The sequence below is a fragment of the Lolium rigidum genome, chromosome 4, assembly GCF_022539505.1.
Source record: "Lolium rigidum isolate FL_2022 chromosome 4, APGP_CSIRO_Lrig_0.1, whole genome shotgun sequence".
Taxonomy (NCBI): Eukaryota; Viridiplantae; Streptophyta; class Magnoliopsida; order Poales; family Poaceae; genus Lolium; species Lolium rigidum.
This window is the reverse complement of record NC_061511.1, coordinates 16,795,488-16,929,386: the sequence shown is the minus strand read 5'-3', so window position 1 is coordinate 16,929,386 and position 133,899 is coordinate 16,795,488. Positions and strand designations below refer to the sequence as shown.

Here is a 133,899-nt window from a genome sequence, read left to right as displayed (position 1 = left end):
GGTAGACCATGGTGATTAGTTTTTTTTTAACCAAAACAAAACATTTAGTTGATTAGCACAGTCCTCTGCTAAAACATGAGAGAGGTCTGAAAAACTTCGACCGTCCATCTAACGATACGGTGCTGAATTGCATCCGTTGGATCGGTCTTCTAGAAGGAATCCGCGGGCTATCCGCGAAAGCGACGATTTGGCGACGTGATTGGCTGGCGTTTGTTTTTCCTTTCAGCGTCTCGCGGTTTGACAGGAGACGGTGAAATACCCGATGGGCTGGCTCGCGCGTGTAGGCCTGTCTAGCCATCGTCGAACGAGCCCGTCTAGGCCTGCCATGCATGCGCTGCTCCAGAAACGCTGAAACGCTGAAACGAGGCGTGCAGATGTGTCGCATGGCAGTGGTAACAGCTCCACGCGGGCGTGTCGGTTGGTCCGATTTTTCCGTCACGCTGAAAAAGGTTTGGGTTCACACGCGCAGTTCTATATCCACGCGCCGAATTAATTGACACACTTAAAACCGTGCGCCGCTTCGGATGTCGTCCTGCGTTTCGATGTGCGGTTAGTGGTTAACACGAAAGCAGCTCACAAGCCCCCGCACCTCACCCATCCACGCCTATTTAACGCCACCATTGTGCTCACTCGTCTCACACTCATCCAAGCCAGCTCCCTTCCCATCTCACCGTCTCCAAATCCAAGACACGCCACATCTCAAGGGGATCGCCACAATGCGGTTCAACGGCCCTACGTTCCGCCGCCCGCAACCATGCCGGAGAGACAGTACCCTGCCGGAGTCGTCTGCGAGAACCAGCTGCGCGTGTGGGCCATATCGAGGTGGAGGGGCCCAACGGAGCTAGCTTCATGCTTCCTCTCTTCCGGCTACCGCCACCTCCCTCCGGACTCGCCAAGCATGTTCGAGCTTGAGAAGTACTACGACGGCAACTCCGGCAACGTCATCGGCCTCTTCGTAACTTTCACCAACAGGTTCGACGCTCACCATCTGCTCGGGCAGGTGTTTTGGTGCGGGTGCGAGTTCATCGCATTCACCAACTACAACATCTTCACCAACTTCTACGCCATCTTCCCCACAGCGGGCAACATGCACTGCCTCCCCTACATCATGCCGGAGGACGACGAGTGAGCCTTCCAAGGAGGAGGCAAGGAGGATGATATGACGGCGTTGTCACTCGGGTTTATCTAGTTTTTATGTGTGTTTTATTATCTAAGTCTTGTAAGGCAGCTATCGTGTCCCTGTCGTGGTTGTGGATGTGTTTTTTTAAACATGCATGGTCCTGTTAAGTAATGATGAAGTGTGTTGGCCAGTTAATCGCAGAAAACATGCATGGTTAATCATGTGATCCACAAACTAAGTAAAAAAACAAACAACATAGTAGAAAATTTGTAGCAATATATCTTGCTAAGAGTACACAACTTCTAAAGCCTTTATTAGTTCTTAAAACCCAAGAGTACAATTACAATACCCAAAAGTATCGCTATAATCTGAAGCATTGACACAATTTCGTTCAGCTTTATTACTATTGTTTTCTTCAGGTGCTTCATGTCCTTGTTTAGTGCTACTTGCTTCTGTAGTTCTCCATCTCCTCCGTTTTCTTCAACCACTTCTCCTTCTAGGGGAATCAGCATAGGTGAGTTTGCTGGAACAATACCCTTCTTCACGAGTAGATCTGCGTACTTTTCAATCCAATACCAGAAGTTGCATCCTCCTCTAACCGGCTAGAAATAACGAACATTAAAGATACGTATAATTTTGGCATAAATCCTGTTGACAATAGACGGGTATTGAACAACATTAAAAACATCTTACATTGTGATTATTGCACTTGACGAAATCGCCGGCGTTGGACGTTGTGGAGGCTGTTTTCCTCTCCACGACGCGCCACCGGCAGCTCGTGCACTTGATCATTGGGAGGGGACCATAACTTGGGTGGCGGATTATAGTGGCCGAGCTCGAGGAAGACATGACTTTGCCGGCGGCACGACGTTCTAAGATGGAGGAAGTCGTAGATGGAGGCGTTGAAGGGGAACTGTAGGGTTTCTACTTTGTTCGTTCCTAATAAAGCGTCTTGATCTTGTGGGCTTGGGCCGCACATAATTAGTTCAGAAAAGGCTAAGCAATCCAACCTAATGGCCCATCCGTTAATGGTCAACGCACCGAGCGCGCAATTACCCCACGTCCTTCGTGCGATGAAGGAAACTACCATAACTTACGCACGATAATCACGAAGATTGGCAGGGTAAGCTCATATTCCACATTTTTTAGGCGCGAGCACTCTCGCCCAACGCCGCCGCCAGCCGTGAGATCTGACTACCGCCGCCTCCCTCCCCATCCCTTATCGGCGAGGAAGCCTCCTCTAGCTGCTCAGAAGACATGCACACATCGAGGTATTGCCTTATTGCTTGTATGCAGTACGTGTTCTTTGTTTGGGATGTTTCTTACGTATGATGCCCTCATAGCTTTTGTGGTTATGATGAGATCATAGGCAGTAATCCATGTCAATTGTTCTTTGAATTTTAGATCTTAACACTTGTTAGTGCAAATTTTTTGTTGAACGCAAATCATCTAAGAAAAGATCCCTTTCATATGTAACATACATATGACTTTAAAAATTATGTTGCATGGCATTATGCTTGCACACAAATTTTGACATTTATCTACTCGTTTTTATGAACGATACGTTGAACATTGGTGTGTGCGATGTGGGTCGTTGGGTGGGGTTTGTCACAAGAATGACCCCAGCTCAGCTATGTAAACTCGCCGAGGCAGATTTAGAAAGCTTGATTCACATGAAGACTATAAGTCCACGATCGTCTATACTTAGGCTCATGTTTAAGGCATTTGACCCAGAGTCAGAGAAGTTCAACTTGCAATTAGATCAACCCTCGATTAGTATAAAAGGAGTCGATGTGGAGGAGATTTTTGGATTAAAGGACAAATCTGCAGATGGGCTTGATATTGACACCATCCTTTTTGAGGATGGGAGATTTGCAGAAAATCAGATTCCACCTCGTTTTCGAACAAGTTAACCGGCGAGTCTCAGCATTGATGGATTGATCTCGGACGCCATCAAGAGCGGATTAGCCGACGATGACTTCCTTCGCAGAGCTGCTCTTGTGGCCCTTGGTACAGTTCTTGCACCAACGTCCACGGAAACAGTTCCGTTGGAGTATTGGGCAATCGTTAAGTACGTGTCGCGGTTGAAAAAATTAAACTTCAATCGTTTCACACGTGATTTTTTGATTACCAATATAAAGAAACCGGGAGGTGAATATGAGAAGGTGCGATGGCCATGCGGCAACCTAGCCCTGCTTGCGGGTATATTTCTCCTCACCACGTCCATTGTCTTAAAAAATCCAAGCAATTTATAAAGGTGTATAACTCGTTGTGCCAACATTTGCGATATATTTACTATGAAAAAGTGCGCCCAATTGGTTCACCATTAACGTCATCAAGGCCGTTGATGAGGAACTGGACAGAAGAAGAAGCGAAAAAGAGAGACAACGTGGATTACAATGATGGACGAGGAGTAGGCTTGGTAAGTTTTCTTTTACTCATGTACTATTATGTTCATCATTTCATGTGGACTTACATCATCATTTCATGTGCATGCCTTCTAGATTGACGACGACATATACTGCTAAGCACGAAGGGAGGTGATCCACACACTCGACGTTGTTCCAAAATCAAAGAGGAAGCAAAGTAAAAGAGCTAAAGCTGCAGCTTCTAGCATGAAGACGGCAGAGTCCAGTGGATGATTCAATAATGGAGGTCATGTTTGAGCAGGTTCGACTAAACCGACCAAACACATAGACACAACAATAGAAAAAAATATGGAGAAATGTGCAGACGCATCTGCTCAGGTGACATGGACTATTTTTTGTATGCTTCTATCTGCTGAAATGCATGTCTACACAACGTGTCATTAATTACCTTCTGAATTTTGTTTTGCAGAAACTCCTAAAAATGCTTAACTCGAAGGGAGTTGCATACGGAAAGCGAGCAAGGCTGACATGTCCGATGACGAAGATCGGGAGGAGGAAGCCAAAAGGAAGGAGTGGCCTCCACACCTAGCCATGGCGGCCTTCCGCCTAAAGATTTCATGGACATGGACGTTACCAAGTCGGACGGCGAGTGCATCATGGTTGAATTCCGTTAAGGATCAACATGACGATGAATTGGAAGATGCAAGTAAGAAGAGTGAGCCGGTGGAGGATTCGAACTTCGTGACACCCACCGACAAGAAGAAGACTGCTAGTGCTGGGTACACGACCCCGGCGCCTAAGCACGGAGATACTCTCGAAGTGCCCATAATCATCGACGACAAGGCTACTCCTGAATCATCCTGCTCGGGACCTATTGATTTAACTCTTCCAGATGCTTCAGAAGAATTTGAAAGCTTGAACACGATCTGCCGCAAAGCGATACAAAGTGGGAAGAAGGAGGAGAGAAAGGATGATGTATGTGCGAAAAAAGAGGAGAGAAAGGATGATGTATATGGGAAAAAAGAGGAGAAAAAGGATGATGTCTGTGGGAAGCGCGGACGCAAACCTCCTCGCAAATTAAGTTCCCCAAGCATTGTGATGACCTCCAAATGTCCTAAACGGATTCGACGTACGATCGAAAAGGTATATTTTGTGAAATATTTTGCACTATATCAAGTATTCATGTTCACATAATTAACTATGCTTGTCTATAGGTCCTGAAGCTTTGTTCGACAACGAATATGCCACGGATGGATCAAATCAGCTGACACCGGAGATAATTGACGCAGCTGTCGAGTATATTCGGATAACAATGAGAAGTACAAAAAAGGGCCGATCTGGTAAGACTGTGTACGAGAATGCAGACGGGGCTAGGGCGAGTGCTGAATTTCTTAAACCTATCCTTGACGAAGTGGATGGCTGTGCGGTGTCTGTAAGTCCAACAACCGATGTCATTCTTTTATTTCTCCTACGCTTGAATACATATGTGCTCCAGAGTGATCAACTGTTTGAATTATATGCAGGTCATTGAGTGTTACTTGGGTGATCTTAGATTAAAATTGAAGGATAGAATAATTTGCCCTGCATGGAGGGCAAATTCTATGGTCGAACGTAAACCTAATAGGAAGCACTGGAAAAAAAGTAAGAAACTTGACACGAAGGATATTACAGAGATGTCAGGTTGCTACGCAAAATGCGAGCTGGAATATTTTGCCACAAACAAGGTAATGATGTCTTGTACATTATTAACTGAGAGGTTTCAAAATTAACTATTAATGCATTAATTACTAACTCTGTATTTTTGGTAGGCTTATTTCTCGGTTAACATCTCCGGTTGCCACTGGGTCACCGTCGTCATGCATAGTGACAAGGAGGAATTTCAGGTGCTAGACTCGTTATGGAGCCTTGATCAGAGCAAGCGATTTGTGGAAATTCTGGTATGACTTTTGATCACGGAATGTAAGACCACCTTGGTACTCAGTGCACTGTACTTAAATTTTATGCTTCACAGAGAGAAGAAATCTATAAGGACATCGAGTTTGCGAACAATGAGTTTATGAGCAAGAAGTATCCAGACGTTTCGAAATGGGAAATTAAAAGCTATCCAATACCAAAGCAAAGAGATACGTGAGTACACCGTTAATCTTATGCCATTACTATTGATGCCTATTGCCGATAGTTTTCCTCCGATCTATATGCAGGAACTCATGTGGACTCTTCCCGTTAGCATGTATGGAGCACTCGGGATGGAGATGAACCGACGGCCGAATTTTCGCAGGTTACCTCTGATCTGTAGTATATTTGTTACAAACATGTTTATCTCCCGCAATTCTAAACTACATAATAATTGTTGCAGGAAACGATAAACAAGAACAGGAATAGGACTGCTGCCGAAATTATAATGGCACAATCAAACCTGCTCGAGAACACGAAGAAGGCTGTCCTAGATATCGCGGCGAAAGCTCGTGCGTGAAAACATTTAGTATCAAATATTATTTCCACTATTTGTAATGCAAGGGTGGATTTGTGTCCGGAAGAAGGTCTCATAGACCTGTAGAACTTTTTTACTTTGGGGGGTAAACTTATTTGGGGTTGTGGTTATTTGTGGCACAGTGAGATAAGTACTTTGTTTATTCATGTACTTTCAACCTTTCGCACATTCAAACGAGTAGCACACGACATGACATAGAAAAGTAATTCAACCTTTCGCACATTCAAACGAGTAGCACACGACATGACATAGGAAATAGTGGGAAACATAACAAACACATGTTAAAACTAATGGAAACTAAAACATGACCATCCTCAACAACTAGCCCCGGCAGCTTCACCCCCATCGTCAACTTCACTCCTCCTCCTCCTCGTCGTCGTCGAAGTTGTAGGGAAGGGTGTGCATCATGTTGTGTGTGGGGAAGTGGCACTCAAAGTTTGTGTAGACGTTGAACGTAGTGAATGCTATGAACTCGCAGCCGCACCAAAACACTTTGCCGAGGAGCTCGTACGCGTCGTAGCGGTTGGTGAAGGTGACTGTGAGGATCAAGAGAAAGGCGCGCGTGTGGTCACGGGCCTCGTCGAGGCGAAACATCACCGGCGCGTCCGAAGGGAGGTGGGCAAAGCCGGCGGTGAGGAACGCGCGGGCGAGCTCGACCGGTCCCCTCCACCTCGGAGATGGCCCACACGCGGAGTGTGTTCTCCACGACGACGCCCGCCGGGTAGCGCCGCTCGGGCACGGTAGGAGGCCGACGGAAGACCGGTGCGTTGAACTGCATCTTACCGGTGCGTTGCAAGGTGTTGGGTGGGGATTTGCTTCAAGTGGAGAATACTATATGGACTGTGTGTCGCGGCGAGTGGAGAGGAAGAGACGGGGGTATAAATAGGCCAGATCGATCAACGACGCGCTGTTTCCCTGTCCGCGTAATGGGTTGCGCTTGTGTATCCGTGTCAATGCGGTGCGTCTGAATCAGTCTTCCTTTATTGCTCTGAATCGGCGACCGTAAATAGCTTGGCTGCGTCGTCTGCCTCGCTGAGCGCTCGCATATGCATGCACATCTGACGTGGTGCGGCGCATGCATGGAAAAGTCTGCGACGGGAGCTAGCCTGCATGGTGCGGCGCATGCATGGCGAAGTTTGCGACGGACAAAACCGTGCACCGACGCAACCCAACGGTCCAAACCACGTCTCCTCCCTATAGATGGCGTCCATCCAACGGGGTAGAGCTAGGTATTGTAGGGCCCGCCTGTAGTCGCTTCGACCGCCACGTTAATGGCGATTCCTCGGCTCTCGAGCGCGGCCGCCGCCCACCTCTGCCAATGAAGTTATTGGGGACGCCACGCGTGCCCAGCGTCCGCCGCCCACCTCTGCCAATGAAGTTATTGGGGACGCCACGCGTGCCAAGCGGCCGCCGCCCACCACACGGTTGCTCGCGGCTTTATATAGGGCGCTCGCTCGGCTACATCATCTCCTCGCGCGCACAAACCCTAGCCGCCGCACAACATGCACCGTAGCGCAGCATAGCTACCCACAAGCCCGCGAGGGAATCCATGGCTGGTTCTGGTGGCCGGCGAGGCGGGCGAGGCCATCGAGGCCGCGGGCGCGGTCGCGGTCGCCGTGGCCGTGGACGGCAAGCTGGAGCAGCATCACCCAGCCGCTCGCCGTCGTCGTCTTCGGAGGAGGCGACGTCCTTCGAATTCATCCTACGCATCGACGATGACCCTCTCGGCATCAAGCGGCTTCCGGACAAGTTCGCCGATTTCGTCGATGGCGTCGAGCCGGCCGAGTTGCACCTACGGGAGGCCTGCCGCAACTTTTGTCGATGGCGTGTCGAGGTATTGTTCGACGGGCAGGGCAAGATGTACCCGCACACCGGCTGGGACAAGTTCGCCCGCTACCTCGATCTCGAACCAGGCTGCCTCGCTCACCTTCTTGTACGAGGGGAATGGCGACATGGTCGTCAAGGTGTTCGACGGCACATCCTGCCGCAGACACTACCACATCAGTGAGTCAAGCTCGAGCGCCGACAGTTAGAGACTTTCGAGTGTTCTTTCTTTGCAGCGAAAATGGGCACGAGCCAATAAAACCACTAGTGTACGTTTCCAGCCTGGGTGCCTGGGAGTGTTCTTTCTTGGCAGCGAACACAGGCAACACCCGAGGACAACACTAGTTAGGTTTTCTCATTTTGCAATGTTCTAATCTTGTTTTAAACTATGTAATCGTTTGTGTAATGTTCACATCTGTGTTTAAATGAAAAAGAGAAAAAAAAATAGGTAAAAGTTATTCGTTTGCGAATTTTTTTATTTATTTGAATTTTTGTAATAATAAACTTTTAAATTTCTGTTAAATTCAGTCGAAAAAAGTTGACAGATAAAGCCATGGCCCATGAGTTCCCTCCCGCGACCAATATCCACAACGTCGCACGTTATTGGGCCTAGTACAAATCGGCCTATTACCAGCCCGAAGTGTTCCCCGCGTGCATTGGCCCTGTCTGACGGCCTAACTGAAAGTTTTTTAATTTTTTTTAAGTCTGCAGCACATTATCTGGTTAAATTCAAAAAATTTAAAAAAAGTTTTAACCAACGGATTATGTTCACAAAAACGTGTGAGATATTGGGTAAAAAAACTGGATTTTATTTCGTAGGTCGAAAAATTGACTAGCTTAGAAAAAGTGGTTTGATGTAACCCAAACGGTTCCATTTCTAAGAATGTGGATTTTTCGACCTTCGAGAAACGCTCCAGCAATTTTTGCACACACTCTCGTATCCATTGTAAGACGAAGTGTGAAGGTTTTTTCAATTTTTGAATTTCCGTGAAAATAAACTATTAAATTTCAGTTAAATTCGAGTTCAAAAGAAAACAGAAGAAAACTAGAGAACCCTGATGGATGGGCCATGAGTGTTCCTTACCCGCGTCCATGCTCCACGTTAATGGGCTTAGTACAAACCGCGTTACATGTCTTTCGGCCTAACTGATAAGTTTTTTAGTTTTGATTTCAATAAATCTGCAAGCAAACCTGGTTAAATTCAAAAAATTCAAAAAAAGTTTTAACCAACGGATTATGTTCACAAAAACGTGTGACATATTGGGTAAAAAAACTGGACTTTTTTTCGAAGGTCGAAAAATCGACTAGCTTAGAAAAAGTGGTTTGATGTAACCCAAACGATTCCGTTTGTAAGAATGTGGATTTTTCGACCTTCGAGAAACGCTCCAGAAATTTTTGCACACACTCTCGTATCCATTCTAAGACGAAGTGTGAAGGTTTTTTCAATTTTTGAATTTCTGTGAAAATAAGCAATTAAATTTCAGTTAAATTCGAGTTGAAAAAGAAAACAAAAGAAAACTAGAGAACCCTGCTGGATGGGCCATGAGTGTTCCTTCCCGCGTCCGTGCTCTACGTTAATGGGCTTAGTACAAACAGGCTTATTAAATGTTCGGAATATTGTCCAACTATCGCGCCTAGCACTGCGTGCCGGCGTTAATGAGCGCCACCGCTCCCGCGGCTCACTCTGGCCTATAAAAAGGGCCGCCTGTCATCGTCCCTCTCACACACAAACCCTAGCCCAACCCTAGCCGCCACCATCTCAACAAGAGTCGACGCCATGGGTGGGAGAGGCGGAGGCCGAGCTCGCGGTCGTGGTCGTGGCCGCGGCAGAGCTGCACGCTCGCCGTCGCCTGCCACACCGTCGGCTTCATCGCCGGAGATGGACGTTGAGGGGCCCGTGCTGTTCGAGTTCCTCCTCGTCCTCAAGGGCGACCCACGCGGCATCCAGAGGCTGCCTGACTCCTTCGCCGTCTACGTCGCCGGCGACGACCGCCCGGGCACGATGCATCTGCGGGAGGCTTCGTCCGGCTTCTACCGGTGGATCGTCGATGTGATCTACGACGCGCGCGGCAAGATGTACCTCCACATCGGCTGGGAGAAGTTCGCGCGCCGCCACAGCCTCGAAGCCGGCTTCATCCTCCTCGTTCTCCTATTTTGGCGACAGGACATGAGCGTCAAGGTCTTCGACGAGACGCGCTGCCGCCGGGACAAGCACGACAACCACGGCGACAACACCGACGAGGAGGAAGACTGATGAAGAGTGTTGTTTCTTCGCAGCGAATACGTGCATCGAGGTTTTTGTCTGTTCTTCCTCGCAAAGAACCAACAGGGGCACCGTCACCAGCTGGATTTTCCAGTTTCGGTGACTAGGTGTGCCCTCGAGTGTTCTTTCTTGGCAGCGAACACATGAAACCTTCGATGCACGGCCTAGTTAGGTTTAGTTTTTTTGCAATATTTTTTGTTTGTGTCAACCATGGTTCAAACTATGTATTAGTTTGGGGAAAACCATGTTCCTAATTATGTCTTCGTGTAAACCACGTTCCCAATTATGTATTACTTTGTGGAAATTGGAATAAGAATGCCAAAACAATGTTGAAATCTACATGAATAATCTGGGGTATAGACCATGGTGAGTTACACCCAAACACCCCAAGTATAGGGTTTTAGGCCAAAACATGCATTTTTGGGGCAAATCAAGTGGCTGGGGATGGCAGGGTGAGGCCACATTTGGCACATGGATGCACCATTGCATGCCCCACACTCCTACCCTTTGCATCTACATGAATAATATGGGGTAGACCATGGTGAGTTGCACCCAGACACCCCAAATATAGGGTTTTAGGCCAAAACCATGCACTTTTGGGGCAAATCAAGTGGATGGGGATGCCAAATCAAGTGGATGGATGTGGATGAGGATGGGGTTGCCAGGGTGAGTCCAACTGAGTGCATGGTTATTTCATGTGAGAACCCTAGGAGACTTAACACGTAATGGGATATGGTCTATTTAGTCAACGTCGAAATAATCACAAGTACACAAATACTCCCTCCGTCCTGAAATAGTCTACATTCTAGCTCTAAAATTTGTTCTGAAATACTCTACATTCTAGCTTTTAGTCAACAACAACGGTGGAAACGAGATGGTTTTACTCTCTTTATTGGATGTTGTTATTTTCAATGTAGTTTGGATTGGTTGTTCAAATATCTAAGTAGTACTAATAAATGCACTACTAATTTGTTTTATTTTTTCTAGAATGTAAACTAAATCAGAACGGAGGGAGTATGTGACTATTTTTTACCTCAAGCTTATATGTGACTATTTGTTAAGGGTTCACAATTCTACCAATATGTGACTATTTTTTACTGCTTTCTTACCCGTAGCTTCTATGTTAATAAAACTTGTTGATTTTAGCTAACATCTCTACGTGGCAATGACTTTGTTATCGAGGGATTGAACAAGATTGGCTACGGGGACTGAGCTGTCTATGTGAAAAACAATCTATGCATGAGAATACCAAACAAGGCATTCATGCATAACAGTTATAACTAGCATTTATCTAGATAAAAGAATAACAAACAAGGCATTCATGCATAACAGTTATAACTAGCATTTATCTAAACAAGGCATTAATGCATAACACTGGGAGATATAATAAGTTCTTACTACTAAGACATTCCATAAGTAGAACTTAAGGTTCTACATACACACATTAAACCTAAAAGTTCTTAGTTATCCATTACAACCGAGACGTGACATAAGCTCAAAGGGACATAACATATATACGGCGGCGAGGCATCGGGCTGAGGCATGCATGGTAGGTTCACATGTTGCGACGCCTCTTGAGGATCCTGCCGGAACGGGGAAGGCGCGGACCCAGCGAGAAACCTTGCAAGTGCCTCGTGGTCCGCCTTGCCCTCGCCACTCGGGGCGCGCGTGGCGAGTGTCCATAGCATGCATCTCAAGGGAATTTAGCAAGTCGTCCTTCACCTTGCAGGGACAGAAGGGGCAAGCATGCCTTCCCCTACGCACTGTCTTCGGAATCCGAGTCTCGAAACCCTTGACCTGCCTCTGCACGTAGGACTCAAAGTTGTCCTCGTCGACGTCATCATCTGTGTTGTACTGCAAATAAAATTAGTTAGTCATGTGCTTCATATATACATGGAAGGACAGTAAACCAATACAAGGACAGTATTCATTTTATTGAACAAAACAGACAACACATGAGGAATAATCGTACAAGAAAATTAGAACCGATGAGACATTGGATATGCCTCACCTGGAACATACTTCATGTGGAACATAGAACTATTACAATTGGTCGCCAATGATGAGAGGTAGCTAACAATAATATGAGAGGTATAGGTAAAAATTCCCATCATAGTACTACAGACAAATGTGTGTTCCTTATTAGCTTTGCAGGATCAGGGTCACAGCACCGAATTGGCACTGCCCATAGATTCCAATTTTTCCCCATGATTCGTTGTTTGTAAATTTTGTTTTCCCAAAGTTCATTTATACATACATTTCATGCCGTGACAATTTCTACAAAACATTGTTCGAAAAAGAAACCTTTCACTTTTGAACCGCTCTAACCAATCAGCAGCTTGTTTGTTATGTGATTATAGGACGTGATTAATTAGCAAATTGAATGAAAGCATGCCTTATTTGTTATGTGTTTTGGAACAAATAGTTCTTCACTGAAGCCCAGAATAAGTAGCCTTATTTGTTATGTGGTTTCTTAATGTTGTTTATTGGTTACTAGCATGCACAACATTTATAAGCACCTAAATTAAAGCATCTTCTTGATTAATGAGAAAATTATTTGACAGAATACGGCACTTTATTGATTAATAACTCATATCAATAGAAAGGGTCTTCCGGATGCAAGTCGGAGCATATAATTGGAAATAAAACCTAAAGACGCTAGATTACAGGATCTAGCTAAAATCTGTGCCGATTAATTCATAATTGGAGCGTTTAACATGCTAAAAGATGCAACAGAATAGTCTGCAGCATTAGGTTGATGCCCATTACCAACATTCCCACCTGAGACCGATCATGCACAGTGGAGTTTAGTCGCTGGATCAAGGACAAGCAATCAGTGACGAACACGCATTTGAAAAACCCCTATGTCTAGTTATCAGCAGAGATTGTCGAACAGCCAAAGCTTCTGCAATCTCCGGAGAGGTAAATGATTGAACGAATGAGGGTTTTTTTTTTACAGAAAGATCAAGGTCTCTTCAAAACCACGCGCATCCGCTTATTTGTGGACGGAGGGAGTAGATCTACCTCGCAGGGCTCGACGAACTCGCGGACACAGCAGCGGTTACCAGATCGACATAGCATCCACTCGCATCTAATACATCGACATAGCAGCGGTTACCAGATCTGAGAGGGGAGACAGAGCTTTACCTCGCAGGGCTGGACGTACTGGCAGGCTTCGTACAAGGCGTCGATTTCCTTGTACGCCGCCTCCCTCTCCGCAGCAGCCACCGCAGCAGCCACCGCATCAGCGCCGCCGCCCAGATCAGCACCAGCCGGTCCCGCTCCGCCATCCACCACCGCACCAGCAGGCGCAGCCGCTCCCGCTCCCGCAACCGCTCCCGCAGCCGCTCCCGCATCCGCTCCCGCTGCCGCTCCCGCTGCCGCTCCGGCTCCCGCTCCGGCAGCCGCCCCCGCAGCCGCAACCGCTCCCTCTCCGCCGTCCAAACCAGCATCAGCCGCGGCCAAGTTCATGTCCATGTCCGGATCTGTGCTTGGACTAAGAAATGGGAGTGGAAAGAGAGGCTTTGGTCGAACTAGGGTTAGGGTTTGCTCTCCTCTGCTTTTTGCCAGAAATGGCGATGGTGGGGAGGGGATGAGGCCTAGTGGGGTTAAAATAGGCGACTCTTTTGGACTGTGCGCGTGGGCGTGGACCCTTGTGTGGACCCGTGTGTACGCGGAAGAGAAACGGACGGTAGTGTACGCGGAAGAGGTACGGGCGTACGTGTACGCGGAAGAAGTACGGGCGTACGTGTACGCGGAAGAGGTACGGGCGCGTACGTATTCTCGCGGTGATACGCGTACCCCCTCGGCTAACGGGTCCTGCGGGTTTTGGAGCGGGCATTTCTATACCCGAATCGAATTTGAAAAGACGATCCTGCCCCTCGCCGCGGAGTAATCTGGGTCGTCCTTGTGTTCTGCTCGAGATAACCGTTCGCGTTGGGGGTCTATGGAAGCACTCGCCGTAGTCAAGCACCACCTGCACCTCGAACAAAGTCGTCGTCGATCGAGCGATCTCCCAGAGAAGCAAGCAAGCCTAGGAGAAACGAGAGAATGGCGCAGACGGCGGTGAAGGTGTACGGGTGGGCGGTGTCACCGTTCGTGGCGCGTGCGCTGCTGTGCCTCGAGGAGGCCGGCGTCGATTACGAGCTCGTCCCGATGAGCCGCGAGGCCGGCGATCACCTCCGCCCGGACTTCTTGGCCCGTAACCCCTTCGCCCAGGTGCCCGTCCTCGAGGACGGCGACCTCACACTGTTCGGTACGTAACCCTCACCCACCAATCTTTCCATTAATCCTTCAAGGAAAGCTCGTACCATCAATCTGGAATATCCTACGCAGAGTCGCGCGCGATCGCGAGGCACGTGCTGCACAAGCACAAGCCGGAGCTGCTAGTCGGGGACGGCTTGCCGGAGGCGGCCGCGATGGTGGACGTGTGGCTGGAGGTGGAGGCAGCACCACCCCCCGACGGGCGCCATCATGGTGCAGTGCATCCTCACCCCGCTGTTTCCCTAAATCTCAACGCTACGAGTGAGCTCAAGATCACAGAGAGAAAGAGAGACACGAGAGGTTTTTTGGTGCTGTGTTCAACATCATCAGCTTTTCTGTTTTCCCATCCTTTTATTCAGCGATTAATGTACGAGGCCGAGCAACGCGCCCCACGACTTGATCGTGCCATCCCACGATCCGAGCGACGCGCTCAGCAAGCTACGACTAAGTCCAGTCAGCGTCTATCACGCAAATATTCCGGATACTAGCTACCAAGACTGACGAAACTGACAGAAGAAGAAACCTAGCTAGTACTGATACAAGGACGACAGGGTTTAAGCTAACACTGATACAAGGACGACAGGGTTTAAGCTAACAATCTCCCCCTCAACCCTGTCGACCAAGCTTGACATCGACGATCCCCACTTTGTCTCGAAGCTCCTGAAAGCGAACTCGACCAAGTGACTTTGTCAAGATGTCAGCTCTCTGATCTTCAGTCCTCATGAACTCAACAGCAACCTCTCCCTTCTCCACTCGATCACGGATAAAGTGATACTTGAGATCGATGTGCTTACTTTGATCATGGAGAACTGGATTCTTGCACAGCGATATGGTGGACTTGTTGTCGATGTAGAGGACGAATGGCGCAGTTCTCTTGTTCAGCAACTCGCCGAGAAGACGGGCCAGCCAAATGCCCTGGCAGGCCGCGGTCGCCGCTGCTATATATTCTGCCTCGCATGAGGACTTGGCGACCACTGACTGTTTCTTCGATTGCCAGCTGATCGGACTCTCTCCAAGGAAGAACAAGATCCCTGACGTGCTCTTCCTTGAGTCCACGTCACCAGCATGGTCAGAATCACTGAATCCAATGAGTGTGGCATTGTCTCCATAGCGATACCTGCACCCAAAGTTCAGTGTACCAGCGATATACCTCAACAATTGCTTTACTACTGCAAAGTGATCGCTCGCCGGTGACTCCATGAATCTGCTCAAGTACCCCACTGCGTATGTGATGTCAGGACGCGTGTGTGTGAGGTAGCGGAGGCTGCCAATTATGCTTCGATAGAATGTTGCATCCACTGGCTTCTCCTTGCTGTCCTTCGACAGTTTGCACCGAGCTTCCATCGGTGCTTGAGTGGAGTTGCACCCCTCCATCCCTGCCTTCTCAAGTAGTTTGGAAGCGTAAGCAGCTTGACAGATGGTCGTGCTCCCCCGTTCCTGCTTCACCTCGAGTCCCAGGTAATAGCGAAGGAGGCCAAGATCACTCATACTGAAGAGCTGCTTCATTTCTTCCTTGAAGTACAGTACCTCCTGCTCAACTGCTCCAGTGATCACGAGGTCATCCACATAGACCCCGACGAGGAGGAGTGTATCTCCAGATCCTCGAGAGTACACGCCATGCTCAGATGCACTGCGGTTGAACCCGAGCGACTCCAAGCTTGCATCCAACTTGGAGTTCCACGCCCTCGGTGCTTGGCGTAGGCCGTACAGCGCTTTGTGAAGCTTGTAGACCTTGTGCTCATGTCCATCTGCAACAAAACCTGGCGGCTGCGAGACATAGACGGTCTCCTCCAGTTCACCGTTCAGGAACGCGGATTTCACATCCATATGGTGCACTCCCCAGCCGCGTTGTGCAGCCAACGCGATGATCAGCCTTACTGACTCCATCCTTGCCACATGTGCGAATACTTCATCGAAATCCACCCCGGCTCGCTGGACGTAGCCCTTGGCAACGAGTCGAGCCTTGTGCTTGACAGTGTGGCCTCGCTCGTCCTTCTTCACCTTGTAGATCCACTTCAATCCAATGGCACGGTGCCCAGCTGGAAGTGAGGTGAGTGTCCAGGTGTCGTTGGCGTCAATGGACTGGAGTTCATCCAGCATCGCACGTCGCCAGCAGTCCTCGCGTTCAGCTTCAGTGAATGAGGTGGGCTCTTCTCCTGCCATCAGGTTCACGGCTTCGTCGTCAGTGTCCTCTTCCAACTGAGGATGCTCCGCCTGCGGTGGCAGCTCGCTCGGCGCGCCAAGCAGGTCGCGCACGTGTCGGTAGCGGTGCGGTACCGAGGGACTGTCATCCGCATCAAGGGCGTCCGATCGTGGTGTCGGTGGCGTCGCGAACTGGACAGGCGCTGGAGAGAGACTCTTGCTACAGGAGCCTCCTCCCCCTCCTATCGGTGATGGTGGCGTCGTCACCGGAGTGGCTGAGGTAGGTGTCGCAGGAGTGCCGGGGCGCGGCGCTGCTTGCCGGGTCGCCACGGCTCGCGTGATGTATGCAGGATACTCCACGGTGAAGGAGCTGCTGGACGGGGCTTCTCCTGGCTTCTCCCAGCTCCACCGCGCATCTTCGTCAAAGACAACGTCTCGCGAGACATGTACGCGCTTTGTGGTGGGATCGTACATCTTGTACGCCTTAGAGCCCTCCGCGTATCCCACGAACACCATCGGGGCATGAAGACCCACAAGTATAGGGGATCGCAACAGTCTTCGAGGGAAGTATTACCCAATTTATTGATTCGACACAAGGGGAGACAAAGAATACTTGTAAGCCTTAACAGCGGAGTTGTCAATTCAGCTGCACCTGGAAACAGACTTGCTCGCAAGAGTTTATCAGTAGCAACAGTTTTATAGCAGTAGGAATAGTGAAATAACAGCAGCGGTGAAATAAAGACAGCAGTAGTGATTATAGTAAACAATAGGATTAAAATACTGTAGGCACAGGGACGGATGAACGGGCGTTGCATGGATGAGAGAATTCATGTAACAATCATGGTAGGGCATTTGCAGGTAATAATAAAGCGGTATCCAAGTACTAATCAATCAATAGGCATGTGTTCCATATATAGTCGTATGTGCTCGCGATGAGAAACTTGCACAACATCTTTTGTCCTACCAGCCGGTGGCAGCCGGGTCTCTAGGGAAACTACTGGAAATTAAGGTACTCCTTTTAATAGAGTACCGGAGCAAAGCATTAACACTCCGTGAACACATGTGATCCTCACATCACTACCATCCCCTCCGGTTGTCCCAATTTCGTCACTTTGGGGCCATTGGTTCCGGACAGCAACGTGTGTATACAACTTGCAGGTAAGATCAATAAACAATGCATATCATGATGAAACAATAACATGTTCAGATCTGAGATCATGGCACTCGGGCCCTAGTGACAAGCATTAAGCATAACAAGTTGCAACAATATCATAAAAGTAACATCTACGGATACTAGGCACCATGCCCTAACAATCTTGTGACTATTACATGATCAATCTCATCCAATCCCTACCATCCCCTTCAGCCTACAGCGGGGGAATTACTCACACATGGATGGGGGAAACATGGCTGGTCGATGGAGAGACGTCGGTGGTGATGGCGGTGAAGATCCCCTCCAATTCCCCATCCCGGCGGAGTGCCAGAACGGAGTTTCGGTCCCGAGGCGGAGTTTCGCGATGGCGGCGGCGTATCGGATGGTCTCCGGAAATATCGACGTACCCCCTGGCGTTTTTAGGTCGAAAGGCGTATATAGTCCGAAGGAGAGCGTCGGGGGGCCGCCGAGGCGCCCACACAACAAGGCGGCGCGCCCCCCCCCTGGGCCGCGCCGGCCTAGTGTGTGGGGGCCTCGGGCCCCCACCTGGCTTGCCCTTCTGGCTCCGTTAGTATTCTGGGAAAATAGGGCCTTTCGCATAAATTCCGAGGATTTTCCTCGAAAGTTGGATTTCTGCACAAAAACGAGACACCAGAGCAATTCCGCTGAAAACAGCGTTAGTCCGTGTTAGTTGCATCCAAAATACACAAATTAGAGGCAAAACAATAGCAAAAGTATTCGGGAAAGTAGATACGTTTTGGACGTATCAACTCCCCCAAGCTTAGCTTATTGCTTGTCCTCAAGCAATTCGGTTAACAACCGAGTGCGATAAAAGAACTTTCACGAACACATTTGCTCATATGATGTAAATATTCTCATGATATGGCAAGTACTTAAGCAATTCATAATAAGGTACATGCAAATAAAGTCATCTAGTAATCGTGTCAATCATAAAAGAGATACCAACAAACTAATAACAAGCATCATGAAACACTTCAATAAGAAGGATTGCAATGTTCATAGAAAGATATGATAAAGTGGTATCTCGCTTGCCTGTATTTGTAGCAAAACATAAATGCCCAGGCACCTCTGAAGTTCATAGAAAGACTAGAAGTAAATTTGTCAAAGATAAAAGCATCAAAGTTATACCACAGCTGATCATATTTTGGGACAAGCATATTATACTAAGAATGACAGTTATGCTCTCAAGAAAGTGCTCAAAGAAAGGATGGTGACTCAACATAAAAGTAAAAGATTGGCCCTTCGCAGAGGGAAGCAGGGATTAACATGTGCTAGAGCTTTTCATTTTTCAAAGACAGAAGTAAAATTATTTTGAGAGGTGTTTGTTGTTGTCAACGAATGATAGTGGGTACTCTAACCACCTCGCCAACCAGACTCTCAAGAGCGGCTCCCATGAAGGACGTTATCTCTACCAGCAAGGTAGATCATCCCTCTTCTTTTTTGTTTACACATGTATTTTAGTTTCATTATGGATGACACTCCCCCCAGCCTTTGCTTACACAAGCCATGGCTAACCGAATCCTCGGGTGCCTTCCAACATTCACATACCATGGGGAAGTGTCTATTTGCAGGTTAAGTTGCTTACTGATGAATCAGAGCAAAACACGTGAAGAGAACTATTAATGAAGGTTGACTAATTGGGGCTGGAAACCCCGTTGCCAGCTCTTTTTGCAAAATTATTGATAAGCGGATGTGCCACTAGTCCATTGATGAAAGTCTGTCCGGAGTAAATGACAAGGTTGAAAGATAAAACACCACATATTTCCTCATGAGCTATAAAACATTAACACAAATTGAGAAGTAGTTTGAAGGTTTAAAGGTAGCACATGAGAATTTACTTGGAATGGTTTGAAATGCCATGCATAGGTATTTATGGTGGACACTTTGGAACAACTTGGTTTTCAGGTGTTTGGAAGCACGAGCAGAGTTCCCGCTCAGTACAAGTGGAGGCTAGCAATAGACTGGGAAGCGACAATCAAGAGAGCAATAACTATCATAATCATGCTTGCGACAAAATAAAATTATCAGGGGCATAAAAGTGATACAAGAACTCTGAAGCAAAGTAGATCAGGGAGGCTTAATTGACTTTTGTTTAGTCATATGCATGCGTGAGCATGTGCCAAGTCGATGCGAGTGAATTATTCAGAGGAGGATACCACAATGTCATACCGATCTATAAATAAAACAATGCAAGCAAATATTCATGACATGCTACTCATTATTAATAGATTGGAACTAATCATGAGAGATCATAAACTACTAGACTTTCATTAAATGACATATACCTCACATGAACCAACTAAGCATGCTCACATGGATGAGTATATGTACAAAAATGAAAACAAATAGAGTTCATACCAGCCTCTCACCACAGTCAAGTTGCCATAGATCGTCATTATTGCCTTTCACTTGTGCAGCTTGAATAATAATATGGAATGAAACCAAGCTCCAACCACCGGAGACCTCTGAACTCCCTAATAAAATTTACAAAACCAAAGAAGAACAACAAATATTTTTGGTGCTTTCGGGTTAGAAACAAGAACAAAAGGAAACAAGAAAACAAAGCAAAATCTTTTTGGGTTTTCTCATAGCAAACCAACGATAGCAAATAAAGTAAAATAAGAGCAAAGAACCAAATAAACAAATGGTGAAGAGAAACAACAGAAATATTTTTGGTCTTTTTGTGTTTTAGGAAAGAAACAAAGCGAAAACAAGAGAATGCAAACTAACAGAAACACAGAAAAGCAGGATGACAGAAATCTGCCAAAACCTGACAGCAGTACAGAAATCGAAATTAACAAAAATCTTCCATTGCTCAGCTCAAAAAGTGTTCAACTAATGAAAGTTAGATAACAACCTGGGGCACATGCTCAAAAATTTGCAACTCAAAATAACGTTCTGGCTGTGCGTACGAATTTTTTTGGTAACAGCCCAGAATCTGTTTTTGGACAGCACTTCCCCAAATATCATCTCCCTCTCATTAGAAAACCACTCTAAGAAACTAAACAAGTATGTACAAGTATCCAGCAACCATAATATGCAAAGAATGAGTGATGCCGGTATACCTCCCCCCAAGCTTAGGCTTTTGGCTTAAGTGGAGTTCATTCCCACGGTCCCCATGAAGTGGTGTCTCCGTAGTATAACGAAGAACGACCCGGTTCTAGGTATGTGCTTGAAGAAGCAACAGGGTATATGACGGTGTAGTCGTAGGAGGGCTCAGCATCCTCGGAGTCATGTTGCTGGTGGAAGCCTTGTATCTTCAGTTGCTCATCCACCTCCTCCTTAGAGCGCGACCATGGTTTCCTGCCAATACTGAACAAATTTGTTTGGGGCAAGAGGACTTCCCTCTCGTCCCCGTCAGCAAATAACATTCTATACACAATATTATCCATACTAGAGTCAACTGTAACAAATTGGTGACTCTTCGTAGCAGCAATATCTAACTTAACAGGTAGTATTTCTACATCAGTGGGGTCAAGAGGGAGATCTAGACGTGCCAAAATACGCGATGCAATTATTCCCCCATAAATAGGCCCCTTGTTAGACAAACGGCGAGCAATAACAGAACCAAGATGATAAGGTGTCTCCCCAGTGAGTGCAGCAATTAAGAAAGCAAGATGATAACTAGAAATATTACTAGTGTTCTCCCTACCAAGAATGCTAGTAGCAAGGTAATAAGCAAAATACTTAATGGAGGGGAGTTGAATGTTTCTTATCTTGCCGCGCTGAATGGTGCGGCAATCATCATTTGTAATTTCTCGATAGAGCTCCAGCAAAACCCGGGGGTTGTCCTCAATCTTCTTCGCTGTACCTGCAGGGGCAATACCCAATGCAACACAAAAATCCTTCAATTTCATAGTGACAGGAGTACCATAGATCTTGAATGCAACCGTCGGGTTGAAGTGCTTGTTGTTGAACTTGAAGCTCTCCACAAAGATTTTAGTGAGCATGTAGTATTGCTTCCTCTCATCCTCCATATAGGTGGTTAAACCCGCCTTTCCGATGAGAGTCAAGAAATCATCCAATAACCCTGCATTGCTCAAAAATTCATAGCATGGAAAAGATGAAGCATTAGGGTCTCCATTGCCCTCATCGAAGCTTGGTGCAATCACGTCCTCATTATAGGATCGTCTAATCCGAGTGGATGCCCTCGAGGGCCTCCCCGTGCTCATCGTCTCTCCTTCGAACACCTCTCCAAAGTTGTAGTTGTTCATTTTCCTTTTCTGAAATTTTTCAACAATCATTATAAAATTTGATTTCAAGGTATATAATTGAGGGGAACTACTATAGGAACTTGCTAGAGTACTAAACATGCATCAAAACTAGTTTGTACCACTTAGAACAAGCATGCAAGCTCAACTAACATGTTACCTACAGCAGCAAAATATTCAAGATATACTCAACCAAACAAAATTCTAATTGGATAATCAAAGGAGTCACATACCGGAGAGCAAATGTGCCAAATTTCGAGCAGTAACTGGGCTGAGCAAAGAGATCGAGAAATCACGAGTTCTTGAGCAGAAACGCGAGTGAGAGAAAGTGAGTACGAGTTTTTTTCGGGAGAGAGAAGAGAATGAGTGAAAGGGATGATGAAGTGGGGCTAGGAGGGGCCCACACACCAGGGTGGCGCGCCCCCCTTGCTGGCCGCGCCGGCCTGTGGGGTGCCACCCTGGGGTGCCCCACCGGTCATCCCTGTGTGCTCCCATGTGCCTCTTCGAAAAATAAGACTACCAGTATAATTTTTGTAAATTTTTGAGAACTTCGAAAAATGCACATTTCTGGGTGTTAATGTAATTATTACTGCGCAGGAAAATGATTTCCAAAATCTTAAACAACTAAAGCATATTGCAAAACAAAAGTTGCTACAGCAAGTAAAACAAGTGGAGGAAGAAAGAAAGAAAGAAATGTTGTTTAGCTCTCTTATGCATTAAAATATACTTGTTAACAAGGTTGATCAAGTCTTGCTACCAAATAAATTTTATATGACATAAGAAGAAATAAACCTCAAATCAATCATGTTACCTTATATTGAATTGATATGGATCCAATCACAAGAGTTTGATATTCCTCTTTAGGCTCATATATAGGACAATCAATGGATCCCACCTTGATAGTTTTCACATTAAAAATTGTATTAACTCCATATACTTTATCAATCCTCTTGGGAAAATAGACGGTATGTTCCTTATCATCAACATTGAAAGTAACCTTGCCTTTATTGCAATCAATAACAGCCCCTGCAGTATTAAGAAAGGGTCTTCCAAGAATAATGGACATATTATCATCTTCAGGCATTTCCAACACAACAAAATCAGTTAATATCAAGCAATGTTGAGTAACTTGAACAGGAACATTTTCACATACACCAACAGCAATAGCAGTAGATTTATCAGCCATTTGCAAAGATATATCAGTTGGTATCAACTTATCTAAATCAAGTCTCTCATAAAGAGAAAAAGGCATCACACTAACTCCTGCTCCCAAATCACATAGAGCAGTTCTAACATAATTATTCTTGATGGAACAAGGAATAGTCGGTATACCTGGGTCTCCCAGCTTCTTTGGAACCATACCATTAAAAGAGTAATTAGCGAGCATAGTGGAAATCTCCTCATTAGGAATTTTCCTTTTGTTAGAGACAATATCTTTCATATACTTTGAATAAGGAGGCAATTTAATAGCATCAGTCAAAGGAATTTGCAAAAATTAAGGTTTCATCCAATCACAAAATTTATTGTAATGTTCCTCCTCCTTTGATTTTAGTTTCTTAGCAGGAAAAGGCATTTGCTTTTGAACCCAAGGTTCTCTTTCATTACCATGTTTCTTTGTCATAAAATCTTCTTTAGTGTACTTTTTGTTTTTATCATGCTTTTCAGGTTCTTTTTCAATTTCTTCTTTATCAGGAGTATCATTCTTATCAGTATCTTCATCATGTTCATTACCACTTTCAGTTTCAGCATCAGAAATAGAAATACTATTAGGATCATTAACAGGTTCAGAGGATTCTACAACAGTTTTATGTTTCTTCTTCTTTTTCTTAGAAGGACTACTAACTTCTTTAGTTCATTGAGAATCTTGTTCAATTCTTTTGGGGTGCCCTTCAGGATATAGAGGATCCTGGGTAGAAACACCGCCTCTAGTTGTTACTTCATAAACTTGTTTCTCTTCATGATTATTTTTTAACAAGTCATTTTGCACTTTAGTAAGTTGATCAATTTGAGTTTGAATCATATTAAAATGTTTAACAAGCATCTTAACATCATTGGAGGTTCTCTCCACAATATCATGCAATTTACCAATAGCTTGAGAATTTTCCATTAGATGATTCTCTACTCTCATATTAAAATTATTTTGCTTAACAATATAATTATCAAATTCATCTAAACATTGATCAGGAGGTTTTGAATACAGAATATCTCCTCTATCAAAGCGTTGAAGAGAATGTACCTCAATTGTGGATGAAGGGGGAATTATCTTACATAGGTCTTCTATTGGAGGTAAATTCTTCACATCTTCAGATTTAATACCCTTCTCCATAAGAGATTTCTTGGCTTCCCTCATATCTTCATCATTTAATTCAATCATACCCCTTTTCTTCAATATAGGTGTCGGGGTTGGTTTAGGTGTAGACCAATCATCATGATTTTTGCTTATCTTAGCCAATAATTCTTCAGCTTCGTCCGGAGTTCTTTTCCTGAAAACACAATCAGCACAACTATCCAGGTATGCCCTAGACTCAATGGTTAGTCCACTATAAAATATATCAAGTAAATCATGCTTTTCCAAATCATGTCCAGAGCCGAGCTCTAATAAGAGAGCAAAATCTTGCCCAAGCTTCAGTGCAATTTCTCTCCATCTTCTTGATCAAAACTATAAATTCTTCCGCAGAGCCATATGTTGAGCACTAGCGGGAAAGTATTTTCGAAAGAAAACATCAAGCAAACAACTTGGACTATTAATAGAATCAGGAGGCAAATTATTATACCAAATCTTAGCATCATCCTTTAATGAGAATGGGAAAATCTTAGCAACAAAATAAGTACGCATCTTAACATCATCGAAAAACAAGCTACTTAAAGTGGAAAGCTCATTCATATGTTCTACAGCACTCTCTTTTTCAGTACCACAAAAAGGTGTTTTCTCCACAATAGATATATGAGATAAATCAAGAGAAAAGTCATAATCTTTATCCTTAATGTTTATAGGAGATGTGGCAAATTTAGGATCAGGAGACAGTTTATATCTAACAGCATGTTGTGCAATAAGCTTTTTAAGGTTACTTGTACTGGTAGTAGCATTGCATTTATCAATAAAATCACCATCAAGTTCCACATAATCTTCATCAAGGTCATCAATCTCAGGTGAATTAACAGGTGTAACAGTATTTTCATTAGGAGTTTCAGTATTTTCAATTTGTCTAGACCTAGCAATTGTAGCATCTAGAAAAGGATCTAATGAACCAGCATTATCAAGCACAGTAGAAGCATCATCAAAATTATCAGAGGAATTTTCAGATTCAGCAGAAATACCAACACGTGAAGTTTGTGGTGGTGAAACAAGTTGACTTATCACGGATGGTGAATCAAGAGCAGCAGAGGTACTCGCAGTCGTACCTTTTCTTGTAGTGGATGGTAATATGGCGACTTTAGTATCGCGAGGTTTACCCATGATGGAGAATTTGCAGCGAACAATATCAATCCAAGTGAACTTGCAAATAAAGCTATGCTCCCGGCAACGGCGCCAGAAAATAGTCTTGATGACCCACAAGTATAGGGGATCGCAACAGTCTTCGAGGGAAGTATTACCCAATTTATTGATTCGACACAAGGGGAGACAAATAATACTTGTAAGCCTTAACAGCGGAGTTGTCAATTCAGCTGCACCTGGAAACAGACTTGCTCGCAAGAGTTTATCAGTAGCAACAGTTTTATAGCAGTAGGAATAGTGAAATAACAGCAGCGGTGAAATAAAGACAGCAGTAGTAATTATAGTAAACAACAGGATTAAAATACTGTAGGCACAGAGACGGATGAACGGGCGTTGCATGGATGAGAGAATTCATGTAACAATCATGGTAGGGCATTTGCAGGTAATAATAAAGCGGTATCCAAGTACTAATCAATCAATAGGCATGTGTTCCATATATAGTCGTACGTGCTCGCAATGAGAAACTTGCACAACATCTTTTGTCCTACCAGCCGGTGGCAGCCGGGCCTCTAGGGAAACTATCGGAAATTAAGGTACTCCTTTTAATAGAGTACCGGAGCAAAGCATTAACACTCCGTGAACACATGTGATCCTCACATCACTACCATCCCCTCCGGTTGTCCCAATTTCTGTCACTTTGGGGCCATTGGTTCCGGACAGCAACGTGTGTATACAACTTGCAGGTAAGATCAATAAACAATGCATATCATGATGAAACAATAACATGTTCAGATCTGAGATCATGGCACTCGGGCCCTAGTGACAAGCATTAAGCATAACAAGTTGCAGCAATATCATAAAAGTAACATCTACGGATACTAGGCACCATGCCCTAACAATCTTGTGACTATTACATGATCAATCTCATCCAATCCCTACCATCCCCTTCAGCCTACAGCGGGGGAATTACTCACACATGGATGGGGGAAACATGGCTGGTCGATGGAGAGACGTCGGTGGTGATGGCGGTGAAGATCCCCTCCAATTCCCCGTCCCGACGGAGTGCCAGAACGGAGTTTCTGGTCCCGAGGCGGAGTTTCGCGATGGCGGCGGCATACTGGATGGTCTTTGGAAATATCGACGTACCCCTTGGCGTTTTTAGGTCGAAAGGAGTATATAGTCCGAAGGAGAGCGTCGGGGGGGCGCCGAGGCGCCCACACTACAAGGCGGCGCGCCCCCCTCCTGGGCCGCGCCGGCCTAGTGTGTGGGGGCCTCGGGCCCCCACCTGGCTTGCCCTTCTGGCTCCGTCAGTATTCTGGGAAAATAGGGCCTTTCGCATAAATTCCGAGGATTTTCCTGAAAGTTGGATTTCTGCACAAAAACGAGACACCAGAGCAATTCTGCTAAAAACAGCGTTAGTCCGCGTTAGTTGCATCCAAAATACACAAATTAGAGGCAAAACAATAGCAAAAGTGTTCGGGAAAGTAGATACGTTTTGGACGTATCAGGGCACTCCTGTTGTCCAGCTTCTGCAGGTGAGGGCGCGTGACCTTGACGTGGCCGACGCATCCGAACATGCGGAGCAACCGCACATAGGGTTTTCGCCCGTGCCATGCCTCAAATGGCGTCATGCCATCGACACTCCTTGTGAAGCTGCAGTTGAGGATGAATGCCGCAGTGAGCACTGCCTCTCCCCAGAACAGGTTCGGAACTTGCTTGGCCTTGAGCATGCTCCTCGCCATCCCCAGCACCGTCTGGTTCCACCTCTCCACGACACCGTTCTGTTGAGGTGTGTAGGGAGCGGTGAGGTGACGTTGCACGCCGGTCTCCGCGCAGTGCTCGTAGAAGGTCGCCGAGGTGAACTCGCCGCCCCGGTCGGTGCGCAGCACGCGGAGCTTGTGCCCGCACTCGTTCTCCGCAGCTGCTTGGATCTTGACGATGGCAGCTGCGGCCTCGTCCTTGGAGCGGAGGAGCTCCACCCACATGTACCGGCTACGGTCGTCGATGAGCAGAAGGACGTACCGCCGCCCTCCCGGAGTCTGCGGTGTGATTGGGCCGCAGAGATCTCCATGGACCAGCTCGAGGGGTTTCGACGCCCGGTACTTTGCCTTCTGTGGAAAGGGCAGTCGCCGCTGCTTCCCGGCGAGGCAGGCGTCGCAGAGCTCCTCGGCGTGCTTGATGTGCGGCAGACCGCGCACCAGCCCACCTCTCGCCATTCTCTGCATGCCATCAAAGTGCAGGTGCCCTAGCCGCGCGTGCCAGCGCCAGGCCTCGGACACAAGCCCCATTGCGAGACAGACAGGGCGAACAGGTGAAAACTGCAGTTTGTACAAATGATTTTGTGACCTCTGTACCTTCATCATCAGTTGGTCGCGGTGATCACGCACGGTGAGTGTCCATTGGCGGATGTGGATGTCGAACCAGCTCTCGTCGAGCTGGCCGAGGCTCACCACGCTGCTCTTGAGGGCAGGTATGTAGAAGACCTCGGTGAAGGCGCGGTGATCACTTCCTTCGACGGAGAAAACGACCGTCCCGCGCCCATGGATGCCCACCACCGAGCCATCCGCGAACCTGACCTTGCCGGTGACAGATCGATCGAGGTCAGCGAAAGCCTCGGAAGATCCTGTCATGTGATTGGTGGCTCCGGTGTCGAGGAACCACGTCTCCGTACCGTGATCGTCGCCGTGGCTAGGGGTGACGATGGCCCGTTCCTCGTTGAGGAAGACCTGCCCGCCGGTGCACGTGGTGATCTCCAGGGGTTTGGCACCTGTGAGCGCCGTGATGGCGCCCTCCTCGGCGTGCTCGAACACCTCCTCAACGATCGCCATCATCATGGCGGGGCCATCTTCCTCTTGCTCAGCTTGGACGAGATTAGCGGACGCCGCCGCCGCCTCGTCGCGTTGCTTCTTGCGGCACTCGCGCGCCCAGTGGCCTTTTTTGCCACAGTAGCGGCAGTGCTCCCTGTCGACGTCCTTGTCGTCCGTGTGCGTGCCCTGGTTGGGTTTAGGAGGCGTAGATCCCTTTCGGGCATCTCCCTTCTTCCCTTGTCCATGGCCACCACCACGTGACTGTCTCTTCTTCGCCTCCCACTGCTCCTTGGTCAGCAGGAGTTGAGCTCCCCCGGCAGCGCTGCTGCCCTGGTCACCATCCAAGCGCTCCTCGATGGCGCGCAGGTGGCCGGTCACCTCCTCGACAGTCATCATTGCAGGGTCGAGGAGGGTCTCCATGGAGAAGGCGATCTGCACAAATTGCCTCGGAACAACGGAGAGAAACTTTCGAACAATTTTCTCCTCACCGACGGTATCTCCCAGTGATCGCACTGCGGCGGCCAGGTTGGAGATGCGGATGGCGAAATCTTGGATCTTCTCGCCGTGCTTGAAGGCCACGGTCTCGAACTCCGTTCGGAGACGACGCACCCGGCCATCGCGCACACGATCAGGGCCTGGTACTGGACGCGGATCGCCTCCCACGCCGCCTTGGCCGATCCCTTGCCAACGAGCATGCAGTGCATGTCCTCCGGCGTCGATCGGAGCAGCGCCGCCAAGGTCTTCATGTCGTCGACGCGCGCGACGTGGTCCTCCTCAATGGCCTCCTAGAGCGATGCGGCCTGGAGATTGACCTCCATGGCCATCGCCCAGGTGGTGTACCCTCCGCGCTGCAGCATCGGGAATTGCAGGTTTGCGCCGGAGCCGCAGCCGGACTCGCGCACTACCTGCTGCACAACCACCTCGCCGCCGCCACGCCGTGCCGTGCTCCTGCCGCGACTGAGCGAGCGCCGTCGCTGCACGGGCGGAGGAGTGCGGGCCTCGTGCGGCGATTTGCTCGACATGATCACAAGATCGTAACCTGGCTCTGATGCCAATTGTTTCCCTAAATCTCAACGCTACGAGTGAGCTCAAGATCACAGAGAGAAAGAGAGACACGAGAGGTTTTTTGGTGCTGTGTTCAACATCATCAGCTTTTCTGTTTTTCCATCCTTTTATTCAGCGATTACTGTACGAGGCCGAGCAACGCGCCCCACGACTTGATTGTGCCATCCCACGATCCGAGCGACGCGCTCAGCAAGCTACGACTAAGTCCAGTCAGCGTCTATCACACAAATATTCCGAATACTAGCTACCAAGACTAAGAGCATCTCCAACAGGCGCGCTATATCGCGGCGCGCTAAAACCAAGAATCCGCGCGCGGTAAACAGATATGGCGCGCGGTGCCGTTTTTTCCTCCGCCGGGCGCGGCAAAATACAGCGCGTGCGCGCGCAGGAAAAATGGTCCTCCGCCGGGCGCGGCAAAATACAGCGCGCGCGGGCGCGGAAAACAGATTTCTAGTCTATTTTGCATTCACATTTCATGAAAAAAATGCCACAATTCATGAAACAAATGACACAAAGTGCAACAACATCACATAGTTCAACAAGGACACACAAAATGACGTAGTTCAACAATGACACACGACATATGGTTCAAATGACAAAGTGAAACAATGCATATCACAAATGCATATCACACTTCCGCATTTTCCCCTCCTCGGCGCGACGGCGGCGGGGCCGACGTGAGGCCGTTTCGTTGACGGCGCCTTCCCCCTCCTCGGCGCGGGCCGCGCGTTGCCGGTGCCCTGCGCGGCCATCTGCGCCGCGGCAGCGCCTGCGTGTAGTGCCCCGCGCGGCGGGACGAACAGCGCCCGCGCAGCAGCCGTTGGGTTCCCGGCGTCGGCGCCGCCGCTAGGGTTTGGCGCTGGCGCGGCGGAAGTGGCGGCGGCGGCGGAGGGTGTGACAGAGTAGGGAGGGGTCGCCGGGTTGCCGGAGGGGTCGTCCATCGTCGGGATCGCCGGCGGCGCGCGGAGACGACGGACTGGGCTCGGGGCAGCGACGCGGAGGAGGAAGTTTCAGCGCGGGGGATTTTTCGCGGTTGGACGAGCGATGCCGCGCGCTGTAGCCGACGCGCCAGATATGCCGCTCCGGATTGTGCAAAACGCCGCGCGCCCTAAAAATTTTACAGCACCGCGCCGTTTACCGCGCCTGCTGGAGCGCCTGATTCTGTCCCGCGCGCGCTATATCGGACGTTTTTATGCCGCGCGGCCTATATAGCGCGCCTGTTGGAGATGCTCTAACAAAACTGACAGAAGAAGAAACCTAGCTAGTATTGATACAAGGGCGACAGGGTTTAAGCTAACACTGATACAAGGACGACATGGTTTAAGCTAACACCCGCTCCTCGGCGGCGTGCGCGACCAGGCCGTCGTTGACGATAACGTCGCCAGGCTGAAGAAGGTTCTGGCGGTGTACGAGGCGCGGCTCTCGGCGTCCAGGTACCTCGCCGGGGAGTCCCTCACACTCGCCGACCTCAGCCATTTCCCCATGACGCGCTACTTCATGGACACGGAGTACGCGGCGCTGGTGGAGGAGCTCCCGCATGTCAAGGCCTGGTGGGATGAGCTCAATGCCAGGCCCGCGGCGAGGAAGGTCACGGAGCACGCCGTCAATGCCGCCAAACTTTGGGCTCAGGGAAAGGCAGAGCAGCAGTGAACTAGTGATGACAACAACACTGGCTGGCCGGGAACGATCACCGATCGAAGAAGTCACGGTCCGTGTGCAGCTTTCCGGATGATGGCGCTACTTCGGCTCGTGTTAGTACTTGTAGTTGTTGATAGCTGTTCCAATGATTTATTTGTAATTTTTGTTACTTTTGAGGTTGTTTGTATTACCACTAATGATCATTAATACATCGGAGGAATTTTCGCAAAATATAGTGGGAGTTTTCGTTAGATAAGAAAACATAATCAAATCTCAATAAATATCTCTAAAAGATTGGTGCAACACAATAGATCGTATATTTTATAATCTTTGTCGAAAAACTATATAGCTTATGTCAGCAAAGGACGGAGTACTAAATTAGAGGCAACTAATACGAAACAGGGGAGTTTCGTATATTTGAGCATGTCCAACAGATAATGAAGATAAAAAATAACTGCAATTATACATCACATTGGTCAAGAATAGAGATCTAACAGATGGGTGGTGGCGGCGATGGGGACTTTGCGCCTTGCGGGCCATATTGGGCCTGACCGGGGCAGTACGGCCCTAGTGTGTCTCTGCTGCCACGTCCGGTCGGCTACCGCGAAGGCGGTCGAGATAGTTCCCTCCCATGCGGTTGAGGTGCTGCTACTCCCGGCCCTAATGTCCCTTTCCATTCCTCTAGGCCTCGCGACGGTGACCATAGCGAGACGGCGAGGATGGATCCAAGACCGTGGCCGCGCGTGCTTGTGGACAACAGGTTGGGTGGGGAGAAATCCTTATTGGCTCGTCCGTCATCAACGCAGTGACGTCTACGGGTGCCATCGTTCCTTCCTGCATGGCGTCGGGTGTACCCCTCCTCACCCTCTTTCGCGTACCGGGAGAACCCTAGGACTATTCTGGGCAGCAGCGTCGTCGCCGCTTTCCTTGTTGAATGTGTTGCTTGGTATGCGGTGATTCGGTGTGCTAGGAGCGTGGTGGAACTTTTCTGGAGGACGCAGCGGTGGCGGGCCATCTTTGTTTTTCGTCGATCTGCCGGTGTCGGTATTTGTGTCTATTATCTTTCTTTGTCTTTTCATTTAGGCTTGGTTGTGTTGTGGCTCTACCGTGCTCGATGTATCGTGTGGTTGCTATATTAATATAGCGTGGCGAAACCTATTTTGAATAGGGTGTAAAATACATCTGCTGGAGCATATTCCGAGAATAGGTCATGTATATTACTTCATCTGAGTTTTGAGAAAATTTCATGTGATATAAAAGCTGAAAAACTGCAAAAATAGGTGATGTATAATTGCTTCATCATCTATTGGAGAAGATCTTAGACGTGTGACTGGTGAGCACACTGGATGACAGAAAGTCTGATTCAAGCCGCATTCACAGTGTGTGAAGGCCTTTGGCTATAACGGGTGTCAAAAGCATGATTCAGATCGCACCTCGATGACTTGCAGAAGAAGAAAATAAATTTTGTCAGCACAACGACGAACTGATCTCGAGACACCTCGTCGGCACATGCTGGCAGAAGAATAACGTTTTTTCGACAGGTTGGTGTAAGCCAGAAGACCAGAACGCAATGCAATGGACGATGGATCGGGACACCGCGCACACCCGACGCAAGCAGTGACGCCGCGCTCACACCCCATACGGCGACAACGCACCACTATTTTTTTTTTTTTTGAAAATGTAATATATATTAAGCTAGCAAGCCGCCTCATTAAAAACCTTCCAGTCCCCTTAGGTACCCTGGTAAGGAAAAGAGTGCGTCTGGAACTTGCTGCTGCAATCATAATTCGGTTACATCATCTATAAGCCTACTCAAGAGAAAACTAGGGGGCTCATCGTCCCAAATACAAGAGATCTTACTATTAAAACACTCTCTAGCTAACTCATGAGCAACTTTGTTTGCCTCCCTCGGACAATGGTTAAATCTGATACCATCTATCATCGTAGCTAAATCCACACAATCCGCATAAATAGCCGCCGATTCGGCCCACCAAGTATCTTGTCCCGTGCAAGCTTGAATAGTTTCTAGAGAATCTGCTTCAGCAATGACTTCCGTGCAACCTTTAGAGGTAGCAAGAGAAAGCCCCTCCTTCATAGCTAGAGCCTCCGCCATCGACGCCGAAGCCACTTGCGGGAGAAATTTGCACGATGCCGCAATAAGCTGCCCCTGGTAGTCACGTAGGACAACACCTACTGCACCCATGCATGTATCAGCAAAAAATGAAGCATCTACATTGACTTTAACCTGACGTGATTGTGGTCTTTCCCATTTGCTGTCCAAGGCTCCTCTTGGTGGACTTGCTGATTTAGCGGCATTAGCCACAATAGCCAAAATTGACATTTTACACTTCCGTATAGGAGGGGTCTCCTCATTATGCGTACGTCTTCTTCGAATCCACCATAGGTACCATGAACATGTAACTATAACCTCCTTCATACCTAGGTTGAAGCCCGGCAGCACAGTATGGTTGCTTTTGAGGATATCTTCAAGGATGGCCGAGCCCTGGTTCGCTCCTAACCTTGTATCAATATAGTTTTGTATACCGAGGGATTCCCATAGCTCCATTGCCGTGGGACATTTAAACAACAAATGAGTAATATATCTTCGGGATCTTCTTGACATATAGGACATTCACTTGTGGTTCCGACGTGTCTACTAGCCAGGCTACCTTTTAGGGGTAAAATGCCATGCAGAGCACGCCACATGAAGATTTTAATCTTACTAGGAAGTTTCAATTGCCACAAACACTTCCACACAGGATTTGTTGCTTCTGATCCAGGGAGAGGTAAATGATCCGCAGGATTACCAAACTGGTGTCTCCATTGCGCATGATAGCCTGATCTGACAGTATATCTCCCATTTTTGGATAGGTTCCAAGCTATAAAATCTTCAAACCCCCGATTATGAAGTGGTATCTGTAAGATCCTACTAACATCCAGAGGGTTAAACAAACTTATCAGAATCTCATTATCCCATTGCTCTGTTACAGGATCAATTAAATCGCTGACTTTCGAGTACAGAATTGTGCCTCTTAGAGTAGTAATCCTCCTATCTGGGCTAGAGGGGATCCACGGATCTTGCCAGATATCTATTCTCTCACCATTACCGACCCTCCACACATATCCTCTCTTAAACGTAGCCAAGCCCGCAATAATGCTTTGCCACGTAAAAGAGGAACCAGCTTTGGGTCCCGCCTTCAGAATATCACCATGAGAATAGTACTTTGCTCTCAGAACTTTTGCACAAAGAGATTCAGGTTCATTGATCATTCTCCAAATTTGTTTTGCCAACATAGCTAAATTGAAGGAATGGAAATCTCGGAAGCCCATACCTCCTTCTCTCTTAGGGTAGCAAAGTTTCCACCAAGCATACCAGTGCATTTTATTACTGTTTTCATCATCGCCCCACCAAAATTTGGAAATAGCGGAGTTGTCAGTAGTAGTCGAAGCCACAAACAAGAACCGCCTCGAACAAACTCACCGATCAATCTCCGGGAAGCAAGCTAGCCGATCGAGAGAATGGCGCCGGCGGCGGTGAAGGTGTACGGGTGGGCGATGTCGCCGTTCGTTGCGCGCGCGCTGCTGTGCCTGGAGGAGGCCGGCGTCGAGTACGAGCTCGTCCCCATGAGCCGCCAGGCCGGCGACCACCTCCAGCCGGACTTCCTCGCCAGGAACCCGTTCGCCCAGGTGCCTGTCCTCGAGGACGGCGATCTCACCCTCTTCGGTTCGTAATCCCTCCCGCCAATCTCTGTTCTTCGTTATCTTACACCAATTCCGAAGGAACACTCGTAGTAATCACAACCTGAATCTCCCCGCACTGCAGAGTCGCGCGCGATCGCGAGGCACGTCCTGCGCAAGCACAAGCCGGAGCTGCTGGTCGGGGACGGCTCGCCGGAGGCGGCGGCGATGGTGGACGTGTGGCTGGAGGTGGAGGCGCAGCAGCACCACGCCCCGACGGCCGCCATCATGGTGCAGTGCATCCTTGCCCCGCTCCTCGGCGGCGCGCGCGACCAGGCCGTCATCGACGAGAACGTCCCCAAGCTGAAGAAGGTGCTGGAGGTGTACGAGGCGCGGCTGTCCAAGACGAAGTACCTCGCCGGGGAATCGGTGAGCCTCGCCGACCTCAGCCACTTCCCGATGCTGCGCTACTTCATGGAGACCGAGTACAAGGCGCTGGTGGAGGAGCTCCCGCACGTGAAGGCGTGGTGGGAGGAGCTCAAGGTCAGGCCGGCGGCGAGGAAGGTTACCGAGTTCATGCCGGTAGACTTTGGTCTGGGAAAGAAGGCAGAGCAGTGATGGCAACAACCAAAACGACGGTCGGCGAGCGAGCAGTAGTCTCCGGTTTGTGCTGTGTAGAACCGGCGCCGGCCTGCACCTGTGTATGGCTCCATGTTTTCCTTTTGATTTGCCATCCAGATCGATTTTCATTGTTGAAAACCAAGACATGAATGTAAAAAAAAAAGAAAAACCACGACACTGTCCGACCCACCTCAACTCTGATCCCCATGAACAAAGAAATGTTATCCATAACTCCACTTCAACGATGATTTCAAAAACTTCTGTAATTATGGATAAAGTCACCGTTCTTTGAGCCGGAAGGAAGCTTGACTGTTGAAACAAGTCATGAACGAAAAGAAAGAGAAGTTCACTAGGTTGACAATAAGCTGTCCAATCTTTCACGAGATCAGAAAAATAGTTGTACCGTCTTCTTTGCAACCGCTGGGAGAATGTTTGTACGCTGCTGCTCTGGTGAATCAAAATTAATTTTTTTTTCTTTTTTTAGCTCTGATCTAGGTTTTTGAAAATTTTATTTATATTATAATTCATTTTCAATAATGGAAACCCATGACATTAGTAAAAAAACATGAAATTGCACGGTCCACCTCAACACAAATTCGCAAGAACAGTCTGTCCATAATTCAACTCTGATGACGTTAAAAAAAATCTGGTTGAAGTCACATTTTCTTGAGCAGCAAGGAAGCTTGACTGATGAAACAAGTAAGAAAAGGTTCACCAAGTTGACAACAATCTCAGAAATCTTCCATCAGATAATAAAAATAGTTATACTATCTTTTTTCAGAACTTTGTGCTAACTTTGTGCACACGTAGCATGTGAAGATGTACATATGAATTTTTTTTGTTTAATCTTTTTAAATATTTTTAAATGTATCAAAGATGTATTTTAAAATAAAGGAAACATATGCACCAAAAAATTGCTCCCAGTTAGTACTCAACTCTCAGGGACAAAGCTTGCTTTAGTGGCACCTACCCACTTTGACCAAACTTTTTGTTGACGGTTGACTAGCATGTGCGTAGTACATAACTGGCACATGTCATGTTGAAGTGTGTACTCAAGCAGTTAACTCTTCTTCTAGTTAGGACACGTTTCAAGGGATGGATGGAATATTATGTTTATCATATGCATAATTTTTCCAAAATCTAACTAAAATAAGAATCACAGAGTTTGCATGGTATAAGTAAGTTTTTGTGCGACAGGCTAGTTAAGATATGTTTTATGGGATGTACGGAGTAGGACACAATGTGTCATGTTTTAGTTAATACTCTCTCCTTTCTATAATTCACGATCTTATGTCTTTGGTCATGCTGAAATTTGCCTCTTTGTTACAAATAGCTCCGGTGGTTAGGTTCCTTATGGTAGAACCAGTCCTCCCAGATTCAAGTCCTAGACTTGGCATGGGTGTTTTCATTTACCTGGATTTATTCTAAGATTTAACCGGTGCTATGATTTTGGTGGCAGGTGACTTAAGTACCCGTCAACACCGAGGCGCTAGTGTGGCGACTTCGTCAACCTCAAGATATACCGGTTCAGTCCCTCGGATGTGCTCATAGGGGTGATTGTACCCGTCAACACCGAGGCGCTAGTGTGTGTGTGCGTTCATAGGGATGATTGTACGTGCGTGTTTGTGAGCATCTGCGTTATACTGTGTCTAAAAAAGAAATTTGCCTCTTTGTCGTCCCGATTTGAAGTGCTGCAGAAATATTTTTCATGAAACTTGTCAGAAATTTTCTTTGTTTGACTGTTAAAAGTGGTCCAGATCCTTCCGTGGAACATGGAGCGCGTGTTACTGTTGCTGACTTGCATTAATTTTCGTTAAGTACATGCACGATTGAGCTTGCACATCATGTAAGTTCATGGTGAAGATTACACATTATGCAATTATACACCAGGGCATTGCACTCAACACACGGTGCTTATTAATACGACCCGATTTATGAGAGAGATTTGTATTTCCTCCATCTAAAAATAGGTGTCATCTAGGTATAGATTTTTTTTTTTCAAAATGGGACCATAGCTCTGGTCTCTGTATCAATTGATGCACGCAGCTATTTATTATCCAATTTCGGTATGCAGAGTACAAAAGTCAACCAGCTGAATAAAATAAAAGTATGGTGATTATACATTTTGAATCGTCCTAGCAAGCCACCAGCCACCTAGGTCGTAGTTCGATACAAGGTAGGACCACTCGTGGATCTAGTGCGTAACCATACGGATAACCCGAGCGTTCGTACTTTTGGTAAAAACAATATCATGACGACAATTCCATATAGCCCACATCAAAGCACTAATCCCTATTCCAATATACTCTTTGGATTTTTTATCAACCCCGTTAAGCCAATTTTCAAACATATTTGTTACGTGGGGGACACTAAAAGTGTCTTGAATAGTTCTCCAAATTAATCTAGTGAAGAGACAATTAAAAAATAGAGAGTTGATTGATTCGCCAGACATCACAGAAAGCACATTTTTTACAACCGTTCCAATTTCTTCTAGAGAGGTTGTCTTTAATAAGAATCACTTTTCTATATAAGAACCACATGAAAATTTTAATCTTTAATGATACTTTTATTTTCCAAACATATTTGCGTAGGAGAACTGTATGCCCGTTCATCATATCCACATACATCGATTTGACAGAAAACGCCCCAGCATTAGTTAGTTTCCACACAAACGCGGTTGATTGTTCAGTCAAGTTAATAAAAAAGAGACGTCTTATAAGATGCAGCCAAGCCTCCCATATATTGTGTGATAACACTCTTCTAAATTTGATATTTAGAGGATTACCAGTTAAAACATCATCCACCAAAATCTTTTTCCGGCGGGCAATGTTATATAGAGAAGGATATGGCTGATCTCCAAATAAAGTTTCTTCCTAGAAATTAGTTTTCTGGCCATCGCCGACCTTAAAAGAACCCCGCGAGAAAAACTCATCTTTAACCTCCGTTAGTCCTTTATAGAAAGGGGAGTTGTTACGAAGATATTTATTATGCAGTATCTTCTGGCATACCCCATCTTCGTTCAGGAGCTTAAACAACCATTTGCTAAGTAAGCATATGTTTTTTTATATCTAACAATTGCTCACCGAGCGCCCCCCTAATCTTTAGGCAAAAAAAATAATATTCATCTTGTTAATCGATATTTACGCTTAACAAATCTTGTCAAAAAATCTTGACCTAAAAAATCTAGCCGTTTCCTTACGTCCTTAGGTATTTCTAGAAAAAATAGCATAAACCTCGGTAAACTGGTAATGATAGAATTTATAAGCACCAGTCTGTCTCCATATGAGAGTAGCTTGTTCTGTCAGCAGCCCAACTTTCGTTGAAAGCGGTTTTCTACCGGATTCCACTCTTTGTTTAAAAGTATTCTGTAATGAATTGGGATACCTAAATATCTAAAGGGAAGAGAGCCAGCCTTGCATCCAAAAAAAATCTTGTACTGTTCCTCCTGCTCCTTAGCCTTTCCAAAATAGAATATTTCGCTTTTGTGAAAGTTGACCTTAAGGCCAAATAATTGTTTGAAGATGCATAGAATTAGTTTCATGTTCACGGCTTTCTGTAAGTCATGCTCCATGAAAAGAATAGTACCATCTGCGTATTGTAGAATGGATACACCCCTCTCAACCAGATGAGGGACGAGACCACCTATCTGACCATCCTTTTTTGCCCTGGCAATTAGGATGCTTAACATATCGGCCACAGTGTTAAAAACGATTGGGGATATAGGATACCCTTTTCTCAGCCCCATCCTTGTTTGGAAGTAATGGCCAATATCGTCATTAACCTTTACAACAACTGACCTGCCTTGAATAAAAATCGTAACTAGCTCACACCATTCTGTTGAAAATCCTTTCGTGCGAATAGTTTGTTGAAGAAAGGTCCATATTACTTTATCATAGGCTTTCTCAAAGTCAATTTTGAAAAGGACACCATTTATTTTCTTCCTATGAAGTTCAAGATTGATTTCATATGCAGGATGACTACCCCTTCAAGTATATGTCATCCTGGCATGAAGGCAGATTGTGTGGGTTTAATAACTTTATGGGCGATCGTAGTTATTCTATTAGTGACTACCTTAGTGAATATCTTAAAACTCACATTGAGTAGGAAAATAGGCCTATAGTGCTAAATTTGAACAACATCCTCCTTTTTAGCAATCAAGGTTATCACCCCAAAGTTCAGCTTAAACAATTGGAGGTCGTGTTGTTGCAATTTCGCAAATAAATTCTTGAGATATTGCTTAATAATCTCCCAAAACTGCTTATAGAACTCAGCTGGAAACCCGTATGGTCCAGGAGCTTTATTAGTTTCATCTGAGAAATAACATCAAATACTTCTTCCTCAGTGAAAGCAGCTGTGAGGATAGTGTTTTTAGACTGGGATATGTGAGGTATATCGGTAACCTTATCCTCTGTCGGTGCCCCAAAAAGTTTCTTATAGTAGTCAGAAATATAAATTTTCAATTGTCCTCACACCTACAATTGTCCCTTCGTCCTGCTTTAACTAGAAGTTTTTCTTTTTCTTATGCTTACCGTTGGCAATTAGGTGGAAATATCTCGTATGATTTCCCCCTTGTTGCACGTGTTTTACTCTAGCTCGCCCAGCCCATTTAGCCTCCTATTCTCGTCTAAGATTAGCTAAACTGTCATTCACGTTTCTCAAGGTGTCTCTCTTGGAAGCTACCAGCGGAGTAGTGTCAGCTTTTATGTCGGGCTCATCAATGAGTGCCATCAATCTTTTATTTTCTTTTTTAGTTAGAGATACATTCGTATCTAGATAAAATTGCGACACCTATTTTTAGATGGAGGGAGTACATGCATGTTTACCGCAGTTCAGCACTTGGGCAGAGTGTGATTCCCAACGACAAAATATGGGAGCAAAGTGCTTCGCTTAAAGTTTCAGGTCAGTTTTTAGCAGGGGATTAGCAACAGAACTTCACTCCAGTTCTAATGGTCTATGTCCGTTAGTAAAAGTAACTCACCACTTAACTTTTTAGCCACGCAAGGTAAAGTGGATTACAACAATAGGCAACTTTGTATAGAAGCCTGACCCTTTCAGGACACTAGTTTAAGTTTAGGAATATACTGGGTAGATATTGCATCACATCCAGGTCACCCTCGCCATGTACATTGCCCATTAGGCAAAACAATCTAACTCGACGAATTTGAAGGTGCACGAGCTGGCGGTATCCCCGTTCGTCGCCACATTGCTATTGTGCCTAGAGGAGGCCACAATAGTCAACTCATTTCATGATTTTTGAGAATGTCATACATGTAAGTGCCTCGTAAGGGTCGAAAGCTCTCTTCCCAGCATCAGGTGCAGGTTCTCCAGCACGGGCGGCACCAGCTTTGGAGGTGCCGGAATCAACAACCTCATCCATCTTCCTCTTGTTCTTCGGAGAAGCAGCTGGGAGAGAGGAGCGTGTCGATGAGGTAGCTTCAGTTTCAATCTCTTTTTCAGAAGAAGCCGCGGATTTTTTGGAACCCGCGACTTCACTATCAGGGCGAGAAGTATCCTGGTTGTCGTCGGTGACAACGGCCCGTTATTCGACTTCCCCACCTTCGGGAAGGGGAGGAAGAGAAGATAGAACAGGATGGTTCTGCGGAAAAATAGAGTGTTGACAAAACGTTATGCAAAAAGGTGCTAGCAAAATAGTAGTCGACAGATACCAAAAATTCGAGAAGACAATATAATAGTCAAGAAAAAAATTACCTCGGGAAGGGGATTGGTGCTACTAAATGGCTTAACTTGGCAAGAAGATGGAATGGTGTCCTTCTTGTTAAGCTTGGAGATTCTTTGAATCAACTTCTCCAAGTCCTTCACAGGAAGATCCTTGGAGAGCCTCTCGACATCTTCATCACCAGCATACATCCAAAGGGGATTTTTGTGAGCTTGCAGAGGCTGCACTCTAATCCTAAGGAAGTAGGTTGTGATTTGGATACCCGATAATTCCTTGCCACGGGTGTTCTGGAGCTCACGGATGCGAGTCATCAGCGCCTCTGTCACCGATTTCTCTTCTTCGGTAGCTTCAGCGTCCCAGGATCGGCGGCGAAGAATTTTGGTTTTTCCATCAAAAGGAGCAATGTTGTACTCTACTGAATCAGAGCTCTCTTCGTGTACATAGAGCCACTTCTTGCGCCACCCTTGGACGGAGTCGGGGAATTTGACGTCGAAGTAGTCGACATCAGAACGAACACAGATAACAACGCCGCTGATGTTATAGGCGACGCCGTGGGAGCCATTACGGCGGAGGCAGAAGATACACTTCCACAAAGCCTAATTAGGTTGGACTCCGAGGAAGCATTCACACAATGTGATAAAAATCGACACGTGCAGGATAGAATTGGGCGTCAGCTGATGAAGCTGAAGCCCGTAGACAAAAAGAAGACCTCGAAGAAACTCATGGATAGGGGGAGAAAGACCGCGGATGAGATGGTCAACGAAACTGACCCGGTACTCCATTGGAGGAGATGGATAGCTCTCCTCGTGGGGGAAGCGCAGCGCGTTCTCCTTCTTGGTGAACCCCATCTTCTTCAGAAGGTTCATATCCTGGCTGGAAATCTTGGATCTCTCCCACTCCAGATCTTCGGCGGCCATCTTGGATTCTGGAGTGCTATGCCTGGTGAGTTTGCGCGGTGGCATCAACAATGGCGTAGGAGCAAAGGGCGAGCGTGGAGGAGCACAAGAACTGCAGGGCGCAGTGGAGGATTTAGCAGAGGAGAGAAGAGCAGCGACGTAAACGAAAGGATGAACGGAGGAAGACGATGACCTTAAGTACATGTGTGGTGAATCGGCGCACCGTTGGATGGAGAATATGTGAGATAGATGAGGTACGCGTGGACAAAAGGGTAAAAGCGCAATTTTACTGAGAAAGGAAGGGACAGGAGCTACAGTGCGTGCGCCAGTAAAAGTGGAGGACGTGTGTCCCCCACTTGCACGAGGTGTCTATTTGATAGGAAATTTGGGCCCATGAGTCAGAGAGAGAGCAGTTCTCGCCTGTTCCCGATACAGTGATCGTGGCTATCGTCAGCAATGGTGTCACTTTCGCAAGAGAAAAACTCGACTATGAGGCTTGATAAGAACGTCGACAGCAGAAGATTATTGATTTTTTCGAGAGCCTTTGATCAAATACAAGTTTTTTCCCAAATGCTCGGGGGCTACTTTAGAAAATGAAGGAAAAATTCAAGTATGACAAAATAGAAATGGCGAGAGCCTATGACCAAATGCAAGCATTTGTTCATAGCCTCGGGGGCTACTCCCATCGGGAGCGCTGGTCGCGCACCCGATAGATGTGAAAAGCTCGAGAAGGAATAACAATATAGCGACAGAAGAGATTAATTTGTTGAGCCTACAACCAAGCACAAGTCCTTGATTGTAGCCTCGGGGGCTACTCCCATCGGGAACGTTGTTCGCGTGCCCGATGAAGTTACACACAAATATAGAGAAAGAAAAAAGAAGTGAGTATATTTCGAGTTATACAAAATAACTCTACATATACTCCCATCGGGAAGGAAAAGTAAGTCATCAAATATGACTCAATAAAATGTGATATTCCAACAGCCGAAAAGCACTCGACAATATATTCTCAGAGCGCTAAAAGTCGCGAATAATCTCTGAATGCCGCAAAACTTTGCGAAGGTAAGACCCCAGATCCGTTCTGAGCGGCGTGGCACCGTCTCTGACGGCGGTTTTCTACTTTTTTCCGTATCAACAAATACGAAGAAAAATCCTAACGGATGCGTTAGGTACCCGATAAAATATGACTGGGACTCGACAGAATGGTAAGACCTTAAGCGGCACCTGTCGAAGTTTACACCGGTATCCCGAGATCATGTCCAGGGACGTGATCTTGAAGTAGGTTTTTGCGGATTGCCACTAGAGCAGTTAACTAGTACCTGATCCGTCAGATGAACTAACCCCAACTACCATGATCCCTGTACAATATAGTATTTGCGTATTCAAAAGATATGCGATAAACTCGACAAGATTATTGAATGATTAAAGTTGGAGATTTTTCTTGATTCTTCGATTCAAGCAAAATCTCGGGGGCTACTGACATAGACATCCCCAATGGGCCTACCGAAGAAGGTACCCAGGGTTTACTGAAGGCCCACAAGTCGAAGAATACAAAGATCGGAAGCCCAATTAGTGTTAAGGAAATATAGAGACTTGTAATTTCACGGGACGGGTTAGAAACCCTCCCGGACTCTGTAACTTGTGTATGACGAATCCCTCGGATCCACCTCCTATATAAGGGGAGTCAAGGGACAAAGAAAGGATCGAATCTATTGTCAACATAACCCTAGTTTTACAATCTGCGAGTACTTTTCGGCTGAAACCTTCGAGATCTACTTGCCCTCTACCTCTAACAAAACCCCAGTCTACAATCTGTAGGCATTGACAAGTTAATCCCTTGTCAGAGAGGGCTCCTCCTCTTTCGTCGGGCGAGCAGATGCGCTCGGGATCCTCGCTTATAGTCGAGGTTGAGAATGGGCTTCGTGCTCCATTCTCGCCGCCATCAGCGATGTCGTACACGGCGGAGGCGACGCGCCCGCACCGCACATGGATGGGGTGGAGAAGAGGGGGCGGGCGCTGCGCCTGACAACAGGTAGGAGGGGTCGGCACCGCAACTAGGCAGGGGTAGAGGAGGTGCTAGGCGGAGCGCCGGCGTGCATCCGTGGAGAGAGAGGAGGAAGAAGGTGGGTGGCTAGTATGACCAACACATTCTACTTTACCAGGATGTTTTTTTCTTTCGAATTTAAGTAGTACCTTTCTGTTGAGGGGAAACTATATTTGAGGTTTCTTTTGCAAAGTGAAACACAGTGGAGACCTGGCATGTGGGATCCACAGCATGCCATGTCAGCAAATACAGTGCTATACCGCTGCCAGTGACCATGGACGGAACCCTCGCGCGTATTGGATGATCGTAAATTGCATATTTCAGAGTACAGTGACTAAAGCGAGTAAGCGATTCAAGTTCAATGACTAACCATGTATTTTACTCTTGTTGATATCTTCAAGCTTATTGATAACTTTGTTTATTTTATTGTTGTTTGGAGTCTTGTTGTTTGCTACCTTCAACTTCGTTCTCGAATTCAACCGACAACAAAGTAGATGGGAGCATAGTCAAATTACTAAAATTGAGTTTACAAATAAGTATAAGTTAGGGTTTACATGATCACTTACTTATTTCACACGGCATATGATCACTTATTTATTTCATAGTGCGTGTTATATAAACACAACTAGTAAAAGAATTCTCCACCGCTGACTATAACGCTGGATGATTTTCAGAGGAAGAAAACAAATTTTGTCAGCTCCATGACGAACTGCCCATGTTAGTAAATAACTAACTGTTCTTTTCGACAGCTTCGTGTAGGCCAAGAAGATCAGAACGCAACGGCATGGATATGGACAGCATCGATCTACAGTCAACCGGATACGCGACGCAAGCAGTGACCCAGCAACCACGCACGGCTATTAATTCTCAAGCGGAGTTTTTTTGAGAATTTCGCTGCATTCATATCACAGAAAGATACAAAGTTGTTGACCCTTACAATCACTGAGAAACAGAAACACAAACACAAAGGACCAAAAACACCTAGAACATCATGAGACAACCATAACCCATGAAGATCTCCGGAGCCTGTGTCATCATCCCATAACCTTGAGAGAAGACCCCTGCAGCAGAAAGAACTGCAACCAAGCGCAGGCAGGTCATCATCTTCGACCATGGTACAAATACCACCACGCTGCTTCCTCCTTCCTTGACACCAGCGCCGAGAAGGCATGGACATCAATCCAACACGCCTGCAGCAGCCGTCGCCAACTTTGGCTTTGAGTACCGCGAAAAGTGTCCCTTCCGGAAGGAAGGAAACTCGAGTCAACCGACCGGTCCAGCACTGCGGCCGGGCCATCCGCCCGGGCAAACCAGGAACTCCCTCCAGCATCAGCGCCGAGGAAGAAGAAGAACAGCAGCAACAAATCATACCGACAAGGAGGAAGAAGGGTCTTTCTCCCGACCATCTGGCCGATTTTGGCGTCGCCACGTCGGACCGCCTCCTCCCCTCGCCACCAAGGCCGGCCGGAAGAAGCTGCAAAACGTGACAGCCGCAAGCCACCAGAAGAACACAAACCCTAACATGGAAGACAGTGGTGCCATCTCCTTCCTCTCCCTCGCCACCACGGCCGGCCGAGGAGAAGGCAACAACACTGGCTGGCCGGGGACGATCACCGATCGAAGAAGTCACGGTCCGTGTGCAGCTTTCCGGATGATGCGCTACTTCGGCTCGTGTTAGTACTTGTAGTTGTTGATAGCTGTTCCAATGATTTATTTGTAACTTTTGTTACTTTTGAGGTTGTTTGTATTACCACTAATGATCATTAATACATCAGAGGAATTTTCGCAAAATATAGTGGGAGTTTTTGTTAGATAAGAAAACATAATCAAATCTCAACAAATATCTCTAAAAGATTGGTGCAACACAATAGATCGTATATTTTATAATCTTTGTCGAAAAACTATATAGCTTATGTCAGCAAAGGACGGAGTACTAAATTAGAGGCAACTAATACGAAACAGGGGAGTTTCGTATATTTGAGCATGTCCAACAGATAACGAAGATAAAAAATAACTGCAATTATACATCACATTGGTCAAGAATAGAGATCTAACAGATGGGTGGTGGCGGCGATGGGGACTTTGCGGCATGGGCGGGCACAAAGCTATTCATGGGTATTCAGCTGAATACCTATTAATTTCGGCTAGATAAAATTGTGTAGTATTCATCCGCCTAATCCAGCAAATCTAGCTACTCTTCTGTCCGAATAGTAGCAGTATTAGCTTCCATAGTCTCCCTGTGAGGCTCCAACAGTCTAGCTTCAGCGACAGAGCAAGGACGAGGCGGCTCTCGATTCAGTTCATGACCGGAAGCAGGCTACACTCAGCCACAAAAGTCAGCCGAGCCAATAAATTTGTTTTAGTTTGAACAATTATCAATCTTTGTGTCATGTACTTTGTTGTTAAACAAAAATTGTGAACCTTCACGTTTTCTCATTGGATTTTTTTGCTGACTTTGAATACCCATTATCAACAACCTGTGCCCGCCCATGTTTGCGGGCCATATTGGGCCTGACCGGGGCAGTACGGCCCTAGTGTGTCTCTGCTGCCACGTCCGGTCGGCTACCGCGAAGGCGGTCGAGATAGTTCCCTCCCATGCGGTTGAGGTGCTGCTACTCCCGGCCCTAATGTCCCTTTTCATTCCTCTAGGCCTCGCGATGGCGACCATAGTGAGACGACGAGGATGGATCCAAGACCGTGGCCGCGCGTGCTTGTGGACAACAGGTTGGGTGGGGAGAAATCCTTATCGGCTCGTCCGTCATCAACGCAGTGACGTCTACGGGTGCCATCGTTCCTTCCTACAGGGCGTCTGGTGTACCCCTCCTCACCCTCTTCCACGTACCGGGAGAACCCTAGGACTAGTCTGGGCAGCAGCGTCGTTGCCGCTTTCCTTGTTGAATGTGTTGCTTGGTATGCGGTGATTCGGTGTGCTAGGAGCGTGGTGAAACTCTTCCGGAGGACGCGGCGGTGGCGGGCCATCTTCGTTTTTCGTTGATCTGCCGGTGTTGGTATTTGTTTCTATTATCTTTCTTTATCTTTTCATTTAGGTTTGGTTGTGTTGTGGCTCTACTGTGCTCGATGTATCGTGCAGTTGCTATATTAATATAGCGTGGCGAAACCTATTTCGAATAGGGTGTAAAATACATCTGCTGGAGCATATTCCGAGAATAGGTGATGTATTTTACTTCATCTGAGTTTTGAGAAAATTTCATGTGATATAAAAGCTGAAAAACTGCAAAAATAGGTGATGTATAATTGCTTCATCATCTATTGGAGAAGATTTTAGACGTGTGACTGGTCAGCACACTGGATGACAGAAAGTCGGATTCAAGCCGCATTCACAGTGTGTGAAGGCCTTTGGCTATAACGAGCATGATTCAGATCGCACCTCGATGACTTGCAGAAGAAGAAAATAAATTTGTCAGCACAACGACGAACTGATCTCGAGACACCTCGCCGGCACATGCTGGCAGAAGAATAACTATTTTTCGACAGGTTGGTGTAAGCCAGAAGACCAGAACGCAATGCAATGGACGATGGATCGGGACACCGCGCACACCCGACGCAAGCAGTGACGCCGCGCTCACAACCAACGCACCACTATTAATTCTGAGCTAGCGGAGTTGTCAGTAGTAGTCGAAGCCACAAACAAGAACCGCCTCGAACAAACTCACCGATCAATCTCCGGGAAGCAAGCTAGCCGATCGAGAGAATGGCGCCGGCGGCCGTGAAGGTGTACGGGTGGGCGATGTCGCCGTTCGTTGCGCGCGCGCTGCTGTGCCTGGAGGAGGCCGGCGTCGAGTACGAGCTCGTCCCCATGAGCCGCCAGGCCGGCGACCACCTTCAGCCGGACTTCCTCGCCAGGAACCCGTTCGCCCAGGTGCCCGTCCTCGAGGACGGCGACCTCACCCTCTTCGGTTCGTATTCGTAATCATTTCCCTCCCGCCAATCTCTGTTCTTCTCTGACACCAATTCCGAAGGAAAACTCGTACTAATCGCGACCTGAATCTCCCCGCACTGCAGAGTCGCGCGCGATCGCGAGGCACGTGCTGCGCAAGCACAAGCCGGAGCTGCTGGTCGGGGACGGCTCGCCGGAGGCGGCGGCGATGGTGGACGTGTGGCTGGAGGTGGAGGCGCAGCAGCACCACGCCCCGACGGGCGCCATCATGGTGCAGTGCATCCTCGCCCCGCTCCTCGGCGGCGCGCGCGACCAGGCCCTCATCGACGAGAACGTCCCCAAGCTGAAGAAGGTGCTGGAGGTGTACGAGGCGCGGCTATCGAAGTCGAGGTACCTCGCCGGGGAATCGGTGAGCCTCGCCGACCTCAGCCACTTCCCGATGCTGCGCTACTTCATGGAGACCGAGTACAAGGCGCTGGTGGAGGAGCTCCCGCACGTGAAGGCGTGGTGGGAGGAGCTCAAGGTCAGGCCGGCGGCGAGGAAGGTTACCGAGTTCATGCCGGTGGACTTTGGTCTGGGAAAGAAGGCAGAGCAGTGATGGCAACAACCAAGACGACGGTCGGCGAGCGAGCAGTAGTCTCCGGTTTGTGCTGTGTAGAACCGGCGCCGGCCTGCACCTGTGTATGGCTCCATGTTTTCCATACAGATCGATTTTCATTATTGAAAACCAAGACATGAATGTAAAAAAAGAAAAACCACGACACTGTCCGACCCACCTCAACTCTGATCCCCATGAATAAAGAAATGTTATCCATAACTCCACTTCAACGATGATTTGAAAAACTTCTGTAATTATGGATAAAGTCACCGTTCTTTGAGCCGGAAGGAAACTTGACTGTTGAAACAAGTCATGAACGAAAAGAAAGAGAAGTTCACTAGGTTGACAATAAGCTGTCCAATCTTTCACGAGATCAGAAAAATAGTTGTACTGTCTTCTTTGCAACCACTGGGGGAATGTTTGTACGCTGCTGCTCTGGTGAATCAAAATTAAAATAATTTTTCTTTTTTTGCTCTGATCTAGGTTTTTGAAAAGTTATTTATATTATAATTGATTTTCAATAATAGAAACCCATAACATCAGTAAAAAAACATGAAATTGCACGGTCCACCTCAACACAAATTCGCAAGAACAGTCTGTCCATAATTCAACTCTGATGACGTTAAAAAAATCTGGTTGAAGTCACATTTCCTTGAGCAGCAAGGAAGCTTGATTGATGAAACAATTAAGAAAAGGTTCACCAAGTTGACAACAATCTCAGAAATCTTCCATCAGATAATAAAAATAGTTATACTATCTTTTTCAGAACTTTGTGCTAACTTTGTGCACACGTAGCATGTGAAGATGTACACATGAATTTTTTGTTTAATCTTTTTAAATATTTCTAAAATGTATCAAAGATGTATTTTAAATTGCTCCCAGTTAGTACTCAACTCTCAGGGACAAAGCTTGCTTTAGTAGCACCTACCCACTTTGACCAAAGTTTTTGTTGACGGTTGACACCTGTCACACGTTGAAGTGTGTACTCAAGCAGTTAACTCTTCTTCTAGTTAAGACATGTTTCAAGGGATGGATGGAATATTATGTTTATCATATGCATAATTTTTTCAAAATCTAACTAAAATAAGAATCACAGAGTTCGCATGGCAAAAAGTAAGTTTTTGTGTGACGGGCTAGTTAAGATATGTTTTATGGGATGGAGGGAGTAGAACACAATGTGCCATGTTTTAGTTAATACTCTCTCATTTTTATAATTTTTGTCGTACGATCTTATGCCTTTGGTCATGCTGAAATTTGCCTCTTTGTTGCAAACAGAGCTTAGCTCTGGTGGTTAGGTTCCTTGTGGCAGAACCAGTCCACCTAGATTCAAGTTCCAGACTTGGCATGGCCGCATGGGTGTTTGCATTTACCTGGATTTATTCCAGGATTTAACCGGCCCTATGATTTGGTGGGAGATGAAGTACCCGTCAACAGCGAGGCGCTAGTGTGGTGACTTCGTCAACCTCAAGATATACCGGCTCAGTCCCTCGGATGTGCTCATAGGGGTAGGGTGTGCGTGCGTTGATAGGAGTGATTGTACGTGCGTGTTTGTGAGCGTCTGCGTTATACTGTGTCAAAAAAAAGGAAATTTGCCTCTTTGTCGTCCTGATTTGAAATGCTGCAGAAATATTTTTCATGAAACTTGTCAGAAATTTTCTTTGTTTGACTGTTAAAAGTGGTCCAGATCCTTCCGTGGAACATGGAGCGCGTGTTACTGTTGCTTACGTGCATTAATTTTCATGCACGATTGAGCTTGCACATCATGTAAGATCATGGTGAAGATTACACATTCTGCAATTATACACCAGGGCATTGCACTCAACACACGGTGCTTATTAATACGATCCAATTTATGAGGGAGATTTGTATTTCCTCCATCTAAAAATAGGTGTCGTCTAGGTATAGATTTTTTTTTTTTAAACGGGAGCATAGCTCTCGTCTCTGCATCAATTGATGCACACAGCTATTTATTGTGCAATTTCGGTATGCAGAGTACAAAAGTCAACCAGCTGAATAAAACAAAAGTATGGTGATTATACATTTTGAATCGTCCTAGCAAGCCACCAGCCACCTAGATCGTACAAGATTTACAACAACTAACCCACCTTGAACAAAACTCGTAACTAGCTCACACCATTCTGGTGAAAATCCTTTCACGCGAATAGTTTGTTGAAGAAAGGTCCATATTACTTTATCATAGGCTTTCTCAAAGTTAATTTTGAAAAAGACACCATCCATTTTCTTTCTATGAAGGTCAAGAATGATTTCATATGCAGGATGACTACCCCTTCAAGTTTATGTCATCCTGGCATGAAGGCAGATTGTGTGGGTTTAATAACTTTATGGGCGATCGTAGTTATTCTATCAGTGCCTACCTTAGTGAATATCTTAAAACTCACATTGAGCAGGAAAATAGACATATATTGCTAAATTTGAACAACATCTTCCTTTTTAGCAATCAAGGTTATCACCCCAAAGTTCAGCTTAAACAATTGGAGGTCGTGTTGTTGCAATTTCGCAAATAAATTCGTGAGATCTTGCTTAATAATCTTCTAAAACTGCTTATAGAACTCAACTGGAAACCGTATGGTCCAGGAGCTTAATTAGTTTCATCTGAGAAATAACATCAAATACTTCTTCCTCGGTGGAAGCAGCTGTGAGGATAGTGTTTTCATAAGGGGATATCTGAGGTATATCGGTAACTATATCCTCTGTTGGTGCCCCAAAAAGTTTCTTATAGTAGTCAGTAATATAAATTTTCAAATGTCCTCGCACCTACGATTGTCCCTTCATCCTGCTCTAACTAGAATTTTTTCTTTTTCTTATGCTTACCGTTGGCAATTAGATGGAAATATCTCGTATTATTTCCCCCTTGTTGCACGTGTTTTACTCTAGCTCGCTCAGCCCATTTAGCCTCCTATTCTCGTCTAAGATTAGCTAAACTGTCATTCACGTTTCTCAAGGTATCTCTCTCGGAAGCTACCAGCGTCAGCTTTTATGTCGGGCTCATCAATGAGTGCGATCAATCTCTTATTTTCTTTTTTAGTTAGAGATACATCCGTATCTAGATAAAGTTGTGACACCTATTTTTAGATGGAGGGAGAACATGTTTACCGCAGTTCAGCACTTGGGCAAAGAGTGATTTCCAACGACAAAATCTGGGAGCAAAGTGCTTCGCTTAAGTTTTAGGTCAGTTTTCCGCAGGGGATTAGCAACAGAACTTCACTCCAGTTCTAATGGCCTATGTCCGTCAGTAAAAGTAACTCACCACTTAACTTTTTAGCCACGCAAGGTAAAGTTGGTTACAACAATAGGCAACTTTTTATAGAAGCCTGACCCTTTCAGGACACTAGTTTAAGTTTAGGAATACAGTCGGTAGATATTGCATCACATCCAGGTCACGCTCGCTATGTACATTGCCCATTAGGCAAAACAAGCTAACTCGATGAATTTAAAGGTGAACGAGCTGGCGGTATCCCCGTTCGTCGCCACATTGCTATTGTGCCTCGAGGAGGCGACAATAGTCAACTCACATTCTCATGATTTTTGAGAATGTCATACATGTAAGTGCCTTTTTCTATTTAGTCAAAAAGACTTGAAGAAATATGTGTGTGTATGTATGTGTGCGTGCTTGCCGATGCACGCATCGTACCTATGCAGATGCCGAGTGTGACTCTAACGAATTATATCAGCTCGATACTAACTTTTTGATTTAAAAATCAGCCTTGACAAGTCAGCATGGAAAAACTAACTTGGAAGGCAAAAAAAATCGATGTAATATATTCAGCTATTATATTGATTTGCACAACATCATTATGGATGAAGTCGTAGTTCCTTGGACAGGAAGGAAACTCGACTTGAGACACAAGTCAAGATAAATAAAATTTTACTTAGATGATCATAAGCACTCCAAGACCTTAGAAAAGTATAGCGGCAGTGACAATACCAAGAAGAATAGAATCGAACTTACACGTAAAGGTAGAACATACCTCCAGTGCTCTAAAAGTTGTCATTTCCAAAATAGGTATATATAAAATTCGAATTCTTCAGTACGAACATTTAAATTTTCTCGTGTTATAAAGAACAATTCATCTTTACGATCATTTAGATTCACCCCTCAGATATACATGTGAATTTATGCTAGTTTTTATGCTAATTACATTTTTATAATGTAAAATTTCCGTTGAATTTTAAAATATATCATAGTAGAATTTGATGGCAAATTTGTCTTTGTAGTAATACGACAACGTGCAAAACAATAGTTTTAGACAACCGGAGCCGGATGCCCGGAACAAATCGGTCAAAGTACGACTAGCAATCACCTTTTTCGAAACTTCTTATAATGATGGACTAACCTATGTAACAGAGCTGCACATAGAGAGAGGAGATAGAAAGCGAGGGAGGCAGGGGAGAGAGAGAGAGAGAGATGGGAGGCGCGGTGAAGGTGTACGGGGTTGTGGCGTCTCCGTTCGTCGCGACGGTGGTGTTGTGCCTGGAGGAGACTGGCGTCGGCTACGAGCTCGTCCCCGTCGACATGGCTGCGCGGGAACAGAAGACCGAGCCTACCTCTGCCGAAACGTAAGCTTCCTATCTTCATCTACGATTCAGATGCGCAATTACTGTTCCCTGCAATCAGACAAGCTCAGCTGTATGCCGGTCTAGGATAAACTTCTCTTCCCGGTGCTAGTCTAGTCCTGAACATTTTGCTCATTCGTTCAGCCTTGTTAGCTCCGATGCAGTCGTACTCTTTATGTTGTCTTGTTGTGATTCTGTCTCTCAAATATATAGAAACAAAATGAATAGTAGTTTCAAATATCTATGATCTTCATTGTTATTTAAGAAAATTTTGCATATGTTAACACTGCAGCCGTTCGGCAAGATCCCTACATTTGAAGACGGGGAAATCACGCTGTTCGGTATGACACCAGTCGACAGTCCAACATCGCCTCGCAAATCATCATCACATATCTTACCTTGTCTTACCAACTAGATACTAATCTGCGCCGACAACATCACAGAATCTCGCGCAATTTCGCGGTACATCCTCCGCAAGTACGGACCTGCCGGCAACCCCAAAGATCTCCTACGAGAATCCAACCTTGAGGAATCAGCCATGGTGGACGCCTGGACGGAGGTGGAGGCGCACCAGTACCACCCGGCCATCTCCAACATAGTCCGGCAGTGCGTCATCATGCCGCTGATCGGGGGCGCCCGCGACCAAGCAGTGGTGGACGAGAACGTTGGGAAGCTGGGGAAGGTCTTGGACGTGTACGAGGCGCGGCTGTCGAGCTCGCCGTACCTCGCGGGAGACTTCTTCAGCCTCGCTGATCTCGCGCACTTTGCCTTCACCTACTGCCTCATCGGCACTGAATACACGCCGCTGCTGGAGAAGCGCGCCAGCGTCGGGGCATGGTGGGGAAGGATCATGGCCAGGCCGGCGGTGAGGAAGGTGGCTGCTCTGATCGACCTCGGGTTGCTGAAGCAGATGTCGTCTTCTTAATGTTTCAACACATTATTCATATCGGGGCCTCACTAGGTTCTACCATATGGCGTTGTTCAGATCCACAGTGTTTGCACACATTGTGTTCTATGAAATAGATGTTTGCCTGAAGTACCATAAAAAATAAAACAAGCATGTGTTGTTTCTAGGAAGTAACTTGTAGTCTGTAGAGACAAACTACAACACGAGAAATCAGCTCACGGGCACAAACTACAACAAGCAAATACCAGATAAAGAAGTGTAGCAAAGCTTGAAAACGTTCATAACTTATTGCTGAACCCATTGAAACTTGTAAGACACTTTTTTTAGCATGAATCGTACGTGCAAACGGTTCAATTTACACTCTAGTAGTTTCGTTAAATATAGCTAACTCGTTGTTTACCAGAAACCTCTATGGAGATATTTGTTAAGCCTATGATCTAGAGATGTTTACCATAATACATATACACTGTATTGTTTATTTATTTATTGAAAATAATTCAAGGATTTTTTTTATTAAAAATATAGTTTACCATTTAGCAGAACAAAATTTTACTAGAAGATAAATTACAATTATATAATAAATATGTAATTTCAATTAAAATTTGTCAACATTTCTATGTGGCTAAATCTATAAATTAAATGATAGAAGATTGAACTTCTTAATATTATAATATGATTCACAAAAAACTGTAACATGGAAAAAAGAACTTTGAAAATTATAAGAGTTTAGTATAAATTGTAACTATTTTAATTTATCTCGGACCATCGCATGTATGGGTTTGAGGACGAGCCCTTCTTGTGTTTCTTTTCCGCCCTTAACTTGTTCGAGAAAACGTCTCCCAAACCCAGGCCAAGAAAAAAGGCTGCCGACGCCATCGACAAATACCGGCTATCATAGACTAGGTTAGTGAAGCTTCTACGAAGCCTATGCTCTTCCATTTCCGGAGGAAACCTCTGATGACTCCTCACTCGTTGCCAAGTACGACAACGCTTCCGGCTCGTCGTGGGCGACCTCAACCAAAAACACTAACGCCTCCTCGTTCACGCTCAAGAAGGTTGACCCCTCCTCTGTAACATCCCAAGTTTTTATCAATAAAAGATTTAATGAGAAGAGAATTTCATATACCCAATTTTTGCAACAAACAAAAACTTTTATTATACATATAGTGCTACATATAGTTTCATGCATAGTGTGTGCATTTTGTGTGCAATTGCCATGATGAGTGTATTAGTGTTAATCAATGGTACTAAAACCCTAAACAATGATCTTATCATCTCAAATTGAGAGAAAAACAAGAAATGCAAAAATAGCATAAACTCTCACATACCCATTAAGCCAATCTTTCAAATCTTCAACAAAGGTCACCATAGCTTGATCTATTGCTTGTAAAACCTTTGTATATCAAAAACAAACACAAATGCATCAAAGAAACCAGAATCAAATCAAAGAAATTTGCAAAACTAACATACATGTGATAATGGTCAAATTGCCCATTTATAAAATGTTGCCCTCTTTACACCACTGGTTTGGAAGATTCTTAAACTAAACAACCCTAATTCTTTTCACCTCATCCGAGACCATGTCAAAAGGAGCAACTTTGCTGTTGACCACCATGGTTGACTCTGACTAGGTTGACCAGGGTGAATAAAACAAAATGCAATATGAGAGTAAAGTGAAGATGATCACTTTTTGGAAACTTTGCCAACCAACACCAAAATGACTACCACCACCATCATTAGTTCACATTAATAATATCATTGAGCTCCACCAAAAAGATTTTCAAATTTCAAATACTTTTCCTCATGCGGCCATTCTGTCGAACACCTGGCAGGCACAAACCAAATATGATCAAACCTTGCTATATCCAATAGTTTATAAGCTGAACCTTTGGTGAATCTTGTTGATCATTATCTATCTGGTACTCCTCCATCATTGCAAGTCCTTGTTTGAGAAAGTGGAGGAGTGGAGGAACCCTAAACCTACCCATGGCAAGCTCATGCCGGCCACCATGCCCTCTCTCTCCCTGGCTCGATCCTCTCTCTCTCACCATGTCTTGGAGCTAGCCTGGTACACTATGATCATGACCCAGCACGGCCGGAGTTCGCCAAGACACGGCATTGGCCGCACCAAGCACGCCCATGCCTGCCCAGGACATGCCATGGCATGCCAGTGCACGCGGTGAGCGCGCACTGGACGCGCCAGAGCATGGCGATGCCCCGTCACCCTCGTCCACGCCTAGCGCCCATTCCCTACGTCAAGCATCGCCACCAGTACCCCTACCTGCTAGCCACACTCGAGCATCGCCGGCCGCCTTGTCGCCGTCGCCATCGTCGGAGCCATGCCGCAGGTACCGCGGCATGATCACCAAGCTCCTGAGCTATCCCATCGACCCCTGGACGCGTCAGCAGCGCCCATAGCTTCGCCATGCCGTCGCCAATCGAGTGTTGTACTCCTCTTGCCCTTTCGCACGCCGGAGCAGCCACGCCGTCGACGACCTCTCTCGGCAACCGCAGCACTCCCTCCCCTCTATAAATAGAGACCTCCCGCGGCCATTTCCTTCACACCATCACGATCGCCTCACCTCACTGGTTCTCCTCGACCAAACCACACCTCCAATCGTTGTCGGAGCAGCTCCAATTTGAAGCCGAAGCTCGCCGGAGCCCGCAGATCACCGTCGACGATTGACGCCGCCCCGAGCCTCGCCACTGCTACCAGGAGCTTCAGCAACGTCGACAACGTCGCCTCGCACCTAGCACTGCCCCGTGATACGTCTCCAACGTATCTATAATTTCTGATGTTCCATGCTTGTTTTATGACAATACCTACATGTTTTGTTCACACTTTATATCGTTTTGATGCGTTTTCCGGAACTAACCTATTGACGAGATGCCGAAGTGCCAGTTCCTGTTTTCTGCTGTTTTTGGTTTCAGAAATCCTAGTAAGGAAATATTCTCGGAATCGGACGAAATCAACGCCCAGTACCCTATTTTCACCGGAAGCTTCCAGAACACCGAGAGGGACCGGAGGGGGCCACAGGGGCCCCACACACTAAGGCGGCGCGGCCTGAGGGGGGGGGCCTGTTGTCTGGCCCCACCAGGGCCCCTCCGAGGCTCCCCTTTCGCCTATATAAGCTCCCTGACCTAAAACCCCGAGACGAATAAGCCACGGTACGAGAAAAGTTCCAGAGCCGCCGCCATCGCGAAGCCAAGATCTGGGGGACAGGAGACTCTGTTCCGGCATGCCGCCGGGACGGGGAAGTGCCCCCGGAAGGCTCCTCCATCGACACCACCGCCATCTTCATCACCGCTGCTTGTCTCCCATGAGGAGGGAGTAGTTCTCCATCGAGGCTCGGGGCTGTACCGGTAGCTATGTGGTTCATCTCTCTCCTATGTACTTCAATACAATAATCTCATGAGCTGCCTTACATGATTGAGATTCATATGATGATGCCTGTAATCTAGATGTCATTATGCTAGTTAAGTGGGTTTTACTTATGTGATCTCCGGAGACTCCTTGTCCCACGTGTGTAAAGGTGACAGTGTGTGCACCGTGTGGGTCTCTTAGGCTATATTTCACAGAATACTTATTCACTGTTATGAATGGCATAGTGAAGTGCTTATTTATATCCCTTTATGATTGCAATGTGCTTTGTATCGCTACTAGTTTATGTGCTACTCATGTGATGTTATTAAAGTAGTCTATTCCTCCTGCATGGTGTAATGGTGACAGTGTGTGCATCGTGTAGTTTTTGTCGTAGATTATGATCATAATCTCTTGTAGGTTATGGAGTTGATTATCGCTATGATAGTATTGATGTGATTTATTCCCCCTTCATAGTGTAAAGGTGACAGTGTGTATGCTATGTTAGTACTCGGTTTATTTTGCAAAGATCTATTATGCTCTAAGGTTACTTAAATATGAATGCCGAATGTTGTGGCGCTTGTTAACTCCGGCTTGAGGGAGCTCTTGTAGCCCTACGCAACGAATGGTGTTTGTCATCCAACAAAAGAGTGTATGTAGCACAAATGAGAGAAGTTATTATTTATTATGCGATCAATGTTGAGAGTGTCCACTAGTGAAAGTATGATCCCTAGGTGACATAGGCATCCCAAATGGGCCTGCCAAAGATAGTACCCGGGGTTTATTGAAGGCCCACTACCCGAAGAATAAGAAGATTCGGAAGCCCAAGATATATTAAGGAAAGTTAGAGTTGTAATAGGAAGTGTTATTTGTAATCTGGCGGGATGAGTTAGAAACCGTCCCGGACTCTGTAACTTGTACAAAACGAAACCCTCGGCTCCACCTCCTATATAAGGGGGAGCCGAGGGACAAAGAAAGGATCGAATCTACTGTCAACATAACCCTAGTTTTCATAATCGTCGAGTACTTTTCGCCTTAACCTTCGAGATCTACTTGCCCTCTACTTCTAGCAAAACCCTAGTCTACAATCTGTAGGCATTGACAAGTTAATCCTTTGTCAATTGGCGCCGTCTGTGGGAATTAGAGGTTGCAAGGAGCTGATCTCGATGGCACGTTCAAGATCTTCGACTTCATCAACAAGCAAGCAACGCGATGGATCGAGGTAACAAGGGAAAAACTGATCTATTCAATTTTATTCCTCACCCGCCCTCCCGTATGGATGCATGTGCCTATCTGGAGGAGCCCATCATCATGACGTTCGGAGAATTCCGATTTGGCGTCAACAAGGAAGGATCCTACCGTCTCGAAGTTCCGATCTCGTCGGAATTTTCGGCGATCGATTCTAACTTTTCGTCGATAGACGAGGAGTTTTCGTCGCCATACTTCGTCGACAACAAGGCAAGCGGAAAGCTCGCCAAGATCTTCAGCAACACATCCTTCGAGTCGTCTGCGGACTCCTTTATAAGCAGCGACTCCAACAGCGCTGACAGCTTCAACTTCATCGACAAGTCTGCTGCCATCGGAAAGGTCTTCACCACTCTATATGATGGTGTCACCAATCCCGATAAAAATCAATGCGCAAAATATCATCAGATCTATGTGGTAGAAGGGGCAGGCACATCAGAAGCGCAAACGTCAGAGGCTTTCGACGAATTGGGAAATCCATACGTCGATCCCGCAGATCTCAGACATGGCTTAGGCACTAAATATCCTGGATACTCAACTCGCGCAAGAGTACAGCTCCCGCAAGAAGCGTGGGATAGGGCTGCGAAGGCCATGGATGGTTCAGAACCTATGACCACCACTGCTACTGTACAAGAACTTCAAGCATATCAATATAGACTTGCTCGAGTAAGCAGAGAGTTGGAAAAACAGACAGCATCCCTGAATAGAAGAAAAGAAGCAGCTTCTGCATCAAGCAGACGCCGAGCAGATTTAAGTCGACAATCAAGAACCTCGGGAGACAGTCACAGAGAAGCTCGGAGGAGAGCAATGTCTCGGCTGCAAAACATACCCGAAGCAGAGAGAGGAAACATAATCCAAAATCTCGACATGTCCTTTATGTCGATCGACGAAAGGGGAAATATCATCCCAAAAACGCCGAGAGCAGGTTACATGGCAACACAAGCTTACATCTTGGCGTCCAGACCACCTCCTGGGGACCCGAGAGAACCATTGTTCAATATGGCGATGGCTGGAGTAGGAGTTATGGGAACAGCGTTTGCAACAACGCCTCCCGAAGAAAATCCTAGGCAAAATAGTCCACGACCCACTGCAGCGGTTCAAGACCCACCAAGAACAAGTGGGGCAAGAGACACAGCAGTCCAAGTAAGGGTGGACAGAGCGCGACAAGAAAGAAGGGAGCGTCAGCACTCGCCAGAGCTTGCCGACGAAGATATGTGTGGGCTCCCATGCTTTACGAGAAGAGTTCGAAAAACTCGAGTACCGAAAGGGTTCAAGTTACCCGAGAATTTCAAGAAGTTCGATGGCCTGCAAGATCCCGAGGATTGGCTCGTGGATTATCTCGAGATGGTAAAGCTGGTAGGAGGAACCAGAGCAACAGCTATGCAAAGTATCCAAGTCCACCTGAGCGGTGCCGCGAGATCTTGGATAAAGAAACTCCCTTTAAATTCCATCGACAGCTGGGATAACTTTGAGGACATCTTCGTGAAAAACTTCCGATCCACCTGCAAGAAACCTGCGTCGTTGGAAGAGTTAAGGGCGTGTCGACAAAAACACGACGAGTCGATGAGGAAATATATACAGCGGTGGAACATTATCAAAAACTCGGCAGAGGACATATCTGACGAAAGAGCCATAGATGCGTTCGTGGCAGGAATCCGACGAGCAGATTTCGTCGAGGACTTGGGGAGAACTAATCCCAAGACAATTTCAGCACTAATGGAAATTGCTAACAAGTGGGCAGATGGAGAAGACGCAATATACAACAAGCGACACAGGTCGCCAGAGGAAGATCGTGGTCGAAACTATCAAAATAGAAGGCGATTTTCTCGCCAGTTCTACAACAACGATGCTCCCGGCCATATATCGGCTGGTTTTCGAGGAAATCCTGGAGGAAATAGTCGAGATGATTATCAAAGGAGTAATGAGCAACAAGGCGACAATAGAGGTGATTTTCGTGGCAACAGGCAAAATAGTGGACCAAGGATTCAAAGACCTTACGTATCTCCCGAGGAGATGATGAACGGCCCGTGTCAAATGCACTTTTACCTCGACAACAACGGAAAGAGGCAGTCAGGACATCTCCAGAAAGACTGCCGTAATTTTCAGGCAATGCTGCGAGCCGCGGGAATTGCAAATGCCCAAGCAAATAACAGAAACCCTCGAGAGCCAAGGAGCGAGATCCACCTTCCACCTCCTCCCGCAATTACCGACGAAAATCGACACCAGCTTAGAATTGTGGCAGCACCACATCCACCTCCATTTGTTGACCCCAACTCTAACGGTGTGGTCTCGATGATTCAGAAAGCTAGGCCGTCCAACAGGGCGCAGAAGGTAATATCTCGACAAGTGTTCATGGCAGAGAAGATGCCTCCACCAACAGTCGAGTACCTAAATTGGTCGGGGCAAGACATCGGCTTCACAATCGCAGACCATCCGCAGCAAGTTCCTCGACCAGGACAATCAGCACTCATCTTACCCGCAGTAATCGCTGGTTTCGACGTGTCGAGAGTTTTCATAGATGGCGGCAGCAGCTTAAACCTCATGTATGCAGATACATTGAGGAAAATGAACATATCCCTAGCAAACTTGAAACCAACTGACACACGTTTCCATGGGATCACACCAGAGAAGCCAAGTTACCCATTGGGCAAGATTAACCTCGACTTTCAATTTGGAACCCGAGAAAACTACAGGATAGAGAACCTGGAATTCGAAGTGGTGGATTTCCCGTCGCAATATCACGCTTTGTTGGGACGACCAGCGTATGCCAGGTTCATGGCAGTGCCGCATTATACATATCTATTGTGGAGGTTGCCTGGGCCCAAGGGACCTATCACAATCAAAGGAAGCTTCGCGCTATCCGATAAATGCGACAAGGACTTTCATCGACTGTCAGAAACTTTCGGGATGCAAGCAGAATATGCGGCGCCAAGGCTCACTGATTATGATGTGCTGCCAGAAGTAGGGAGATCTTCTAAAGAGCCAATTTTCAATACAACCAAGGATTCAAAGGAGGTACAGATCCACCCGACAGATCCAAAGAAAACGACGTCCATTGCCGCAAACATGGATGTCGCATAGGAAAGCGCGCTCGTCAAGTTCCTCCGTGAGCACTGGAAAATCTTCGCATGGTGTCCAGCTGACATGCCAGGAGTACCCAGGGAACTTGCCGAGCACCACCTCAATTTGGATCCTCTCGCACGACCAGTCAAGCAGCCTTTGCGGCGTTTTTCAGAACCTAGCCGCAAAGCCATGTTATCAGAAATAGATCGACTCAAAGACGCTGGTTTCATCGGAGAAATATCTACGAAGCTACATGGGTAGCTAACCCGAGTGATGGTGCCGAAGAAACACACAATAGTCCTTCGCATGTGCGTCGACTTCACGTGTCTCAATAAACATTGTCCCAAGGATCACTTTCCCCTCCCAAGGATCGATCAAATCATCGACTCCACGGCAGGATGCGAACGTCTTTCCTTTCTGGACGCATATTCTGGTTATAACCAGATAAGATTAAAAGAAGAAGATGAAGCCAAGACAGCGTTCATCACACCTTATGGCGTGTTTTGCTATAAAACAATGCCCTTCGGTCTGAAAAACGCGGGAGCAACTGTTGACGTCAGAAACCCACCGGCGGGCAGTGACTGGCCAACACCGTAGAGCCGGGAACAACTAGGGCTGCGGCTGGCCCCAGTCCCTCAGAGCGACGGCCCGCAAAGCCTCCTGGTCGCGCGCCGATGCAAATTGCAAGGGCGTGCCACCTGACCTATACCCGGTCAGGAAGGTGTGGATGATGCCTCGCTTAGTTTCCTGCGGGGCACACACGTACACGTTAAATACGAGCCTCGATCGGCTCTCGGGTTATCCCGTGAATCGGCTCATGGAGCCGATCCACCCATGATTCGTCCAAGGTGGCCGAATATATGGTGGTCCTGCTGATCAAGATAAAGCATATGAGATCCACGACGATCTAGGGTTTTCACCGCATAATCGGATCATCCTACTCACGATTGGGCCTCGCGCTCGCGCACGGTGATCGTAGGCCAACCCTAGACAAGGCCTAAAAACCAACACGAGGTTGATCCTCGGAACATCCCGTCTAGGGCCAGCAAACTACACCCTACACGCCGCTGGATCCTCCAACCCTTTGTAAGGCCTAACTATTGCAGATATTAAACTAATCCCCGATAAATCAAGGAGCAATCGTAACGGATCAGATCTACTAAATAACGATCAAGCGGGGTGCCGCCCTGCACCCATGATGAGGTACAAGGACGGCTAGATGCGCAAGGGTTGCACTACGACAGCATATGATACTAAGAACAATGCTAACCCTAACACATCTATGATAACTACGTTGCTCGCCATCAAAAAGGCTTCAGTACGAGCAACGCATGAACAACGTGGGCAGGCTCGTGCTGCCTAGATCGCAAGGATCTAGGCAGCATGGTGCTTACCGGAGAAACCCTTGAGACGAAGGGGTTGGCGATGCGCCGAGATTGGTTTGTGTTGAACGTTGGTTGTTGTTTATTCCATAAACCCTAGGTACATATTTATAGTCCAGCGGACTTTCTAATGTGGGCGTGCACTAAACCGTGCACGAGATAAACTCTAACTTCTACATAGCCTACTATGAAGATACACGGGCCAACCAGCCCAAATTTGACACACAAGGCCGATTCACAAATCTCTCCACACATATATCGTCAAATCCATCTTGATCGCGGCCCACCTCTGGCTTGGTCAAATTCCGGTGATAACACATGCCCCCCTGGTTTTGATAATGATAATTGCAAAACCATATGCTCGAAGGGTCATGTCGTGGAAGAGCCGTCGCAGTTTTCTTTATGATGACGCCTTGCCTCCTCGTCTTCTCTGCATGACTTGAGGATTAGGGCACTACGTCCTCGGGAACTGCTTAGGTATTAGACCACGTGTTCTCCCTTTATTTAGCCACTTCCTGTGGCTTCACCGTCGGCACACCGAAAAAACCCTCCTCCACCGCCATGTCCTCCTCTTCGTCTTCTTCCTCATCAGGTCTTTCCACCCAATCTTCCACCTCCCGTGAGCCAACTCCTGAATGGGGTCCACAGGAGACCCATGCGGCCGACATCCGTCGTGCCATAGCCGACGGGGACGAGTCGACCCACGACTCCTTCGTTTGGTCTGAAGACAACCAATCTTTAACGGACGGGGAGAGCGACCTTCGCTTTCTTGCTGTCGGGCAGTCGGAGGAGGAAAGTGACGATGATGGCTTCTCCTGGGACGGCTACTCCTCCACTGAGGAGGTGAAGGAAGAGGAAAAGGATGCCACCTCCTCCGATGAACCGCCGGCCAAGCGTCTCTGCCCCTGGGCGGGCAACATCTACGACTTCGACAGCGACTATGGCGACGCTAGCGAAGAGGATGAGGACAATGAAAGCCCCGCCGGTGGTTTCTCTAGCAGTGAGGATGAGCCGGCCGGGAGCAGCGCTGATGATAGCGAGGACGAGGACAGCAGCGGTCCTTAGATAGGATAGAGCTAGGAGCAGTAGATGGGACAAACATCCCTCCCAGCAACTCCTTTTGAGAGCAATCGGCACTTTATGTAAGAAATCTCTGCTTATCAATGAAGAAGTTCCCTTTAACTTGATTCTGCCGATTTATTTTATACTGAGTCCGCCGATTGTCAATCCGGTAGCTGCTTAATGAGCCGATGGCAAAGCATCAGCTTTCAAATAGATTGCAAAAAGATCGATCTGATCGACTTCTCAGATGTCCACTTGCAGTCCATGGGATTCAGATCCAAACTTCCCATTGAACAGGTCCGACGCGCAGCTTTGAGATCCCAAAGCCTTTAGACTTTTAACATCATCCGAATATGATGTTCGTCCCGATAACAAACTCCTGGGTTAACGCTTCCAGGAAAACCTGACGACCCCGATGCTGAAGCTGACACCTCTGCTCAACAAGTGTTTGCCCACAGCTTCTCCAACGATGTCGCGCTCCTGTGCCGCAACGAACTGGTCTGAGGCCTAACCACTGATGATGGCCCCTCCTTCAAACTTCTCCCGTTAACCCTGGTGGTTTTACTCTGTAAGAGCTCTCTCGTTCAACATGGTTATGACGCAGAGACAGCCAATTTCAACGCCATTGGCTCGCTGCCCCCCCGAGCCTCGATCAAGGCGAGAGCGAAGTTGCACCGCTGCATTGGGCCACTATCAGCCCCTCTACTGTGATACAGCGTGAGCCGATTCTGAACGAATCGGTTGTTAACAACAGAGAACCTCCATGGTGAGCTGCCCCCCCAAGTCTCTTTGGTCCGATGAGGCAACCTTTGGTGAAAGTGACATTCAGTCCAACTGGATGACCGCCGGTTGTTTCTCGTGATCCTAGCCTGATCTGCACATCCATGCTATTCCTGCTGTTTGGCCAGGGTTGTGATCCTCAAACCTGTCGGCAAACCTCAACACCTTAAATGAGAAAAAGGGGCGTTTTGGACGCCCAAACTGATGCTTCTGTCGATGCCACCGAGCTTGAAGTCTTGCTGAGGGAGGACTTGGAAGTCGTTGAAAAGAGGGTCTGAGTCCAGGCAATCTCAATGAAGGGCCTTGCCGAAGGAGGAATTGGAAGTCATTGAAGAGAGAGACTGAGTCGTCAGGCAGTCTCAATGAAGGGCCTGCTCTTGTCAGGCTTCCGCTTCAATTCCTTGAGTCGATGGCCGTGCATCGGCTTTGAATCCTTAAGTCGATGACTACGCATCGGCTGTGCTCAAAAAATTTCTGTATTTTCGATTTTTTGTTAGCCGATCGATCCATGAATCGGCTTCCCCTAGGTACATACTTCGTGGCTTTGTACCTTCTCCGTGCGTATGCCCCCCGAGCCGAATCCTTCAAGTGTTTGAAGATATCGGCTTTTCAGCCAATTCAAGCTTTTCTCGCCACTCATCATGCGAAATAGCACATCGGTAAACAAAGGGTGGCGCGGGTAATTGTAGCGGATCGCTGGAATCGTCTCACCTTGTAGTTGCCGATCCGACTATTTACAGAATGTTGAGATTTCGAAAATCTATGGAAACGCGCCACCGGCCATCCTTTTTCTCCACAGGTATTACATTGGAAATCCTTTCAGCGTACCTGCATGGCCTGATGAACCCGGCGTCCAACAACTTCTTGATCTCCTTCTTGACTTTCTTAATCTCTTCTGGCCCGTCAGCCGATGTAAACCCATACCCCAGCTTTCCATCGCCTTCTAGGTCAACGCTTGTCATCGTTTGGGGCCGATCGTGTGGATCGGCCTCCTCTTCGCCTTTTCCGCGGGAGTGACTGTTCCCGGGTTTATCCTCGCAATGGCGATCTGCGAGCCTTGCCCTATTGACGTCAGACGAGCCACCTGGCTCGCGTTTTATGCAGTGGCTGAAATCGACCAGGTTGACCTCCGGAAACGTCTGCGTGTCAACTTTCATGGCAAACTGATCGAAGAGTAACCGGCCTTGCTCTATCGCCATCTGAATCTGTCCGCGCAAGGCTTCGCAGTCGTTGGTGGCATGGGTGAACGTGTCATGCCATTTGCAGTATGGTTTGCCGGTCATCTCTTGTAACGTGGGGATTTTGTGGCCGTCGGGTAACTTCAGCTGTTTTTCCTTCAGGAGCCAATCAAAAATTTGCTCCGTTTTGCTCAAATCGAAGTCGAATCCCTTTGCCGGCCCTGGTTGCTTTGCCCACTCTGCGAGACACGGGTTTTGCCCCCCGGGTCCACTCAGCATTAGTGAACTCCTGATCTCTTGCAGAACCTTCATCTTTGTCCTTCTCGATCAGGGTGACGCGCTTGTACTTGTCTTGGTACAATTCTGGATGGCGCTGTTCATATGTTGTCCACTTCTGGACCATGTCTGTGTATACCGATGCGTCTGCATCGGCATCAGTCGATGCCTGTGCATCGACTTTAGCCTGTTTGGGGCGCCATACCTTCTTTAGCGGGCGCGCCTTTGTCTCCACTATTTGCTCGATTTTCGCGGCCAGATCGGGCCGCGCTCTTCTCAACATGTACAGGTACTGTGCCTCGGCTTCTTCCAAGCTTCGCGGCCGCTGCACCCGGCGCTCCTGAGACTGGCTGAGTCCATCAGGGCACCACCTTGGTTGGTGGTACCCACCTTCCTCTCTATCTGACTCCTCGAAGTCTTCTTCTTGAGATGACTCAGTCCGTTTGCTCTGAGGTGGGAGAGGTCCTAGACGTTTGAACACTGCAACTTTGTTCGTCCTTCTCCTTCGTTGTGTGCATTTTGGGCAGTTGCCGATTGTTGGTAATCGGCTCATTCCTGAATCCCCGCAGTGTCTGAAGAAGGGACAGTTCCAGTGCTTGTCCATGTTGTCTTGCTCCTTTGACCTCCCTCTGGCGCGACGTTCGTACCCGTCGTCGTTCCTGTCACGCTGACGATACCCCCTGTTTGCATTGGACCGACGATATTCTTCATCGTCGTCGTCGTAGCGGCGACGTCGGTCGTACCGCTGTTCATATTTGCTGAGGAGATGCACGGATAATGGGCGTGGATACCGTATGCTTCTCACCTCCTCCTTGGCCAGGTATTGTTTATCGTCGTCTTGGGGCCGGTCACGTGGACCGGCCTCCCCTTTCTCTTTGCCACGAGAGTGGCTGCTCTCTGCTTTGTTCGCGTCATGGCGAATCACGAACCCTGCCATATTGGCATCGAAAGAGAACCCTGGTTCCCTTATGGAGTGGCTGAGGTCGACCGTGTTGACGCCAAGCAATGGACGTGTGTCTCCGTCGAGCTTGATGCCGTGCGAACGGGTCTTCCCACAGGAGTCGACGAGTTCGGTTCCGAGGACCGCCTTGACCGTGTTATGCTTCTTCCTGAGCTCGTCAGCCAGGTCCTCGTGCTTGACCGGAGTGCTTTCCGCCATCTCTGATGTGGATGGCGAGGTGGTTGTCGCTGAAGATGTGTCCCACCGGGCGTGCCAGAATGTGTTGACGTCAGAAACCCACCGGCGGGCAGTGACTGGCCAACACCGTAGAGCCGGGAACAACTAGGGCTGCGGCTGGCCCCAGTCCCTCGGAGCGACGGCCCGCAAAGCCTCCCCGGTCGCGCGCCGATGCAAATTGCAAGGGCGTGCCACCTGACCTATACCTGGTCAGGAAGGTGTGGATGATGCCTCGCTTAGTTTCCTGCAGGGCACACACGTACACGTTAAATACGAGCCTCGATCGGCTTTCAGGTTATCCTGTGAATCGGCTCATGGAGCCGATCCACCCATGATTCATCCAAGGTGGCCGAATATATGGTGGTCCTGCTTGATCAAGATAAAGCATATGAGATCCACGACGATCTAGGGTTTTCACCGCATAATCGGATCATCCTACTCACGATTGGGCCTCGCGCTCGCGCACGGTGATCGTAGGCCAACCCTAGACAAGGCCTAAAAACCAACACGAGGTTGATCCTCGGAACATCCTGTCTAGGGCCAGCAAACTACACCCTACACGCCGCTGGATCCTCCAACCCTTTGTAAGGCCTAACTATTGCAGATATTAAACTAATCCCTGATAAATCAAGGAGCAATCGTAACGGATCAGATCTACTAAATAACGATCAAGCGGGGTGCCGCCCTGCACCCATGATGAGGTACAAGGACGGCTAGATGCGCAAGGGTTGCACTACGACGAGCATATGATACTAAGAACAATGCTAACTCTAACACATCTATGATAACTACGTTGCTCGCCATCAAAAAGGCTTCGGTACGAGCAACGCATGAACAACGTGGGCAGGCTCGTGCTGCCTAGATCGCAAGATGCGATCTAGGCAGCATGGTGCTTACCGGAGAAACCCTTGAGACGAAGGGGTTGGCGATGCGCCGAGATTGGTTTGTGTTGAACGTTGGTTGTTGTTTATTCCATAAACCCTAGGTACATATTTATAGTCCAGCGGACTTTCTAATGTGGGCGTGCACTAAACCGTGCACGAGATAAACTCTAACTTCTACATAGCCTACTATGAAGATACACGGGCCAACCAGCCCAAATTTGACACACAAGGCCGATTCACAAATCTCTCCACACATATATCGTCAAATCCATCTTGATCGCGGCCCACCTCTGGCTTGGTCAAATTCCGGTGATAACAGCAACATATCAGCGGATGATGCAGAAGTGCCTAGCAACACAGATCGGAAAAAATGTACAAGTCTACATCGACGATGTCGTAATAACATCAAAGAAAGGGTCGACTTTGATCGAAGACTTGAAGGAAACCTTCGACAACCTCGACAAGTTTTGCCTCAAGCTGAACCCGACAAAATGCTCCTTTGGAGTTCCCGCAGGAGAACTTCTCGGGTTCCTAGTATCAGCAAGGGGGATTGAAGCTAATCCCGAAAAAATACAGGCCATCGTCACTATGAGAAAGCCAACAAAGCTGAAAGAGATACAACAGTTAACGGGGCGAGTCGCAGCTTTAAGCAGATTCGTCGCCAGGCTAGGAGAAAAAGCGTTGCCGTTCTATGCACTGATTAAACAAGGGGAAAAATTTCAATGGAACGAGGAAGCAGACAGAGCCTTCGAGAACCTCAAGCGAGCAATTTCGACACCACCGATATTGGTGGCACCTAAAGACAAAGAACCTCTCCTCTTATACATTGCAGCCACACCGCAGGTGGTCAGCACAGTTTTAGTAGTCGAAAGAGAAGAAGAAGGCAAGCTTCATGGAGTTCAGCGGCCAGTATATTTCATCAGCGAAGTACTGTCGCCATCAAAACAGCGGTACCCGCAATATCAGAAACTAGCATATGGAGTATTCACAACAGCAAGAAAATTACGACACTATTTTTCGGCGCACCCGATAATAGTGGTCAACGAGGCTCCCTTATCAATTATACTGAACAACCCAGAAGCTACGGGTCGTGTCTCCCTTTGGGGAATAGAACTTTCCCCTCGGGACATCACGTACGAAAAAAGAAAAGCAATAAAATCACAGGTCTTACCAGATTTCATTGCAGAGTGGATGGAGCTACAAAATACGGGACCCCCAGATTTATCGAGAACTTGGACAATGAACTTCGACGGATCCAAAAGATTGGAAGGTGCTGGAGCAGGCGTGATATTAGTATCACCTGAAGGCGACAAGTTGAAGTATGTTCTGCGGATGACGTTCCCAAACGCGTCTAACAATGAAGCAGAATATGAAGCTCTCATACACGGGATGAAGATGGCAAAAGCTTGTGGTGCAACCCGACTGAAAATTTTCGGCGACTCACAATTGGTGGCACAGCAAGTCATGAACCAATGCGAGGCAGTCAACGAAAGTATGATAGCATACAAAGAGGTGTACAATGAGCTGGAGAAGTTATTCGATGGTTGTGAGGTAAACCACATCAGCAGGAGTAGCAACGATGAAGCCGACGTTCTCGCAAACATCGGGTCACAATGCCTCGCGATTCCTCCAGGTGTGTTCTGGGAAGAGATTAGCGAGAGATCAACAAAGCCAGCAAAAACAAAGAAGGAGAAAAAAGAGAAACCTTCGAGTATCGCCAATGACACAACAGAAGAAGAAGAAGAGCAAGAGCTAGTCATGATGGTGCAAATTCCATGGATGCAGGCTTACATATCATATATCCTAAGGAAAACCATACCCGACGATCCGATCGAAGCAAGGCGAATAATTAGGCGATCAAAAGCTTTTACTGTGGTAAAAGGGGAGCTGTACAAACGCAGTATCTCGGGTGTGCTACAATGGTGTGTTACACCCGAAGAAGGAAGGATCATCCTAAAGGACGTGCATGAAGGAATATGCGGGCATCACGCGAGTAGCCGAGCCATTGCGGCCAAAGTCTTCAGAGCAGGATTTTATTGGCTAACAGCAATCGAGGATGCAAAGGAAATAGTGCGCACTTGCGACGCGTGTCAAAGATTTGCGGCAAGACCCCACTCACCAGCAGCGGAGCTTATGCCAATCCCACTGTCTTGGCCTTTTGCTCAATGGGGTCTCGACATGGTAGGTAAATTGCACAAAGCTTCGCCAGGAGGATATGAGTACTTGCTGGTGGCTGTCGACAAATTTACCAAGTGGATAGAGGCGAAGCCAATAAATTCACCAGATGCAGCATCCGCAATAAAGTTTGTGAAGAGCATCGTCTTCCGCTTTGGAGTCCCTCACAGCATCGTCACAGACAACGGCAGTAATTTTACGTCAAAAGAGTTCAAAGCATACTGCGCAGAAGTGGGCATCAAATTGAGCTTTGCATCTGTTGCACATCTACAGACCAACGGTCAAGTCGAGAAGGCCAATGGCATTATCTGCAATGGCATCAAGAAGCGCCTGCTAGGACCTTTGGAAAAAGCTAGGCATACTTGGCCAGAGGAGCTACCAAGTGTTTTGTGGAGTATTCGAACAACACCAAATACAACGACGCAGGAAACACCGTTCTTTTTGGTCCACGGAGCTGAAGCAGTCTTGCCGATAGAAATAGAGCACGATTCTCCACGAGTCGCAAAATATGACGAAGAAACTTCGAGAAAAGCTTTGGAGGATGATGTCGACGCACTCGATGAAGCTCGAGACGAAGTCCTGTCACGAGTCGCCAAATATCAGCAAGACCTGAAAAACTATCACAGTCGACGATTGCGGCCAAGATCTTTCCAAGTTGGTGACCTGGTTTTACGACTCAATCAAAAAAGCCATGAAAAACTCGAGTCACCGTGGCTAGGACCATACATCGTTACAGAAGTAATAGAAGGAGGAGCATACGGAATCAAAGACAAGAAGACAGGGATTGACGAGCCAAATCCCCGGAACGTGGCACGACTCGAGCGTTTCTACGCCTAGATGTCGAAAATATAGTCCTCCTCTGTAAACATACAATGTACTGAAACGCCCGTGAGTTTTCAGACGCACTCTTTTCCTTTTTCGGGGCACCGAGTGGGGCCGGGAAAGGTTTTTAATGAGGCGGGCTTGCGGTGCTGCAATATAATAAAGATAGTGGAATTATATATCTTTTTCTCGACGAGATCAGAGACTCCCCCCTAAATGATACAATATATATATACAGACAGCATCGATGAACGCAAAAGAAGCATCTTGCCTTGGTAAAAATACCTCGCCAAAATAAAAAGAGATATCGACAAAATAGTGATCAACAAAAAGCTCGGGGGCTTGCACCCGCAAAAAATAGTACACAGTGTATATTATCTTGCCTTGGGACAACCTCGCATTATAATAAACAAAAAATATCGCAATCAAAACGCCCGGGGGCTTGGCGACAAAAATAAAATGACTTTACAATATAGTTCGTATACACAGGATACAAATTTTGGAATAAGTTCGTTTTCAAGGATTTCCCAATAAATTGTCTATGGTCAAGCGCTCATTATTTACAGCGCGAGTACTATGCTCAGCGTAGCTACCCTTCACGAAGAATTTGGAATCCATCCGGAGAAGTTCATCCATCATATCTTCAGCAACAGGAGTAACAATGTCATCGTATTTGCCGAAGTTTCTTTTCTTCTTCGACATCTTCTCCAGGCACTTTGGGACAACTTGCCCTACGTCTAACTTCGGGTAGCAAATCTTTATCATGATCATCGCAAACCTTGCGCCAGCAGCTAGTTGGGCTCGTACAAAGCCGTGGATGCGAGGAGCATCTCGAAATTTGTCCATCAACGCAGGAAGGGTCTACGGCATCTTATTGCGAGGAAACATAGTACCATAAACCGGAGACAAAGTCCTTGTACGAAGTCAAGATACTCGCGAACCTGAAGCGCACGATCTTGAAATCTCACGATTTGGCGAGTCCGTTCAGGTGTGCCCCAAAAAGTCGACCCATGTTCACGCGCAAGCCGAAGAAGAACATTGGAACGAGCTTCGACACGTTCATCTTCAGTTGTAGTATCAAAAAAAGCACCTATTGTTTCTTAAAACAATTCAGTGGGCAATAAGGAGGCAAGCAGCAAAGGAAAAGAAGAAGCAAGATAAAGACAATGAAACTTACCCGCCATATCCAAGCTAGCATCTGTTAGCAGCTGGAGCATAGAATTTTCTCGAGATGTAGCTGCGGCAGCCTCAGCAACAGCGGCGTCCTTTTCAGTTATGGCATCCTGAGCTTGTTGAAGCGCAATTTTCTCCCTTTGAGAAGATTCTCGAGATTGCTCCATAAGCATAAGCGACTGTTTCTTCACGGACTGAAGTTGTTGTCGAAGTTCTTGTAAATCTTCCGACAAAGGTGTGCTGGAAGACCCTTCAAGGTAATTGTCGTCGTTTCTTACTTTCTTCGACAAGGAAGACGCGGGAGCAGCATCGGGAGGAGAAGGATTCGTTGAATAATTGTCAAATATCAACTGGAAAAGAAAATCCCCGAATCAAAGATAGCACCAAAAGGAATTTCATTGATTGTAGAAAATTTACATGGCCATTACAAAAGAAGTTCTCCTAAGGGTTTGGCAGGGAACTTGTCGCCAAGACTAGAATGGCGACAATAGCAAAGGAAACAAAGAAAGCAAAAACTAGACCTCCGGCCTTGAAGAACTAGGAGTCGACGATGGTTTGATCCCGAGATAGGCCAGGATCTTCTTCGTGTTAAGCTTTGCTGCCTTGATCAAGGATCGCCATTTTGCTTGCTCTATCTGCTCTGTGTCGCCAACTTTAGCCCAGTCAATAGTTTGTTGACTGTCAGCAACAAGGGCAACAGTGCTTTCCACGGCAACCTTCATGTTCTCATGACGCATCCTCAACCCAAGATCTTCGGGAGGATTAAAGCACTTGGCAAGACCAAGGAAAGTTGGGGGCTCCTCTTTCTTCGGGAAGAAGTAGGGGAAAAGCTTTGACAACCCCGCCCTGGCTTCATCCATGCCTTCACGCGCTTCCGTCCCGTGAAACTCAAGGAATGAAACGGCGTCAAGAAGAACATCGTTGTCGGGATCTTCAAGTTCAAATTCTTGGGAGGTCCTATCTGACAAAATAAAAATAGAAATTTTTGTCAACAAACAAAGTGCAAAAAAGGAAAATCCAAAGGGTATGCAATGGTGCAAATGCTTACCAACAAAGCGACGACTTTGCGTCTTTATGCGTTTGGTGATCGCCGCTTCGCGAGCAGATTGTGCAGTTATGTGATCGCTCAGTGAAGTCTCGGCGTCATGTAGACGTTTCCGAAGTTCTTCGACACCAGCAGCATCGGCCTTAGCCTTGTCAGCTTCTTGCCTAGCTTCAACCGCATCTGACTCGGCCTTCTTACGAGCCTCTTCACATTGCTCTAACTTTAGAGCAAGCATGTCAGCACGTTCGTTGGCTTCTATCAATTTCTCTGAAAAAAGGAAGACAAGATTAGCTATAAACGTCGACAAGACATGCAGAAAGGAAGCAAAAAATAGTCGAGCATTACCTTCAGTCTTGCTGGCGTAATCACGGTACCCAACGAATTGGGCACCGATGCGAAGAAGTTCTTTGATCATAGGCTGTTAAAGAGAGACAAAGAAAGAAAATGTTGGCATGAGAAAAATGGCGACATATAGAGCAACCAGAGAAAATATAAACAACGACAAGAGTGTTAGCAACTTACATCATCCAATAGAGGGTTAGAAGAGCTACTCGATTGAAGAGTAAGCTCTGGATTTATTTCAACCCTTGCCCTTTTTGGTGAAGGGACAAGGGGGCTTGCCGGAGGAGTAGCAGCGCCGACATTTTGTCGAGGAGGAGACGTTTCTTCTCCTTCGGCCGGCGTTTCCGAGCGACTAATGTATGTGACGTGCTCGTTCGAGCAGCCACATCAGCAGTGGGTATTTCTTCTTCATCATCACTACAAGAAAGCGTCGACAATGTAAAAAAGCAAGATAGACAAGAATTTTCGAGTACAAGTAAACAAGAAAAAGGGTACTTACGAACTGATGATAGACTCGAGGTATGGATCATAGCCTACCTTCTGGTGCGAAGGAACAGCTTCATCGACTTTGGAGGTGCCGGAATTTTCGGCATCATCCCTTTTCCTTTTGTTCCTTGGAGAAACAGCAGGAGGAGGAGATTGTGCCGATGCAGTAGCTTCAGAGACATCCTCCTTTTCGTCGGATCCCGCAGATTTTCGAGATTCTGCGGGTTCATTTGCAAATAAGGGGGCATCTGGATTATCATCGGAGATAACGACCCTTTCTTCGACTTCTCCACCTTCAGGAAGAGGAGGAAGTGAAACAAGATTTGGGTGGTCCTGTATAAAAGGAGGGAAGGATGTCAGAAAGGAGTAATAACACAAACAGCAAGGGAACAATCAACTACGCAACCATGTTTACCTTAGGAAGCGCATTGGCGGCGCTGTATGGTTTTACGCGACAAGTGGAAGGGATAGAGTCTTTCTTCTTCAAAGATGAAATTCTTCGAATAAGTCTATCCAAATCCTTGACTTCCAGATTCGTCGACAAGCGATATGTGTCTTCATCGCCAGCATAATTCCAGAAAGGGTTTTTGCGAGCCTGAAGAGGCTGCACCCTAGTCCTAAGGAAGTACGCCGTAATTTGGATGCCTGACAATTCTTTTCCACGAGTATTTTGCAACTCGGGGATACGAGTCATCAGGGCCTCTGTCGAAGTCCTTTCTTCCTCGGTAGCTTCTGCGTCCCAAGAACGGCGGCGAAGGATTTTCTCAGCACCGTCAAAAGGAGGAATATTGTCTTCGGCGCATCCATGGTTTTCTTCACGAATGTACAACCACTTATTGCGCCACCCTTGAACGGAGTCAGGGAGTTTACGTCGAAGTAATTGACAGAAGAGCGAACAGAAATAACAACGCCGCCTATGTTATAGGCGACATTGGCAGAGCCATTACGGCGACAGAAGAAAATGCGCTTCCATAGCGCCCAATTGGGCGAGACGCCAAGGAAGGCTTCACAAAGAGTAATGAAAATGGAAATGTGGAGGATTGAGTTTGGTGTGAGGTGGTGAAGTTGAAGACCGTAGACAAAAAGTAATCCACGGAGAAAAGGATGAATGGGGGCGGATAAACCACGGATGAGGTGGTCGACAAAACTTACCCGGTACCCCATTGGAGGGGCTGGGTAGCTTTCTTCACTGGGGAAGCAAATTGCTTTGGGCTTCTTGGTAATCCCCAGCTTCTTCAAGAGATTGAGGTCCTGGTTCGTGATCTTGGACCTCTCCCACTCCGCGGCTCCTAGATCCGCGGCAGCCATTGATGAATCAGGTGTGCTATGCCTCGTCAAGCGACGCGGTGGCATCAACAATGGTGATGAAGGGCAGCTGCGAAGAGAAGAGCTTTGCGAGCAATTGAGCGCAGGAGAGGGTCTTGCAGAGGAGAGCAGGGGAACGGCGCGAGCGGAAGTGTTCGAGGAAGAAGAAGGGGATCTTATATAGAGGTGCGGTGAAGCGACGGAACCGTTGGATGAAAAAAGAATGCAGAAGATGATCACTACGTGGTAACAAGGGTAAAACAGTATTTCAATATTGACGAGGTTACGGAACGTGTGCCAGAAAAAGGGGAGAACATGTGTCCCCCACTTGCATGACGTGTCCGTCAGATAAGGAATTGGGACCCACAAGGCAGCGAAACAAGCGGTAATGGTCAGTTTCCAAAATAGAAATCGTGGCTATCATCAGCAATGACGTCGTCGAGATAAAGAAAAAATTCGGCTATGAGGTTTCAGAAGTTTATCGACAATACAAGGTTATCTCGGGAGCCTTTGATCAAATACAAGTTTTTGCCCAAACGCTCGGGGGCTACTTTGAAAAGATAAAAATTTCGAGTATGACAAGATAGAAATGGCGAGAGCCTATGACCAAATGCAAGCATTTGTTCATAGCCTCGGGGGCTACTCCCATCGGGAGCGCTGGTCGCGCACCCGATAAATATAAAAATATTGAGAAGGATTATAAATATAGCGGCAACAGATACTAATCTGTGGAGCCTACACCCAAGCACAAGTTCTTGGCTGTAGCCTCGGGGGCTACTCCCATCGGGAACGCTGTTCGCGTGCCCGATGAATCTTTATCAAAATAAAGAAACAGAAGTGAGTATATTTCGAGTTTACAGAAAACTCTACATATACTCCCATCGGGAAGAAAAAATAAGTCATCAAATATGACTCGATAAAATGTGCTATTCCAAAGGCGAAAAGCACTCGACAATATATTCTCAGAACGCCAAAGTTGCGATCAATTTCTGAATGCCGCAAATTTGCGAAGGTAAGACCCCAGATCCGTTCTGCTGGGCGTGGCATCGCCAAAGACTGCGCTCTGCTACTTTTATGCGTATCAACAGATACGAAGAAAAATCCTAACGGACGCGTTAGGTACCCGATAAATTTGACTGGGACTCGACAGAATGGTAAGACCTTAAGCGGCACTCGTCGAAGTTTACACCAGTATCCCGAGATCATGTCCGGGGACGTGATCTTGAAGTAGGTTTTTGCGGATTGCCACTAGAGCAGTTAACTAGTACCTGATCCGTCAGATGAACTAGCCCCAACTACCATTATCCCTGTACAATATAGAATTTTATGTGAAGAAGCATAAATGAAAGCTCTCGAATAAAAATAAACAGTCGAGATTTTCCCTGACTCTGCGATTCAAGCAAAATCTCGGGGGCTACTGACATAGGCATCCCAAATGGGCCTGCCAAAGATAGTACCCGGGGTTTATTGAAGGCCCACTACCCAAAGAATAAGAAGATTCGGAAGCCCAAGATATATTAAGGAAAGTTAGAGTTGTAATAGGAAGTGTTATTTGTAATCTGGCGGGATGAGTTAGAAACCGTCTCGGACTCTATAACTTGTACAAAACGAAACCCTCGGCTCCACCTCCTATATAAGGGGGAGCCGAGGGACAAAGAAAGGATCGAATCTACTGTGAACATAACCCTAGTTTTCATAATCGTCGAGTACTTTTCGCCTAAACCTTCGAGATCTACTTGCCCTCTACTTCTAGCAAAACCCTAGTCTACAATCTGTAGGCATTGACAAGTTAATCCTTTGTCACTAGGCCTTGTTTCCAATACTGCAAACACCGCTTATTTATTGTTCTGTTGCATGCTTACTTGCTGCCATATTTTATTCAGATTGCTATTACCACTCATATACATCTATACTACTTGTATTTCACTATCTCTTCGCCGAACTAGTGCACCTACACATCTGACAAGTGTATTATGTGTGTTGGGGACACAAGAGACTTCTTGTATCGTGATTGCAGGGTTGCTTGAGAGGAATATCTTTGACCTCTTCCTCCCTGAGTTCGATAAACCTTGGGTGATCCACTTAAGGGAAAACTTGCTGCTGTTCTACAAACCTCTCGCTCTTGGAGGCCCAACACTTGTCTATAGGAAAAGAAGCGTGAGTAGACATCAAGCTATTTTCCGGCGCCGTTGCCGGGGAGGAAAGGTAAAAGGTACTCACACTCCGGATCTCGGCTACTAAGCTATTTTCCGGCGCCGTTGTAAGTACTCGAAGCTATTTCCTTTAGATCCTGCAATTGCATCTTTTGGTTTCTTTTTTACACTAGTTAGGCATAATGGAAAGCAACAATGAGCTTCTTATTCTATTTCCTGAGTTAAGACATGGATTGTTTGTTACGAAAATTAAAAAACCTATGGAATCTTATTTGCATGCTGGTAGCAATGATATTAGTATGAACGCTTTGAACACCATTGTTGTTAATGATATGGAAAATGCTAAGCTTGGGGAAGCTGGTTTTGATGAGCATGATATTTTTAGTCCCCCAAGCATTGAGGAGAAAATTTTCTTTGATGATACTTTGCCTCCTATTTATGATGATTATAATGATAGTGGTCTTTTGGTGCCGCCTACTATGGAGAGTAAATTTTATTATGATTATATTATGCCTCCTACACTTGATGAGAATAATAATGATAGCTACTTTGTTGAATTTGCTCCCACTACAACTAATAAAATTGATTATGCTTATGTGTGGAGAGTAATAATTTTATGCATGTGGCTCATGACAAGAATGTTTCATGTGATACTTATATTGTTGAGTTTGTTCATGATGCTACTGAAAGTTATTATGAGAGAGGGAAATATGGTTATATGCATCTTAATAATATTAAGTTTCCCTCTTTATGTTGAGAATCTTGAAATTGCGCTTGTGTTGCTTTTCTATGCTTATCACTTTGTTCTTCATGAATTTATTTGTGTACAAGATTCCTTTTCATAGGAAGTGGGTTAGGCTTAAATGTGTTTTGAATTTCCTTCTTGATGTTCTCTTTTGCTTCAAATCTTATTTCTCGCGAGAGCATCATCATTAAAATTGCTGAGCCCATCTTAATGGCTATAAAGAAAGAACTTCTTGGGAGATAACCCATGTCTTTATTTTACTACAGCACTTTTGTTTAATATTTGAGTCTTGGAAGTTGTTTACTACTGTAGCAACCTCTCCTTATCATGTTTTTGTGCCAAGTAAAGTCTCTATGTTAAAGTTGATACTAGATTTGGATTGCTGCGCAGAAACAGCATTGCTGTCTGTCACGAATTTGAGCATAAGTCTCTGTAAAAAAATCAAAAAAATCTGCAAATTTACGAGCGTGATCCTCAGATATGTACGCAACTTTCATTAGTTTTGAGTTTTTCCATTTGAGCAAGTTAAGTGCCCCTTCCAGATGCATCTTTACGGACTGTTCTGTTTTTGACAGATTCTGCCTTTTATTTAGCATTGCCGCTTTTGCTATGTTGAATGAGTTTCTTTGTTCCATTAACTTTCAGAAGCTTTGTGAAATGTCCAGAAGTGTTAAGAATGATTGTGTCACCTCTGAACATGTGAATTTGTAATTATGCACTAACCCTCTAATGAGTTTGCTTGAAGTTTGGTGTGGAGGAAGTTTTCAAGTGTCAATAGAAGAGGGTGATATACTATGATCAAGAAGAGTGAAAGGTCTAAGCTTGGGGATGCCCCGGTGGTTCATCCCTGCATATTTTAAGAAGACTCAAGCATCTAAGCTTGGGGATGCCCAAGGCATCCCCTTCTTCATCGACAACTTATCAGGTCACTTCTAGTGAAACTATATTTTTATTCCATCACATCTTATGTACTTTACTTGGAGCGTCTGTGTGCTTTTATTTTCGTTTTGTTATTTTCATTCTCTGAATAAGTTCATCCTTGTGTGGGAGAGAGACACGCTCCGCTTTTTCATATGAACACATGTGTTCTTAGCTTTTAATGTTCAAGGGCGAAAGTTGATCGCTTCACCTGTTGCTATTTAGTTGGAATAAGAAAATGCTTCATATGGTCTTGAATAATTTGATACTTGGCAATTGTTTTGAGCTCTCATATATCATGTTTAAGCTCTTGCATCATGTAGTTTAAATCTAGTAGTGGAGAACTACTGTAGAGCTTGTTGAAATTTGGTTTGCATGATTGGTCTCTCTAAGTCTAGATATTTTCTGGTAAAGTGTTTGAGCAACAAGGAAGACAGTGTAGAGTCTTATAATGCTTGCAATATGTTCTTATGTAAGTTTTGCTGTACCGGTTTATACTTGTGTTTTCTTCAAACAACCTTGCTAGCCAAAGCCTTGTACTGAGAGGGAATACTTCTCGTGCATCCAAAACCTTGAGCCAAAACCCATGCCATTTGTGTCCACCATATCTACCTACTATGTGGCATTTCCTGCCATTCCAAGTAAATACTTCATGTGCTACCTTTAAACAATTCAAAAGCTATTATCTCTTATTTGTGTCAATGTTTTATAGCTCATGAGGAAGTATGTGGTGTTTTATCTTTCGATCTTGTCATTTACTTCTGACAGACTTTCACAATGGACTAGTGGCTTCATCCGCTTATCCAATAATTTTGCAAAAAGAGCTGACAATGGGGTTCCCAGCCCCAATTAATTAACTTGCATTAATAATTTTCTTCACATGTTTTGCTCTGATCTATCAGTAAGCAACTTAAATTTGCAAATAGACACTCCTCCATGGTATGTGAATGTTGGAAGGCACCCGAGGATTCGGTTAGCCATGGCTTGTGTAAGCAAAAGGTTGGGGGGAGTGTCATCTAATAAATAAAACTAAAGTACATGTGTAAACAAAAGAGAAGAGGGATGATCTACCTTGCTCGGTAGAGATAACGTCCTTCATGGGAGCCGCTCTTGAAAGTCCGGTTGATAAGGTAGTTAGAGTACCCATTACCATTCGTTGACAACAACAAACACCTCTCAAAATTTTACTTTTATGCTCTCTATATGATTTCAAAACTTGAAAAGCTCTAGCACATGATTTAATCCCTGCTTCCCTCTGCGAAGGGCCTATCTTTTACTTCATTGTTGAGTCAGTTTACCCATTTCCTTCCATCTTAGAAGCAAACACTTGTGTCAACTGTGCATTGATTCTTACATGTTTACTTATTGCACCTGTTATATTACTCTATGTTGACAAATATCCATGAGATATACATGTTGAAAGTTGAAAGCAACCGCTGAAACTTATATCTTCCTTTGTGTTGCTTCGATGCCTTTACTTTGAATTTATTGCTTTATGAGTTAACTCTTATGCAAGACTTTTTGATGCTTGTCTTGAAAGTACTATTCATGAAAAGTTTTGCTATATGTCATCTATTTGTCAAACTATAGATCATTGCTTTGAATCACTCCATTCATGTCATATGCTTTACAATAATGTTGATCAAGATTATGATGGTAGCATGTCACTTCAGAAATTATTTGTGTTATCGTTTACCTACTCGAGGGCGAGTAGGAACTAAGCTTGGGGATGCTGATACGTCTCCAACGTATCTATAATTTCTGATGTTCCATGCTTGTTTTATGACAATACCTACATGTTTTGTTCACACTTTATATCGTTTTGATGCGTTTTCCGGAACTAACCTATTGACGAGATGCCGAAGTGCCAGTTCCTGTTTTCTGCTGTTTTTGGTTTCAGAAATCCTAGTAAGGAAATATTCTCGGAATCGGACGAAATCAATGCCCAGTACCCTATTTTCACCGGAAGCTTCCAGAACACCCGAGAGGGACCAAAGGGGGGCCACAGGGGCCCCACACACTAAGGCGGCGCGGCCTGAGGGGGGGGGGGCGCCGGCCTGTTGTCTGGACCCACCAGGGCCCCTCCGAGGCTCCCCTTTCGCCTATATAAGCTCCCTGACCTAAAACCCCGAGACGAATAAGCCTACGAGAAAAGTTCCAGAGCCGCCGCCATCGCGAAGCCAAGATCTGGGGGACAGGAGTCTCTGTTCCGGCACGCCGCCGGGACGGGAAAGTGCCCCCGGAAGGCTCCTCCATCGACACCACCGCCATCTTCATCACCGCCGCTGTCTCCCATGAGGAGGGAGTAGTTCTCCATCGAGGCTCGGGGCTGTACCGGTAGCTATGTGGTTCATCTCTCTCCTATGTACTTCAATACAATAATCTCATGAGCTGCCTTACATGATTGAGATTCATATGATGATGTTTGTAATCTAGATGTCATTATGCTAGTCAAGTGGGTTTTACTTATGTGATCTCCGGAGACTCCTTGTCCCACGTGTGTAAAGGTGACAGTGTGTGCACCGTGTGGGTCTCTTAGGCTATATTTCACATAATACTTATTCACTGTTATGAATGGCATAGTGAAGTACGTGCTTATTTATATCCCTTTATGATTGCAATGTGCTTTGTATCGCTACTAGTTTATGTGCTACTCATGTGATGTTATTAAAGTAGTCTATTCCTCCTGCATGGTGTAATGGTGATAGTGTGTGCATCGTGTAGTTCTTGTCGTAGATTATGATCATAATCTCTTGTAGGTTATGGAGTTGATTATCGCTATGATAGTATTGATGTGATTTATTCCCCCTTCATAGTGTAAAGGTGACCGTGTGTATGCTATGTTAGTACTCGGTTTATTTTGCAAAGATCTATTATGCTCTAAGGTTACTTAAATATGAATGCCGAATGTTGTGGCGCTTGTTAACTCCGGCTTGAGGGAGCTCTTGTAGCCCTACGCAACGAATGGTGTTTGTCATCCAACAAAAGAGTGTATGTAGCATAAATGAGAGAAGTTATTATTTATTATGCGATCAATGTTGAGAGTGTCCACTAGTGAAAGTATGATCCCTAGGCCTTGTTTCCAATACTGCAAACACCGCTTATTTACTGTTCTGTTGCATGTTTACTTGCTGCCATATTTTATTCAGATTGCTATTACCACTCATATACATATATACTACTTGTATTTCACTATCTCTCCGCCGAACTAGTGCACCTATACATCTGACAAGTGTATTAGGTGTGTTGGGGACACAAGAGACTTCTTGTATCGTGATTGCAGGGTTGCTTGAGAGGAATATCTTTGACCTCTTCCTCCCTGAGTTCGAGAAACCTTGGGTGATCCACTTAAGGGAAAACTTGCTGCTGTTTTACAAATCTCTGCTCTTGGAGGCCCAACACTGTCTACAGGAAAAGAAGCGTGAGTAGACATCAAGCTATTTTCTTAGAAAAACAGTATGATGCGCAAAGTGACAAGTTTTCCCTCAGAAAGAAACCAAGGTTATCAAACCAGTAGGAGCCAAGAAGCACGTGAAGGTTGTTGGTGGAGGAATGTAGTGCGGCGCAACACCAGTGAAACCGGCGCCAACGTGGAACCTGCACAACACAATCAAAGTACTTTGTCCCAACGTAACAGTGAGGTTGTCAATCTCACCGAGCTTGCTGAAAACAAAGGATTAAGCGTATCGAGTGGAAGATGGTGTTTGTTTGCAAAGAACAAGAAAAACAGTAGAATGTATTCAGATGTAAAAGAATGGACCGGGGTCCACAGTTCACTAGTGGTGTCTCTCCAATAAGATAACTAACATGCTGGGTGAACAAATTACAGGCGAGCAATCGACAAATAAAGATTCAATACATATCAATGATGATTACTATGTGATTTAATCAGGGCATTACGACAAAGTACATAGACCGCTATCCAGCATGCATCTATGCCTAAATAATCCACTTTCAGGTTATCATCCGAACCACTTCCGGTATTAAGTTGCGAACAACAGATAATTGCATTAAGTATGGTGCGTAATGTAATCAACACAAATATCCTTAGAGAAAGCATCAATGTTTTATCCCTAGTAGCAACAGCACATCCACAACCTTAGAGCTTTCTGTCATCGTCCTGCATTAAATGGAGGCATGAACCCACTATCGAGCATAATTACCCCCTCTTGGAGTTACAAGTATCAACTTGGCCAGAGCCTCTACTAGCAACGGAGAGCATGCAAGAACATAAACAACACATATATGATAGATTGATAATCAACTTAACATAATATTCTATATTCATCGGATCTCGCCAAACACAACATGTAGCATTACAAATAGATGATCTTGATCATGTTAGGCAGCTCACAAGATCTATAACAATGATAGCACAAGCGGAGAAGACAACCATCTAGCTACTGCTATGGACCCATAGTCAAAGGATGAACTACTCACGCATCAATCCGGAGGCGGGCATGATGATGTAGAGCCCCTCCGGTGATGATTCCCCCTCTCGGCAGGTGCCGAAGGCGATCTCCTGAATCCCCCGAGATGGGATTCGCGACGACGGCGTCTCTGGAAGGTTTTCCGTATCGTGGCTCTCGGTACAGGGGGTTTCGCGACGGAGGCTTTAAGTATGCGGAAGGGTAGGTCAAGGGGCGTCACGAGGGGCCCACACACTAGGCCGGCGCGGCCAGGGCTTGGGCCGCGCCGCCCTGGTGTGTCCCCACCTCGTGGCCCCACTTCGTCTCCCTTTCGGTCTTCTGGAAGCTTCGTGTAAAAATAGGCCCCTGGGCGTTGATTTCGTCCAATTCGAGAATATTTTCTTACTAGGATTTCTGAAACCAAAAACAGCAGAAAAACAAGCAATCGGCACTTCGGCATCTTGTTAATAGGTTAGTGCCGGAAAATGTATAATAATGTTGTAAAGTATGTATAAAACATTCAAGTATTGTAATAAAAGTAGCATGGAACATAAGAAATTATAGATACGTTTGCGACGTATCAAGCATCCCCAAGCTTAGTTCCTACTCGTCCTCGAGTAGGTAAACGATAACACAAATAATTTCTGAAGTGACATGCTACCAACATAATCTTGATCAACATTATTGTAAAGCATATGAGATGAATGGAGTGATCTGAACAAAATATTGCTAACAAAGATAATGACTAAGCAAATGAATCATATAGCAAAACTTTTCATGAATAGTACTTTCAAACAAGTATCAATAAGAGTTGCATAAAAGCTAACTCAAAAGCAATAAATTCTAAGTAGAATGCATTGAAGCAACACAAAGGATGATTAAGTTTTAGTGAATGCTTTCAACTTGTAACATGTATATCTCATGGATATTTGTCAACATAGAGTAATATAACAGGTGCAATAAGTAAACATGTAAGAATCAATGCACACAGTTAACACAAGTGTTTGCTTCTAAGATAGAAAGAAGTGGGTAAACTGACTCAACAATAAAGTAAAAGAATGGCCCTTCGCAGATGGAAGCATGGATTACTATTTTTGTGCTAGAGCTTTTGTTTTGAAAACATAGAAACAATTTTGTCAACGGTAGTAATAATTCATATGTGCTATGCATAATACTTCCTACAAGTTGCATGTCTCATGCATAGAGTACTAATAGTGCTCGCACCTTGTCCTACTTAGCTCGGAAACACGGATTCTCATCGCATAACATATGTTTCAACCAAGTGTCACAAAGGGGTACCTCTATGCCGCTTGTACAAAGGTCTAAGGAGAAAGCACGCATTGGATTTCTCGCTTTTGATTATTCTCAACTTAGACATCCATACCGGGACAACATAGACAACAGATAATGGACTCCTCTTTTTATTGCTTAAGCATTCAACAACAATTAATATTCTCATAAGAGATTGAGGTTGTATGTCCAAACTGAAACTTCCACCATGATACATGGCTTTAGTTAGCGGCCCAATGTTCTTCTCTAACATATGCATACTCAAACCATTTGATCGTGAAGTCCACTTACTTCGGACAAGACGAACATGCATAGCATCTCACATGATATCCAACAAAGGTAAAGTTGATGGCGTCCCCGTAAAACATGGTTACCGCTCAACAAGCAACTTATAAGAATTAAGACACATAACTACATATTCATCACCACAATAGTTTTTAAGCTATTTATCCCATGAGCTATATATTGTAAAGGTAGAGGAATGAAATTTTAAAGGTAGCACTCAAGTAATTTACTTTGGAATGGCGTGAAAAATACCACATAGTAGGTAGATATGGTGGACACAAATGGCATGGAGTTTGGCTCAAGGTGTTTGGATGCACGAGAAGCATTTCCTCTCAGTACAAGGTTTGGGCTAGCAAGGTTGTTTGAAGCAAACACAAGTATGAAAGGGTACAGCAAAACTCACACAAGAACATATCGCAAGTATTATAAGGCTCTACACTGTCTTCCTTGTTGTTCAAACACTTTACCCGAAAATATCTAGACTTAGAGAGAACAATCATGCAAACCAAATTAAACAAGCTCTACAGTAGTTCTTCATTAATAGATTAAACTACATGATGCAAGAGCTTAAACATGATCTATGAGAGCTCAAACAATTGCCAAATTATCAAACCATATGCAGCACTTTCCAATTCCAACCAAATAGCAATCTAACGAAGAAATTAGCTTTCGCCATGAACATTAAAGCACAATTAAGAACACAAGTGTTCCATAAGAAAAAGCGGAGCGTAATATCTCCAATATAAGAATGGAGGGATCCAACTTTATTCAAAACAAAACAAAAATGAAAACAAACCGACGCTCCAAGTAAAGAACATAAGAATGTGACGGAATAAAAATATAGTTTCACTAGAAGTGACCTGATAATGTTGTCGATGAAGAAGGGGATGCCTTGGGCATCCCCAAGCTTAGATGCTTGAGTCTTCTTAAAATATGCAGGTATGAACCACCGGGGCATCCCCAAGCTTAGACCTTTCACTCTTCTTGATCATAGTATATCATAATCTTCTCTTGACCCTTGAAAACTTCCTTCACACAAACTTCAAGCAAACTCATTAGAGGGTTAGTGCATAACCAAAAATTCACATATTCAGAGGTGACACAATCATTCTTAACACTTCTGGACATTGCACAAAGCTTCTGAAAGTTAATGAAACAAATAAACTCATTCAACATAGCAAAAGCGGCAATGCGAAATAAAAGACAGAATCTGTCAAAAACAGAATAGTCCGTAAATATGCATCTGGAAGGGGCACTTAACTTGCTCAAATGGAAAAACTCAAAACTAATGAAAGTTGCGTACATATCTGAGGATCACGCTCGTAAATTTGCAGATTTGTTTGATTTTTTTACAGAGACTTATGCTAGATTCGTGACAGACAGCAATGCTGTTTCTGCGCAGCGATCCCAAATATAGCATCAACTTTAGCATAAAAACTTTACTTGGCACAAAAACATGATAAGGAGAGGTTGCTACAGTAGTAAACAACTTCCAAGACTCAACAATACGAAGAATAAAATAAAACTTGGGTTATCTCCCAAGAAGTGCTTTTCTTTAACGCCTTTCAGCTAGGCGCAGAAAGTGCAAATCAAGTAACATCAAGAGAAGAAGCATCAACATCATAGCTTGTTCTAATAATAGAATCAAAAGGCAACTTCATTATCTTTCTAGGGAAGTGTTCCATACCTTTATTGAGAGGAAATTGATATTTAATATTACCTTCTCTCATATCAATAACAGCACCAACGGTTCGAAGAAAAGGTCTTCCCAACACAATAGGACAAGATGCATTGCATTCGATATCCAAGACAACAAAGTCAATGGGGACAAGGTTATTGTTAACCGTAATGCGCACATTATCAATCCTCCCCAAAGGTTTCTTTTTAACATTATCGGCAAGATTAACATCCAAATAACAATTCTTCAATGGTGGCAAGTCAAGCATATCGTAAATTTTCTTAGGCGTAACATAAATACTTGCACCAAGATCACATAAAGCATTACATTAAAAATCATTGAATTTCATTTTAATGATGGGCTCCCAACCATCTTCTAACTTCCTAGGGATAGAAGCTTCAAGTTTTAATTTCTCTTCCCTAGCTTTAATGAGAGCATTTGTAATATGTTTTGTAAAGGCTAAATTTATAGCACTCGCATTGGGACTTCTAGCAAGTTTTTGTAAGAACTTTATAACTTCAGTAATATGACAATCATCAAAATCTAAACCATTATGTTCTACAGCAATGGAATCATTGTCACCAATATTTTGAAAAATTTCAGCAGTTTTATCACAAACAGCTAGTTTCAGGCAATTTTGTACGCTTTGCACTAGGAGTAGAAACATTGCCAACACCAATTATTTTACCATTGATAGTAGGAGGTGCAGCAACATGTGAAGAATCAACATTACTAGTGGTGGTAATAGTCCATACTTTAGCTACATTATTTTCTTTAGCAAGTTTTTCTTTTTCTTCTCTATCCCACCTAGCATGCAATTCAGCCAACAATCTAATATTATCATTAATTCTAACTTGGACGGCATTTGTTTTAGCAAACCTAGCATCTTCAACTTTCTCGAGCATAACTTTCAATTTTAAAAGATCAACATCAAGAGCAAGACTATCAACCTTAGAAGCAAGAATATCAATTTTATCAAGCTTTTCTTCAACAGTTTTATTGAAAGCAGTTTGTGTACTAATAAATTCTTTAAGCATGGCTTCAAGACCAGGGGGTACACTCTTATTATTGTTGTAAGAATTACCATAAGAATTACCATAAGAATTACCATAACCATTACTATTAGAAGGATATGGCCTAAAGTTGTTGTTACCATAATTATTCCTATAAGCATTGTTGTTGAAATTATTGTTCTTAATGAAATTCACATCAACATTTTCTTCTTGAGCAACCAATGAAGCTAAAGGAACATTATTAGGATCAATATGAGATCTACCATTTGCAAGCATAGACATAATAGCATCAATCTTATCACTCAAAGAAGAGGTTTCTTCAACAGAATTTACCTTCTTACCTTGAGGAGTCCTTTCAGTGTGCCATTCAGAGTAATTGATCATCATATCATCAAGTAATTTAGTCGCGGCGCCCAAGGTGATGGACATAAAAGTACCTCCAGCAGCTGAATCCAATAGGTTCCTTGAGGAAAAATTCAGTCCTGCATAAAAGGTTTGGATGATCATCCAAGTAGTCAGTCCATGGGTTGGGCAATTTTTTACCAAAGATTTCATTCTCTCCCATGCTTGAGCAACATGTTCATTATCAAATTGTTTAAAATTCATTATGCTACTTCTCAAAGATATAATCTTAGCAGGAGGATAATATTTACTAATAAAAGCATCTTTACACTTAGTCCAAGAATCAATACTATTCTTAGGCAAACATAGCAACCAATCTTTAGCTCTTCCTCTTAATGAGAAAGGAAACAATTTCAGTTTTATAATATCACCATGTATATCCTTATACTTTTGCATTTCACAAAGTTCAACAAAATTATTAAGATGGGCAGCAGCATCATCAGTACTAACACCAGAGAATTGCTCTCTCATAACAAGATTCAGTAAAGCAGGTTTAATTTCATAGAATTCCGCTGTAGTAGCAGGTGGAGCAATAGGAGTACATATAAAATCATTATTATTTGTGCTAGTGAAATCACACAACTTAGTATTTTCAGGAGTACCCATTATAACAGTAGTAAAGTAAACTAGGCAAATAAAGTAAAGACAAGTAACTAATTTTTTTGTGTTTTTGATATAGAGAACAAGATAGTAAATAAAGTAAAGCTAGCAACTAATTTTTTTGTGTTTTGTTTAAGTGCAGCAAACAAAGTAGTAAATAAAATAAAGCAAGACAAAAACAAAGTAAAGAGATTGGAAGTGGAGACTCCCCTTGCAGTGTGTCTTGATCTCCCCGACAACGGCGCCAGAAAAACAGTCCTTGATGCGCGTAAATGTACACGTCCGTTGGGAACCCCAAGAGGAAGGTATGATGCGCACAGTGACAAGTTTTCCCTCAGAAAGAAACCAAGGTTATCGAACCGAGTAGGGAGCCAAGAAGCACGTGAAGGTTGTTGGTGGAGGAATGTAGTGCGGCGTAACACCGGTGAAACCGGCGCCAACGTGGAACCTCGCACAACACAATCAAAGTACTTTGTCCCAACGTAACGTTGAGGTTGTCAATCTCATCGGCTTGCTGAAAACAAAGGATTAAGCGTATCGAGTGGAAGATGGTGTTTGTTTGCAAAGAACAGTAAAAATAGTAGAATGTATTCAGATGTAAAAGAATGGACCGGGGTCCACACTTCACTAGTGGTGTCTCTCCAATAAGATAACTAACATGCTGGGTGAACAAATTACAGGCGAGCAATTGACAAATAAAGATTCAATACATATCAATGATGATTACTATGTGATTTAATCAGGGCATTACGACAAAGTACATAGACCTAAAACAGCAGAAAACAGCAACTGGCACTTCGGCATCTTGTTAATAGGTTAGTGCCGGAAAATGTATAATAATGCTGTAAAGTATGTATAAAACATTCAAGTATTGTAATAAAAGTAGCATGGAACATAAGAAATTATAGATACGTTTGCGACGTATCAAGCAGCTTGATGTCTACTCACGCTTCTTTTCCTGTAGACAGTGTTGGGCCTCCAAGAGCAGAGGTTTGTAGAACAGCAGCAAGTTTTCCCTTAAATGGATCACCCAAGGTTTATCGAACTCAGGGAGGAAGAGGTCAAAGATATTCCTCTCAAGCAACCCTGCAATCACGATACAAGAAGTCTCTTGTGTCCCCAACACACCTAATACACTTGTCAGATGTATAGGTGCACTAGTTCGGCGAAGAGATAGTGAAATACAAGTAGTATAGATGTATATGAGTGGTAATAGCAATCTGAATAAAATATGGCAGCAAGTAAGCATGCAACAGAACAGTAAATAAGCGGTGTTTGCAGTATTGGAAACAAGGCCTAGGGATCATACTTTCACTAGTGGACACTCTCAACATTGATCGCATAATAAATAATAACTTCTCTCATTTGTGCTACATACACTCTTTTCTTGGATGACAAACACCATTCGTTGCGTAGGGCTACAAGAGCTCCCTCAAGCCGGAGTTAACAAGCGCCACAACATTCGGCATTCATATTTAAGTAACCTTAGAGCATAATAGATCTTTGCAAAATAAACCGAGTACTAACATAGCATACACACTGTCACCTTTACACTATGAAGGAGGAATAAATCACATCAATACTATCATTGCGATAATCAACTCCATAACCTACAAGAGATTATGATCATAATCTACGACAAGAACTACACGATGCACACACTGTCACCATTACACCATGCAGGAGGAATAGACTACTTTAATAACATCACATGAGTAGCACATAAACTAGTAGCGATACAAAGCACATTGCAATCATAAAGGGATATAAATAAGCACTTCACTATGCCATTCATAACGAGTGAATAAGTATTCGTGAAATATAGCCTAAGAGACCCACACGGTGCACACACTCGTAACCTTTACACACGTGGGACAAGGAGTCTCCGGAGATCACATAAGTAAAACCCACTTGACTAGCATAATGACATCTAGATTACAAGCATCATCATATGAATCTCAATCATGTAAGGCAGCTCATGAGATTATTGTATTGAAGTACATAGGAGAGAGATGAACCACATAGCTACCGGTACAGCCCCGAGCCTCGATGGAGAACTACTCCCTCCTCATGGGAGACGGCGAGCGGTGATGAAGATGGCGGTGGTGTCGATGGAGGAGCCGAGCCTTCCGGGGCACTTCCCCGTCCCGGCGGCATGCCGGAACGAGACTCTGTCCCCCGGATCTTGGCTTCGCGATGGCGGCGGCTCGCGGAACTTTTCTCGTACCGTGGCTTATTCGTCTCGGGGTTTTAGGTCGGGGAGCTTATATAGGCGAAAGGGGAGCCTCGGAGGGGCCCTCGGTGGGGCCAGACAACAGGCCGGCGCCCCCCCCTCAGGCCGCGCCGCCTTAGTGTGTGGGGCCCCTGTGGCCCCCCTCTGGTCCCTCTCGGGTGTCCTGGAAGCTTCCAGTGAAAATAGGGTACTGGGCGTTGATTTCGTCCGATTCCGAGAATATTTTCTTACTAGGATTTCTGAAACCAAAAACAGCAGAAAACAGGAAAACTGGCACTTCGGCATCTCGTCAATAGGTTAGTTCCGGAAAACGCATCAAAACGATATAAAGTGCGAACAAAACATGTAGGTATTGTCATAAAACAAGCATGGAACATCAAAAATTATAGATACGTTGGAGACGTATCACCCCGCGGGAACCTCGGTACACCCTCCGACCCCCTAGGCTCGCCGCCGGAGCCACGGCCTCTCGTCGGAGACGACGATGCCTGTGAGTCGTAGATCTTCTGTCTAATCCAACGTCTCACGTCGCTCGTACCGCTTCGCGCGTTTAAGAGGCACTGACTGGTGGACCCCTCTCGTCAGGCAGCCCACTCGCGCTGGCCGCGTTGCTGGGCTGAGTCTCTGTGTTAATTTCGTTTCGGCCCATTAGGTTTTCCCGCGCGGCCCAAAAATTCAAATAGAGTTTAATTCATTTAGCTCAAATCCAATACTAAGGTCAACTTCAAATTTGAATAGTTTAAAATCTACAACACCAAATTTAGAAAATTTTATATATTCGGAAAGCCCATGAAATTATCAAAACAATGCCACTGGCCTCACTTGCAAATTATTTGTAGAATTTAAACGATAAAAATAACAAGTCAGGGCCTTTTCTAACTTCAAATAAATATTAAAAATTTTCTACAAATGATTTTGACTTGATTCCAACTCTCATAAATCACATTAGTCATATTCTAATTGTTTATGTAAAAATATAGTATAGTTGTTTTGCATGATCATGGACTAGAACTAAATAATGGCTATGGAGCCATTTCTAGTCCATTTAACTCATACAAATAAATTTATTTAAATAGTATGAGAGCTACTCTCTCATTTAAATTGTGTTCATAAGTAATTCAAATAGAGGTACTGACTTTGGTCTAATAAGCCTCATGCTTGGTTACTTAGAGACATTAAATCATTATCATGCTAGTATTAAAATGCATGAGGTGTAGCACCTCATTTAAATTCTACTCTCAAATAATAGATATGAGGTGTTGACCCTGGTCAACTTATACTCATACCTTATTATTATTTGAAGAGATTAAATCTTAATAAGATTTAATGAGAGGAAATTATTTCTCCAAAGAAATAAATAGAAATGATAATCAACACTTATAATGAGAGGAAATTATTTTTCTTTAACATAAATAAAGTAAATCACCATGTTAATAAGATGTGATGCTAGCACAGGCTTGTGTGCAATTTTGGTGTGTTTAGCTTAGCACTTAAGATTGTGTGGTGATCGTTATACCATGTATTCGTATATAGACGCTAGTCTCGAGGAATACCCGGAGGAGGAAGACTACAACCAAGAGGAGAAGGAGAACTTTGACCACTACCCTGCTCAAGGCAAGCTAATACTCTTGCAAGCCAACCTAAGGCCAAGCTCTTCATGAGCAAGGCACCATTACATATTACTTTCTGGTTAAGAATCCTATCCTATGTTTTATTTTACTATTATTTTACTTATGGTATTTCAAAGTTTACTTTTGATTCATGATTCACTTGGTCTAGACTAGAACAAGAGTATCAATGTTAGCATAAGCAAACAAAGCTAGATAGCACCCCCTCATGACTAGATGCTATTGCTAAATAAATAAAATTGACTACTCTAGATGGGAACAAGGTGAAATGAAATGACTTTGAAGGAATTTGAAAGTGAAAGTGACTAGAATGACTTGGTGAAAATTTGTGAAAACTGATGATTGGGTTCGGATGCGATACCTTTCCAATTATACAAGTACCCCCACAATACCAGAATATGGGTATGGCTTAACTGGAAGTTTATATATCTTAGTATGGGTTCCCTCTAAACAAGCATCATAGGGGTTATGCCGAGGCTGCCTCCGTTGAAAGTAAATTGATATGAAATGACGTGAATGAGGTGAATTGTCCGGCCCAAGCCCTGTGCAGTTCCCAGGCTGACGGTTTGTCTTCACTGGGAGGCCAAGCTCATGGGGAGAGGTGCCTATACTAGGGTGTGTAAGTGAAAGGTTAGGGTTGATGATCCGCGTACTGAGTTACGATTATTCAGGGTTATCCCTGACGGATGTAATCAAATGTTCTGGCACAAGTGTGCAACCTCTACAGAGTGTAGAACTATTCGAATAGCCGCGTCCACGGTTACGGATGATTGGAAAGGCCATATTGTTCTGTTTTCAGAACTTGTCTTAAAAATAAATGGTGAACTTTGAATGGTGACTTGAATTATGAAAACATAACTGATGTTGCGGGAATGACACTAATGTTCCCACTTGAGTTAGTCTAGTGATTCAAGCATCTTTACTAAATGTTTTTGAACTAAACTTGGCTTTACGCAAATAAACCTAGAGCTTAGCAACCCTAAAATGTGATAATTACTTACATTAGTATTAGTTTGCGAGTACTTAAAGTACTCATGGTTGTGTCCCTGGCTATTCCAATGCCAGACTATGAAGAGGAGCAACACTATGAGGATGACGGTCAACAAGACGTCTACCAAAACTAGGATGCTGCTAACGTCAAGCGTTGGCCTGGGGATAGATAGTTCCACCTACTACGACGCTTCCGCTACTTATATGTGTTCGTTGATCGTTCAGATCAACGACTTGTGTAATATTGGATCATGTGATCTATGGATGTAAGACATTATGTGTTGTAATAAATAATGACTCTATGGTATTCAACTATTATGTCTCGCAACAACACTATTCCTGGGATTGCGATGAATGGCATAATAGGCATCTGGACTTAAAAATCCGGGTGTTGACAAGTTGGTATCAGAGCCATTGTTTGACCTTAGAAGCCCCTAGTTTAGAATGGACGTTTGAAAACCCTTAGATTCAAAAATAATGAAAGAAATAGTTATAAAAACATATTCACACTCTTATCCTTGAGCTCCTTTGCAAAATAACAAGTTCATGTTTCTTTCTTAAATTAAAATTTTGAACACTTGCACTTCTCTAACTTAGTCATCCATGTCTCTACAGATGGAGCAATTCGCTCAGACGGAGTTTTACCGGCTAGGCGATGCTGGAGGCTTAGTTTTCGAGCAGGACCTGACTGAGATCTCCCTGTTCCTCGGGCGCCCCTTCCCGGAGTTCTTTGGGGGACAGGTCACCAACCAGCTCGGAGGACAGATGCAGTGGATCATCTGCGCTGACCTCCGCGGAAAGCTCGAGTCACCCACGACTGGCAGGATCCAGTTCTCCTTCCGGGAGAACAACTGGGTGGACGGTGTCGAGGGTTCTCCTCGGCAATGCCCTCCGATAGGGGCTTAGGGTTGATGGAATCCTGCAAGCTGACACGAGTCATCGGTACACAGACAAGCGGGGAGAGCGATTTACCCAGGTTCGGGGCCCTCGATGAGGTAAAACCCTTACGTCCTGCCTGTCTGTTCTTGATTATAAAGATAATGGGTTACAATGGGGTGCCGAATAGTTCGGCTGAGATCTCGTCGAGATGGCTAAGTACTAGGGTAACCTAGGTCTAAGCTTCTGTTGGCTAAGTTCGTTAAGATTGATTGTGTCCCTCGATAGCCCCCTCCTGGCCTTTATATAGGAGGCCGGGTCCCGAGAGGTTTAACCGAGTACGAGTAGGTTTACAGTAGATCTATTTCTAATCTTTCCTTGTTCGGCTTCTTCCGTGTCTTGTACTTCAAGTAATCCTTCGCCGCATCATCCTAGTGGCCCATCTTGCCATCGGGTACCTTCATGGGCCTTCAGCTGGACCGTATAGGGTAGAGCAACGTTGGTTACCCGAAGGGTAATACCCACGTCAGTAGCCCCCGAGTGTCTAGCCGAACATAGTTCGGGTAGAGACTGAAGCATGTCTTCTTCCGAAGTCCTTCTCCTTGACCATTCTTGCTTTTCCTTCTGTATGTATTGTTCTCTTCTATCGGGTGCGCGTCAGCGCTCCCGATGGGAGTAGCCCCCGAGTCTAGGTACGGATGCTTGCAATCCGTGCATAGACTCAAGTTGTACCACTCGAACGTCTTCTGCCGAAGTTTTTCCCTGCACAGAATCAAGTCCCCGGGCATGATCCTGGAGTGTGAAAAAAGTTCTGTCGGGTGCACGTCCAGCGCTCCCGATGGGAGTAGCCGCCGAGTCTGGGCACGGGCGTTTGCGTCCGGGTGCAGACTCGAGTCAAAATTTTCCTTCGAGTCCTCATTCTGCCGTGTGCACGTCCAGCGCTCCCGATGGGATTAGCCCCCGAGTCTAAGTGTAGATGCTTTACAATCTGTACATAGACTCAAATTGACCATCCGATAGTTTTTCATCTCTTCGTACGCAATCATTCCTCATGACGTCATTGATGACGTTTTTCTGACACCTTGATTCTGACTGATAAGACGCGACCTACTGGCCCCCTTTTTTCCCGAGCAATTCCTGCTCCTCTTGCACGGTTAGCGAGGCGCCTCCTCGATTTCCGCAACCATTAACTGGAGAGAAGGCCCACAAAGCTTTTCTTAAGTATCCCAAAAGATAGAAATCCCTAATCTTCTCCTCCATTCATCCCTTTGTTGTTCTTCCTCTTCTCCTTCTCGCAACTTCTTGCACCGCCATCACTGCTTTCCAGTTTCTCCCAAATCTCGCGATGGTGAAGAAGAAGAATCCTAGCGCCGCCGCCAGCTCCACTAGCGGTGGTACTGCCGCCAAATCTTCCTCGATTCTTCCGAAGGAGGGCGCCCCAAACGCTCCTCCCCCAGCTCCGGCGCCACCGGCGCCACTAGGCCCAGTAGCCAGGCCCGGAGATTGGATAGCATCGACCATCACCAAGCGTGACGAGAAGAGATCCCGAAGCCTGGGATTGATCTCCTCCGACGAGGGGAATGTGATGTTTCCAGGTGTGATTTCTCGACCTAATCCCCCTGCTAGCTTTTCCGTGATGTTCTTGTCGTTCTTGTACCGGGGTCTTTCGCTTCCCGTTCACGAATTCCTCCTCCATCTCTTGCGAACTTACGAGATCCAACTATGGCAACTTACTCCCAACTCCATCCTCCACGTTGATGTGTTTATCACCCTTTGTGAAGCAAATCTGGGCATTGAGCCTCATTTTGGGTTGTGGAAAAAGATCTTCTATGTGAAGAGATACAACAGCAGTAACGGATCCTTTGTCACCGGAGGAGTGGGATTTGTAGCTCGTTCGGACGTCAACTACTTCAACTTCCCAATGAGAGAGTCCGTACAAGGGTGGAGGTTGAAGTGGTTTTACGTCAAGGACACCTCGTCACCCGAATCTCAGCTTCCTCACTTTGTCGATGTCCTTGAAGCCAAGCCTAAGAATTCCTGGAAGAATATTCTCTCTCCCGACGAAAAAGTAGCAGCCGATGAACTATTTGCCAGATTTCTTCGGATCAAGGAAGCTGACGGACAAACCATGGTCGGTACAGAGGTGGCGGCAGTGTTCCTGAAACGTCGAGTCCAACCAGTCATGGCCAGAGTTCACCCAATGTGGTTGTACTCAGGTCCGAAAGATGAGACCAGAATTAACGCTGCCGAATTGTCGGAAAAGGAACTGCTCGATGAAGTCCGTCGCCTCACTTTCTTTAGCCAAGAAGACTTGATCCCATTGATGTCTTCGTATATTCCTTTTGATGCCGATCATCCACCACCAGAGGTAACTTCCCTTCTCAAATTCTTATTATGCTACCATTTACTTAGTCGACATAATTACTACTGCTGTTCTCATCTGTCTTTTCTTCGACAGACCCTTGTAGCCTCCGGGGACTTGCATAACTCGCCAAACGATATTTCTGAGGGAAGAGGCTCTTCAGAGCCTGTTGACTTTCACATTGTCGAGCATACAAGCCCGAAATGCGATCACGACGATCCGATAGATTCCGAAACCGTTCACGCCAATCTCCCTCCATCAGCCGATGACACTCGTGACACAGAGGGATCGGTGCGTGATGATGACGCTGATCATGATGCCTTTGTTAATGCAGCTGCGGAGGAAATCAGGGCTCCGCCTATGAAGAGATCAATCGGCGGCTTGGCTGACGAAGATGATCTCCTTGACATGTAAACGTTTCCCTCCTTTTTGCTACATTCTGCTCCTTTGTTTTCTCGCATTTTTCTCATCACTTTGGTCGACCATACCCTTCTTGTAGTGATGAAGCTTTCGCTGAGCCTCCGTCTAAGAGGGTCAGATCTGACGTTGTCTCACCAGCCGCCGCAGCTTCCGAAGCTTTGGCTCCTAAAGCGGCTCCCGCGACGCAAGCATCGACTGCTTCCTCCCTTTCCAAAGGAAAAGATGCTCCTGCTGCCACCACAGCTCTTCCTTCTGTAAGTCCTTCTTGAATGTAACACGAATCTTTTGGAGTGTGTCTTGCCTAATGATTTTTGTAAAACATTCCTTTTCTTTAAGGATCTGAGAGGTGTGATATCCTCTCTAGAGGCCTTCGCCTCTCAATTTACCTCTCTGGAGGCGGACAAAGTTTGGCTGCAGGAGGAAGCTAAGTCTTCTTCTTCAAAGTTAGATGGCGCCATCAAAAAGGCTGCCATAGCTCGCCAGGAAATCGACTCCCTAAAAGAGGAACTGAGCAAGCTGAAAGAGAAGCTGAAGGAGGAGGAAGCTCGGGCAGCAGAAAAGGATGAACTCCTTCGTCAGTCTGCTTTGGCTCTACTTCGTAAGCTCTTTCATACATCTCTTGTTGATTATTATTCTTATGAATCCATTTCTTTATCAACGATTTTCTCCAATTTGATTTCTTGCAGAAGCCGCCAGTATCCCTGCTACTGCCTTGGACAAAGTTCCGAATAACTCCCCGGCAAATGGTGTGTCAATGGCTTTCGCCTCCCACCAGCTTACCCGGGAGCTTCTTAACAAGGGAAAGGGTGCCCTGGCGCGGATGCATTCGATGATTTTCCCCAAGATCAAGCAGGAGAAGACTCTGGGGCAGCTGATTGATGCCTTCGCGGTTGACACCAAGGAAGTTATTGAGGTATTCAAGCGTACCTCACGTACCTATGGTGCCCTCCTTGCCTTCCGACTTATGATGGGTTACGGCTTTAAGGCTGACATCGAAGAAATGACTAAGGAGCTGCCGAAAGAAAAAGATGGGCGATCTGTTGACTTAAGCGCCTTTACAGTGTCTGCCCGTACTTGTGCCCGCCAGCTCCTTGAACTAGTTTCGTTAGAAATGACATCGGCTGGCCCCAGCCTATCAACTCAGACCCAGGCTCCTTGATTGTTGTGACAATTTTATCCTCGGGCTGATGTGAAACATTATTCTGTTGCAAAACTTTATGTTTGTAATGAACTCCGTGCTGGCAATGTTGTTGGCACACCTTTGTCATAAACACTTTTTTTTTTACTTGCACTTCTGCCAATAGTAGTTACTTGCACTTCTCCCGATGGGAGTTACGTTGTGTGTTCAATATGGACATATCCGACATCCGTTTTCAACGCTTTTTCCTTCAGGTTTTCCCAGTGCCATCATTTGTCGACGACTCTTCGGGTGTTCTTCCCGAAGGTGATCGGATCCAGCGGATGAAGGATCGGATCACCCAGATGGAAAAGGATCTGTGCAGCACTTACGCCTTAGCTGCTATTGTCAATAAGAAGAGCGAGATTGCAGCCGACGTGGAGCGGTACGCTCTTACTGAGCTGCATAAAGCTATCGAGAGTTTGAACTGTGAGTTCCTTGATCCCTGCGCCCTTTTGTCGACAACGCCTTATCTGATCCTTTATTTACTTCTTTGCCAGTCATAGCTCTGAACCGTGTGGAAGAAAACAAACGGATTCATGAGCGTGTGCATGCATTGACCCAGCTATCCTCAGCCGAAGAGATTTTCTGGCGGGAGCACTCGAAGGCTTCGACTGTCGCGCGATTTCAGGATCGGGTTCAGCAGGTCCACCACTTCTTTGACAAGTGCTACAAGGCTATGAGGATGGTTTGGAAAACAATGTTCCCTTTAAACGCAGTTCCCCCCACGCTCCTTGCTTTGATGTCTGAACTTGGTAATGCCAAGAAGATTCGAGACTTGGTGCGCGCGCAAGTTTTTGCAGGGGCCAGGTTTACACTTGCCCTTGTACTTGCCCGTTATCCCTCGGCAGGTTTGCTGTCGATTGCCAACGTGACTGGAGACTTGGAGGCACTGTATCCGAAGGTATTGTTGCATGCCAATATAATTGTTGACAGACTTGAAGAGGACTCAAAGGTACCTGAAGAAAGAGGAACTCCGCAGGGGTAATTTCAGGGATTTAATGTTTGTTTTGTAAATAGATAATTTGGCTACTTCATCCAAGTGTTTGGATTATGTAATGATGCCTTTTCATTCGGTAGATACATGCATATGTATTTTTACCGTGCTAATGCCGTTGGCAAGTTTTGACTGAGCGAATCTGAGTTGCTCGTTTAAATGTATGTGTATTGGTTGGTTAGCAAATCATTTGAGTGATCAGCTCGTGTTGCAGGTTTTGCTAAACCTGTTGTATGCGCAACTTTGCTTTCAACCGATTTATGTTTCGACAGGCACTCCCGAATATTTCGGGTGTAGTGGTTCTGCCGATGAGCCCGTTGTTCCTTGATATTTCCATAAGTAAAATATCGAACGTGGGTTGTGTTTATATGTATTTCCGAACTCTTGCTATGTACGGCACTCGTAGAGGCATCTATAGCAGAGGGAAAGGTAAATGTCTTTTAGCACTCGAAGAGGCTTTTTTGGAGCACGATCTTCTGCCTCGTACTATGTTTGCATAGTGATGGGGCTTAGAAGTTTGTAATCACTGCAATGTTTTAACAAAGAATGGAAGCTTAAGTTCTTATTAATAAGGTAAGCACGAGGCTAGAGGGCGAAAAAAAGGAAGGCCCTGTGTAAAATAAGGGGAAAAAAAGAGAATAAAGGCTGATAAATTTCTTAATCAAGGAAGGGGTTCTTGTCTTCTTCTGGCTTCTTCACCACGTTAGTGGTTGCCGCAGCGTTGCTGGTTTCATCAGGGGTTTGGGCAGTGGTTGCCAGCGTCTTGATGTCTCCTATGCCTTCTGTGCCATCAACTGTCGAACCTTTTGCTGCCGAAGCTTCTGCTGCCGAGGCTTCTGCTGCCGAAGCTTTAAGGGCAAGGTCGGCTGGCTTCTTCTTGATTTCCCTGTCTTGTTTCTCCTCCTTGATTTCGCGTATCGACAACTTGGGTGGAGGCTTGGCAATCTCTTGTTTGTTCCCAAACTTCGCAGCAATCCTCTGAAAGTCGCGATCACAATTGTCCGAGCGTGAGAAACTTCCATAGACTGTGATGTTTGTCCCGTTGTTCCCAGGCATTTTCAGCTTGAGATATGCATAATGCGGCACAGCCATGAACTTGGCATAAGCTGGTCTTCCGAGTATAGCGTGATACTGTGACTCCCAGTTCACTACTTCAAACTCGATCTTTTCCTTCCTGAAATTGTCGGTTCTGCCAAAAACGACATTCAGGTAAACTCTGCCAAGAGAGTGACCCGGTGCAGTTGGAAGAATCCCATGGAAGAAGGTGTCTGTCTCTTCTAGCATCCTCATGGTGATCCCCATACTCTTGATTGTGTCGACTAAAATCAGGTTTAACCCGCTTCCACCATCCATAAAGAATTTGCTCATCTTGAATCCCCCTATCTGTGCTTCGACTACTAGGGCGGCGTGTCCTGGTTTTGGTATGGTCATCGGGTGATCTGCTCGACTGAACGTAATGTTCTGAGAGGACCACTCGACATACTCGGGGATGTTTGCCATGATGTTTTCGGCCAGATTAATCTCTCGGGTGACCTTCATCTCTCTTCTCGAGACACCTGTCCTGTGGATCATGCTCATCTGCCCGCGTGGCGGTGGGAATGCCTCGTTGGGTTGGTGAGGTTGAGCCTGCTGGACTTGGTGCTGTGGTGGAGGTGGGGGTGGAGGTGGTAACGGTTGCTGTCCTGACTGCTGGATGAGTTTGTGCATGTCGAGGAACTGCCGACAGTCCCTGAGGAGGTGACTCGACTTTGTTTTGCCGTCCTTGGAATCGACGTACGAGTGCAGGTAACAGGGGGCGTTGATCTGCTCTACGTAGGGTAGCTCAGGAGTCCTCTGCTGCCGTGGTTTATAGTTGCCACGGTTCCCAGAGTTGTTCCGATTGCTGTCTTGTCGATCGTCTCTTCTTTCGTCATACCGATCGTCATGTCGATCGGAGTATCCTGCGGCCACCAGGTTGTTGTCGTCATAGTTGCGATTCTTCCTTCTTTTGTGTCGATCCCGTCGGCTGCCTGAGTCGTGCTTCGGCTGGTCGTCATCTTCATCATCGCTGCGCTGCCGCGGTCTTCGCACGTTGTCCTCACCATCAGCCCAGCTGTTGGCGATTTCCATTAGCTTGGTAATGGTTTTTGGCTTCTTGCGTCCGAGCTCTTCTGTGTAGCTTTCACATCGGACGCCATCGCTGAAAGCGTCGATTGCTCTGTCGACAGATACGTCTTCGGCAGCGTTTAGGAGTTTGGTGAAATCTCCCGATGTATGAGCGCATCGACTCCTTACGCTTCTGTCGGCGATTGCGTAATTCTTCAATCCCGACGGGTCTCTTGTATGTTGCCTGGAAGTTAGCAACAAAGGCATCCACTAGATCGTCCCATGATTTAATGGAACCCTTCGGCAGCCCCCTTAACCAGGCTCGCGCTGAATCCTTTAAGTAGAGCTGCAAGCACCGCATTGCTGCTATCTGGTTCCCCTTGTGCAGAATCACGGTCTGCAGGTAGTCGTCTATCCAAGATCTTGGTTCTTGCTGCCCATCATACTTGGCAGCATCGGTGGGAGTAGGCTTGAACTTCTTGGGCGGCATCGTCTCGCGGATTTTGTAACTCAAGCAGTCGGCTCCCCTGAGTTCGCCATCATACTCCTGATCCTCATCCGAAGAATCAATGTCGTCATCCTTCCTGGCGGCGCGTCGTCGCCTTGCTTTATCGATCCGGCTCTGGGTGATTTCATCCCGAGCGTCTCTTGCATGATATTTTGAACCACTAGCCTGCGCCGTGGTCTTCTCTTTCTGCGGGACTAGATTTTTTCCCAATATCGCGAGACTTTCCAGGGCGCCTCGGTGAGCTTGAGCCATGTATCCTTCAGGGCGCTGGTTGATGAGGTACGCAGCGAGATTGGCAGTTGCTCCCGCAACGTTTTTCGGCCGTGGCATGCCCACGGTGTCCGTGGTCATAAAGGACTTGGTTAGGTTCGATGTTATTTCTCTAGCGTCGTCTTCCGAGAGCCTGGACAGCCTTGACCGGTGCTTGCCTGCCCCATGAGTACTTCGGGAGGCGCTTCCTTGCGAAGCTCTCCGTCGCTCGCTGGATCGGTCCGCTGCAGATAGACGCCTCTCGAGGGTGGCCTGTTCTTTCGACAGGTGCTCCCGGTTTTTCTCTAGTATAGAGCGGTAAGCATTTAAGGTTCCAACCGAGGTTCCTGCGGGGAGTGGGGTATTGTTAAGCACGGCTGCCCTAGCTGCCGCCCACTCTTCGTCTGCGATGGTGTAATCACTGTCGCGGTTGCTGGCACTGTTCTCGAAGCTTGCTCGCCTGCTAGAACGAGGCGTGCGGTCTCCGTCTCCTCCGTGCCTTGTGTTTCCTGTGTTGTTGGCGGCATAAACCTGATGATGCGCCAATCTTTGGGTGGCTCCTCGGGCAATGCTGTCGATGCTGTCCTCTCCCGATGAGTATTGGGCATTGCAGATGAACGGTGTGTCGCTCGACCCCAAGCCATGCCTGGCGTCGCAGTTCAAGCAGTAGTACGAGGTTAACTCTGAGGATGTGGGATCGTCGGATCCTACTGACATGGAAGACGTCGAACGGGGAGTCGAGGGCGCGGGCGAACTCATCGATTCTGTCAGACCAGCCAACAGGTCGAGTGATGATGATGCGCTCGGACTCGTCGATTCAGAGGTAGGCAGCTCCAGCAGCTGAAGAATCCCTTCTGCGTTGACGTTGTAGTGGACGCTGCCGATGGTCATCTCCATGTTTCCTTGTAGATCCGAGAAGTTTGAGCGAGAAGAATCGCTGTGCGGCGTGAATTCATAGGAGCCGAATCGAATCGAACTTCCCAGGTTTGGTGATGACGGTGTCGATGAAGACGTTGATGACATGATCGGATCTGCCGATGACCGATCTCGCGCCAGCAGGTTCCCCACGGTCGGCGCCAATTGTCGAGGGTGCTCCTCGGCAATGCCCTCCGATAGGGGCTTAGGGTTGATGGAATCCTGCAAGCTGACATGAGTCATCGGTACACAGACAAGCGGGGAGAGCGATTTACCCAGGTTCGGGGCCCTCGATGAGGTAAAACCCTTACGTCCTGCCTATCTGTTCTTGATTATAAAGATAATGGGTTACAATGGGGTGCCGAATAGTTCGGCTGAGATCTCGTCGAGATGGCTAAGTACTAGGGTAACCTAGGTCTAAGCTTCTGTTGGCGAAGTTCGTTAAGATTGATTGTGTCCCTCGATAGCCCCCCTCCTGGCCTTTATATAGGAGGCCGGGTCTCGAGAGGTTTAACCGAGTACGAGTAGGTTTACAGTAGATCTATTTCTAATCTTTCCTTGTTCGGCTTCTTCCGTGTCTTGTACTTCAAGTAATCCTTCGCCGCATCATCCTAGTGGCCCATCTTGCCATCGGGTACCTTCATGGGCCTTCAGCTGTACCGTATAGGGTAGAGCAACGTTGGTTACCCGAAGGGTAATACTCATGTCAGACGGCCTCGCTCGTGCTATGAAGGAAGCACTGGCCCGTCTGTGCGGGCTAGAGCTGCCCCGAATCCGGGGAACCCGCTACTTCCACGTGGGAAGGCACGACTCCATGGGGGCACCGATGGATCTCTCGCCCCATCCCGAGTTGAATTACCACGTGGACCACACCGACTACCTGCTGTGCGAGACCTACGTCCAGCTCGACAACGCTCGCGCCCTCGCCAACTTCGCCTACCACCAGATGGCTCAGAAGGACGAGATCACCAAGATCATCGCCGCAGAACGCAAGACCCTTCGCCGTGAGAACGCGAAGAAGGACTACTCCATCTCTCGCCTCCGCGACCAGATCGCCACCCTCAAGGAGACCATCAAGACCCAGGCGGACCAGCTCGCGACCCTCGAGGGAGAAGGAGAGGGGGAAGACATCCAAGGGGATGGCTACTCCTATGTGAGCAATGACAACTACGAGGAGGATGATGATGACCTGGCCTTCTATCCTGATGAGGATGGCCATGAGCACCTGACAGCCGGGATGGATGACACCGTCCCGATCCATGTTGATGAAGCTTAGTTTCACTTGTGCACCTTGCGTAGGTGTAAGTTGTATCGGTCCCACTGTATCGTAGCTGGGTGAAAGGGGTTCTTCAAACCCTCGGAGGTGTTAGCTTGTAATGCTTGCATCATGAATAAAATAAAGGTGTGCTTATTTTCAACATGTCAAGAACTCAAGTTTTAAATTTTGAACTTTACCCAAAGTAAGCCATAGAAATTTCCCTCTCATCTCATGATCTATCTCAATGTTCAGATGGCACCTCCCGGCCGTGCATCACAGGATGCTATGATGCAACTGCTGCAGACCCTAATGGCAGATAGAGAGGCTGAAAGAGCTGAAAGGCAAGCCAACATCGCTGCACTACAACAGATTGCCCAGAACAACCAAGGCCACGGAAACCATGACCATTGATACGTCTCCAACGTATCGATAATTTCTTATGTTCCATGCTACTTTATTGATGATACCTACATGTTTTATGCACATTATATGTCATATTTATGCATTTTCTGGAACTAACCTATTAACAAGATGCCGAAGAGCCAATTCTGTTTTCTCGCTGTTTTTGGTTTCAGAAATCCTAGTAAAGAAATATTCTCGGAATTGGACGAAACTTTCGCCCAGGGTCCTATTTTTGCACGAAGCTTCCAGAAGACCGAAGACCTAACAAAGTGGGGCCACAAGGCAGCCAGGGGGGTGGCCGGCGCGGCCCAAGCCCTGGCCGCGCCGACCTATCCCCTGGGCCCCTCGTGTGGCCCCCCGCGTTGACCCTCCGCCTACTTAAAGCTTCCGTCGCGAAACCCCGGTACCGAGAGCCACGATACGGAAAACCTTACAGAGACGCCGCCGCCGCGAATCCCATCTCGGGGATTCTGGAGATCGCCTCCGGCACCCTGCCGGAGAGGGGATTCATCTCCCGGAGGACTCTACACCGCCATGGTCGCCTCCGGAGTGATGAGTGAGTAGTCCACCCCTGGACCATGGGTCCATAGCAGTAGCTAGATGGTCGTCTTCTCCTTGTTGTGCTTCATTGTTGGATCTTGTGAGCTGCCTAACATGATCAAGATCATCTATCTGTAATACTATATGTTGTGTTTGTCGGGATCCGATGGATAGAGAGTACTATGATTATGGTGATTATCAATCTATTGTTTATGTGTTGTTTATGATCTTGCATGCTCTCCGTTATTAGTAGAGGCTCTAGCCAAGTTTTTGCTCTTAACTCCAAGAGGGGGTATTTATGCTCGATAGTGGGTTCATGCCTTCATTGAATCTGGGATCGTGACAGAAGGTTCTAAGGTTGTGATGTGCTGTTGCCACTAGGGATAAAACATTGATGCTATGTCTAAGGATGTAGTTGTTGATTACATTACGCACCATACTTAATGCAATTGTCTGTTGCTTTGCAACTTAATATCTGGAGGGGTTCGGACGATAACCTGAAGGTGGACTTTTTAGGCATAGATGCAGTTGGATGGCGGTCTATGTTCTTTGTCGTAATGCCCGGATTAAATCTCACTATATTTACCATGTCATGTATATGCATTGTTATGCCTTTCTCTATTTGTCAATTGCCCGACTGTAATTTGTTCACCCAACATGCTTTTATCTTATGGGAGAGACACCTCTAGTGAACTGTGGACCCCGTTCCTATTCTTTACATAGCATAAAATCTACTTGTTTTACTGTTTTCTTTGCAAACATCTTCCACTCGATACGCTTAATCCTTTGTTACAGCAAGCCGGTGAGATTGACAACCTCACTGTTTCGTTGGGACAAAGTACTTGGGTTGTGTTGTGCAGGTTCCTAGTTGGCGCCGGAATCCCTGGTGTTGCGCCGCATCACATTTCGCGACCATCAACCTTCAACGTGCTTCTTGGCTCCTCCTGGTTCGATTAAACCTTGGTTTCTTTCGAGGGAAAACTTGCTACTCGTGCGCATCATACCTTCCTCTTGGGGTTCCCAACGAACGTGTGAGTTACACGCCATCAAGCTCTTTTTCCGGCGCCGTTGCCGGGGAGATCAAGACACGCTGCAAGGGAGTCTCCACTTCTCAATCTCTTTACTTTGTTTTTGTCTTGCTTTATTTTATTTACTACTTTGTTTGCTGCACTAAATCAAAATACAAAAAAATTAGTTGCTAGTTTTACTTTATTTACTGTCTTGCTTTCTATATCAAAAACACAAAAAAATTAGTTACTCGCATTTATTTTATTATCATGACTAGTCCTGTAGTTGTTACTTTATCACCTGAGGAAGCGATCTTTACCTTTAAACAAGGGGGTGAGGAGAGTTTTGAGAAAGCTTGGTCTAGAATTTTTGATTCATATAGTAGAACTGAACCTAAAATGCCTCTAAGTTTGCTTCTTAGTAACTTTTATTTTGGTCTTACTCTTCGTTATAGATACGCCTTAGATGCTCGTAGTAGGAGGAGATTTCCTCCATTGTGATGGAGATCAAGCTTTTAATGCCATAAAAAAATTAGTCACATCATCTGGCTCTGCTAGTAACTTTGATTTATCTCTAGCTAGCATTCTTGATAGATTAAACACTCTTGAAACAAATATGTCTTGTTTAAAAGAAGGGTACAACCATATTCGCGAATTTTATGATTATGTTCCACTAAGCTTTGAACCTTCAATGTGGGTGCCTACTATAAAAGCTACCATTTGTGATGAAATTTTTTATGCCCGCTGTGATATTATGTCAGAATTCTGCCTTATGCCTAAAAGCATTTATGAATCTTTGCCACTTTGGGAACTTACTGAAGGAGGAGAAGGAATAACTCTTACTGATAATTCTGTTATAATTCCTAAGGGAGTAGCTGAAGGTGTTTTCACAACCTTTCTTGGAAGAACGGTATCCACTGATTATCTTGTCATTGAATGTGTAGGGACAGGACAAATTACGTTTGGAAGATCCCTGTTGAAACTCATGGGAGCAATCATCGATACGGGAAAGGGCACTCTAAATTTTACCTCTTCACCAGGATGCGGTCATGTATTCCCTAAACCAAAAAGTAAGAAGAGTAGGCTCAAAGCCTCTGGTAAGAATGTCAATGCTCCAACTCTCGATGTTACTTGATTTGCACTTTCTGCGCCTAGCTGAAAGGCGTTAAAGAAAAGCGCTTATGGGAGACAACCCATGTTTTTACCTACAGCAATTTTTTGTTTTGTTGAGTCTTGGAAGTTGTTTACTACTGTAGCAACCTCTCCTTATCATGTTTTTGTGCCAAGTAAAGTTTCTATGTCAAAGTTGATGTTATATTTGGGATTGCTGCGCAGAAACAGCATTGCTGTCTGTCACGAATCTGGGCATAATTCTCTGTAGAAAATTCGAAAAAATCTGCCAATTTACGAGCGTGATCCTCAGATATGTACGCAACTTTCATTAGTTTTGAGTTTTTCCATTTGAGCAAGTCTGGTGCCATTTATAAATTCGTCTTTACGGACTGTTCTGTTTTTGACAGATTCTGCCTTTTATTTCGCATTGCCTCTTTTGCTATTTTGGATTTATTTCTTTGATCCATTAATGTCCAGTAGTATTATGCAATGTCCAGAAGTGAAAATAATGATTGTGTCACCTCTGAATGTGTGAATTATTAATGATGCACTAACCCTCTAATGAGTTTGCTTGAAGTTTGGTGTGAAGGAAGTTTTCAAGGGTCAAGAGAGGAGAATGATATACTATGATCAAGAGGAGTGAAAGCTCTAAGCTTGGGGATGCCCCGTGGTTCACCCCTGCATATTTTAAGAAGACTCAAGCGTCTAAGCTTGGGGATGCCCAAGGCATCCCCTTCTTCATCGACAAAATCATCAGGTTCCTCCCCTGAAACTATATTTTTATTCAATCACATCTTGTGTTCTTTACTTGGAGCGTCGGTTTGTTTTCGTTTTTGTTTTTGTTTGAATAAGATGGATCCTAGCATTCACTTTGTGGGAGAGAGACACGCTCCGCTGTTGCATATGGACACATGTGTCCTTAGGCTTTACTCATAATGTTCAAGGCGAAGTTTCTTCTTCGTTAATTTGTTATATGGTTGGAATTGGAAAATGCTACATGTAGTAATTCTAAAATGTCTTGGATAATGTGATACTTTGCAATTGTTGTGCTCATGATTAAGCTCTTGCATCATATGCTTTGCACCCATTAATGAAGAAATACATAGAGCTTGCTAAAATTTGATTTGCATATTTGGTCTCTCTAAGGTCTAGATAATATCTAGTATTGAGTTTTGAACAACAAGGAAGACAAGTGTAGAGTCTTATAATGTTTACAATATGTCTTTTATGTGAGTTTTGCTGCACTTGTTCATCCTTGAGTTTGCTTCAAATAACCTTGCTAGCCTAAACCTTGTATCGAGAGGGAATACTTCTTATGCATCCAAAATCCTTGAGCCAACTACTATGCCATTTGTGTCCACCATACCTACCTACTACATGGTATTTATCCGCCATTCCAAAGTAAATTGCTTGAGTGCTACCTTTAAAATTCCATCATTCACCTTTGCAATATATAGCTCATGGGACAAAATAGCCTTAAAAACTATCGTAGTATTGAATATGTACTTATGCACTTTATGTTTTATTAAGTTGCCTGTTGTGCGATAACCATGTTTCTGGGGAACGCCATCAACTATTGTTGAATATCATGTGAGTTGCTATGCATGTCCGTCTTGTCTGAAGGTCTATCATTTTAGTGGTTGGAGCATGCAAAATTGTTAGAGAAGAACATTGGGCCGCTAACTAAAGCCATGAACCATGGTGGATGTTTCGAGTTTTGGACATATATCCTCAATCTCATATGAGAATAATAACTTTGCTACATGCTTATGCATTTAAGAGGAGTCCATTATCTGTTGTCCATGTTGTCCCGGTATGGATGTCTAAGTTGAGAATAATCAAAAGCGAGAAATCCGAAATGCGAGCATTCTCCTTGGACCTTTGTACAGGCGGCATGGAGGTACCCCTTTGTGACACTTGGTTGAAACATGGCATGCGAAGACCCGGTAGTCCAAGTTAAGTAGGACGAGGTGCGGGCACTATTAGTATACTATGCGTGAGGCTTGCAACTTGTAAGATATAATTTTCATAACTCATATGCTTTATTACTACCGTTGACAAAATTGTTTCATGTTTTCAAAACAAAAGCTCTAGCACAAATACAGCAATCGATGCTTTCCTCTTTGAAGGACCATTCTTTTACTTTTATTGTTGAGTCAGTTTACCTATCTCCTTCCACCTTAAGAAGCAAACACTTGTGTGAACTGTGCATTGATTCCTACATATTTGCATATTGCACTTATTATATTACTTTATGTTGACAATATCCATGAGATATACATGTTATAAGTTGAAAGCAACCGCTGAAACTTAATCTTCCTATGTGTTGCTTCAACACCTTTACTTTGATTTATTGCTTTATGAGTTAACTCTTATGCAAGACTTATTGATGCTTGTCTTGAAGTACTATTCATGAAAAGTCTTTGCTATATGATTCACTTGTTTACTCATGTCATTACCTTTGCTTTGATCGCTGCATTCATTACATATGTTTACAAATAGTATGATCAAGATTATGATGGCATGTCACTTCAGAAATTATCTTTGTTATCGTTTTACCTGCTCGGGACGAGCGAGAACTAAGCTTAGGGATGCTGATACGTCTCCAACGTATCGATAATTTCTTATGTTCCATGCTACTTTATTGATGATACCTACATGTTTTATGCACATTATATGTCATATTTATGCATTTTCCGGAACTAACCTATTAACAAGATGCCGAAGAGCCGATTGCTCGTTTTCTGCTGTTTTTGGTTTCAGTAAATCCTAGTAAAGAAATATTCTCGGAATTGGACGAAACTTTCGCCCGGGGTCCTATTTTTGCACGAAGCTTCCGGAAGACCGAAGACCTAACGAAGTGGGGCCACGAGGCAGCCAGGGGGGTGGCCGGCGCGGCCCAAGCCCTGGCCGCGCCGACCTATCCCCTGGGCCCCTCGTGTGGCCCCCCGCGTTGACCCTCCGCCTACTTAAAGCTTCCGTCGCGAAACCCCCAGTGCCGAGAGCCACGATACGGAAAACCTTACAGAGACGCCGCCGCCGCGAATCCCATCTCGGGGGATTCTAGAGATCGCCTCCGGCACCCTGCCGGAGAGGGGATTCATCTCCCGGAGGACTCTACACCGCCATGGTCGCCTCCGGAGTGATGAGTGAGTAGTCCACCCCTGGACCATGGGTCCATAGCAGTAGCTAGATGGTCGTCTTCTCCTTGTTGTGCTTCATTGTTGGATCTTGTGAGCTGCCTAACATGATCAAGATCATCTATCCGTAATACTATATGTTGTGTTTGTCGGGATCCGATGGATAGAGAGTACTATGATTATGGTGATTATCAATCTATTGTTTATGTGTTGTTTATGATCTTGCATGCTCTCCGTTATTAGTAGAGGCTCGGCCAAGTTTTTGCTCTTAACTCCAAGAGGGGGTATTTATGCTCGATAGTGGGTTCATGCCTTCATTGAATCTGGGATCGTGACAGAAGGTTCTAAGGTTGTGATGTGCTGTTGCCACTAGGGATAAAACATTGATGCTATGTCTAAGGATGTAGTTGTTGATTACATTACGCACCATACTTAATGCAATTGTCTGTTGCTTTGCAACTTAATACTTGGAGGGGGTTCGGACGATAACCTGAAGGTGGACTTTTTAGGCATAGATGCAGTTGGATGGCGGTCTATGTTCTTTGTCGTAATGCCCGGATTAAATCTCACTATATTTACCATGTCATGTATGCATTGTTATGCCTTTCTCTATTTGTCAATTGCCCGACTGTAATTTGTTCACCCAACATGCTTTTATCTTATGGGAGAGACACCTCTAGTGAACTGTGGACCCCGGTCCTATTCTTTACATAGCATACAATCTACTTGTTTTACTTGTTTTCTTTGCAAACATCTTCCACTCGATACGCTTAATCCTTTGTTACGAGCAAGCCGGTGAGATTGACAACCTCACTGTTTCGTTGGGACAAAGTACTTGGGTTGTGTTGTGCAGGTTCCTAGTTGGCGCCGGAATCCCTGGTGTTGCGCCGCATCACATTTCGCGACCATCAACCTTCAACGTGCTTCTTGGCTCCTCCTGGTTCGATTAAACCTTGGTTTCTTTCTGAGGGAAAACTTGCTACTGTGCGCATCATACCTTCCTCTTGGGGTTCCCAACGAACGTGTGAGTTACACGCCATCAACCATCCGGGCTCCAAGCTGAAGAACTTTCAGAACACCAACCCACCGGTGTTTAGCAAGACGGAGGAACCCCTCGATGCGGACGATTGGCTCCAGACAATGGAGAACAATCTTGAAGTGGCCAGAGTGGAGGCCAATGATAAGGTGCTGTTCGCCATGCACTATCTGGCAGGACCTGCACGTGCCTGGTGGACGAGTGCCCGCGCATTGAATGCGGGGCAAATGATGACTTGGGCCGACTTCAAGCTCAAGTTCAGCAAGTACCATGTTCCCCCGGGCTTGATCAAGAAGATGCGGGATGAGTTTCGCGAACTCAAGCGGGGCAGGATGACTGTGGTAGAGTACCGTGACAAGTTCCTTACCTTGTCAAGATACGCGCCTGATGAGACGGACACCAACGACAAGAGGAAGGAGAGGTTCCTGAACGGGCTGCACAATGAGATGCAGACCGTGCTGGTCAACATTCCATTCGCTGACCTCTAAGCCCTTGTTGACTCCGCCATCCAGATGGAGGGCAAGCTGAACCAGGCCAATGAGAACCGCAAGCGCAGAATGATGCACCAGAGTGGGCCCAGCAATACCCCGAGGTATCGCCCCAGCTCAAGCGGAGGATTCGCCCCCAGAAGCAACAAGCCACCAACTCCGATGTCACGCCCCGGTTTTTAGCACCGGAGTGGAGGAAACCCCAGGCCAGGAGGCCACCACAACAACAACCACAGCAACAGCAACTACGTCCACCACAACAACAACTTCAACCGTGCTCCGATGAGAGCCCCCGCCAACAACAACAACAACACCAACACTGCACCAAGGACCGGGAGCAACGCTGTTCCTGTTACCCCCAAGGACAAGGCCACCATCACTTGCTACGAGTGTGGTGTGGTGGGGCACTATTCCAATGAGTGTCCCAAGAGACTCGCCAAGATCGCAGCCAACACCGCTGCACCTGCTCAGCAGCAACGCCGTGTCTCCACCGGCAAGAAGTTCAACCCCAACAACCCCAACAACCGTAGTGGCCGTCTCTTTCACATGAGTGCGGAAGAAGCCCAGGAAGCGCCAGACGTCGTGCTGGGTATGTTCTCTATCAACTCAGTACTGGCCAGAGTATTGTTTGATTCTGGAGCATCGCATTCATTTGTCACCGAAGATTTTGCATGCACTAGTAAGATTCAACCCATCAGTTTGAAGCATGTCATGATAGTTCAAATACCCGGTTCAACTACAAAAGCTAGAAAAATTTGCAAAGATGTGCCTATCATAATACATGAAATAGAGTTTTATGCAAATTTGATTGTTCTGGGAACAAAGGGTTTGGAGGTAGTACTGGGTATGGATTGGATGTCCAAGCATCATGGACTAATTGATTGTGCCAAGAAGGCCATCACCATGACTAGTAGCACCGGAGTGTTAGTGGAGCACATATCGGAAAGACTGCCCAAAAATTTCACCTGCAACCAGAGTTTAGCCAAACCCACCTTGGATCAGATCAGGGTCGTCTGTAGATACCCTGATGTGTTTCCTGATGATCTACCCGGTATGCCCCCAGATTGGGATATCGAGTTTATCATTGAGTTAATCCCCGGAACCGGACCCATAGCCCAGAGAGCTTACAGCATGAACCCGGCAGAATTAGTAGAGCTGAAAAAGCAACTGGATGATATGCTGGAGAAAGGTTTGATCCAACCAAGTGCGTCACCATGGATGTCACCAGTTCTGTTTGTGGACAAAAAGGACTGTGCCACTCATTTATGTACGGATTACCGTAAGTTGAACGATGTCACCATTAAGAACAAGTACCCCTTGCCAAAGATAGAAGACCTGTTTGACCAATTGACCGGTGCCACCGTGTTCTCGAAGATTGATCTTAGGACAGGTTACCACCAGCTGAAGATCCGTGCAACGGATATCCCAAAGACGGCATTGTCGGGGGGAAGACCCCGGGTAGGGCAATGGACGCGGAGCGGCCGGCTTGAGGTCGGCCGGCTCGCGGCAAAGGCCGGCTGAGGAGCAGCCGGCTGGAGCCATGGCCGGCTGCCTCGGGAGCCGGCTAGCCCCAAGTCCTGGTCGGCGTGGCTACGGCCTGCAACGTTGTAGCTGGGCCGGCTTCTACAAGCCATATCCGACTGGGGTTTGTACCTCAGACCGACTCGAGGCTGGCGAGTCTTGCACTGGAAGGAACTGGGTAGGTGGTCCGGGTTCAAAGGTCCACGCTGACCTCATCTCCCGTAAAGCGCGGGGCACTGTGGAGCAACAGTGCCACGCGCCGGACAGGCCATCATGGCGTACGTCGGTCCGTACCGGCTACAGGGCATGATGGCGACAGAGACACCACCTTCCATACCGCTGACCTGAGCAGGCGGATGGGACGTGCCACTACGCTCAACGGCTCCCTGACGTCAACACCTCGGGAAGGAGCGGGAGCCGGAGCCGGCCAAGCCGGCCACTAGACTATATGTAAAGTACCGGTGCCTATATAAGCCGGGCTACCCCCCTCGTGCGGGGGAGGATCGATCACTTCGCATTCACTCTAGTCTTAGTGCTTCCCTGGGGGAGAGACCTTCGTCTACCTTAGCCTCCCAGGAGCAGCCGGATACAGCTCAAGGAGCACCATTGTACTGTGTTTCTACCTTATACACTCATAGCAGGAGTAGAGGTGTTACCTCCATCGGAGGGCCTCGAACCTGGGTACGTCGCCGTGTCGCTCGTGCAATACCCGCATCCGGATACCACCGTGAGACCACTTAGGAACCACCTCGATTAGCCACCCTATGGCATATGTCATGACGATACCACGACATTTGGCGCCCACCGTGGGGCCTTCAGCGTCCGCGGCCGGTGTCTTCATCCGGACGGGCCTCACCACCACCACCGGCGAGCGGGTCGCTTCAGGCTTGATCTGGAGATTCGGCTCCCTCGACTGCGTCAGCGACAACGCTGGCTGCTTCGCCGACCGGCCATTCCCAGCCGGCGGCAACATCATCAGCTTCGGCGGCTTCGACGTCTACGACGCCACCGTCGCACCACCGCGCTACCCGCGTGAGATCGTGCGCTGTGCAAGCCCTCCCCCTGGAGCCGGCGCCAGCCTCACCACCGCCGGCCCCCGCATCATGCAGGAGGTCATGGCCGCCGGCGACGACGCCGGCGACAAGTCCACGCGCGTCCATGGTCCCGAGTTGGAGCGCACCAACAGGGACGCCGGCGCGTCCGGCTCGGGCCCAAAGGCCCCAACACCACCGTCCCGCTTGGACGAAGTCCGGGCAAAGTTGAGCTCCCCGCTCACAGCCGGAGCGGATCCCTCCGCCATCGAGAAGGATCTGGAGACGCACCGCCAGCTGCTCCTCAAGCAGGCGGAAGAGCTGTCTGCTGCAAAGCGGCAGATGGAGATCACCCAGCGCGAGTACAACCGCGCTCACGGCTTCACGCCAGCCGGCGACAACCCAAGCCGAGCCGGCCAGATCCGCCGGAGGGGAGGCGGCCTGGGCGCAGAGATCGCCCGGGACGGCGCAGAATCGCCGGCTCCATCCATGGAGTGACCCGTCTACAACACCCCCGACAAGAACATGCGCGCGGCGGAAGCCGCCGCAGAAGAGCTGAGCCGCCTCCAAGGCGAAGAGTTACGCCGCCAGACGAAGCGGGTAACTGAGCTGATCAACGCGGCCACCAAGCAGTCGGCCGACCCCAGGTACGCCACTGCCCCTAGAGCTTCTCATGCTCGTGGCGCTGCAGGCAACGACCGGGACGGCCCAAGGGACACGGCCGAGTCCGCCTCCCCTGCACCAAGCCGGCACCGGGATTCCCGGAACACCCACGCGAGTTCCAGTCGCACAAGCCGGCCGCCCAGTGGCAACAGCGGCCGCAGCCGGCCACCATCAAGCCGGCGTGATGAAGAAGAATCCGAGAGGCCGGCGCCAAGACGCCAGCACCGCGCGGCTCCAGAGGCCAGTGGCCAGCGCCAGCCGGCCCACTCCCGGCTGGGCCCGCGCATCGAACCAACCGACGCCAGAGATCGCCTCGACCGGCTGGTCTAATCCCGCATCGCGGAAGAAGAAGGGCCAGCCGGCCCAAAGTGCTTCGGGCCGCGGATCCTCAACGAGCCCATGATCGACGGCTTCCAGCTCCCCCGCGACACGCCCAAGTACGACGGCACGGCCAAGCCGGAGGACTGGCTGCAGGACTACTCCACCGCAGTCGGCATCGCCAAAGGCAACAAGCGCTGGGCCGTGCGCTACTCCCCCCTCATGCTGCTCGGCTCCGCCCGCACATGGCTCAACAACCTGCCAGCCGGCAGCATCAACGGCTGGCTCGACTTCGAGGACGCCTTCATCAACAACTTCACCGGCACTTACCGCCGGCCGGGTCGCCCCCAACAGCTTGAGATGTGCAAGCAGGGCCCGGACGAGACGGACCGTGCATACCTGACGCGCTGGTGCGAAATGCGCAACTCCTGCGAGGGCGTGCACGAGATCCAGGCAGTCGGCTTCTTCATGGCCGGCTGCCGGCCCAACACCATGCTGTGGCACAAGCTGCGCCGCAGCGAGCCCAAGACGATGGCTGCCTTGATGGCCATCGCGGACAAGTACGCGCTGGCTGAGGGAGCCAGCAGCACCCCGGCTGAGATTTCGCCGGCTCCGTCCAGGCGGGACAACCACAAGCCGGCCGAGCACAAGCCGGCCGAGGGCGGTCACCATGGCAGCCGGCGGGACAACTACCGCGGCAAGCGGCACCGCGACCAGCCGGACCGCCGGTACGGCTCCGCTCATGTGGCAGCCGTGTCGGACCATGCGGCGGCTGGCGGAAGCCGGCGCCAAAAGCAAACGGACCGGCCGTGGAAGCCGAAGTACACCTTCGAGCAGATGCTCGACTCGCCGTGCAAGTATCACAGCGGCAAGAACCCCTCCAACCACACCACCCGCGACTGCCACTTCATGAAGCGGCTGACGAGTGGCGAGCCACTTCCGCCTCCACCCCCGCCTCCACCAGCCGGCGGGCCGGGTGGCCAAGCCGGCGCAGAAGCCAACAACCTCGAGCACCACGAGGCTAACCAAGTGCACCATGGCGGCCGGTACCTGGCTGAGGATGCCACCTACATCATCTTCACCACCGAGCCGGAGGACAAAACGAGCCAGCAGCGCCGTTCCCTCGAAGTCAACGCGGTCATGCCGCCGGTCCCCCAGTACCTACACTGGTCAGAGCAGGCCATCACTTTTGATCGCCGCGACACACCGGCTGTCCTGCCAAAGCCGGGCAGCTACGCCATGGTCCTCGACCCCACCATCGGCACAAGCCGGCGCAGCGTGCGTTGCTCGCGCGTCCTCATCGACGGCGGCAGCAGCATCAACATCCTCTACCGCGACACCGCCCGCAAGCTGGGCATCCAGGAGGCCGAGTTGCGCCCCACCCCCACCGTCTTCCACGGCATCGTGCCAGGCCACTTGTGCCAGCCGATCGGCCGGCTCACCCTGGAGGTCATGTTCGGCAAGCCGGACAACTTCCGCACGGAGAACATCGAGTTCGAGGTGGTGGACCTGGTTAGTCCCTACCACGCGCTCCTGGGCAGGCCGGCCCTGACCAAGTTCATGGCGGTGCCCCACTATGGGTACCTGAAGATGAAGCTGCCGGGCCCAAAGGGGGTCATTACCGTAGCCGGCGACTATCGCCGCTCTATGGAATGCGCCACCCAGAGCTCGAAGATGGCCCAGACGCTGGTCATAGCTGCCGAGAAGCAGCTCATCAGCGACGCCGTTGCCATGGCTAAGGCCGCGCAGTCAGGCATGCCGTCTGTGGGCAACCCGGCTGGGACGACTCACTTCCAGCCGGCCAACGACACCAAGAAGATCCTGCTCGACCCAGCCCAGCCGGACAAGTTCGTCACCATCGGTGCCGGCTTGAGCAGCAAATAGGAAAGCGAGCTCACCAGCTTCCTCCGTGAGAATCGGGACATCTTTGCATGGTCTCCAAGGGACATGCCGGGCGTGCCGAGGGAGTTGGCTGAGCACCACCTCCACGTCAGGCCTGAAGCCAAGCCGGTGAAACAGCCCCTCAGGCGCTTCGCCGAAGAACGAAGGAAGGCCATCGGTGAAGAAATCGCCTGGCTCCTAGCTGTCGGCTTCATCATGGAAGTGCTGCACCCGGACTGGTTGGCGAACCCAGTCCTGGTCCTGAAGAAGAACGGCTCCTGGCGCATGTGTATCGACTACACCAGCCTCAACAAGGCGTGCCCGAAGGACCCCTTCCCCTGCCGCGCATAGATCAAGTCATAGACTCGACTGCCGGCTGTGAACTGTTGTCTTTTCTAGATGCCTATTCAGGCTACCACCGGATTCCTTTGAATCCGGCTGATCAAATAAAGACTTCGTTCATTACCCCGTATGGGGCTTACTGCTACACGACTATGCCATTCGGCTTGAAAAATGCAGGCGCCACCTACCAAAGGTGTATGCAAAAGTGTTTGCAGGATCAAATCGGCAGAAATGTTCACGCATACGTGGATGATGTCGTTGTAAAAACCAAGGAGATGCCTACCCTCCTTGATGACCTAAGAGAAACCTTCACCAATCTGCGAAGATTCCGGATGAAGTTGAACCCGGCCAAGTGCACTTTCGGCGTGCCGTCTGGCCAGCTCCTGGGCTACCTCGTCTCTCAGCGAGGGATCAAAGCCAACCCGGAGAAGATCAGTGCCATTGAGAAGATGGAACTGCCGCAGTGCCTCAAGGACGTCCAGAAGTTCACCGGGTGCCTGGCCTCCTTTAGCCGCTTCGTCAGCCGGCTGGGGGAGAAGGCATTGCCCTTGTACCAGTTGCTTAAGAAGACAAACTCCTTCAGCTGGACGCCGCAGGCGGATGAAGCCTTCCGCGACCTGAAGCGCATGCTCTCGATCGCACTTGTCTTGGCATCGCCGGCTTCAGTAGAGCCGATGCTGTTATACATCTCAGCCACCAATCGAGTGGTTAGCGTTGTCCTGGTGGTGGAGCGCAAAGAGGCCGGCAAGGAGCAGCCGGTCCAGCGCCCAGTCTATTACCTAAGTGAAGTGCTTTCCCAGTCAAAGCAAAACTATCCCCACTACCAGAAGGTCACCTATGGCGTGTACATGGCGGCCAAGAAGCTCAAGCACTACTTCCAAGAGCACCCCATCAAGGTGGTGGCCACAGCGCCCTTGGCAGAGATCATCGGCAGCAAAGACGCCAACGGCCGGGTCGCCAAGTGGGCGCTGGAGCTGGCGGCCCATGCTATCCAATACGAGCCAAGAACAGCCATCAAGTCGCAGATCCTAGCCGACTTCTTCGTCGACTGGGCCGAGATGCAATACCTGCCGCCTGTGCCGGACTCCACGCACTGGAAGCTGCACTTCGACGGCTCGAAGATGCGCACCGGCTTGGGAGCCGGAGTCGTCATCACCTCTCCTAAGGGGGACAGGCTGGACTACGTCCTGCAGATCCACTTCGCCGCATCCAACAATGTAGCGGAGTATGAAGCGCTCATCCATGGGCTCAAGCTGGCCAAGGAAATAGGCGTCCGTTGCATCCTCTGCTTCGGCGACTCCGACTTGGTCATACAGCAGGCATCTGGCGACTAGGACGCGAAGGATGCCAACATGGCATCGTACCGCTTCCATGTTCAGCAGCTAGCCGGCTTCTTCGAGGGTTGCGAATTCCACCACGTGCCAAGGGCCAACAACGAGGCGGCTGACGCCCTGTCCAAGATAGGCTCAACCCGGCAGGCAATTCCGCCGGGTGTGGCCCTGCAGCATCTGCGCAAGCCGTCCATCACTCCATCCCCGGACTCGGATTCCATATTCGTGCCGGCTGACCCGGGGGCTTCACAGTCAAACCCGGGGGCTTCGCAGTCAAAGTCGGGGGCTTCTCAGCCGAACCCGCCGGCTCCAGAGCCGAACCCGGGGGCTTCTCAGCCAAACCCGGGGGCTCATCACCCCAAGCCGGGTGCTTATCGGCCAAACCCGCCGGCTCAACAGCCGAACCCGGCGACCATGCAGTCGAACCCGGAAGCTCCGAAGATGGAGGCCCTGATGGTTAGCGTATTCGAGATAAAATGTGTACCATCATGGGCACAAGAATTCCTCTCCTACCTCACCGATGGTATGCTGCCCAACGATAGGGTTCAAGCAAGGCAGATTGAGAGAAGGGCCAAGGCCTATACAATCATCAACCACCAGCTGTACAAACGCAGCGTAAGTGGGGTGTTCCAGCGGTGCATCGAGCCGGCTGAAGGGATTGAACTCCTCCGGGAAATCCATCAGGGAGAGTGCGGCCATCACGCCTCCTCTAGAGCCATAGTGGGCAAAGCCTTCCGGCACGGCTTCTATTGGCCGACTGCGCTAAAAGACGCAGAAGATCTGGTAAAGAAGTGCAATGGCTGCCAGCGCTTAGCAAAGCAAAGGCAAACGCCGGCTTCCGCCTTGAAGACCATCCCCATTACCTGGCCATTTGCCGTATGGGGCTTGGACATGGTGGGCCCATTCAAAACAGCCCGAGGCGGCATGACCCACCTCTTGGTGATGATTGACAAATTCACCAAGTGGATTGAAGCCAAGCCAATCAAGAAGCTGGACGGCTCCACAGCTGTCACATTCCTTAAGGAGATAATTGTGAGGTACGGCTACCCCCACAGCATCATCACCGACAACGGCAGCAACTTCGCTGAAGGCATATTCAAGCGCTACTGTGGGGAGATGGGGATCCGGATGGACCTGTCGTCCGTGGCGCACCCAGAAACCAACGGCCAAGTGGAGAAGGCAAACGGCTTGATCCTAGCCGGCATCCGGCCCCGGCTGGTAGAGCCGCTCGAGCGCTCAGCCGGCTGCTGGATAGAAGAGCTGCCCTCCGTGCTTTGGAGTCTGCGCACCACACCAAACCGCTCCGTCGGCTTCACGCCATTCTTCCTCGTATACGGGGCCGAAGCCGTCCTGCCGACTGATATCGAGCACGACGCGTCAAGGATCAAGCTCTACACGGAAGCTGAAGCCAAAGAAGCTCGTGAAGATGGAGTCGACCTGGTCGAAGAGGCCCGGCTGCTGGCTCAGTCCAGGTCGGCCATATACCAGCAAAGCCTCCGACGCTATCACAGCCGGAAGGTGCAGCCCTTAGCATTCCGAGAAGGAGACCTAGTGCTCCGGCTGATCCAACGGACAGCTGGGACAGCATAAACTAGCATCCCCATGGGAGGGTCCCTTCATCGTGAGCAAGGCAGTAGGCAATGATTCCTACTATCTCATAGATGCCCAAGAGGCCAAAAAGAACAAGGCAAGCAAAACTGACGAGGAGACAAAACGTCCCTGGAATGTCAGGTTGCTTCGACCATTTTACACTTGAGAGCAGGAATGTATGTATCCCTTGTACTCCTTTTGTAAGCTATGAAAAAGCAAGCGCTGAGAGCGCCGATTTCGACAAATTTTTCGCATACTCTTGTTTTCGCCAATTGGCTGACACCCTCTCACACGGCCGGCTCAGTAACGTGATCCGGTTTCCGACAGCCGACTTCCGACCAGCTACAGACCGCAACCCGGCTGTCCGGCTGGCGGGGGTAAGAGCCTAGGGAGACGGCACGCGAAACACGACTAAGAGAAAGAGTGAAAGCGAATTGATTTACACAACTCTTCATAAAAGTGCCGGATTGCCGAACTCGGCTGGTTCGACTGAAATACTATCGGCCTCACCCAGCGGCACGCTCTTGATCCGGCGACGGACCGCAAGTCGGACGTACGATCGGCAAGGGCAACGCCGAAGAGTGGGGCGGATGGGAAAAAGCGAGCAAGCCGGAAGAAAGCAAGCCGACACACAAATGATTAACAAACACACTAAAGTGTACCATAATAAAAAGGCGATAATATTGTCATTACATGCGCACCCGGCATCCCGGGGATTTAATAGCTTGTCTTTGCAAAAGCAAGATTACATGAACAGGAAAGCTTAGGCACCGGCTGGAGGAGGACCAGCCGGATCAACAGCAGGCGGCGGAGACTCCATCTCGATCTCTTCGTCCTCAAGCTCCTCCTCGTCGTCAGACGGCGGGTTCGGATCCGCGATGTAGATGCGCTTGTCAACGAAGTCGGCGATGGCGCAGGCGCGGGCAAGCCGGGCGGTCTTGTTCTCCGCCGGAAGGTTTTCCTCCACGCCGGCTCGCCGGCTCTCCAGCTGATCCAGGTTGACCTCGTCGTACCAGGAGAGCACGAAAGAGAGGACCATGTCTGCGCCAGCGCGCGCGGCCGACTCCTTCCAGTCGGCGAAGCGATCCGGCGCCGTCTCCAACCACTTGATGAGGTTGGCGAGGTCCTGCGGCAGCGTCTCAGTCGGCCACAGCAGCCGGATCAGTTCCTCCGCCGCCTTCCGGAGCTCCCAGCCGAGCTTCGTGATGGGCTCGACACGGGCGGCCATGGACGCCAGGTAGTCGTCCATGGAGAAGCAGTTCGAGGTCTGCTCCCCGGTAGCCTGCCGGCGCGCATCCCGCGCCCTGCCGGCTGCCGCTAGCGCCGTGTCCTGCGCCTCAGGGAAGGCCGCTGCAAGGAAAAAGCAAGTCAGAAGCTTATCGAAAAACAGAAAAATGCAAATTTTCAAAGCAAGAGACTGGCGGCAGCCGGCAAGAACCGACTGCCCCCAGCCTGAAGATGGAGATTCCGAAGCTCTAAAGTAAGACTGGCGGCAGCCGGCAAGAACCGACTGGCCCCAGCCTAAAGATGGAAATTTCGAAGTAAAAAGCAAGAGACTGGCGGCAGCAGGCAAGAACCGACTGCCCCCAGCCTGAAGATGTAGATTTCGAAGCTCTAAGGTAAGACTGGCGGCAGCCGGCAAGAACCGACTGCCCCCAGCCTGAAGATGGAGATTCCGAAGCTCTAAACTAAGACTGGCGGCAGCCGGCAAGAACCGACTGCCCCCAGCCTGAAGATGGAGATTTCGAAGTCCTAAAGTAAGACTGGCGGCAGCCGGCAAGAACCGACTGCCCCCAGCCTGAAGATGGAGATTCCGAAGCTCTAAAGTAAGACTGGCGGCAGCCGGCAAGAACCGACTGCCCCCAGCCTGAAGATGGAGATTCCGAAGCTCTAAAGTAAGACTGGCGGCAGCCGGCAAGAACCGACTGCCCCCAGCCTGAAGATGGAGATTTCGAAGCTCTAAAGTAAGACTGGCGGCAGCCGGCAAGAACCGACTGCCCCCAGCCTGAAGATGGAGATTCCGAAGCTCTAAAGTAAGACTGGCGGCAGCCGGCAATATCCGACTGCCCCCAGCCGGAAGATGGAGATTTCGAAGTCCTAAAGTAAGACTGGCGGCAGCCGGCAAGAACCGACTGCCCCCAGCCTGAAGATGGAGATTCTGAAACTCTAAAGTAAGACTGGCGGCAGCCGGCAAGAATCGACTACCCCCAGCCTGAAGATGGAGAGAACGAAAAAAGTTAGTTTCTGCCGCCGACTGCCAACCACAGCTGGCAGCCGACAGCCGAAAGCCGGCAAAGGGGAAAGGTGCAAAGACTCACCCGCCAAGCCGCGGTCGAGCCGGCTCATCTCACCCACCCACCGCTTGGCGGTGGCCGACAGTTCCTCAGATTTGGAGGTCAGCTCTCGCTGAAGCTCGAGCCGCTGCTGCTCCACCCTCTCCAGCCGCTTCGACAGGTCCTCCACCTTATCCTCCTCAGCCTTCCTGAGGGTGGCCAGCTCCTTGAGGTGGTTGGCCTCCAGCCTGCACAGCCGCGTCAGCTTGCCGTCGGCCACCTTCAGCTTGGCAGCAGCCGCATGACCCGCCTCCTCGCTCTCGGCGCATTGGGCGCGGGCGATCCGAAGATCATTCTCCAGCTGCGGAACCCGGGCAGCTTCGGCTGCAAAACGGCAAGAAAAACCATCAGCCGGATGAAGTCAGGAAAAAGAGTAAAGGCAAAAGAAAGAAAGTCTCACCCTTGACGACCTCCAGCTCGCGAGCCAAGGCGGCCCGCTCGATCTTGGCCCGGTGGTAGCTGGTCACCACCTGGTTGTACAAGACGGTGCGTCGCTCGTCAACCGCCCGAAAAGAGTCAATTGTTTAGGCGAAACCTGGACCGGCTCCTAGCAGCCGGCCCATGCCTCGGAGGGCTACCAGGATAACAATAAAATCGCAGAAAATAAGATAAGAAGCCACCTACCTTGTCAGCATCTTCCAGCGTCGCCAGCTGGGCCATGGCCTCGGCGGCCTTGTTCTTGAGGCTGGCTCGGTAGCCAGAGAAGAGCATCTTCAAGGGCGCCGTGCCAGGATGCCCCTCCCGGCTGATCACCTCGCAGGAGTCCGCCTGGTGCCAGGCCTTCTCCATGGTGCCAGCCGAGCCGAAGCTAGAGTCGGAGGCGGACGGCACGCTCACCAGCCGGGCACCCTTGGCCACGTGGAGGCTAGTGGGCGACACCGCCGGGCCCTTCGTCCTCACCAACGCCCGGGAGTCGGCGTCCTTCAAGCGCGCTGGCTCCTCCCGCTGCGGCTCCTTCCCAGCCGGCTCCCCCCTCGGCGGCTCCGAAGCCGGAGGCGGCGCGGGTGGCCCGGTGGGGATCACTTCCGGCCTCTCAGGCGGCACAGCCCCACCGGCTCCAGCTCCGGCCGCTGGTGGCGTACCCCTGCCGGCTCCAGCTGCCGGCCCCAACGGTGGCGCGCGGTGCGGAAACATATCACCCAGAGTAGGCCCTTGGGCCGACTCGCCCTGGGCGCCCCGGCCTGGCGCCGAAGGAGGCACAGCCGAAGAGGACGCCCCCGCGGAAGGCGGCGTAGCCACAGGTGGCACGACAACAACAGGCGGCGCGCACACAAGCGTCGAAGGCAGCGGCGTCGGCTCCCTCTGCCTCCGGAACGGCGGCGCAACGCGAGCAGCCGGCCCAGAGCCACCGCCCTGGGTGAACTTTATGGCGGCCCTAATCAAACAAACAAAAGAAGTTAAGTGCGAAGGAAGGAAAGAAAAGGAATCAAACAGTGGAGAAAAAAAAGGACTTACCCGGCCGTCTCCGGGACCTTCTTGGGCCCTCGCTGGCGCTGCTTCTTGGCCCGGCTCTCCAGCTTGGCCGTGGACCCGCCGGCGGCCCGTTTCTTCTTCTAGGGCGCAGAAGTCGCCGAGGCGGCAGGCGGCCTCGTGCGCAGAGGAACTGCCGGGATCGGCCCCGTGGTGGACGTCGCCGGCTCCTCCTCCTCCCGCTGCTCCGGCGAGGGCGGCGGGTTGTGTTCCCCTTGGCCGCCTTGATCCGGCGCCTCCGGCAGATCGTCGTCGCCGGCTTGGTCGCCGGCTTGGTCAGCCGGATCAACGTGATCCGGCGTCCAGATCTTCTGCGCCAGGTCGCCATCCTCAACGCCTTGGCGGCCGAAAAGCTGAAGAGCAAGACAGATAAATTCAAGTCGGCCACGCAGCCGCAGGTCGAAAATTACCAGCCGTCACACCAACTTACCAGCTCAGGCGGCGAAGACCGGTCGTAAGGCGGTAGCCCCCAATTCCAATCATCTGGCAGATTGGCCTTGGTGATGCTGTTCACCCGACGAGCCACCTGGGACTTGGAGAGCGCCAGCTTCGACGTCCGGGTCGGATCCAGCCGGCCGGACATGTGCCCGATCTTGTGGACGCGGCTTTGGAGCGGCAGCACCCGGCGCTCAACATAAGTGCAGAGGAGGTCTTCGGCGCTCAGCCGGCCCCCAGCGACACACTCCCCCAGGAAGTCCCACAGAAGGTTCACCTCCGCGTCCGGGTCTGCCGACTTGGCGTTGTGGCCCCAGTTGAGCCGGCTGGTCGGAGGAGCCGGGTTGAACTCCGGCAGGTTGATCCAGTCGAAGGCCGGGTTGGCATTCCTCACGTAGAAGAACGACATCTGCCAGTTCCTCACCGAGTCGACAGTCGGGATCTTCGGGAAGTGCGAGCCGGCGCGGGGGTATATGGAGGCGGCGCCGCAGGTCCTCAGGCGGCCCTCAGTCATCTGTGACTTGAGGTAGAAGAGCCAGCTCCAGAACTCCACGTCGGGCCACAAGCCGGCGTAGCCCTCCATGAAGGCCACGTAGCAGCTTAGGAGGACGCACGCGTTGGCTGGCAGGTGATGAGGCTGCAAGCCGAAGAAGTCCAGGAAGCGGCGGAAGAAGTGCGAAGCCGGCAGGCCCAGCCCCCGGTCTAGGTGCGCTCCAAAGACCACACGTTCGCCGGGTTCCGACTCGGGCTCGTTCTCCTCGCCGGGCACCCTCGTGATCACCTCCTGGGGAATCCGGCGGAGGCGCACCAGCCGCGCGATGTCGTCCTCGCGCATGTAAGATCCCCTCCAGGAACCGCTCGGCTGAGCCATGGATGGAGAGGAGGAGGAGGAAGACCAAGAAAGATCAAACGGAGAAGAGGAACCGCTCCTCACCGGAGGAGAGTGCGGCGGCGACGAACGCAACGTCGAGACGCGGGGCCCCGTGGCGCCGGCTTGGCACGCGAGCGGTTGCCGAACGGCGGAGGATTCCGGCCGCGTATGGTCGCCGGAGTTCGCCAGGAGGTCACCGAGGGAGAAGCGACGGCGTGCGAAATCTTTCGAGCAGAGAGAGATGGAGCAAGGGAGCGAGGAAGAAGAAGACAGCCTCGGTACCACTCCCAGGCATTTATAGCCGCCCGGCGCGCCCGTTGCGCTGCCACGTGGCGGTCGTGGCCCACGATCGGATTAACTGCGCCATAACCGTGCCCCACGATGCCGGCAGTTACCAGAAACGGCAGCACCACGTCGCCCACAACCGCAGAAAATCCGGAGGGGGAAAGTGATGTGACCAGACGAAACGACCACACCGACCAGCCGTCAGAACGGTCGAGTCGGGCGCAAAGCTCGAGGTGGCGGAGACGCCGGCGCGCCCAAGCCGGAGCCGGACGATAAAATCAGTCCGGCCCCAAATTCTGGCAACGAGCCGGAAACATCATCAGCACTTGAGAAAAAGTGAAGGCAACAGAAGCGAAAAAGGCGTCCGGCTGGAGGAAGCCGGACGAGGGCGCAGCCGGCTGAATGAAAATTCTCAGCTGGCCCCTCCAGGAGCCGCCAGGTATAAGCGGAGGATATCTAGAAGCCAGGAAAACCTGCCTAGGTCCTTCTTAACGCAGGACCTTGCCAGCTTCGGGGGCTAATGTCGGGGGGAAGACCCCGGGTAGGGCAATGGACGCGGAGCGGCCGGCTTGAGGACGGCCGGCTCGCGGCAAAGGCCGGCTGAGGAGCAGCCGGCTGGAGCCGTGGCCGGCTGGCTCTAAGTTCTGGTCGGCCTGGCTGCGGCCTTCGACGCTGTAGCTGGGCCGGCTTCTACATGACATATCCGACTGGGGTTTGTACCTCAGACCGACTCGAGGCTGGCGAGTCTTGCACTGGAAGGAACTGGGTAGGTGATCCGGGTTCAAAGGTCCACGCTGAATTCATCTCCCGTAAAGTACGGGGCACTGTAGAGCAGCAGTGCCACGCGCCGGACAGGCCATCATGGCGTACGTCGGTCCGTACCGGCTACAGAGCATGATGGCGACAGCGACACCACCTCACCATACCGCTGACCTGAGCAGGTGGATGGGACGTGCCACTACGCTCAACGGCTCCCTGACGTCAACGCCTCGGGAAGGAGCGGGAGCCGGAGCCGGCAAGCCGGCCACTAGACTATAGGGACTTATATGTAAAGTGCCGGTGCCTATATAAGCCGGGCTACCCCCCTCGTGCGGGGGACGACCAATCACTTCTCATTCACTCTAGTTTTAGCGCTTCCCTGGGAGAGAGACCTTCGTCTACCTTAGCCTCCCAGGAGCAGCCGGATACAGCTCAAGGAGCACCATTGTACTGTGTTACCATCTTATACACTCATAGCAGGAGTAGAGGTGTTACCTCCATCGGAGGGCCTCGAACCTGGGTACGTCGCCGTGTCGCTCGTGCCCATACCCGCATCCGGATACCGCCGTGAGACCACTTAGGAACCACCTTCGATTAGCCACCCTATGGCATATGTCATGACGATACCACGACAAGGACATGAAGGTATACTCAGACGAGACACCATGAGTATAAACATCATCAAGATAGTCCTTGGAACTGAGTTTGATTTGACGATAGCCCAAACTCAAATCAAATATGGGGAAGATAGCATATCCATAAAGGAGGTACTTCCTGACTTCAACACGAACAAAACTAGATATCCCTTTAAGAAGGATCAAGTTGGATAGAGCTCTTGTCTTTCAACTCTCCAAGTTGTTGTTTAAGCTCAACCAATTAGTCCTGCATATCTAGTACGGTTTCTCTGAGAAAGGAGTAGTTCACAGAACTAACTTACTCATGAACCTGACAACACGGTCATGTGGCAACATGGCGATACTTCTAGAAAGACAACTAGAATATCACGAACCACCGGTATATCACTGAATTCAAGAGGGAAACTTTCTTTACAAAGAAACACGATATGGTCTTGAGAGCTTCGGCATAAACCTAACTCTTTGGCCGAAGATGTGCGCCTGAACAAATGGACTTGGCAACACAATCAAACTTCGATTAGTAATTGGCGAACCAATCATGCTAAGAATGACACAAATGTCCTTGGATCTCCAAGCAATAACAATTGCTAAGAATCTCAGATGGCCACATCAATACGCAAACCCCAACATTCCCAAGCATAGACAACTCGGAGAAAGGGTGAGTAAAGATATGTAAGAGCATCACTTCATCAATAAGACCAGGATACAAAGCACGACCTTATAATATAAAATAGGGTGATACTCTAAGATAGAACAGAACAGAAGCTAACGAGGCCTCTTAATCTGCGGATTACAACACTTTGACCAAGTCTTAGAAATGGACAAGGTACTGGAGTTTGTTTCTCCTGACATACCGAAGTGGAATGTCCTGACGAACCACAAGAGTAACATGCATTGGAGACAGCAATGCACATTTACTACTTGGCTGCTAACTAGCAGACAAAGGTCGGAAAGCAACTAAAGAAGAACACGATCAGGATCAGAATTCCTGAGAGGTAGATGCACAAGTTAACCCACTTGGGAAACTCATGCTGAAAAGGGAGGTGTGGCAGAGTCACAGACATAGATGTGAGACTCACAAAGAGCACTCTTGTCGTGATCCATTTGGTTTGATGAAAGAACATATGTGTTAGCTAGTGGAAGTGAAAGATATTTATTGTCGTAGTTCAACACAACAATAACCAGAAGCTGGAAGGCTAGCTTGATTTGGATTTAGCAATCCCGATGTAATGTGTGAACATTAACACCAGTGTTCAATGGCATGGATCTTGGGCTAAAAGCCAGCTTCATGTACTAAGATTCGTATACCAGGATCTAGCACAATCGGGGACCTTCGGTTCAAGTCCAAGGGTTAAAACCCAAGAAAGGAGTAACTACTAGATCAGTGACACAGAGGACACTACGAGGTAGTGATCACGGTGTAGCTTTTAGAAGCGACGCAAAACTTCCAAACTACCAAAGTAAATAAAGAGGAGGCATTCAAGGCCAGAACAGCATGATGTGGAACCCACAAAAATAGAGAGATCATGATGGAAAGGAATTTCTCGGTTGAAACAAAACAAAAAAAAGAGGAAGCACAGAACACACACGACTCTAGAGAACTCTGCACTAGGTCAACTGGTTTGCAAACGACCTGCCCTTGAGGCACCTAAGTTTGAAAGTCTAGAAGAGATATAAAAACTTTCAAATCAACACAAGGTAAGGCACCTTAGAATTAGAGCGATACCAGATAAGGAGTAAAAAGAAGCCTAATCAGATTTTTGTAAATACTTTTAGCTTTCAAATAGTTTTCACAAAAACATCGACCACTAGAAAGGGCTTCCTACAGGCAGTCCTGCTCTGATACCAAAACCTGTGGCACCCCCGGGATCAGGGTTAGACAAATACCAGATCTTCGTCTGACATAAGCCAAACCTAGAGCTCGAGAGACTACAGTGAGAGAATCGGTAACACAACAGTGACTCTACGACTCAAGAAGTAATACAAGCTCATAACTAAGAGAAGAACCAAAGCATTACAAGCAGAGGTCACTGACCTGACATTCATCAATCAACGGAAGCAAAGTTATGCTATTAGACATAGCAAGATAGCAAAAGGCCTAAGAGGCCAGGAGCATAACGGCGACGTCCCAGCCCATAGATTCCAGGCTGCCACCTGGGAACCCCAAGCTACTCGTCGATGTCGACTAGAAACCACCATCTGTTGGAGCGACTTCGTCTGAAACAAAATCATGCAAAGCTGAGTACAGGGACTCAGCAAGACTTAGTACAACCTTTTAGCAAAGCGGGTATGCGGGCTTTCTGTAGAGCTTCTTTTGCGTAAAGCCAATTTTCCTTTGTTAAACAAGAGGGAGAAGAAGTTCGACTACTCAGAACTTTTAAAAGGGGATAAGAGAGCGATATCTCTAGCTCTACTGATCATCATATTGTATCCACCAATCTTCATCATCTCGAACCACTATCCTCGGATCATCCCCCTCAACACCCGGAGAAGGTATCCGTAAACACACATTGGTTGCCAAGTTTTACGATCAGTTTAAAGTTCTCTATGATCACAGAATCCATTCCCAAGTCGTCCATAACCGCGGACACGACTTTTCGAAAAGATTTAACCCTACAGGGGTGCACAATTTTATCCACACGTGCCAACCGACTCTTAATGCCAAATTATTAGCTCTCTTCCTTGGAAAGCCGGCAGAGGGTGGTTGACCACGACCTTTACCTTGCTGTCGCCGAGACCATGAGTCACGCGCTAAGGATTGTTCCACCGTAACGGGTCAAGTCCCGAAGTCGGTCCTTAACGATGTGTGCCGAGGTGGGTTTCCCCAGAGGCCGCAACCTCCAGCCACCTAGACCACGCTTACCTACCTGTTATGTACCTTTTCCCCCAAGCAAAATGCAATGCATATGTCCAGGTAAAGCGCAAACTATGTGACTCATGGAATCTACTAGGCAAGTTAGTGAGTCGAGAGGGTATAATAGGGCCTCGTGTGGTTGTACGCTCAGTCTTGGTTCAAGAGGCGAGAACTCGCATCCTAGGGTCGGCAGAAACGAAACAACCCACCACATCCCAATGTGGCCTTTCGTCCGAGCCTTTAATCATGTTTAACACTCATCTCTATACTTACCACGTCAACCTGTCATGCTAGTTTCATTTCATTGTAAGGCTCCAGTGCGAAGACCGGAGTAGAAGCGTAACATACTAAGCATGGCTAAGCATAAAGATATGAAGGCTCTAGCGATGCACACATGCCAAACCTAGGTATGCTAGGAGCAGTGGATCATGGATTTGAGGCTACAAGGGTGGAACATGCAATAGATAGGATAACTCTACCTATCGATAAAAGACAGTTGAATCGTATGCAATATGTAGGATCCAGAAGTAAAAGCATTTCGAAAGCATATATGAACCAGGCTAGGGCTTTCCTTTGTCCCTGACAAACAAATATGGATCTTCAGAGATCTTGTGCTTGACTTGCTCGTCGGAATATGAGTACTGATCTTCAGTGTTGTTGATCTTCCTCGTCTCAAACTCGTGCTCTATCGATCGCGAAGAAGCAAATACTATAAAGAGAGAAATAACAATCAACACATGGCATCGATGCAATGCACATACAAGGATGATGATATGACATGTTTAAAGTTATTGAAAGCATTCCTATAACAAGATCATCAAGTTAAATAGGGTTGGAATGCATAATACTTTGCAATTCCATAAACCCCGCATATTAAAGAAGAGGGTTCAATTGTTCTTCTATTAAGGACAGGGTTCAAAGTTGGTTAACAATGCATGCTTTTGATACTAAAGTGTAGATCTCATTTTTCTGAAGATTTTGATATATTATACACATTTTTCTGATTTAAAATGAATAAGTTATTGATTTTACAAGTTTTATTCATTTTCACGCAATTTCTCGGAAAATAATAAAAGTCCGACATGCCGGACCCACTGTCAGGGTTTTATTCATTTCCTAAACATTTACGAAATGATTAAATCTCTGACCAACGGACCCCACTTGTCATAGTTTTATTACTTACAGAAAATATAAGAAAAAGAAAAGGGAAAAGAGGGGCGGGCCCCACGGGCGGTCAACCGCCGGGGTCAACTGCCGGCGGCCCGGGGCCGGCGACGCGCAGAGGCGGCGCTAGAGCGCGCGTGGGCACGCGCGAATAGGCGCGTTCGACGCGCCAGACGACAGGGAACCGAGTGGGGGCGGCGCCGCTTCCCAGAGGTCGCCGGAGCGACGGGGACGACGACGTCCGGCTGCGGCGGACGGAGCCGCACGTCGCGGGAACGCTGCAGAGCGAGAGGGGGCGAACTGAGGGGCGCCTGAGCACCGTGTGCTCACCAGGACCGCGTGGAGGTCGACGGCGGGGCGAGGGGAGGCCGGAGTCGGCGAGGACGACGGTGACCGGCGAGCTCGGGCTCCGCGCGATTGAGGCGATGGGGAGCTCCCCGGCGCGTGCTGCTTAGAGGAGGAGGAAGAGGGCGTCGAGGCGGAGCTCCTGGTGGTGTTAGCCGAGCGCGGGGAGGCGCAGAACGACGGCGAGCGGCGGAGGCCGTGGGCTAGGGTTTGGTCCGGCGCGCGCAGAGAAAGGGAGAAGAGAGCGCGCGAGGGTGCGGAGAGGATGAGGATGAGGGGGAGACGTCGGGGGAGAGGTTCCAGGACGTCTCCTCGTCGAGGAGGCGAGCAGGAGGTGGCCGCGCCGGCCTCTGTCTGCAGGGCACGCAGGTGCCTGCCTGGCAGAGGTAGAAGACAAGGGGGAGTTTCTGAAAACCCCCCTGGGTTTTGGGGATTTCCCTGGAAAAAGAAAAACAGGGACAAAAACAATAGATTTTGTCATTTTGCAACCCTTTTGAAGTTCAAAAATGACTCTAAACTTTATGTAAAATATTTAGTGGCCCTTCTAATTATATTTGAGGGTCCAACTATTTGGTTTGAAACATTTTGAGAGGATTTTAAATAGAGGGGAGTTTGCATATGTTAGGGTTTCCACTTTAAATTAAGGTGTAAATTTTTCTTAATGCATTTATATGATGCTTATGAATGCACAAACAATTCCTAAATAGGGTTTGCTAAACAGGGATGTTACACTGGTACACCATGATCATGACCCAGCACGGCCGGAGTTCGCCAAGCCACGGCATTGGCCGCACCAAGCACGCCCATGCCTGCCCAGGACATGCCATGGCATGCCAGTGCACACAGTGAGCGCGCACTGGACGCGCCAGAGCATGGCGATGCCCCGTCACCCTCGTCCACGCCTAGCGCCCATTCCCTGCGTCAAGCATCGCCACCAGTACCCCTACCTGCTAGCCACACTCGAGCATCGCCGGCCGCCTTGTCGCCGTCGCCATCGTCGGAGCCATGCGCAGGTACCGTGGCATGATCACCAAGCTCCTGAGCTATCCCATCGACCCCTGGACGCGTCAGCAGCGCCCATAGCTTCGCCATGTCGTCGCCAATCGAGTGATGTACTCCTCTTGCCCTTTCGCACGCCGGAGCAGCCACGCCGTCGACGACCTCTCTCGGCAACCGCAGCACTCCCTCCCCTCTATAAATAGAGACCTCCCGCGGCCATTTCCTTCACACCATCACGATCGCCTCACCTCACTGGTTCTCCTCGACCAAACCACACCTCCAATCGTCGCCGGAGCAGCTCCAATTTGAAGCCGAAGCTCGCCGGAGCCCGCAGATAACCGTCGACGATTGACACCACCCCGAGCCTCGCCACTGCTACCAGGAGCTTCAGCAACGTCGACAACGTCGCCTCGCACCTAGCACTGCCCCGCGGGAACCTCGGTACGCCCTCCAAGCCCCTAGGCTCGCCGCCGGAGCCACGGCCTCTCGTCGGAGACGATGATGCCTGTGAGCCGTAGATCTTCTGTCTAATCCAACGTCTCACGTCGCTCGTACCGCTTCGCGCGTTTCAGAGGCACTGACTGGTGGACCCCTTGATGACCCACAAGTATAGGGGATCGCAACAGTCTTCGAGGGAAGTAAAACCCAAATTTATTGATTCGACACAAGGGGAGGTAAAGAATACTTATAAGCCTTAACAAC

The 133,899-nt window shown here is 47.7% G+C and overlaps 2 protein-coding genes and 2 pseudogenes across 2 annotated transcripts; all 4 read left to right on the top strand.

Moving 5' to 3' along the window:
* Nucleotides 1-14,117: 14,117 nt before the first annotated feature.
* LOC124650284 lies at nt 14,118-30,864 on the top strand (annotated as a pseudogene).
* A 3,458-nt stretch (nt 30,865-34,322) lies between these two features.
* On the top strand, nt 34,323-35,486 carry LOC124647443 (glutathione S-transferase 4-like). The gene is made up of 2 exons (XM_047187390.1): nt 34,323-34,527; nt 34,627-35,486. The coding sequence occupies exons 1-2, from the start codon at nt 34,323-34,325 to the stop codon at nt 35,097-35,099; spliced, it is 678 nt and encodes a 225-aa protein (XP_047043346.1). The 3' UTR covers nt 35,100-35,486.
* An 11,882-nt stretch (nt 35,487-47,368) lies between these two features.
* On the top strand, nt 47,369-48,312 carry LOC124646728 (glutathione S-transferase 4-like). The gene is made up of 2 exons (XM_047186806.1): nt 47,369-47,636; nt 47,743-48,312. Exons 1-2 carry the CDS (start codon nt 47,432-47,434, stop codon nt 48,213-48,215), a joined length of 678 nt encoding a protein of 225 aa, XP_047042762.1. The 5' UTR covers nt 47,369-47,431; the 3' UTR covers nt 48,216-48,312.
* A 4,329-nt stretch (nt 48,313-52,641) lies between these two features.
* Nucleotides 52,642-53,715, top strand: LOC124705751 (annotated as a pseudogene).
* The last annotated feature ends 80,184 nt before the right edge of the window (nt 53,716-133,899 follow it).

Coding starts and splice junctions, on each gene's coding strand:
- LOC124647443 (XM_047187390.1), top strand. CDS start 34,323: ATGGCGCCGGCGGCGGTGAAGGTGTACGGGTGGGCGATGTCGCCGTTC. Junction 34,528..34,626: donor CGGCGATCTCACCCTCTTCG/GTTCGTAATCCC, acceptor CCCGCACTGCAG/AGTCGCGCGCGATCGCGAGG.
- LOC124646728 (XM_047186806.1), top strand. CDS start 47,432: ATGGCGCCGGCGGCCGTGAAGGTGTACGGGTGGGCGATGTCGCCGTTC. Junction 47,637..47,742: donor CGGCGACCTCACCCTCTTCG/GTTCGTATTCGT, acceptor CCCGCACTGCAG/AGTCGCGCGCGATCGCGAGG.